This window comes from Carassius gibelio, chromosome A18 (assembly GCF_023724105.1).
Source record: "Carassius gibelio isolate Cgi1373 ecotype wild population from Czech Republic chromosome A18, carGib1.2-hapl.c, whole genome shotgun sequence".
Lineage (NCBI taxonomy): Eukaryota > Metazoa > Chordata > Actinopteri > Cypriniformes > Cyprinidae > Carassius > Carassius gibelio.
In genome coordinates, this window is record NC_068388.1 from 28,371,842 (window position 1) to 28,516,020 (window position 144,179).

Consider the following 144,179-nt stretch of genomic DNA (forward strand, 5'->3'; position numbering starts at 1 on the left):
AACATAACTGCTTGCGTCTTGCGGAAGAACATGTAGCCGGAGCTACTTCTCTCCATTTATGTCTATGAAGAATCACAAAGGTACTAGGTTACTCTGCCGCGGTACCCCCGAAGCAATCTAAAATAGTCAGAATATAAACACCTATTATAGGTGTACCCTAGTGATTCAGGACAAGCTAAAAACACGGTTTGGAAAATGGATTAATGGTGTACTCGCTTATTATGTTCATTTTTCTACATTTTGAACACAAACAAAGTTACGGACCGCAGCTCTGATTGGTTGTTTTTTACCGGGAGCGGATGACTTTCTGCAAATGGCAATAGGACCACTGGGAGGAGCCAGAGGAGCTTGATTTTTTTCACATATTATCTGTCTCATATTCTAGTGTCAGGACATAATGACAGGTTTAACAAATATGTAAAAAATATATTTTTACAAAAGTTCCCTACTGCAGCTTTAATTCACACCATATTTCTGATATTATCGATCAATCTTATCAGATTAACTTTGATCGTTCACTTTTATTTTATATCCGTGAGTGCAGTACACCTGCAAAGCGTTAGCACTCGTTAGCTTGTCATTAGCGTTTTCTTTTCTCCTCTCCTCTCTCTCGCTCCAGTTTTTCACAAGTTCATCAAACAACCGCAGTAAGAATATTTCATCAAGCACGGTGAGTAATGGCTTCTCCTGCTATCGTTATTTGCACCCCTTGCCACATGTACAGTTTATCTATCTCTGTCGCTGATGAGGGATTCACATGTGATAAATGCTAACAGAGATTTCAGAATTAGAGACACGCATCCAAACTGTAATTGAGGACAGTAAGAATATTAGGGCTCTAGATATGGCTTTGGATGCATCTAGCTCAGGGATTCCTGTACATTGTCCGGTTCCAGCAGAGCCCCTGCAGCGGGGCAACTGGGTGACGGTGAGGCAGCGTAGTCGTGGGTCAAAACACCGCTCTTCTGTTCCGATCAAAACATTAAACAGCTTCTCCCCACTCAGTGATGCACCCACTCAGAAACCTGATGAAAGTGCTCTAGTTATTGGTGATTCTATTGTACGGAACGTGAATATAAAGACACCAGCCACCATAGTCAAATGTTTACCGGGAGCCAGAGCGCCTGACATCTTGGCAAATTTAAAAGTGCTGGTAAATGCTAAAGGTAAATACAGTAAGATTGTTATTCATGCTGGCGCTAATGATGTTCGACTTCGCCAGTCGGAGATCACTAAAAATAACTTTAAAGAGGTGTGTGAACTGCATTATTGAGACACTGTTTTCCAAATGAATGTTGTTCAGTTGCTTTGACGCAATGTATTTTGTTTAAAGCGCTATATAAATAAAGGTGACTTTGACTTTGGCTTATTATGAAAAAAACACCATGATCATCCGCCTCCTCCCTTCTTGATTTCCTGTTAATACCAATCTCATTACATCCAGCTCGATGTAGTTTTGATCTGTAGTTCCCCATCTTGTACTTTATGCTGGTTGTCCATCCCGCATATCCAGTACCACCACCAGGCTCTTTGAGGAAGGGATGTTTGTTGACAAGTTCAGCAGCAAAAATTTCTAGAAAATGTATTTTGCCAACTTGTCCAGAATCTCTTTTTTCACATCTAAAGTTACATGTAAACCCACCCTAATATTTCTAACGTCTCATTTCCCTTGCAGAGTATCAGTTCAACATCATATGAGAATTGTGGTACTGGGAACAGAGTGGGCCACTGTGAAACGTTCCTCCTATATGTCCACACAACTGAAGATAAGCAGTGGATTGAGTCTGGAGATCCAATGATGGCTGTGTCAAGGGAAGAGATGGAGGATGGCTGAGTTGGTGTTGATATGTCCTCATTGCTCCACAGAATATACAAGACAGCCTTTTCTGAAGTTAACTCTGTTATGTCAATCAGGTTGCAAACTGTCTGGGCAATGTCTGAGTCTTCTTACTGTATACAGAATTCACCCACAAGTTCAAGTTTTTGATGCAGTTCATTTTTCAGTTCCTCTAAAGTTTCAAGAGCTTTGGTCAGACAAATCTTATGGACGAGTTTGGTATTTATGTGGACCAGAAGCAACAAAGCCTGTGAGGACAAAAGAAGAACAGATATTTGCATGACACTTTAAACTGAAGCCATATACAGTCATGGCCAAAAGTATTGGCGCACCTCAAGAATTGTTGGTTTTTAAGCAAAATACACACACTTTTGAAAGTTTTTTTTGATAAAATGCCAAACCAGGATATTTTCAATAGCCCAACACAACCGAAACAACAATTGGTTTCCCCAAATGTAACCGAATATAGCACTAAAACTCCACGGGAAGTGAATACTGCATGGTTGAATGTATTGGCACCCTTCACAACAAGTATCTTTTGCAGTGATAAAAGCACACTTTTCATTGTTAAAATCCAGTGCTAAGGTTATGGGTAATCAGATGTCAGCTGTGGTAGCACCCTTAAGAAATATCAGCCCATTTATAATGGACAAAAATCTCCAGTTTACTCACTATATATCTCTGTTGGTTTATATGGACAGTATGAGGTTTTCTTCAAGTATAATCGAGTTCATTATCCTTTACAAATGGGCTTATACTTCTCAGATATGCTACCACAGCTGACGTCTGACTATCCATAACCTTAGCTGTGGATTTTAACAATGAAAAGTGTGCTTGTATCACTGCAAAAGAATATTTTGAGTGCCAATATTTTTGACCATGCAGCATTCACTTCCCGCAGTGATATTTTGTGTTGAATTGGAGGAAACACATTTTTGTTGTTTCAGTTCTGTTGAGCTATTGAAAATATAATTTTTTGGTTATTGCATAAAAACAATTTCAAAAATTTGTGAGTTTTGCTCGAAAAACCAACACATCTGGAGGGGTGCCAATACTTTTGGCCATGACTGTACCTTGAACACTTAAAATCAAGTCATTAACACATTACAAAATTGTGAAAACATACAAATAGAAAGGTGCTTACCATTTCAATTTACTGCAGTAGCCAAGCCCTTGGGGTCACTGTAAATGTCTTTATAAATCACATTATTATTCTACACAGTTTATAACATATATAATATTTTATATTTATATTTTAAGGCATTATATGTTTATCAGTGTCCGTTCCACTTTTATTTTGAAAAGTGCCATTTTTTTTCTTCAGATGTTTTTTTTTTGTGATGCTAATCTTCCGATATTCTCTCTTCACAATGTGGTGTTCACGTATTATTATTATCAGAAGGGATATTGTCTAAAGAAAAGAGAATGTCAATACTTCATGTGTTTATGGGTTTATTGCACGTCATCAATATAAAAACATATTCTTTCTTTAAACAATTATAATATATTGTGTTTCATTTAAAAGAAGCATGTGATATTTAATATGTCATGAAGGCTTAAAAACACATTTAATATTTCATATTGGTCATTTATTAAAATCATTTGTATCGGGTGTAAACATGATTAATATGTGAAGATGATTTATGTGCGAATTATTTGTGAAACTATATAGAAGCATTTTGTAGTTCTGTTTATTCTGTAGTTTTCACGGTGTTCATGGTGCATGGTGCTCGTTGAGAGGAATAAATAAATTGACACCCGTTTGAAACTCTCTGCATCTTGATCAATATATATCTGAGGGGCCGCTACAGTCACCATCAAAGTTCTAGCATCTTGTTATGCAGCCAATGGGATGTAGTCGTTCAAAGTCTCTGGATCCAGGATCTCTAAATCTGAGTGACAGTTATCAATGAGTTGGTAAGACCATGTACCAAGTGTTCCATGTACCAAGATGATAACCTTGTGGTGAAAAAATACACTTTCCACCACTTGTCCACCAATGCTGTATAGTATTCTAAAGAATTCTGGCAGTCCACTGCATTCACCCGCAGACACTATCATGTCCCTCACATACCGGGTCCCATACAAATGTACTTCTTTGGCAAGAGACACATCATCTTCATTTTGGTGGTACTTTTCTAGTACTGTCCTGAGCTTTTCATCTAAAGATGATATTTCACTCTATGTACACTACCAACATGCAGTTTTGTCTTGAACAATTGCTGTTTGTCAAGAAGATATGCCATGAGCTGTTAATGCTTAGTGGAAAGGGTGAGTAGTTCATTCTTAAAACAGTGAGCATCATTGTTGCGGGGCGGGGGGCGTGGTTTAGCGAACCCTGCAGCTGGGGAGAGCGTCAGGAGACGTGCAGTGAGTGAGTGGGTTAAGCGCAAATAACGAACACCTGTCTCTGCTTGCAGTAATTGGCGTGGAGAGTATAAAACAACAGGAGAAACAGGAGTGGGAGAGAGAGAGAAGGACTGCTGGCTGCTACAATCCTGGACCACGGAATTTATGTTGTCAGTTGTTATTTTCCGTGCCCTTTGTTGTTTTGTTATTATTTTGGTTGAAATAAAAAGCAGTCAGTAGTAACAGCCGACCCTGCCGTCTTCCTTCCTACACAACGAACATTGTTACACTGGTGCTGAAACCCGGGAAGGAAGATGGATGCCGCCGCCGTGCCTGTGCCCTCCGCTGCACCATTTGCGGAGCTGATTACATCCCTCGCGGTCATGCAACACGAACAACACCAGGCCCTGCTGGACATACGTCAAGATCAGGAGAGGCGGTTTCAAGCCATCCTCCAAACTCAGCAGGAAGACCGCGAGAGGTTCCGGAGTTGGATGGACCGGGAGGTTTGGCCGGGAGCCACGGTCCAACAAGCTGTGCCCGAGGACGACCCGGAGACATTTCTGGACTTATTTGAAAAGTCAGCCGAGGTACAGGATTGGCCGCGGGACCAGTGGCCGATGTGCCCGATCCCGCAGCTCTCGGGAGAGTCCCAGGTAGCGGCACAGCAGCTTCCGGTGCAGAACCTCCTGGTTTTTGGTGACCTGAAGAGGGCCATCATCCAGCGGGTCGGCTGGAGCCCAGAACAGCATCGCCAACACTTCCGCTCCGTGGAGCTAGGCGAGTCCGGCCGACCCTTCGTGATGGCCCAACAGCTCCGGGACTCTTGCCACAAATGTTGGTGGCCGACGGAAGCGACGTGGAGAAGATAGTCGATCGTGTGGTGCTGGAGCAGTTCGTCACTCGGCTGCCAAGAAAAACTGCAGAGTGAGTCCAGTGCCACCGCCCCACATCACTGGAGTCGGCTATTGATCTCGCAGAGGACCATATGGTGGCGTGCCCCGGGGTTGGGGAAATCTCTTCCATCAGCTTCTCTCTCTTTTTTTTTTTCTTCTCCTTCTCTCTCTTCACATGTCCCTTTACCCATGTCCCGTCTGCCCGGCCCTCCTCGAGTCCCGCCTCGGGGGCGTGGCAGTAATGGCCAAAATCCCTATGCGGCTCCCCGAGTCCCGCCCAGGGGGCATCGGCCGGGTTGGACCCAGCCCCTGTTTCCCCGCTCTCTCCAAGCCAACCACTTAACCCACTCCCTGCCACTGGAGCGGCGGGGAGGTCTGGGCCGACCTGCTGGCGTTGCGGGGATCCAGACCATTTTGTGGACAGGTGTCCCGTTATGGAGGTGGGGACGATGATCCGGTTGCCAGACGTCCCGCAGGCTGCCCCCGGTCAGGCTGGGTGATACCAAATACCTGAGTATCAAGGGTGGTACCTATCAGGCATTGGTGGATTCAGGATGTAACCAAACCTCAATCCATCAAAGTTTGATACAATCCGGGGCATTGGATACGAGCCGCATGGTTAAAGTACAGTGTGTACACGGGGATATGGTTGAGTATCCTATTTTGCCAGTCATTATCAAATTTAGGGGACAAAACCATAGTGTTGAGGTGGCAGTTAATCCACACCTCCGGCATCCGTTAATTTTGGGGACGAATTGGCCAGCGTTTAAAGAATTATAGGGGGCTTTATGCACGGATGCCTCTTGGGAAAATAATGCACTGGAGGGGGATGCGAGTGTGCAGGCAGGAGAGACTGAACCAGGATCACTGAGTACTGCCTCATGGGAACAGAGTGAAATCGAGAGAATTATTCTATCGGAGCGCTATGATTTTCCCCTGGAGCAGTCTCAGGATGAGACGCTGAAACGCGTGTTTGAACAGGTCAGGACCATCGAAGGTCAGCCTCTCCATCCTGGACAGCTGCTTACCTATTCCAATTTTGCAATAATTAAAGATAGGTTGTATCGAGTGACACAAGATTATCAGACAAAAGAAGATACAACCCAGTTATTAGTTCCTAGGAGCCACCAGGAAATGCTTTTTCAGGCGGCTCATTCTAATCCAATGGCTGGTCATTTAGGACAAGGAATGACACTAAATCGCCTCATGACCCGTTTTTTTTGGCCGGGCATTCACGAGAATGTGCGCAGGTGGTGCGCGGCTTGTCGTGAATGTCAGTTGGTAAACCCACCGGCCACCCCAAAAGCGCCTTTGCGCCCCCTCCCATTAATGCAGGTCCCCTTCGAGAGAATTGGGTTTTCACTAGGGACATGGGCAGGTGCGTCCCCTAATTGATAAAACTGCAGCAGTTGCGACCTGTCTGCGTCCCAAGACCAAAAAGGAGGTGAGACAGTTCTTGGGGCTGGCTGGATATTATAGAAGGTTTGTGCCTAATTATTCGGACCTCACCAGCCCCTTGACTGATCTCACTAAAAAGGAAGCACCAGATACGGTTCAGTGGACGGAGCCGTGCCAGCAGGCGTTTACCCAGGTGAAGGCTGCTCTATGTGGCAGGCTGTTGCTCCACCCTCCTGATTTCTCTCTCCCTTTTTTGTTGCAGACGGACGCATCGGACAGGGGGCTGGGTGCTGTCCTGGCCCAGGAGATAGAGGGGGAGGAACGGCCGGTGCTGTACATTAGTCACAAGCTCTCTAAAGGCAGTTTATCATTGAATTCAATGATGTCAGAAAAAAATGAAGAAAAAAACCTTGGGAGAAACCAGGCTCAGTTGTGGGGCCAGTTCTCCTCTGACCAGACGAAACCAGTAGTTCAATTCCAGGCTGCAGCAAATTCATATTGTGCAGAAGAATCATCTGTTTCCTGTGGACTTGTCCTGGCTCTAGTTGTCCTGGTCTCCGCTGTCTTTGGGATGTACAGGTCCTTTCTAGGTGCTGCCACCATCTGGTCTGGATACGTACTGGATCCGGGTGACTGCAGTGACCCTCTGATATAGATACAGACTGGATCTGGCGGCTACGATGACCTATGAATTAGAGAGAAACAGACAAATATTAGTGTAAATGCCATTCTTCTAATGATGTAGCAAGTACATAGGGTGTTATGGGAAGTGTTCCCGGTTCCGGTTTACCTAATTAATGCAGCCTAAAAATCCTTTAATGGATTTGGATATTAAAGTGAAAGTGAAAGTGAAAGTGAAGTGAAAGTGACGTGACATTCAGCCAAGTATGGTGACCCATACTCAGAATTTGTGCTCTGCATTTAACCCATCCGAAATGCACACACACAGAGCAGTGAACACACACACACACACACACACACACACAGACACACTCTGTGAGCACACACCCGGAGCAGTGGGCAGCCATTTATGCTGCGGCGCCCGGGGAGCAGTTGGGGGTTCGATGCCTTGCTCAAGGGCACCTAAGTCGTGGTATTGAAGGTGGAGAGAGAACTGTAAAAGCATATTACAAGCATATTAGTATGTTATATGTAAGCCAGGTTAAAGAGATGGGTCTTTAATCTAGATTTAAACTGCAAGAGTGTGTCTGCCTCTCGAATAGGGCTGGGATAAACAATTATTTTTTAAACGATTAATCTAGCGATTATTTTTTCTATGCATCGATTAATTTAACGATTAATTTTTCCAGACCGATTCAATTTCGATTATCTCCCCATTAATTGACTACTAACAATTTATGCATGTTGATTTACATATCTGAATGAAAAAACATGAATTCCTTAACATTGCAATATATGTTTATTGCTCTTAAAATTACAAAATAAAAGACTGACTAAGAATGCATTACTTTGCACTTGTATAGAGATAGCATTCAATAAAACCTTGAAGCCTTGAAAACATATAACTTACTGAAACAAGCTTACTGAACACATAGGGCCTAGCTTACTGAAAAAAAGTTATTATTTCAGATGAAAATAACAACAACTTGATGTCTAGCATTCAATAAAAATGGTCACCCAAAATACTTGTTTAGAGCAATTGAAAGAATACAGTAACCAATGTAAACTTGAGGGCTTTAAGCTAATACAGAGAGTGCTTTTCCAAAAAAAAAATAAAAATAAAAATAATACAAAAATAACAGTGGGAGCCAGCAGCCTGTCATGGAGAAAAAAAAATCTCTGAATGCTCCACGTGAAACTTTGGCATTCCGCCCTTTTTCTATCGTGTCTTATGATTTTGGTTAATATTAGTGGTGGAAATTATGATTCTTTCTAGAGATTCCTTCATTTTCAGTTCGTTCACCAAAATGATTAGTTCAGAATCGTTCAATGATTCGTTTAGTTATCATTTCTTCGTATTACACAAAATATGCCAGCAGGTGGCAAAAAAGAGTGTATTATGTGTTATGTCTTTAGTCAACGAACGTATTCACTTGTTACAAAAACTGATCTGGCTTTATTAAAATGTGTGTATAATCGCATTCAATATATAAAGTCTAATTAAGTTGTCTAAATGAACAAAGCACAAGGTTTTCTTGCCTAATTAGCATTTTAATTGTTTGGTCAGACAGTTTGTATATTATATATTCACATTCATAAATCGGGGATTAAATGTGGAGTTGCTAAATATCAAAACAAGCGTATGTGCACAGTACTGTACCTTTGCATTTTCCGAGATTGCCATGCTAAATGGCAGACTAACCCGGTCTACTTTCATTCATTACATTGACGAACGAGATAAGCTATGTAACAGTTCATTTCATTCACGAACGACATATATCCGTTCATTCAGCTCGTTTACGAATGACATGTGTTTCAGTTCAGTAATTTCATTCACGAACGATAAGATCTCTAGATCTAGTTCAGACTCATATGAAACTCGTTCATTGAAGGGCGTATTTGTTCACTACATTGAACAAATCACATACTCTTGTCCCATTTCATACTCGAAGGCTATTGGCTTGAGGTTGAGTTCTTTGACAGGTTGAAATGGTTCAATTACCCGGCTCACCGAGCTGCGCATACGCTACTAATAGCGCCGCGCTGCTGTGGAGGGAGGAACTTCACTGAACGAGAAATATGAGTCAGTGGATTACGTCAACGAGAACAATTCGTTCACTTAAAAGATTTGTTAAAAAAGATCGATTCGTTCATGAACGACACATCACTAGTTAATATGCATGAGGGAGAGAGAGAGAGAGAGAGAACAAGACAGCGCTCGTGTAGTTTGAAGACTGTGAGTGCGCGAGCACGCGTGAAACTTTGGTGTTTCGCCCTTTTTCTATCGTGTTTAATGATTTTGATTAATATGCACAAGGGAAAGACAGAGCAAGAAGCGCTCGTGCTGTTTGAAGACTGTGAGTGCGCGCGCAGCCGGGGCTCTCTCTCTCGTACGCGCCCTGTCAGTCATTCTATTCTACATCACTCACCGATCAAATAAGGCTTTGACAGCCGCCAAAAAAAAGATCAATGCAGAAAAACCCCTGGATTGGTTATATAACGTTGGATACAATGTTGATCCGGCCATCGCGTATATTCAGTGCACATAAGGTAAACGTTTTGCAAACATTTTTTAGAGAAATAAAAACAGGTCGACGAATCGATGCGCATATTTTGCGTCGACGTCATCGATGACCTCGACGCGTTGTTCCAGCCCTACTCCCAAACAATGTTAGGTAGGTTATTCCAGAGTTTAAGCGCCAAATAGGAAAAGGATCTGCCGCCCACAGTTGATTTTGATATTCTAGGTATTATTAAATTGCCTGAGTTTTGAGAACATAGCGGACGTAGAGTCAAGTCAAGGCACCTTTATTTATATAGCGCTTTAAACAAAATACATTGCGTCAAAGCAACTGAACGACATTCACTAGGAAATCAGTGTGTCAATAATGCAAAATGATAGTTAAAGGCAGTTCCTCATTGAATTCAGTGATGTAGAGGATTATAATGTAAAAGGAGCTCATTCAAATACCAAGGTGCTAAACCATTCAGGGCTTTATAAGTAATAAGCAATATTTTAAAATCTATACGATGTTTGATAGGGAGCCAGTGCGGTGTTGACAGGACTGGGCTAATATGTTCATACTTCCTGGTTCTAGTAAGAACTCTTGCTGCTGCATTTTGGACTAGCTGTAGTTTGTTTACTAATCGTGCGGAACAACCACCCAATAAAGCATTACAATAATCTAACCTTGAGGTCATAAAGGCATGGATTAATATTTCGGCATTTGACATTGAGAGCACGGGTCGTAATTTAGATTTTTTGAGATGGAAAAATGCAGTTTTACAAATGCTACAAATGTGGCTTTCTAAGGAAAGATTGCGATCAAATAGCACACCTAGGTTCCTTACTGATGACGAAGAACTGACAGAGCAACCATTAAGTCTTAGACAGTGTTCTAGGTTATTACAAGCAGAGTTTTTAGGTCCTATAATTAACGTCTATCAAATATATATATATATATATATATTTATAAGTCAGTAATCATAACTTCAGTCAGTTAAAATCCTGATAATCATGAAAAGTTTACATTTGAGTTTTGCAACAACGCACCGAAATACAGTAACAGCAATAATACTAATAATAAACTAGGATTTAAGTTTTGAACATATAAAGTAAATAAATTAGTTGTCATCAGTGCAGAAACTATGATCCACTAACTATATGTAACCCTGGTTAAATAAGTTTTACAAATATTATTTATTTGTATGTTACTTGGATATAATATGATTTTTCATACATGTGAAACTCTGCATAAAAATACATCTATATAAATATATGTATATTTTATTGGAGTTTAGAAATGAGTAACAACAAATCAGAGCGCTGGGTTGTTGGCCCCGCCTCCTTGCTTACTGATCGCGTTGCTCAGATCACAATGGAAGGCAGATGCAGAGTGATGGAGAAATGTTATCTGACGCGAGAGCGTAAAAATAGAAACATATGTTCCTTAAACTGTTAAAAGTTCACAAAAACCAAATAAATCAGAGGGTAACCACACGATATTGGATGATCCAGTGTGATTGTGCCGATCGGGCATTTCAGAGGTTACAATTTGACTCGGTGAGTTTACCAGTTTACCAGTGTTATAATTAGACTTAAAAACGAATGACAACACATTGAATGTGATAGTGGTTTATTTGTTTTATGCATACGAGACAAAATTGTGTTATATTGTGATGTTTTATTGGTTGGATTGTTTATTTGCAGTGTGCTTGTCTCAGGCCGCATGGTGTATTAGGTGTTCATCACTGACGCCATTTTGAGCGCGCGTGCCTGTGAAAAAAAAAGAAAGACGTGAATGAACAGGTAATTGAATATAATGTCATTTACTATGATGATGGTATTCATGTATGTATTGTATTTGCTTTCTATGTTATGTAATTAATTGTAACGCATTATTGATATGCAATATTGAATGCATATTCTGGTCTGTGATCAGGCCAGGGTTTTTTTTTTTTTTTGTGAATGTTTTGTTCAAGATGGATTTCCTTAATTGATGGCGAGCCTCCCACTTCGATTTTTGAGAGAACTCATTTACAGAGACTGATATAGGCCTATATTACTAATTTTTTTGGGGGGCTGAAACATCTCAAGAGCACAATTGAGAAAGTTTAAGACTGATCAATATTCCAATGAATATTCCATTTGAACTTGAAATACTGCATTAAGTGGGTTAAATGTAAAACCACTGCTGATTGTTTTCTTCAATTTGTGTTCCATTGAATACATTGATTGTGATTGTGATTACTGGTATATGAAAACTTATTCAGAGGGTGCACCCAGGATATAGTTATTTGTTTTTCATTTTGTTTTGTTTTTTATATTGTACTTTGTTTATGTGATTGAGAGAAAAAAAAACACTAAAGGAAAAAAATCACTGAACTCAAAGTAAAGTGTATTGGTTCAACTTACCTTCTGTCTCTGCCTGTTACTCAGTATCACCACCACCTCCTTTTACGTACCGCACAGTCTTCTGATTTAATATTCCTGGTCTGTTAGTTATCGAGTTAATATCCGCTACAATTGTGGCGAGCCAGCCAGGAGGTGGCGCTGTTGCTAAATATTAACAGTTGAGATTAATTGATTTAATTTGCTTCTTTTGATCCTTAACAAACAAAAATGGAGATAGTTGAGGCAGAAGGTATTAAGGTCCCAAACTCTGTGATTGTTAGTGGCTTGACTAAAACCGAGAGTGATGATGAGTTAATTGACATCCTGAAAGAGTATGGTTCTTTTGCCAGAACCATTTTCATTAGTGACAAATAATCAGAATTTTACCAGAGCACAATAATTGAATATAACAGTGGTCAAGCCTTGGAAATGCTAGAACCTCAGCTACCTTATACTCACCAGCTATCCAGTGATCCAGGTATCACCTACAACGTGAGGGCATTATCTAGTGTCTTTACACAGCAAATGGGCAGTAGTGTTACTCAATCTTACCTTGAAGGACTGAAAGAAATAGCAAAACTGAGTGGAACCAATTTTGAAGCAGTATTGAGCCAAATGCTATCTCAAATGAGCGCAGAACTCACACCAGCATCCACTGATCTTGAGGCTGGAGATGAAAATCCTAATGGGCAACCACCCCAAAAACTCCCTGGCGAGTGTGTTGGAGCAACACCTGTTAAGCCGAGTCAGGTAGATGAACCACAGTCACAGCCCAAGCCTATTAAATCGAACGCCCCACCTCTCTTTCCCTCTAAAAAAATACTAAACCCACCTGAAGTTCAGAAATTCATTGTTGAACACGTTGTGAGGAGTGGTGAAGTGGCTGCCCAAGGGCCTGTACAATCAAGGCTCAGGGTGTTCTCTGGTAAATGTCCTAGACCTGGAAATGAGGTTGATTATGAAACTTGGCGCTCCAGTGTTGAGCTTGTTCTGAAAGACCCTGGCTTATCTGATCTGCATGTGTCCAGGAAGATATTGGACAGTCTTTTGCCACCTGCAGCCGATGTCATAAAACATCTAAGCCCTGAAGCTCCATCCTCAGCTTATCTTCAGTTGCTAGATTCTGCTTTTGGCATTGTTGAGGATGGGGATGAGCTCCTTGCAAGATTTATGAATACCCTACAGGATGCCGGTGAGAAACCATCCGCTTACCTGTATAGATTGCAGACCACCTTGAGGGCGACTATCAAAAGAGGTGGCATAACTCCTGAAGAGGCAGACCGGCACCTGCTCAAGCAGTTTTGTAGAGGTTGCTGGGATAATGAATTGATTACTGATCTGCAGCTAGAGCAGAAGCGCAACCGTCCTCCTTCTTTTGCGCAGTTTCTGCTCATGCTACGTACAGAAGAAGACAAACATACAGCAAAGGTCACTCGTATGAAGCAGCATCTTGGGTCTTCTAAACCGAGAGCTCTGATGCATTCCCAAAGAACGTGGGTCTCAGCAGAACCTGAGCTAAGGGAAGCTCCAGGAGTGGTTTCATTTGCAACTGAAACACAAGAGCTCAAGAAACAGATTGCTAAACTACAAAGTCAGTTAGCTAATCTTATGACCAAACCAAAAACCCAGAAGAAATTCCTACCGCAAGAAGCAGTAGACAAACAGTACAAACCGAAGATAGGAACTGCTGGCAATATGAGTGCGAATCCAGTCAATAAGAAACCAACAGGCAGGCCCAGGCCATGGTACTGTTTTAAATGTGGCGAGGATGGCCACGTTGCATCTTCTTGCACGTCTGAACCCAACCCTGCACTTGTCACTAACAAACGCAAGCTCCTAAAAGAAAAGCAGCTTCAGTGGGACGCTCAGAACCCTACCTTCAACCCTGATTTAAACTAGAGCCAGCTCTTGTTGCGGGACAGACAAGGGCTGAATTTAAGGCAAACCGTCCCGCTACTAAACATGTTTCAAACAAATCTCAATCTTCTAGTAAGCAAAGTGCTAGCCTGCCAAAGGGTTTAGTCGGTGCTAGGTGCATTGCGGAGGTCAGCATAGCCGGTGAAAAGTGTCATTGTTTATTGGATACTGGATCACAAGTCACAACAGTCCCCAAATCCATTTATGAGCAGCATCTCTCAGAGTACCCCATTAACTCCATCAATGACATCTTGGAAGTAGAATGTGCCAATGGTCTGTCTGTCCCGTATGAAGGCTATATAGAAGTAGACATTACCTTTCCTGAGGAGTTCCTGGGTATGAGTGTTGAGGTGCCTACCGTAGCGCTAGTAGTACCTGATGTGAAATCTCACAATCAACCTTTGGTCTTAATAGGCACAAACACCTTGGATGTTCTCTATGAGCAATATTCAAATGCAGATTCCCCAACGTACCAACCAGCTTCATTTGGTTACAGAGTGGTTTTGAAGACACTTGAAACAAGATGGAAACAAAACACAAATGGTGTTCTGGGTCATGTGCGGTTAAAAAGTAAAGTGCCTGAGGTAATGGCCGCAGGTCAGACAGTAGTTGTGGAAGGTTCCGTTGTAGTGCCCTGTGGAGCTGATAAGTGTGTTGTGGTGGACCATCCCTCAAATTCATCTTTGCCTGGTGGAGTATTTGTGAAACGCTTCTTACTCACCCTCTCTAAAACTCGACCTTACCACTTACCCGTGATCCTCACAAATGAAACCGAACATGATATAGCTATCCCACCAAGGTGTATAGTAGCAGAACTCCATGCGATCAAATCCGTACTTCCTCCTCCAAACACCTCTGTAGATAAGCACCTACCTGCTCAGGAGCTTAATTTCACTTTAAATTTTGGTGAGTCCCCATTACCACAGGAATGGAAGGACCGTATCACTAAAAAGCTCAGATAAATGCCAGAAGTTTTCAGTCAGCACGACTTAGACTTTGGGCACACTCAGAAGGTGAAACATCGCATAACTCTGAACAATAAGACTCCTTTTAAACACAGAGCACGGCCAATTCACCCACAAGATGTTGAGGCAGTCCGCAAGCATCTACGTGACCTTCTGGCAAGTGGAGTCATACAAGAGTCCGAGTCGCCCTTTTCCTCACCCATAGTGGTGGTGAGAAAGAAAAACGGAGATGAACGGCTGTGTATTGACTATAGGAAATTAAACCTCCAGACAGTGAAGGATGCATATGCACTCCCCAATCTTGAGGAAACTTTTTCTGCTCTGACCGGTTCCAAATGGTTTTCCGTACTAGATTTGAAATCGGGATATTATCAGATAGAAGTTGAGGAGTCTGACAAACCCAAAACTGCCTTTGTCTGTCCTTTGGGGTTTTGGGAATTCAACCGTATGCCCCAAGGTGTCACCAACGCACCAAGTACTTTCCAAAGATTGATGGAGAAGTGTATGGGAGACATTAATCTGAAGGAAGTACTTGTCTTTTTGGACGACCTGATAATATTCTCTGACACTCCAGAGGAGCATGAGAGACGGCTCATAAATGTTCTATCTCGCCTCAAAGAGTACGGACTGAAACTTTCTCTGGAGAAATGTAAATTTTTCCAAACCTCCGTCCGCTATGTAGGACACATTGTGTCAGAGCATGGAGTTGAGACAGATCCCGAAAAGATACAAGCCTTAAAAACCTGGCCGAGTCCCCAGAACCTAAAAGAGTTGAGGTCATTTTTGGGCTTTTCCGGCTACTATCGCCGTTTCATAAAGGATTATTCGAGGATCGTGAAACCACTCAATGATCTTACGTCAGGGTATCCACCGCTAAGGAAAAGTAAAAAAAAAAGTGACAGAAAGGGTCAGTACTACAATCCTAAGAAGCCTTTTGGGAGTCGTTGGACGCCCCTATGTGAGGATGCTTTTCAGTCCATTATCGGAAAGCTAACTAGCGCACCTGTCCTGGGTTATGCTGACCCCAAACTCCCCTACTTTCCCCATACAGACGCCAGCACCAAAGGGTTGGGAGCTGCCCTGTATCAAGAACAAGGTGGGCAAATGCGTGCAATTGCATTTGCGAGCAGAGGGCTGTCGCACAGTGAGTCAAGGTATCCAGCCCACAAACTTGAATTCCTTGCTCTTAAATGGGCAGTAACGGAAAAGTTTAGCGATTACCTTTATGGCAGTCAATTCACTGCCATTACAGATAGCAACCCTCTCACGCATGTTCTTACCACTGCAAGACTGGATGCTACTAGTTATCGGTGGCTTGCAGCTCTTTCCACTTTTTCATTCAAGTTGCAGTACAGGGCAGGCAAGCTGAACATCGATGCAGATAGCCTTTCTAGGCGACCTCAAGAGCCTTTTCCAGAAAACCCCTTGTCCCAAAAGGAGCATGAAAGGATCCAACAGTTCATACAGCATCAGCTCACAAACACTGAAGATTCTGTCAGTACCTCGGGCGATGTAGTTCAGGCTATCTATGAGAAGCACCTGGTTAGGCAGTCAGCTGATGCTGGCCCGGGCATTGCTCTCGTAAGCTCCCTTGCACTATGCCCCGATGCTGTTCCCGATTGTTATGAACAAGAGGATAGATCTGATTGTTTACCTGTTATACCCCACCTTTCAAAAGACCTTTGTGACAAACAAAGAGCCGATCCAGTTCTTCAAGAGGTGATTTTGCATTTGGAGTTTGGAGAAAAACCTTCACCAACAGTAAGGAAGGAACTTCCTGGTCTTCCCTATTTCTTAAAAGAGTGGGACCGCTTCGAATTAAAGGACGGGGTACTCTACAGGAGACGGAAAGACAAGGATTCCACCACTTACCAGTTGGTGCTCCCTGAAGGACTAAGATCCTCTGTGATGAGCAGTTTACATGACCAAATGGGTCACATGGGGATGGAGAGAACTTTGGATCTGGTCAGGTCCCGGTTCTACTGGCCAAAAATGGCTTCTGAAGTGGAACAGAAGGTCAGGACTTGTGGTCGGTGTGTGCGAAGGAAGTCCTTACCTCAAAAAGCTGCACCCTTGGTCAACATCCAGGCCACCAGACCGTTACAATTAGTTTGTATGGACTTCCTTTCCTTAGAACCAAACAGAAGCAACACAAGAGACATCTTAGTGATAACAGACTTCTTCACTAAGTATGCTGTGGCAGTCCCTACCCCAAATCAAAAGGTGAGGACAGTAGCAAAGTGTCTTTGGGAAAACTTAATTGTGCACTATGGGTTTCCCGAACGCCTTCATAGTGATCAGGGCCCAGATTTTGAGTCGCGCACAATCAAAGAACTTTGTGAGATATCAGGTATTAAGAAAATTAGAACAACGCCCTACCACCCTAGGGGAAATCCTGTGGAACGCTTCAACAGGACCCTGCTGAATATGCTTGGCACATTAGAAGAGAAGGACAAAACCCATTGGAGAGATTTTGTCAAGCCATTAGTTCATGCATATAACTGCACGAAGCACGAAGTCACAGGGTTTACCCCTATGAATTGATGTTTGGGCGCCAGCCTCGGTTGCCTGTTGACCTTGCCTTTGGGTTACCATATCAAGACAGTCCACAGAAATCCCATTCCGAATATGTCAAGAATCTAAGGTCTCATCTAGAAGAAAGCTATTTGCTTGCCTCCCGCAGAGCATTAAAGAGTGCAGAGCGGAACAAAACCAGGTTTGACAAACATGTGACAAATTCCTCCTTGGAAGTCAATGATCGAGTGTTGGTGAGAAATGTTCGGCTGCGTGGTAAGCACAAATTAGCAGACAAGTGGGAGTCCGAGGTGTATGTGGTAGTAAAGCGAGCAGCTGACTTGCCAGTCTACACCGTCCGTCCTGAGAATAAGGATGGTCCTCTTCGGGTGCTTCACAGAGATCTTCTGCTCCCTTGCGGGTTCTTGCCAATTCCAGAAATCTCAAGCCCTACTTTGACCAAACCTACTTCTAAACCCAGAACGCGACAGAATCCTGGTATTCCACCATCTGATGATGATAACTCATTCGCTGACTCAGAGGATGAAGATCTTAATGGAAGGTATAATGCTTTTCCAGTTGTGGAAACAGTAAGATTCTCTACAATCCATGATAACTGTAGATCAAAGGAAACTGAGGATGTTTCTTCTGATGTTGATTCAACTAACCAAGAAACCCCAGATGTTGACAGTCTAGTTGAACACTCACCTGTTGATGCTCCAGACAAATACTTACCTGTTGATACTCTAGTTGACGACTCACCTGTTGATGCCCTAGGAGTCCCTGAACCAAGCAACATACCTGACAAAGACTCAACTGAACCTGAAAAAGACCTACCTGTTCGAAGTGAAGGTGAAGTTGAAGCGACAAACGTTGCTGAAATCTCAGATGTCCCTGTTGAAGGGAGAGAACAACAGTCAGAAACCGAGGGGCATAATTCGGATATTCCACTCAGACGCTCTAGTAGGCAGAGAGAGGAACCTGAGAGACTTAAATACTTTCAGCTTGGAAACCCCCTGTCTTTTGTTGTTCAATCTTTGTTTCAGGGGTTAAACACTGCCCTGGTTAGCTCTCTCAATGGTGCTGAAAATCCAGGTCCCCTTTCTATTTTACCTGACGTTTCACTCAATGTAGTAACTAATCAGCCACTCCGAGGATGCAAAGGGACTTGCATGATTTCAGGGGGGTAAAGTGTAACCCTGGTTAAATAAGTTTTACAAATATTATTTATTTGTATGTTACTTGGATATAATATGACTTTTCATACATGTGAAACTCTGCATAAAAATACATCTATATAAATATATGTATATTTGATTGGAGTTTAGAAATGAGTAACAACAAATCAGAGTGCTGGGTTGTTGGCCCCGCCTCCTTGCTTACTGATCGCGTTGCTCAGATCACGTTGGAAGGCAGATGCAGAGTGACGGAGAAATGTTATCTGACGCGAGAGCGTAAAAATAGAAACATATGTTCCTTAAACTGTTAAAAGTTCACAAAAACCAAATAAATCAGAGGGTAACCACACGATATTGGATGATCCAGTGTGATTGTGCCGATCGGGCATTTCAGAGGTTACAATTTGACTCGGTGAGTTTACCAGTTTACCAGTGTTATAATTAGACTTAAAAACGAATGACAACACATTGAATGTGATAGTGGTTTATTTGTTTTATGCATACGAGACAAAATTGTGTTATATTGTGATGTTTTATTGGTTGGATTGTTTATTTGCAGTGTGGTTGTCTCAGGCCGCATGGTGTATTAAGTGTCCATCACTGACGCCATTTTGAGCGCGCGTGCCTGTGAAAAAAAAAGAAAGACGTGAATGAACAGGTAATTGAATATAATGTCATTTACTATGATGATGGTATTCATGTATGTATTGTATTTGCATTCTATGTTATGTAATTAATTGTAACGCATTATTGATATGCAATATTGAATGCATATTCTGGTCTGTGATCAGGCCAGGGTTTTTGTTTTTTTTTTTGTGAATGTTTTGTTCAAGATGGATTTCCTTAATTGATGGCGAGCCACCCACTTCGATTCTGAAAGGATCAAGAGCTTAGAGGAAAGGACCATTTTCAGTTCTATTATTTCTTCCTGAGATAAGTAAGAGAACTCATTTACAGAGACTGATATAGGCCTATATTACTATTTTCTTCAATTTGTGTTCCATTGAATACATTGATTGTGATTGTGATTACTGGTATATGAAAACTTATTCAGAGGGTGCACCCAGGATATAGTTATTTGTTTTTCATTTTGTTTTGTTTTTTATATTGTACTTTGTTTATGTGATTGAGAGAAAAAAAACACTAAAGGAAAAAAATCACTGAACTCAAAGTAAAGTGTATTGGTTCAACTTACCTTCTGTCTCTGCCTGTTACTCAGTATCACCACCACCTGCTTTTACGTACCGCACAGTCTTCTGATTTAATATTCCTGGTCTGTTAGTTATCGAGTTAATATCCGCTACATATACATAATCCATTGCGATGTATTTGTTATTAAATAAACTTACGTTTCGCCAGATTGCCCTTCATCCAAGCCCTCGGATTACATAACATTAGTACAGAATCAGTTCAGAATCAATCACCAAAAGAATCAGTTTGGTTCAGACGCTCTGTGTGTCAGTCTGCTTCACGCTGAATCATACATGCGCAGTATCATCAGTTCCTCGGCTCTCGAATCTGACATGTCTGAAAAAAACGGTTTTTGGTTCAGTGTACTGATTTTTCGAAAACCGATGCAACCGGTTCTTGACTCGAGTACGAGAATCACTCTAACCGGCATGTGCTGCAGTTCAGTTTAATCAGCTGCTCTACTCGAGTTCATGTTCTGTTTACTACAAACTCAATTTGTGAATGTGTCATCATTAACTATATATATACAGTACAGATATTTCATAAATCATCCCTTATTCCTATTAAACATAGAGTCTTAATTAATATCCAACTTCCATGAAAACCCCTTTGGCCTATACATTATATACAATATACAGATTAGAAACATTCATCTTGAAAAAAAAAAGCATAATAAAATATAGTTATTTTATCACACTTTCCGATGTTTAACAAAATACTAGAAAAATTACACGCATGCGCAGTATCATCAGTTCTCAAATCGGACACGTCCAAAAGAAACGGTTTTCGGTTCAGTGAACTGGTGATCCGAAAACCGATGCAACCGGTTCTTGACTCGAGAACGAGAATCAGCCCATCGGTTCTCAAATCGGACGCGTCCGACAGAAACGATTCTCGGTTCAGTGTACTGGTGATCCGAAAACCGATGCAACCGGTTCTTGACTCGAGAACGAGGACTGCTCCATCAGTGGGCTCGAGAACGAGAATCATCTGGCTTGGCTCGGTGTTCATCTTTAGTTCGGTCTTCACAGCAGTTCAGTCAGTGTACTGTTTGAGTACATTAATTACTCCGGGATATTGGTTTATTCTGACTCAGGGGAGTGTCAGTCACGTTAAAAAAGTTAACATCTTAAGTAATTTGTGGATTAATGTTTATTCACTAAGAAGAACCGGTTAAATTGAACGATTCGTTCATGAATCGGACATCACTACTCAGCGTGCATGGCATGAAACTAAACTAATCATTTAAACTGATTAACGAACCAATTCACTGGTTTGCCAATTGGTTTGATCAAGCCTTTGAATAGAATTGACTCAAAAGAATGAATAATTCACGAATGGGCATCACTCATTGCCCAGAGAAAAGTAGACCGCGTTTGGAATAAACTGAAGATTCTATAACTTGTATTGTATTAAGATAAAGCAACGGGAAAAGGACTTTTTGGGACTTTAGCTTATTCACAGTATCCCCCAGAGTTAGATAAGTCCATACATACCTTTTTCATTTCTGTGCGTTCTGTAAGTGTTATTTGACGCAACCACCGCTAGCCTAGCTTAGCACAAAGACTGAATGCAAATGGATAATGGTAGCATAGTAATACCAATAAGTGACAAAATAATGCAAACATTTTCCTATTTACATGTTGTGATCTGTATAGTAACAGCGTGTACAAATAACAAGGCTATATGAGACAGAGACCATTTTTAATCGTATAAATACTGGGAACTATATTCTCACTAGGCGTTACTTGGGCGGAGTGGCTACTTGGGTGGAGTGATTAACGCAGCACACGAGACGCCCTGTTGATGGTTCCGTAAACAAATCAAACGTGACTAACTAAGCTAGACGTGACTCGTGATCATGGCTGACTTTGAGGAATTGTCAGACTCAGAGGAATTTTACTGTGTATCAAACCAAGATCCAGAACCATATAGTTTTGAGCCAGAATACACAGACGAGGAGTTACAAACTTTGGAAGCTGTAAGACAAGATGCCGAACAAATTGATGTTGAAAATTGATGTTGAAGGGAGAATCAAAACGAACACGAACTGGTGGTGTAAATGTGGAACATGCCAACCTATGCCGACAGAAACCGAGTGCCTTTGTTGTAATGAATGGGACCGGGTATTGCCATCAATGTCAAGGCTTGATGACAATCAAAATATTTGTGTCACTACCACGGAAGATTCCTCTGCCCTAATACACCCGGCAGTTGTCGTTTTTTTTTCCCATTGTGACAAGATCAACTGGAAGAAAGCCCCATTCTGAGTGAACCTAATGGTCAGCTGTCCACCAAGTAAGTGATTTTGTTATAATGATCATTCATAGTTCAATGAAATTGTAGTATGGTAAATGGTAAATGGTAAATGGACTGCATTTATATAGCGCTTTCAACAGACCACATGGCCATCCAAAGCGCTTTACAATTTGCCTCACATTCACCCATCCACTCAATCATTCACACACCGACTGCGGTGTCTGCCATTCAAGGCGCCATCCAGCTCGTCGGGAGCAGCTGGGGTTAGGTGTCTTGCTCAAGGACACCTCGACACTTGGTCAGGTGGAGCCGGGGATCGAACCACCAACCTTCCGGTTTGTAGACAACCTACATGAACCACTGAGCCACTGCCGCCCCTTAGTATAGCGATACAGTGTTCATGACAACACAATAATAACAATAAAGGGGATACACGGAGCCCCTATTCATGTAATAGTGTAACTACTAAGGTTATATTACATTAGCATGGCACTGTTACAGTATGGCTAATGTTAGTCATCTCAAAACATAACGGAACACTTACCGCAGCAACAGGTGATCCAATTTGTCCTGTCTTTATTATCGATGGGATGGCTGTATCCTTTAGCACAAGTTTCATGGTCCGTGTGGCAACTTGCATTTTTTTTCAAAATAGTCGTCTACAGTAAAATGTTCAGAGCAAACGAAATACTTTGTGATGGTGTTTACATGTGTTTGGATCTATTTCCAGAGCAAGTAGTCATCGATTCATCAGGTCAGCATTTTTGGTTGGAATTCTATGAAACATCATAGTATTACCTGGTCTCCCCTGTTTATTGTCGCAGCTCTTTACAATACAGCGAACACCCATGATTGTAAACTATAAATTTACTATCTAGTAATTGCTGACTCTATTACTACAACTCTGAGTGAACTCTGCTCCTCACCACTGCGCGTCTCGGGTGCAGCGCTAATCACTCCGCCCAAGTAAGGTTAGCTGTGCTCCTACGCCTAGTGAGAATATAGTTCCCAGTATTTATACAATTAAAAATGGTCTCTGTCTCATATAGCCTTGTTATTTGTACACGCTGTGACTATACAGATCACAACATGTAAATAGGAAAATGTTTGCATTATTTTGTCACTTATTGGTATTACTATGCTACCATTATCCATTTACATTCAGTCTTTGTGCTAAGCTAGGCTAGCGGTGGGTGCGTCAAATAACACTTACAGAACGCACAGAAATGAAAAAGGTATGTATGGACTTATCTAACTCTGGAGGATACTCTGAATAAGCTAAAGTCCCAAAAAGTCGGAGTGTTCCTTTAAATTTACTCCAAAAGCATTAGTGACCCAAAAAAAAATGTACTCAAGTAAATGTAACAAAGTAAATTTAACTCGTTACTACCCACCTCTGGCTCCCAGTTAGCCAGTTTCTCCTCGTGTTGATGGCGTTCATTTGTTTCAGCTGTGTCCTTGATTTACCTTGTTTTGTTGTATATTTAAAGTGTTCTGTTTATGCTTTTCTCATTTGGTGTCTAATGTCATTTTGAGTCTCCTGCGTTCCCTGCTTTTTGAGTTTATTAAAGTCTGTTTGTTTCAAGTTTATTCCCACATATCATCATCTCCTTGCTTCATGCACCTCAGAAGCATGACAGTACTAGAGTGATATTATACAGATTTGATCATAAATGATTAATCCATATATTTATGGGTGAATCAAAGGTTTATTCTATTTAAATCCTGGTCCTCCACAAATAAATGCAAGCTTAAATTAAATTTTGAGTGCAATGGATAGAACAACCAGTGGATAAAACAGAAGGTCCCTCCCTACATATATACATTGTGTGTGTGTGTGTGTGTGTTAATCTGTTACACTGGGATGCAAGTCACAATAAACAAAAACTGTTATATACCAAAACTATCTACACTGCAAGCAGAACAATATTTTAGGGGCAGGGTTATTGCATTATCCCAGTGTTATGTGCTTAGTTTAATAAAAATTTACTGAATTTGATTTTACTTATTTTACTACACTGTAACATAAGTTTTTTTTTTTTTTTTTTACGGTAACTTATCTTAAATGGTTGGTACATTCTTATACAAGATTTTGAGGACACTATTATTCATGAAGTACAAAAGTCAGTTGTCTCATTTTCGAGGAGGAGATATCATCTTACTGCTACTAATCAGTGGATTTAACCATGAGGGAGTGTGAGATAGGAGAAAATTATCACAAGGAAGGAAATGTTTAAGTCTAAGAAGATTATAGTGATTCTACAGAATGTTCTATTTAAAGCAATTAACTCATTCTAAAATGACTAAAACACTTTAGATGGCAAGCAAAGGTCACTGAGAGGATAAGAGCAAATGTTTACATGTAAACCTAAGGACATTAGGTTTAAACATTCACCTTTTCATGCATTTACACTACTGGTCAAAAGTCTTAGAATACTTCATTTAAATTAATAAGAAAAGGAGGATTGTCTCACCTAGAAGCATTGTTAGTGAACTATTGAAACATGGGAAAAGGACATTTGCACAAATGGCTGTTCACAAAGGGCTTTATCCAATCATGTTAACAGAAAGTTGAGTGGAAGGAAAAACTGTGGAAGAAAAAGATACACAACCAACAGAGAGAACCGTGGCCTTATAAGTATTGTCAAGCAAAACTGATTTAAGAATTTGAGTGAACTTCACAAGGCTGGGGTCAAGGCATACATACGTGTCAATCAATTTGGCTACAGTTGTCGTATTCCTCTTGTTCCACTCCTAAACCACAGACAATGTCAGAGGCGTTTTACCTGGGCTAAGGAGAAGAACTGGACTGTTGCCCAGTGGTCAAAAGTCCTCTTTTCAGATGAGAGCAAGTTTTGTATTTCATTTAGAAACCAAGGTCCTAGAGTCTGTACTAAGGGTCAAGAAGCTCAGAGCAAGTTTTCACAGTCTGTGATGGTTTGTGGTGCAATGTCATCTGCTGGTGTTGGTTCATTTTTGTTTTTTTAAAAACCAAAGTCACTCCACCCATTTACCAATAAATTTTAGGCCACTGTCAAATAAACCTGGGCTTCAGTGTTGCCAGACGTACAATAATTATCAGATTTGTACGATCATTTTTACCTCTATACGATGTACAATCAATCAGTCCCTCCAGAAAAACACAGATTTTTTTTGTGATTGTTGCGGGCAAATATCCTTGATTTTGCGGCACGTTTTCTTAAAAAATGCTATGGAATATGCGGATATTTTTGCAATTTTATGCGATGAAATTGCGTGAACTTGCAAAAACTGCAGTTTGATGAAAAAGAGAATAAAAGGTGATTCCCCCAACACCTTTTTCTCACTAGGCTACTACCTTAAATGTAAAGAGTAATTTCTTATTACTTCCTATGATAAGCGAGCATACTAAATCACATAATATTTAAGTTGCAATCTCTTACTGCAACGTAAATTATTTTACATACTACTAATATAATTACAACTGTAAGTTTTTGGTCCTTTTCTGTAACAAAAAAGTGTTGCTCCCGCAACCTATGTGTTCCTCTCCCGCCCGCACCTGCAATGTTTGTGTCCACTCCCTCCCGCATAATTTATCTCAGAGCTTGTGAAAAATGTACACAAATAGCCTATTCAGACTAAATATTTGTTTAAGTTAACATTGAGAATAACAGAGTTTAAACATGACATGATTGTGTTTAAATAAAATGAAGCAACCAATACTAAACCAAAGCACCACACATGTCAAAAACATTAAGTATTTTTTTTATTGGCGTTTTAAAACATTAACCATCAAAACAAAACCGCAACTATCGGCACCTCAGTTTTTAAACGCAGGCTATAGGCTACTGCACACATGCTCCAAATGATTAATGAGAAAATAACTTTAAATAAAAAAAAACTTTGAACAAATTAAGGCTAGATATAATTTTTACTAATTAAAGACAAAACGAAATATATAAAAAAAAAAGAATGCTTGAAAAAATCTCACAGATTTCACATTCTCAATAGCTTGCTTAACAGGCTTTTTAAATAAATGATACAATATATATATGTTTATATATATATATATATATATATATATATATATATATATATATATATATATATATATATATATTAGGGCTGTCAAATGATTAAAATTTTTAATCAAATTAATCAGAATTTTCAGTCGATTAATCATGATTAATCACTATTTGCAATTACACCTGAATCCTAACCATTTTTTTTCCTGAAATGCATACCAAAATATAAATAACAGGACACAGATACATAATTTTCATGTATTGATTCATCAATATGTGGTTCTTTTTTTCTGAATTTCAAAAGTTTAACTTTTACTTAGATCAAATGTACCTGAGCACTATATCAAACCATGCCATTTAACTACTGATAGTGTAAGAGTTTTAGGTGAACCAGTAGTTAAATATAGCCACATATCTATGAAATTATGCATAGAGAAACACAAACATGCTCCACCATCACATAAGCAGGACTCTGGGCACTCTTGTTTTTGGGAGGTGTTAATTTGCTCTGCCACAATATTTTAGGATCGATATTTTCACGTTCTTAAGGCTTCAAGTGCCAGTAAAACCAAGTAAAAATGCATATGCTTTTCCAAACAGCTGTAATATTCGCTGGATTGCATGTAGGCGCTCTGCGCATGCGCAGTTTGAAACACAGGACGCTATAACAGGAAGAAGCTCCAGCGTATCAACTACCAAAGTCGTCTCTGTTTATCGAGCTTGGCATGAATGTATTTGAGAGTAAATGGGGTAAAACCTTAAGCTTCTTCGGTGTTTTCGTCGTGGCGCTCGCCGCTGTTTTTTACTATCTTGAGAATTCAGAGACCGACGAGACTTTTCCTGACCTGAATAATTTGTCGCACTGCGCATGCGTGAAATGCGTAAAAAAATTTGACGTAATTAACGACAAACAACTAATTAACGTCGTTAACGCGCTATTTTTGACAGCCCTAATATATATATATATATATATATATATATATATATATATATATATATATATATATTAGGGGTGTAACGGTTCACAAAATTCACGGTTCGGTTCGATACGATACACTGATGTCACGGTTCGGTTCGGTTCGGTTCGATACGTTTTAGATACAGCAAAATGTAAAAACATCTCAACTTTTCAGAATGCCGCAAGCGCACCGCGGGTCATGTGACAAGAACCAACCAATCAGCTTCATCCTTTCCCGTAACAAGGTTGAGAGCTCAGCCAAGATGAAGGAACAGCTGATCATAGTTGTATATGGATTGCAATTTTGAAATAAATTTAGTAGCAGAGCTACTGCAAGCGATTTTTAGAGCTGCAAATCCATTTATCCTTCGCTGAAATTTCCGCGTCTCATGGAGAGAGCACGTCATTGTTGCTTAGCAAAGACAGACGCCTCATGAGCGCTTCTGCCCGAGCGCTTTGGAAAGGAGGAGAAAGACGTGCTTAGCGTTTTCCACGCGTTTTTAGGAGCGATATGTGAACGGCCCCTAAGGCGCTCGCTCACTCAGCACGCGCTGAAGGCTCGTTGCAAAATGTCTAATGCATTTAACAGACCAGAAATATAAGATCCTAAAATAACCAACAGGTCTGGTGTTTGGGTTGGATTCCCTGTAAGCTATAGTGTCTAAATGCTGCAGGGATAGTTTGCTGCGTGCATGTTTCTCCTTTTTTTCGTCTTTTCCCAGATAGTACTGACGCATATATCCCAGATATTCCCGCTGGTGTTTTTTTTTTTTTTTTTTTTTGTATTCCCGCTGGTGTACCCTGTCATGTTGCAGATGCGACATACCGTTGTTTTTTTATCCACCACTCTCTTGCCATCACCATTATAGCTTAAAGGGAATCCAAAGTGCACCCAAACACCAGACCTGTTGGTTATTGGGGGATCTTCTCATTTCTAGTCTGTTAAACGCATTGGCTATTTTGCAACGAGCCTTCAGCGCGTACTGAGTGAGCGAGCGCCTGCTGAGTAGCCTAACATAAACATATAAGATGGTGTTTTTTTCTTCTTCGGGAGTGTCAGGGGCATTGCCTGTTACGTTGTTTGGGTTATTGGGCTACCTTGTTGAACGCATATCATTATATTTCTATCTCTCTCTTTTTTTTTTTTTTTTTCCAAATATAATTAATTACTCCAACGAACCGTTCGGTATACATAATGCGTACCGCGTACCGAACCGAAAGCGTCGTACCGAACGGTTCAATACGAATACGCGTATCGTTACACCCCTAATATATATATATATATATATATATATATATATATATATATATATATATATATATATATATATATATATATATATATATTACATATTTTTATGAATGAAAAGTATATTGCTGACTGTCTGTGGTCCAAGACTTGTGCGTCTTTCTTCCAAGATCCGTCCACACAACTGAATGCCCTATGGTGAACTAGATGCAGGAATGCTCAACATAAAACACACACATTTTGAGAGGACAGAAAAGCGTTTTTTGTTGAACTTCCACCACTGAAGCACATTGTCTGGATCTGGTTTGTCCGAAAGTCGGCTGCAAAGTATTCTGCTATTTCAGCATTGATGGACTTTCGTGCTGAAATGCAGGACACATCTTCCCAGTCTGTGAATCGATCAGCGTAGCTTTGCTTTTGAGCTGGTAGTGGTTCATCCTGTGCTGTGGCCAGGGGGACCTGGCCAAACTTCATCTTTTGGATAATTTATTTTGCACCTTTGAATTAAGTTGTAAAAAAAAAAAAAAAAAGGCATTATTTGTAGGCTATTAAAATTAGTTTGTTTGTCCTAAACTCTTATTCAATTTCTTTTTAAAGATTTTTGTTATTCCTTTATATTTCTTGCCTTTATTAATCTTATTCTAATTTGTAAATGCACTGTGTGTATTTTGTTTCTTGTTTTCAAAGCATGTTACTTGTTTTCTTATAAAGTCATTATTTATTAGAATTAGAGTAATAATAATAATAATAATAATAAATTAATTAATTAAATATAATATTCTATTCTATTTATCCATATTATACACTTCTGACCATGTCATCTCTTGCATCTGGGCACAACGTCCGTAGCAATCGCATTTTGGGGAGGCGAGTTGCAATTCTGTAGATCATGTGGCGGAGATTTGCCGATGTGGTACTAGTGCCCATCAGTCCTTCCAGACGTGAGGCACACACACACTGGCAACTTTTGAGAGCACAGGCTCGAAGGATGCTGCTTGGCAGTGTTCAAGGAGTCTGACGTACCATGGCAGTGCAAGTGATGCACTTGGAGAGGTGTTTTTGGACTCAAGGCCGTTAGTAGCCTCTTTAAATAACTTGAGAAACGCACTGTTCTCATTTATATGTGCAATTTTGTTGTACTGGTTATTGGCTATCAACAATGTGGAGATCTCCCCGTGCTGTTGCATTATTGAATCTAACATATCATAATTTGAATTCCACCTGGTCTCGATTGATTGTTTGAGGGATTCAGTTCAATTCAAGTTTTTCAATTCAAGTTTATTTGTATAGCGCTTTTTACAATACAAATCGTTACAAAGCAACTTTACAGAAAATTATGTTTCTACAATATTTAGTAGTAGCTTATGGTGGTGACTGTCAGTTTGTGCACGTTTGACAGGATTTCTAGAAAAAAAATTAATACAAGACCTAGTCAGCTAGATGAACATTATCAATATTATTAATTAATAGTTATTGTATGATGCAGTCACACATGTAGCAATAATTGTTAGTTCTGTTTGCTGATTCAGGCATCGTCTGAGGTCCTCTGAGGGTCAGCATCATCTCTTCTCAGGTGTTCGGGATGTAAATCCCATGGCAAAACATAGAAACAAATAGAGATATCATTAGCATAGCTTCTGATCCAACAAAGTAAAATTAGTTTAACCCAAGCTAATTAATAAAAATTCACATTTGATCAGATAAAACTACACTCACAATTTAAGAGATACATTATTCGAATGCTTGGCGAAAGAGATGCATTTTTAATCTAGATTTAAACAGAGAGAGTGTGTCTGAACCCCGAACATTATCAGGAAGGGAGCCAAATGTGAGAAAGCTCTACCTCCTTTAGTGGACTTTGCTATCCTAGGAACTACCAAAAGTCCAGCATTTTGTGACCTTATGGTGCGTGATGGGTTGTAGCGTGGTAGAAGGCTAGTTAGGTACGCAGGAGCTGAGCCATTTAGGGCCTTATAGGTAAGTAATGATAATTTTTAACTGATACGGAACTTATTAGGTAGCCAGTGCAGAGACTTTAAAATTGGGGTAATATGATCATATTTTCTTGACCTCGTAAGGACTCTAGCTGCTGCATTTTGGACTACCTATAGCTTGTTTATTGACGAAGCAGGACAACCACCTAGAAGTGCATTACAATAAATGAGATTTAAGATCATAAATGCATGAACTAGCTTTTCTGCATCAGAAACAGATTACATGTTTTGTAGCTTGGCAATGTTTCTAAGATGGAAGAATGCAGTTTTTGTACCATTGGAAATATGATTTTCAAAAGACAAATTGCTGTCTAATATAACACCCAGATTTCTGACTGTAGAGGAAGTAACAGTACATCCGTCTAGTTGCAGATTGTAATCTACAAGATTCTGTGTAGTGATTTTTGGTCCAATAATTTATATCTCTGTCTTATCCGAATTTAATTGGAGAACATTATTTGTCATCCAATCTTTTACATTTTTAACACACTCTGTTAGCTTAGATCAGTGGTTTTCAACCTGTGGTCCGCGGCCCACTGGTATTGCAGGTGGGCCGCCAATTATTTTCTGTTCATTTCCAGTCCATTCTAGAGCTGTGCGATTAAAAGAAAACGTCCTAAAATCACGATTTGAGCGTGCGCATATGCCTAACTCCAGGTTCACACACTGTCTGTGATGCGCCTTTTTTCTGAGCCAATGTTGACAGATCAGAGCGTTCTCACTGCGGTAAAAGGCTAGAAATAAAAACGTGCGAAAATAATTCATGTCTAACACATGAGCATAGAGTGAATTTGTTAGTGAACAGGATGCAGTTTAAGTGAGAGGAGACACGTTTTAAGTGTTCACACTCTCTCCTCGCAAAGCAGCGTGTATCTGAGCAAGCACGACCGGTTTTGTGACAGACCAAAGGAAATCTGCTGCGAACAGAGAGATTCGCACTCGTGCATTATTTTAATGTGCTTTCGCGTTATATTTATGCGCTCTCACTGCTGACCGCATACACACCCTTACGAAAAATAACCATGGTTTTATTATAGTAAAACTGTAGTAACCCATGGTTTTTTGGCGTATTGACTGCCATTTGTAAAACCACAGATTTACTACAAATACCATGGTTAAACTATGGTTAATATAGCAAAACCATGGTTAATTTGTGGTTACCATGGTTTAACTACAGTAACCATGGTTTTTTGGTTTTATTTGTAGTAAAACCATGGAAAGACAGGGCGTTATATAGTCTGATAGAACGAGCCACACCCACAGGAAACAATCAACATGATGTAACATGACTACAGCTGGAGATGGTGCATTCACGAACCGTGACAGTACCCCTCCTCCTAAGGACGCCTCCTGGCGTCCCCAGCCTCTCTTACCTGTCAATTGTAATCATCGATAAGGGAATGATCCAGGATGTCCCTAGCAGGTACCCAACTTCTCTCCTCCGGACCGTAACCCTCCCAGTCCACCAAGTACTGAAATCCGCGTCCCCTCCTTCTAGAGTCCAGAATGCGATTAACCAAATAAGTGTCTCCCCATCTACGAGACGCGGCGGGGGAGGAACCGGGGTAGGCGGATTAATGGGAGAATGAAATACGGGCTTGATTTTGGATACATGAAAGGCGGGGTGAATTCTCCTGTACGTCGGAGGGAGTTTGAGGCGGACTGTCACCGGACTAATGATCTTGGTGACAGTAAACGGGCCGATAAATTTGGGAGCCAGTTTATTAGAAATGGAACGGAGAGGAATGTTCTTAGTAGAAAGCCACACCTTTTGACCCACGACGTATACGGGAGGCCTAGACCGGTGGCGATCGGCTTTGGCCTTGGTGCGCGCCCCCACTTGGAGTAGAGTCTCGCAGGCTCTGGTCCAAGTGTGGTGGCACCTCTGGACGAAGGCGTGAACGGAGGGGACCGCAACCTCAGATTCCATACTGGGAAAAATAGGTGGCTAGTACCCTACACTACACTCAAAAGGAGATAGGCCCGTAGCAGATACTGGTAAGGTATTGTGGGCGTACTCCACCATAGACAATTGTTGGCTCCAGGAGGAAGGATTCTTGGAGACCAAACATCGCAACACCCTTTCCAAATCTTGGTTGACTCTCTCGGTTTGGCCATTGCTCTGGGGGTGAAACCCTGAGGACAGACTTACAGTCGCTCCCAGTAATTTACAGAATTCTCGCCAAAATTTAGACACAAATTGGGGTCCCCTGTCAGAAACCACGTCTATCGGGAGGCCATGTAAACGAAAGACGTGGTCTATGACGGTCAACGCTGTCTCCTTGGCTGAGGGCAACTTGGCCAAGGGAATAAAATGGGCGGCCTTTGAGAACCGGTCCACCACGGTTAAAACAACCGTGTTGCCCTGGGAGGGCGGTAATAAAATCTAGTGCGATATGGGACCAGGGTCTCGAAGGTACCGGCAGCGGTTGGAGTAACCCATCCGGGGGCCGATTGGAAGCCTTACCAATGGCACATACCGAGCAAGCCAAAACAAAATTGTGAATGTCGCGAGCCATAAGTGGCGACCGAATCGTTGCTTGACTAAAAATCTAGTACGGTTAACCTCTGGATGGCAAGCCACATTAGAGCAATGACCCCACTGGATAACGTTGGACCTTAATCCCTCCGGCACAAATAAGCGGTTCGGTGGGCACCCGGGCGGAGGCGTTACCCCTTCTAAGGCCGTTCTGACCTTCGATTCGATCTCCCATGTGAGAGTGGAGACCACTAATGTCTCAGGAAAAATACACTCGGGAGTGGACGGGCGTTCGGAATGGTCAAAAATAAGAGATAAAGAATCGGGTTTGATATTTTCGGGTTTGATATTTTTCGACCTCCACCACGAACTGACGTGTAGGATCAGGGGTAATCAGAATGGGAGCTGAAATGAAACGGCTCTTCAGTTTCGCAAACGCAGCTTCCGCTGTGTTTGACCACCTGAACGCAGTTCTGGCGGAGGTCAAGGCGGTCAGAGGCGCGGCTAGTTGGCTGAAATTGCGAATGAAACGCCGGTAGAAGTTAGCGAACCCCAGAAACCTCTGTAGGGCCTTACGAGAATCTGGGCTTGGCCATTCTACCACAGCCTTAACCTTCTCGGGATCCATGCGTATTCCCTCAGTCGACACGATAAACCCCAAAAATGGAATGGACTGTGCATGAAACTCGCATTTCTCCGCCTTGACAAAAAGCCCATTCTCTAGCAACCTCTGAAGCACTCGTCGGACGTGCTGCACATGTTCCTGGAGAGAGGAGGAAAAAATCAATATGTCGTCCAGGTAGACATAAATGAACTGATCAATCATATCTCGCATCACGTCATTGACGAGTGCCTGGAAGACCCCTGGGGAGTTGGAGGGCCCGAAGTGCATGACCAAATATTCAAAGTGCCCTCTGGGGGTGTTAAACGCGGTCTTCCATTCATCCTCCTCCCTGATCCGAACCAAATGATACGCATTGCGTAAGTCCAGTTTTGTGAAAATAGACGCTCCCTGCAACCTCTCGAAGGCTGAAGACATCAACGGCAAAGGATAAGTATTCTTTACCGTGATGTTGTTCAGCTCTCGGTAATCAATACAAGGTCGCAGTGATCCGTCCTTCTTTCCCACAAAAAAGAACCCCGCCCCCGCAGGAGAAGAGGAAGGGCGGATGAATTTAGAAGCTAGAGAATCAGAAATATATTTCTCCATAGCCTCCCTCTCTGGGACAGAAAGTGAATAAAGTTTGCCTTTAGGCGGAGACTTACCTGACAATAACTCTATGGCACAGTCGTAAGGACGATGCGGAGGAAGAGAAGCAGCTTGAGACTTACTGAACACTTCCTTCAGGTGGAGGTACTCAGCGGGCACGTTAGATAAATCCACCGCCTCCTCCTGTAACACAGACACAGACACAGACGGACAAGCAGACACTAAACAAGACTCATGACACTTTCGAGACCAAGAAAAAATGGAATTAGAGGACCAGTCTATTTTGGGGTTATGGAGAAGGAGCCAAGGGTGCCCGAGGACAATGGGTGCCAGGGGAGAGTCAAGGATGTGGAAAGAGATGGTTTCGGAGTGGTTGCCAGAGGTGATGAGTGTGATGTCCTCAGTACTGTGAGAGATAGTGGGGAGTTGCTGTCCAGTGAGGGCATGGACCGTGATGTGGTGCGGGAGGGGTTTGAGGGGAATGTGGAGCTTGTGTGCGAGATGACGGTCCATGAAGTTACCTTCTGCCCCAGAGTCCAGTAGTGCCTGACAGTGGTGTGTCTGTGCTGACCACCGCAGTCTTACCGGAAGGAGCGTAGATGATGGTGGTGATGAAGTCTTCTCGGCAGAGATCCCACCCGATAGTAGCCTCATGCGTACTACTGGGCTTGGCCTTTTACTGGACAGGTATGGGCTTGATGTCCGGCTCCCCCGCAGTACATGCAGAGGCCCAGGGATCTCCGCCTCTCCTTCTCCTCCCGGGAAAGCTGAGCTCGCCCTACCTGCATGGGCTCGTGATCGTAGGTGGGACTGACCACGTCTCCGCCGCTGAATCGCCCGTCCGCCGGGCTCCTGGATGGGGTGTTGAACAGCCCCCTCCTCTCCATCCGAGTGAGGCGGGCATCCACCCGTAACGCTAGCTCAATGAGTCCATTAAGAGAGGGGGGCAGATCCAGGGCGTAGATCTCCCTCTGGACGCGGTCAGCCAGCCCATGCAGGAACATGTCCCACTGCGCCTTCTCGTTCCACTGGCACTCCGCCGCCAGGGTCCTGAATTCAATCGAGAAGTCTGAGATAATTGAGAAGTTTCATCTGGTCTCGTTGAGATATATAGCTGAGTATCATCAGCATAACAGTGGAAGCTAATTCCGTATTTTCTAATAATATTACCAAGGGGCAACATGTATATTGAAAATAGAATGGGACCTAGGACGGATCCTTGTGCACTCCATATTTTACTGATGATAAATGAGATGACACCCCATTTAAGTAAACAAAATGGTAATGATCGGACAGGTAGGATCTAAACCATCTTAGAGCCTGCACTTGAATACCTGTATAGTTTTGTAATCGATCTATGAGTATGTCATGATCTATGGTGTCGAAAGCAGCACTAAGATCAAGTAAAACTAGAAATGAAATGCAGCCTTTATCTGATGCAAGGAGCAGGTCATTTGCAATTTTAACAAGTGCAGTTTCTGTACTATGGTGGGGCCTAAAACCTGACTGAAATTCTTCATACAGATCATTTTTATGCAGGAAGGTGCTCAATTGAGCAGACACAACTTTTTCTAAAATTTTAGACATAAATGGAATATTTGAAATTGGCCTATAATTTGCCAGTACACTAGGATCTAGTTTTGGTTTCTTAATAAGAGGCTTAATAACCGCCAGCTTGAATGGTTTTGGGACGTGACCTAAAGATAATGACGAGTTAATGATATTGAGAAGCGGTTCTTCGGCTACAGGTAACAACTCTTTCAGTAATTTAGTGGGTACAGGATCTAATAAACATGTTGTTGGTTTAGATACAGTGATAAGTTTATTTAGCTCTTCCTCTCCTATAGTTGTAAAGCACTGCAGTTTATCTTTGGGTGCGATGGATGAAACTGAAGTGTCAGACGCTGTAGAATCTACATTCGCTATTGTATTTCTAATGTTATCTTTTTTATCAGTGAAGAAATTCATAAAGTCATTACTATTCAACGTTGGTGGAATATTTGAATCGTGGTGGTGGCGTCTGGTAATTTGTTAATTTAGCCACTGTGCTAAATAAAAACCTTGGATTGTTTTGGTTATTTTCAATGAGTTGGTGGATATGCTCTGCCCTAGCAGTTTTTAGAGCCTGTCTATAGCTGGACATACTGTTTTTCCATGCAATTCTAATAACTTCCAAGTTAGTTTTTTTCCATTTGCGTTCAAGACTACGAGTTACTTTCTTGAGAGAGTGAGTATTACTGTTATACCATGGCACAGTACGTTTTTCTCTAACCTTTTTCAATTTGATGGGGGCAACAGCTTCTAATGTATTAGAGAAAATAGTGCCCATGTTGTCAGTCATTTTGTCTAATTCATGTGTATTTTTGGGTACAAATAGCAGTTGAGATGGATCAGGCAGGTTATTTGCGAATCTTTCTTTGGTGGCTGGAACAATAGTTCTGCCCAGATGGTAATCAAAACATTGTCTTCAAACTTTTCTGCAGTCCTGAATGTTTGAAATATTTTACCAGTTTTTTTTTTTTTTTTTTCTTTTTTTTTTTGCACTGGTCAACAGTTCAGACAGCTCGGGTGTCTTGGCCAATATGTCTGGGGCAAATGTGCTGGACAGGATGAAGTTCAGGATATGCGCATTGCAGTTCAGCCTGGTGTACCCACGCAGAACAGCAAATATGTTGGCTCCATGATCAGTTACAAACAAAACATGGCCAACAAGCAGTCACGTGTCTATTTCAAATGGAGTTTCTAATGTTCTCTCCTGTTTTTGACATGCTGTTTTCAAATGGAGCCTCAAACAATACTCTGGAAACAAGAACAAAATAATAGTTTATGTAATGAATGGTGCTGGATATGAATGAAGTTTTATGGTAATCCTCAATCCATATATCCATTGTAATGGCACACCCATGCGTCTCAATGATGGGCTTTATCTCCATTGCCACAGACGACTGCAGGGCATCTGCTTTTCCCTCATTATGTCTAGACACAGTGGTTGGATGTGGCAGAGCATCTCTCACATCAAATGTGCCATATTTAGCGGCTACATTAACAAAGTGTTGAACCATGTCAACAAAGTCATACGGTCTAATGTCTTTAAAGCAAAGTGCAACACATTTTTCTGTAGTTTATTGCTTAACGTGAGCAGGAAGTGCTTTATGGGTGAACGAGAGCTTGCTTTGACCACAGAGAATTGAGCAAGTACCTCGCCTCAAGGCAGACGTGCCAGATTTATGTCCACTGTAAACGAACACGTTTGTACATTTATCGCTTTTGTACATTTATAACTCTTTCCCATTTTTTTCAGTGACAACTGATAATTTTTTTCATATGTCTGACTTGCCTTGTTTTGATTTTGTTAAGTATACCGCCGCTTTTATTTTCTTCTCAATTTATTGTGTTGACTCCATTTCTGCTACACGTTAAATCCCGCCGTTCCCCACGGGTCTCCCGCAAAATTTTTGTACTGCCCACTCCCACCTGCAGCAAAGTTATATCCACCCACCCCCACAAGATTTGCGCTGGGTCCCACTGGTCCCGTGGGAGCCCAAACCCGATGCAGCCCTCTAGAGCATACTTTGAAGGCCACGAACTTCAAAGACCAGGCTTCCGAAGTGCATGAAGGGTCCTCCTAAGTGCATGGGATGCTCCACCTTAGAAGGATTTCCTAATCCTGCCACCAGGTGTTTCCGATTAGTGCTCTGTCGCATAGCAAAGGTGCAAGAGGTGGAGCCAGAATTCCTCATTTATGTTTTTATGTTTTATATCATAATGGAGGAGACAGTGATATACCTCAGGCTTAGCCAAGACCGAGGCCAGCTAAGTTACACTGGTTTACTGCATCCTTTGTCAGATTACAACTTTAATTTAGCTACTGGCTTGGAGCTTACTTGAATAATGTAATGATACATATGAAAAACTACAAAATACACACATACATACAAATAAATTACACTCAGAAAAAAAAAAACCTTATGTTTACATCACAAAAATAAACTACAGAAATTAGGTATTGTTCATTGACAATATGACATTTAAATAAAGATATTGAAAACTGCAATGTACCCATTATTTCCCACTGTTTTCTCTTAGCTTATGAAGAATATATTTGTTAAGCCTTCTCTCAAGAAGAGAAAACTTGCGCTCTTCTCTCTCTCTCTCTGGAGTTTGATGTCCTCCCTGAGCAGCTCCACAAGCTTTCACTCACTCCCTCACCTGTCCCAGGACAATTAGCAAATAAACCATCAGAGGCAGACAGAGTACACAGCTTCATTACTTGAGTAAAAGTACAGATACCCCTTGCTTAATTTTTCTCAAGTACAAGTAAAAGTACTACAGTCAGTTGTGTACTTAAGTTAAAGTACTGAAGTACTTATTTTTAAAAGTACTTGAGTATCAAGAGTACAAGATTACATTTTCTAAATATTGCATTACTACTGCCACAGTGCTTACATTTATGAATAGAAATGTCCTACATGGAGTTATGAAAAATGTTAAAGTTAATACCTTGGAGAATGTAAAAGGAATTGAAAGTAAAATCAAGTCATTTTCATCTTTTTACTATGTTTCTTTATTTAACATTTCTCACTTGCCCACAAGGCAATAGCACAATGGCAACGCTCTGACAAACCTCTGCTGGAGTTTTTTTAACATTTCTCACTTGCCCACAAGGCAGTAGCACAATGGCAACGCTCTAACAAACCTCTGCTGGAGTTTTAATGGATTTTTGCACCCACATTTGAACCTGACTGTGTTTAACACACCGCATACTCAAGAACATCAAAGCAAATGCTCAGCTTACATTAATGTGTACTATCAGAAAAGACAATTCAGCTAACAATTGTGTGTACATGTGGGTTTCTGTGTTTTTTTTTTTTCATCAATCAAATCAATAAACCTAAACGAGCAAAGAAGGCAATATAGCAATGTTCTGACACACCTCTGAACCTGACCGTGTTATACAAGCAGCATAGAAGAGAAAATAATAATGAAAAAAAAAGAAAATCAGCTAATCAGCTGTGTTTAGGTCAGTGTACAAAGAAGGAAAAAAAAAATATTCAGCTCATTTGAGTGACAGTATAAAGACCCTTCATCTCACACTGACATACAGGCAAAGGCAGAAGAAAATACTTTCAGCTGAATTAACACCATTCTCACATACACAATCTATGTGTGAAAACTCTGTCTCTCTGTGTGTGTGTGTGTGTGTGTGTGTGTGTACTTTCATGAAGTATTTGGCGGAAAGCTGAATGTGATTGCTGATAGGCTGTCCCAAACAGTGGCACCTGCAAACGCGCAAGGTTTATGAGCAAGTCCATGTCTTCTTCTCCATTTTAAGTGTATCTCTATGGCAGAATTACAGTGCCATATGCTGGTCGGCATGTATACTACACCGTTTTGTGGTTTCGTTTTTTAGACGCGGATATTTCTTGAGACAAGAAAAAAAAAAGATCGGATTGGGGTAAGCTCCGTCTCCGTGTGGACGGGGCAGAAGAAGTAATGGGTACTTACGGTTATGGATGGAAATGTAGCGGAGTAAAGAGTACAATATTTAATTATTAATATTTACATTTATTCATTTAGCTGACGCTTTTATCTGTAATATTAGGTTATTAACGGTAGTTTTAGAATACACAGGACATGGGAGTGACATATACTGTGTGTGTTACGGTACTGAAAGAAAATATAATAAAGAGTTGTCAGAAGTTATGGCTGGCTGTCGCATCGTCCTCCATTATTAAAGGTTGTTGTTGTGCCTATTAAACAACAGAACATGGGGTCAGAAATGCAGACATGCATCTTTCAAGTGAGTTATTGAAGTTGTGTAGTTCGTTTAGTATCAGTTTCGTTTTGTTCTGTCAGCAGAGGGGGGAGGGGGGGGGGGGGGGCTGCCTGGACAAGTTTACGGCACCATAATGAATCAGTTTCAGGTTTCTCCGCCAGAAAAATTCACATTTAAAGCGGATGACTGGTTGAAATGGATAAAACGCTTAGAAAGATTTCGAATTGCGTCAGGATTGGAGACGCAGGCAGATGAAAATCAAGTGAATGCCTTGATCTATGTGATGGGTGAGGAAGCAGAAGACATACTAACTTCCATGCATTTAAGTCCAGAAGAAGCGGCTGATTACGAAGTTGTGAAGAATAGACTGAATGAACACTTTATAGCTCGCAGAAATGTGATTTTTGAGAGAGCTAAATTTAATCAGCAACAGCAAGAAGTGGGTGAGTCTGTGGATCACTTTATAATGGAACTGCATTGTCTAGCCGAGCACTGTGGATATGGAGAGTTGCACGATGAGATGGTGAGAGATAGACAAAAAGGCTGTCGGAACAATTACAACTTGACCCTGAATTAACACTTGAGAAGGCTGTTGTCCGAGTTCGACAAAGTGAACAGGTAAAAAAACAACAAGAATTGCTCAAGTCAAACTTCAAAGGGGATATCGTTAACGAACAGTTGGATAGTGTGCAGGCTAAACAGAACAGCAATGTGAAATCAAAACCAGTGAAGCCACAATATGGGCAGTTTGCAAAGAAAACACCTCATGAAAGATATAAAAAGGGGACTCAGTGTTCAAGATGTGGAGACACAAAAGGCCATAATCTGCAGCAATGCCCAGCAAAAGATGCAATATGCAACTGGTGTCATAAAAAGGACATTATGCGAGGATGTGCAAGTCAAGTCACTCTTTGAGGATGCAGATGAAGACATTGCATTCCTAGACTCAGTAACAACTAATGTGGCTGGAAGCCCATGGATGACCGAGATAAATTTACATTTGTAAATTTACAATTATGATGCAGTGTTCAAAATTGACACTGGAGCTGATTTTACAGTTGTTCCGGTGACATTGTACAATCAGGGCCGGTTCAACAAATTGAAACATGCAGGGAAAATTCTCCAGGGACCTGGTGGAACGTCACTGAATGTACAGGGGAAATTTACAGCCACCCTCAGTAAACACAATAAATGGACAAAACAGGACACATATGTTGTTGATGGATTATACATGCCATTGCTAAGCAGACCACCAGTCGCTGCACTTCAGCTAGTAGCCAGGCTTGATGATGTCAGATTAAGCTCAAAAGAAAGAGTGGAGAAGGAGTTTCCAAAACTCTTCAGGGGCTTAGGCAAAATGGAGGGTGTGTACAGCATTGTGCTAAAGCCAGGGGCAAAACCCTTTTCTCTGTCAACACCTAGGCGCATTTGAAGGAAGAATTAACCCGAATGGAGCAGCAGGGGGTAATTTCAAAGGTCGAGGAACCAACAGAGTGGTGTGCTCCCATGGTCATGGTGCCGAAGTGGACAGGGAAAGTGAGAATTTGCACAGATCTCACTGAACTGAACAAATCAGTTATGAGGGAAAAACATCCTCTACCTTCTGTGGAGAACACTTTGGGACAACTTGCTGAAGCCCAAGTGTTTTCCAAGCTCGACACCAATGCTGGCTTTTGGCAGATTCCACTTTCAAAGGAATCCTCTTTGCTCACCACCTTTATAACTCCATTTGGACGATATTGTTAAAACCGGCTATGCTTTGGAATTTCGTCAGCACCAGAGAATTTCCAAAAACGCATGTCCAGAATTCTGGAGGGACTGGAAGGTGTGGTTTGTCAAATAGATGACATGCTTGTCTGGGGGTCCACTCAGAGTGTAACACTAAATGAGAAATGTGAGTTTTCCAAGAGAAAAATCAAGTTTCTTGGACAAATCATTGAGGAGAAAGGGGTGAGTGCAGATCCAGATAAGGTGGAAGCAATAAAAGCCATGAAACGACCATGTAACGTCAGCGAAACAAGGCGGTTTTGGGAATGGTCAACCACCATGGTAAATTCTTACCACATCTGACTGTGAAAACTCAACCACTCAGAGACTTACTGAGAAAGTCCAGCATGTGGATCTGGGAATCACCTCAGCAAGACGCCTTTGATAAAATCAAAGAGGAACTGACAAAACCTCCAGGTTTGGCGCTATATGATACAATCAAGGATACAGTAGTTCTGCAGATGCCTCTTCATATGGGCTGGGTGCTGTTCTCCTTCAGAAGCAAGCAGAGAATGTGTGGAAACCAGTGGCATATGCTTCACAGTCTCTCAGTGATACAGAGCAACGGTATGCACAAATAGAAAAGGAGGCGCTGGCCTCCACATGGGCCTGTGAGAGGTTTGCCGAGTTTCTCATAGGGAAAAATTTCCACATTGAAACTGATCATAAACCTCTAGTTCCTCTGCTTAGCTCAAATAAATTGGATGAACTCCCTCCACCCATTCAGTGGCTTTGTACGCATTTGTTGAGATTCTCATACACCATATCTCATGTGGTGGGCAAAAACATTGCAACAGCGGATGTGTTGTCTAGAGCTCCCATAAGCAGTACAGCAGTAGGGCTTCCTGAAGAGGACATCAATCTGTATGCTGACTCTGTCATGGCGAGTTTGCCAGCTACAGAAAAAAGACTAAGAGAGATCCAAAAACATCAAGACGATGATTCCATACTCCAGCAGCTATACTAATAAGAAATACTGTGTGTCAGGATGGCCAGATAAATTCTCAATTGACAAAGATTTTCAGCCTTACCTGTCATTTGCAGGAGAACTTTCTGTGCAAAATGGACTTTTGTTGAATGGAATCAGGATTGTAATTCCAATGTCACTCCAAGCCGAGATACTAAAGAAACTGCATGAGGGACATCTGGGCATAACAAAGTGCAGGGAGAGAGCAAAACAATCAGTTTGGTGGCCAGGTTTCAGTAAAGAGCTAACAAAAATGATTGAGAACTGTAACACTTGTTCACGTGAGAGAACTAACCTCAGAGAAACAATGATGCTTACTGGTTTTCCGTTAAGGCCATGGTCCACAGTAGGAGCGGATCTGTTTCATAAAGACAGCAAGCAGTATTTGGTCATTGTGGACTACTTTGCTAGGTTCTTTGAGATTGCAAAACTGACGTCAACAACTTCGGAGCCTGTGGTTGAACACTTTAAATCCATCTTTGCACGTCATGAAATCCCAGAGGTGGTGCGCTCAGATAATGGGCCACAGTTTGCTTCGGAGAGTTTCCGCATGTTTGCACAGGACTGGGGTTTCAACCATGTGACGTTAAGTCCTTATTTTCTCGCAAAGTAATGGACAGGCAGAGCGTGCGGTGAGGACAATAAAAAATATCCTCAAAAAGGCAAGTGATCCCTACCTTGCACTTAGGACTTACCGTGCATCTCCTCTTGCTAATGGTTACAGTCCTGCGGAGCTCCTCATGGGAAGGAAGATAAGGACACTAGTTCCTTTGATCCCGTCTCAGCTCAGTCCAAAGTGTCCAGATTTGGAAAAGCTGAAAAAGAAAGAGCTGATATACAAACGTAAACAGAAACAAAATTTCGACAGAAGACACAAAGCACATGACATGATGCACTTGCAACCAGGGGAACATGTATGGGTCAAAGACATGTCTGAAAGGGGTACTGTGGTGTCTACAGCTGGTACACCCAGATCTTATCTTATAGAGACTCCAAGGGGTACACTGAGGAGAAACAGGTTTCACCTATCTCCAACTCCGAATTCTCCTGTGATCTCTTCTGATCTTCCAGACCTGACAGAGATGCAGGCATCTTCACACTCTGCAGGTTTAATGGTCACAGCAGAAAGTCAGAAGGAATGCCAGCCGACTGCACAAGGTACGAGACGATATCCTTCCAGGATTAGAGCACCTCCTGGCTATCTAAAGGACTTTGAATGTAGTTAGAGATACCCCGGATAAACACTGAGTGGCCAATGGGGCAGAATAATCCCGACACTCAGTTGAAGGTTTTGGGCAGTCTTCTAGTTTAGAGAAAAAATAATTACAGACAACATTTTGCTGTGAAAAAAAAAAAAAACGTTGTATTGTTCAAAATGTACAGAATTGTTATTTGGACCTTTTTGTTTAAGAATGGTAATTGTCTAATGAAAAGATACATATTTCTTCATTGCAAGTTTAAGTTGCTCCCCTCAAGGATTAAAGGAGAAGTATTATTTGGAAAGGGGGATGTAGTATTAGGTTCTATATGGTAGTTTTAGAATACACATGAAACGGGAGTGACATAAACTGTGTGTGTTACAGTACTGAAAGAAAATATAATAAAGAGTGGTCAGAAGTTATGGCTGGTTGTCGCATCGTCCTCCATTATTAAAGGTTGTCATTGTGCCTATTAAACAACAGAACCTTATCCAAAGCGACTTACAAATGAGGATTAAAAACAACAAAAAGAGCTATGACAACAAATGCTATTACAAGTCTCATTTAGCTTAACTCAGTACACATAGCAAGGGCTTTTAAATAATATAATAAATAAAAAAGAAAACAGATAGAATAGAAAAAGAATAGAGCAAGCTAGTGTTAGAGGTCTTATACACACACACACGCACACAAATTCATAATAAAATATAGCTGCAAGCAGCAATTACGGGGCCAAGCACTCCAACGGCAAATGTAGGAGCTAAGCATGGCATGGAGAATCACACGAAGTGCAACTATAAGCAATTAAACCAATTTTAGGATGATTGTAATTGAAATGGATGAAAAATCATAAACACAACCACTAGTAATAAGATTAAAAGGCCTATCACTTTTGGTCAACAGGTGGCGCTGTAATTAAATCATTTTGGTGTGTTCTGTGTGACATGACAATAACACAAACAAAGTTTGGTGTCAATATGCCAAAGCATTGCAGAGATACAGCCTCAAGTGTCATTTTGGCATTGTGCCTCAAATTCGTCGCTGTGGTATGCAAAAACAGTTTTGTTTATCGATACAAAATCCATAACATTTTGTCAGCACAGTCTAAAGATCATCTGATTCAATTTTGGTGAAAATCAGACTAACGGTTGATGAGCAGTTCGAAAAAGAAGGTTTTCAACATAAAACAAAATGGCGGACCGGAAGTTCAGCTTACTATGGCATATTAGGTATCTATGTTATCGGCATAAGCCAGGGAATATTTTGAGTCCAGTTTCATTCAAATAGGCTAATGCAATAAAAATTTATTAGCATTTTAAAAAGTGTAATTACTCATGGTTAATGAATGGTTTATTACTCTTGACCAATAGGTGGCGCTGTTACCAAATTTATGTGGCATGGTCAGTGTGAGGTGGCGATGACACATACAAAGTTTGTTGCAAATATGTCAAAGCGTTGCAGAGATACAGCCTCAAATGCATTTTGGCACCCTTCCAGCAAATTCGTTAATGCGCTAAATGAGAACCGTTTCGTATATCGACACGAAATCCATAACTTTTTGCCAGCATGGTCTGAAGATGATTCACGTCAAATTTGTTGGAAATCGGACTAACGGTCTAGGAGGAGTTCGAAAAGTAGGTTTTCAACATTAATCAACATTGCGGACAGGAAGTATGGCCAATTTTCGCATAATTGGTATCAATGCTCTCAGCATGACCCACAGAATATAGGGAGACCATTTTAATTTTAATAGTCTAATTTATTCAAAAGTTATTAGCATTTATGTGATATTTTATTATAACTCTTGGCCACAATGTGGCGCTGCCACCAAACCTTTTGAGTGCCTTCAGGGCATGGAGCCGAATATTTTTGTAATTATTTTCGTAACGATACGATTCTGCGTTCAAAAAATACAGCATTTTAAAACATAATTCAAAATGGCCGACGCCTAAAATGGCCGACACGGGAAAATTTTATATCATTCGACTCGACATGATGCAATGAATCTTAAGAGACCAGTTTTGTGATTTTTGACCAAACCATTCAGAAGTTATAAGCCAAAATATGCATTTTTCATATCTCCTGACCACTAGGTGGCGCTGTGTCGAAACACTGCAGGTAGTCTCAGGTCATGCTTATTATTAGAGTTGTGACGTTCGCGAACGAACCGATTCTTTTGAACGGCTCATAAACATGAACGATGGGAGCCGAGTCGCGACTGGAGAGGAGCCGTTCTTTCTATCGTTCTTTTTTCCTATGCGTGTTCATACAAATGAGCTCCTCCAGGAGACAGAACAGTTATAGGGGGAGGGGCGCACCCAGCACAGGCCAACCCTTTATAGCGTGATGAAATTAGTTATTAGTTGTGCATGCATTTACATTGCATTTTGTGTTCATTTAAAACTTATTTTAAAATCATTAAAAATGTTCTTTTGTGATACTGTACTTGTATAGAAATTTTTCACTAAAAGCTGTTTTCCACAGACATTCATTGCAGCCCACTTTGTTATTGTTCATTGACTTGAAGGGGCTGATGTCCTATTTGCAAAGTTTACAGTAGTAATAGTATGTAGTATGTAGACATTTCCATTTTATTTATTCTAATTTTATCTACTTTAAAAAAAAAAATAGTTTTCTATCAAAATGTTCTTGTGTGATAACAATGTTCTTGTGTGGAAGTGTTTGTAGTAAAAGCTGTTTTGCACAGAAATTCATTGCAGCCGGCTTCGTTTTTTATGTTTATTTGTGAGTAGGTATTGTATGAATAACATAAGTCAACGTAGTTTTACACACACACACACACACACTTTGTACTAAAGGTAAATCAAAATAATGATGTCACTGTCTAAGCAGAGGGATTTGTGCAACCCTATGGAATATAGTCCACACATGAGAAATGAGGTAACAATCAATATTTCAGAATAATTCAAACTCAGATATAGGTGTGTGATATCTGAGCTTTAATTATTTGACTACAAATCTCACCTCATAATACCTCCCAGTGATTATTTCCAGGATAAACTGAGATGCTCCCAAGCTGGCTTCTTAAAACTGACTAAATATTTAAAAAGAGCCAAAAGATCCATTCTTTTGAACGGCTCTTTGAAAGGAACGGATCGCGAAGATCCGGATCCCCTCAAAGAGCCATAAATCCCATCACTACTTATTATAACACACACCAAGTTTGGTCTCAATATGCCAAACCGTTGCCGAGATATAGCCTTACATGCATTTTTGCGTGCTTTTCATCAAATTTGTACACGTGTCATTCGACAACAGTTGGACGAATCAACTTGAATTCCATAACTTTTTGCCAGCATAGTCTGAAGATGATCTGAGACAATTTTCGTGAAAATCGGACTAACCGTCTAGGACGAGTTCGAAAAAGTAGGTTTTTCGAAAAATTGAAAATAGCGAAAAAACTAAACCTTGCGATTTTTGAATTTCGGGATTCATTCGACTTGGCTTGAGCCAAGAATTCAGAGGAAAAAAGAATTTCCATTTTCTGGCTTACGGTTCAAAAGTTATTAGCATATAAACATTGAAAGTTTGGACAAGTGGTGGCGCTAGAGAGTTGGAGTTAGAGACTTCAAATTTGCTATAGTTAATGTTAGGACTGTCCTCTATCAGTGTGCCAAATTATACAACTTTCCCGCAATCGGTTCTACGGGCTGCCATAGACTTGCGGCGGAAGAAGAAGAAGCAGAAATATAGCTGCAAGCAGCAATCACGGGGCCAAGCATTCCAGCGGCAACATCAGGAGCTAAGCATATGTAGCATCAGACCAAATGCAACAATGAATAATGAAATTAATAATTGCATGATTGTAATTGAAATGGCTGAAATCGTTAATAAAAGTTCCACAGCGAGGAGCTAAGCATGGCATGGAGCATCAGACCAAATGCAACGAGTAAGAAAAGCAATTATTGGAAGAGTGTAATTGAAACAGCCAGTAAAACTCCAGTAAAATGATGCATTATCATTTTGAAAAAATAGTTGGCGCTGTAATCAAATCGCTTTGTTGTGTTCTGTGGGAGGTGACAATGTTGTGGGCAATTTCTTTCAAAATACTTACAGACCTTTAGGGCAATGAGTCGAACATGCCCACCGAGTTTCGTTCCGATCGACTTCCATTAACCTTGTCAAATAGGTGCTTAAAGTTGTTTGGCCAATGGCGGCCATGTTTTTTAAGATAAGTGAAATTCCTCATAGAGCACTTGTGCCACATTGGGCCATATCAATTTTCAAGTTGATTGGATCAACGGTTGCTTAGTTATAGCCATTTGATTTTTTTTCATCCTGTAGCGCCACTAAGTGGCAGATATGGAAAAAAAATAATAATTTGACTAAAGTTTTTGTTCATGCATATGAGTTCTGAGTTTGGTGAAGATATCTCATTTTGTTCCCGAGTTATAGCCTTTTTCATAAAATTGGTCCACGAATTTGAATGTTTTGGGTCACCTGGTTTTTTGTTCAGTCTTGATCAAACCACTGCAGTAATATTCTCAGGACTCTCTAGATCAATAACTTCGAAAAAATATGTTGTATTTTGTCCTTTGGTTAGATATCATTTAAACAGGCCTAAAAAACAAAAGATTTCTGTTGTGAATGGCATTAAACTGCAAAAAAAAAGGGGGTAATATAATCACACATGCATTAGATCTGTATTTTTTCTAAACAATCATGCAAAATTTAACAGAGATTAGGTAAAAAAGAACACTGTAATATTTATAAAGCTTCAAAACCCAGTGTTGAATAAAAAATTGCAATTATAACCACTAGATGTCACCGGAAGACCACTAATGAGCTCACTAAAGACTAAAACATTACAGTTTATGGGCTTGTTGAGGGATTCATCTAGAAAAAATGTATATTACTATTATTTAATATTACTGTTCAAGCATTTCAGATCACATTGAGTCAAAGTTTACCAATTTTTTCATACAGATATATCTAATGTTTATAATTATGCCAGATTATGATTGCAATGAAACCTGAAAAATAGAACATAGAAGCCCATAAAAACAGAAGACTTGCAATAGGTTTTATCACCCATCATTTATTTTAATTATCTATATATATAACAAAATGTGTGCATCTGTGTGTGGGTTTAAGCATGCTTATTGAGTATTAATATAGTAGTTTAAACATTTCATGTTTGTGTGTGTCTGTAATTCTGTTCTATTCTTTTACTGTCAGCCATATCTAGGTTATTTAAAATCAGTGCAGTACTATTATCCAGACTGTGAAATTATACATAAATTGCGTATGCTTCTTTGGAATGAAATTAAGACAACATATAACAGTTATAAAGGTTAAAGAGACAGTGTTGTATGATAAATTGCATTTACGACCACTAGATGTCACTGGAAGACCACTAATGGGCTCACTAAAGACTAAAACATTACAGTTCATTGTCTCGATGATTGATTCATCTAGAAAAATATATATTACTATTATTTAATATTACTGTTCAAGCATTTAAGATCACATTGAGTGAAAGTTCAACAATTTATTCATACATGTATATCAAATGTTTACTATTATGTCAGAATATGAATGCAATGAAACCTGACATAGAAATGTAAGAAAAGAAGTCTTTCTGTGAGTTGTGTGTCACCTATAATTTATTTCAAATATCTACATACAACAAAATGTGTGGGCATGTACTTCTCTCTGTGTGTGTGTGTGTGTGTGTGTGTAATCATGCTTATTGATTATTCATATAATAGTTGAACCATTTCATTTCTGTGTGTGAGTGTCTGTGAGCCTATTCTCCATGTTAGACAATGGCACACACAAGTTTGGCTTAATTACAACAAAGCTTTGCAGAGATATAGCCTCAGGCTCATTTTGTTAAGATGCCTGACATCTGAAGCAGCGCTGTACAAAAACGGTTTCGTCTATTGACACGAAATCCATAACTTTTTGTCAGCACGGTCTGAAGATGATCTGATTCAATTTTGGTGAAAATCAGACAAACGGTTGAGGATGAGTTTAAAAAAAAAGTTTTTCAACATGAATCAAAATGGCGGACAGGAAGTTTTGCTTAATATGACATAATTGGTATGTATGTTGTCGGCATGTCCCAAGGAACATTTTGAGACATGTTTCATGATAATAGGCTAATGCAATCAAAAGTTATTAGCATTATTTGAAATGTAATAATTAGCGGTTATTGATTGGTTTATTACTCTTGACCAATAGGTGGCGCTGTGACCAAAATGATGTGGCGTGGTCAATGTGATGTGACAATGTCACATATTAAGTTTTGTGTAAATATCTCCAACCTTTGCAGAGATACAGCCTCAGATGCAGTTTGGCATCTTTCCAGCAAATTCGTTGGTACGCTAATTGAAAACGGTTACGTGTATCGACACAAATTCCATAACTTTTTGCCAGCATGGTCTGAAGATGATCCAAATCAAATTTGGTGAAAATCTGAGCAACGGTCTAGGAGGAGTTTGAAAAAGTAGGTTTTCAACATGAATCAAAATGGCGGACAGGAAATTTTGCCAAAATTGACAAATTGGGTATCGGTGTTCTCGGCATGACCCAAGGAATCTATCAACATCAGCTTTGTTACAATAGGCTAATGTATGCAAAAGTTATTAGCATTTTTCGAAAAATCGTTATAACTATTGACCACAAGGTGGCGCTGCCCCCAATTTTTTTGTGTACATTCAGGGCATGGAGCCGGACATTTTTGTAATTATTTGCGAAACGATACGGAACTTCATTCTTAAGATACAGCAATTTACAACTAAATTCAAAATGGCCGACGCCCAAAACGGCCGAATTGGGAAAATTCGGTATCATTCGACTCGGAATGATGCACTGAATCTAAAGACACCACTTTTGTGATTTTTGGCAAAACCGTTCAGAAGTTATGAGCAAAAACATGCATTTTTCATATCTCCTGACCACTAGGGGGCACAGCGCCGAAACACTGCAGGTAGTCCCAGGGAATGGTTGTTATAAGACCCACCAAGATTGGTCTCAATAGGCCAAACCGTTGCGGAGATATAGCCTCACGTTCACGTTTGCGTGCTTTTCGAAGAATTCGTTCATGAGCTATTCGGAAACAGTTTGAGAAATCAACTTGAATTCCATAACTTTTTGCCAGCATGGTCTGAAGATTATCTGATTCAATTTTCGTGACAATCGGTGCAACGGCCTAGGACGAGTTCGAAAAAGTAGGTTTTACGAACAATTGACGATAGCGAAAAAACTAAACCTTGCGATTTTTGAATTTCGGTGTCCATTCGACTCGGCATGAGCCAAGGAATCACAGGAAAAAATAATTTTCATTTTGTGGCTTACGGTTCAAGAGTTATTAGCATCAAGTTTTTGAAAGTTTAGACAATTGGTGGCGCTAGACAGTTTGAGTTAGAGACTTCAAATTTGCTACGGTTAATGTTCAGACAGTCCTCTATTAGTGTGCCAAATTATACAACTTTCCCGCAATCGGTTCTATGGGCTACCATAGACTTGGGGTGGAAGAAGAAGAGGAAGAATAATAACGCCAACAAACACAATAGGTGCCTTCGCACCTTCGGTGCTTGGCCCCTAATAATAACGCCAACGGAAACAATAGGTGCCTCGCTCCTTCGGTGCTTGGCCCCTAATTACGCCAACGGAAACAATAGGTGCCTCGCACCTTCGGTGCTTGGCCCCTAATGAAAAGAAATTAGAATACAAAAAGATTTGAGAGATTTGAGATTTTTTGTTAAGAATAGAATTTGAATAGTGAGTGCTAAAGTTAGAGAGTCAAATAAAGATGGAAGAAATGGATTTTAAGTGATTCTTGGAGATGGCTAAGGACTCAGCTGCTCGGAGTGAGTTGGGGAGGTCATTCCACCAGGAGGGAACATTTAATTTGTCCGTAAAAGTGACTTTGTGCTTCTTTGGGAAGGCACAATCAAGCGATGTTCACTTGCAGAATGCAAGCTTCTTGAGGGCACAAAAGTCTGAAGTAGTACATTTAGGTAAATGGGTGCAGAGCCAGTGGTAGTTTTGTAGGCAAACATGAATGCCCTGAATTTTATGTGAGCAGCTATTGGTAGCCAGTGCAAATTGATAAACAAAGGTGTGACGATTATTCTTTTTGGCTCATTAAAAATGATTCTTGCTGCCGCGGTTTGATAGATCTGGCTGGAAGACCTGCCAAGAGAGCATTGCAATAATCCAGGACAAAACAAGAGCTTGAACAAGGAGTTGTGCAGCATGTTCCGAAAGAAAAAGGGTCTGACCTTCTTGATATTGAATAAAGCAAATCTGCAGCATCGGACAGTTTTAGCAATGTGGTCTAAGAAAATCAGCTGATCATCAATCATAACTCCAAGGCTTCTGTCTGTTTTTGAAGGAGTTATGGTTGATGTGCCTAACTTGATGTTGAAATTGTGATGAAACAATGGGTTTGCTGGAACCACAAGCAGTTCTGTCTTGGCAAAGTTGAGTTGAAGGTGATGGTCCATCATCCAGCAAGAAATGTCTGTTAGAAAGGTGAGATGTGAGTAGCTACCGTCGGATCATCAGGATGGAATGAGAGGAAGAGTTAAGTGTCAACAGCATAGCAGTGGTGTGAAAAGCCATGTTTCTGAATGACAGAACCTAATGATGCCATGTAGACAGAGAAGAGAAGTGGTCCAAGAACTGAGCCCTGAGGCACCCCACTAGATGTTGTGACTTGGACGACTCACCTCTCCAAGATACTTTGAAGGACCTATCTAATAGGTAAGACTCAAACCACTGAAGTGTGGTTCCTGAGATCAAAGGCAAACCGTGTCAAAGGCACCGGACAGATCAAGCAGGATAAGTCCTTAAGATTTGGGAAGATTTGGATTCCGCTCTTGCCAATCTCAGGGCTTCAACAACTGAGAGCAAGGCAGTCTCAGTTCAATGTCCACTTCTGAAGCCAGATTGGTTGCTGTCAAGGATGTTGTTATGTGTGAGAAATGCAGAGACTTGGTTGAATACAGCTCATTCAAGTGTTTTAGCATTGAAAGGAAGAAGCAAAACTGGTCTGTATTTCTCTAAAAGAGATGGGTTGAGGTTGGGTTTATTAAGTAGTGGAGTTATACGAGCCTGTCTAAACAATGAGGGAAAAACACCAGTGTGGAGTGATGTGTTAATGATGTGAGTGAGTGCAGGTACAACTGCTAGAGAAATGGCTTTAAGGAGATGAGATGGAATAGGATCAAGCGGGCAAGTAGTAGGATGATTAGAAAGGATGAGTTTGGAGACTTCTGCCTCAGATAGTGAAGAGACGATGTAAATGAATGTATGTTTGTTGTTGATATGAGCTTGACTGATTGTGGTGTGGGCTGGCCTGGAAGATAAGGGGCAAACAGTGTCTAAACAAGATGCAAGAGTGCAGCAGAAAGTATCAGTTTCACTGTTACCATCAAAAGATGCTAACAGTTTAGGGGAAGGAACTGAAGATGAAACCATTGCAGATAACTGGGATGCTGAGAGTGAGCATAGGTTACGTCGAAAGATGACATGTGGAGGGGTAAGCGATGTGTCAGGGAAAATGTTGAGGTTAAGAGTGAGGAGGAAGTGATCCGACATGTGCAGTGGAGTAACCAGTACATGATCAGTAGAGCAGTGTCGTGTAAGGTCCAGTTGGTTGCCTGATTTGTGAGTAGCAGTAGTTGTCACTCGATTGAGATCAAAAGAGGCAAGCAGAGTGTGGAAATCAGCCATACAGAGGTTTATCTAGATGGATATTGAAATCTCCAAGCATAACTAGGGGAGTATCATCCTCAGGAAAGGTTGAGAGCAACACATCTAATTCATCAAAAAAGTTACTTAGTGGTCCTGGGGGTCGATAGACAACTACAAATGTATTTTAAGAGGATAGGTAACAGTAACCCAAAGATGGTAAAGGATTACGGTTTGATCCAGGTATCTGTTAGTGCCATGAAATTAAGCTTTGAATGACTAATAATAGAAGTTTTGAAATCAGTTTTGTTTACAGCAGACTGGCAATTCCAGAGACCAATAGAAAAAGAAAGTAGTTTATTAGCAGACATAGGCAAAGTGTGCAGGTTGTTAAGATTTCACTGTCTACATTGTGTAATGCATGGTTTGCGAATGGTAGGGATAGGTGGGATCTGGAAACACATAGTAAGAATTGGTTATAAACAAAAACTGAAACAGAAAAGAAACAAGTAGAAGGAAAAAGAGATTAATCAAACAATACTTATATTCCTTGCTGGTGTCCCTTCCTGGTGGAGTCACATGGTAGAGTCGATGGTCTTTACGCTCTTCGGTCTTCACAGGAGGAGGGCTAAACTGGAGGGCTGCCGTGACCGCTGTATACTATACTAATACCTATACCGTATACTAACCCTTTTCATACCCGACAAAATGGAAATTGAATTCAGCTGAACACACTTTACTGTTTATCACAACAAAGGTCTAAGCAAGCGCACAACACTGACAACGTATGTGATAGAGTCCAAACGTAGCACATCTCAACACAGTAAACAAACAAGTGTTTCCTATCAACGACAACTGCGCTAAACACTAATGAGACAATAAACAACTACACTTACAATCTGCTTTTAACTCCCGCTGATTTAACTGGGGTATTTCTTTGCACTGTCTTTGCTGGCACTTGAACGCACTTTAATTTATATTTAAATAGTGCTTTAAACAAAAAACTTGCATCTGAACAACATTAAGAAAACTGTGTGTCAATAATGCAAAATGACAGTTAAAGGCAGTTCATCATTGAATTCAGTGATGTCATCATCTCAGTTTAAATAATATCTGTGCAATCATTTGCAATCAAGTCAACGATATCGCTGTAAATCAAGTGACCCCAACTAAGCAAGCCAGAGAAGACGGCGGCAAGGAACCAAAATTCCAAAATTCCATCGCAGGAAAAACCTTGGGAGAAACCAGGCTCAGTTATGGGGCCAGTTCTCCTCTGACCAGACAAAACCAGCATTTGAATTCCAGGTTGTAGCAAAGTCAGATTGGCAAAAAAATCATCTGATTCCTGGGGTCTTGTCCCGGTGGTCATCTGAGACAAGGTCTTTACAGGGAAACTGTATCTGGGGCTCTAGTTGTCCATGTTTCTGCTGTCTTTCAGGGCTGTAGAGGTCCTTTCTAGGTGCTGATCCACCATCTGGTCTGGATACATACGGGATCCGGGTGACTGCAGTGACCTTCTGACTTGGATACAGACTGGATCTGGTGGCTATGGTATAAAGACTTTGGTCTTCTCTGACAATCAGAGAGGTTTTCTCTAGGTGCTGATCCACCATCTGATCTTGATACATACTGGATTTGTATGGCTACGGTGACCTCCGAATAAGTATTAATGAGGCTAATGATGCCATTTTTCTTACTATGTAGCAAGTACATCGGGGGTTATGGGAAGTGTTCCTGGTTCTGGTGATCAAATTAATGCAGCCTAACAATCCTTTAACAGATTTTAATGTGTGCCTACAGAATAACTTAGTTTTCATAGACAATTGGATGAGTTTTTGGGGCAGACCTGAGCTGTTGAAAAGATATGATATAGAACGTTAAAATAGACACACCAGCCACGATTGTCCACTATTTACTGGGAGCCAGAGCACCTGACATCTTGGCAGATTTAAAAGTGCTGGCTAATGCTAAACATAAATTCAGTAAGATTATTCATGCTGGTGCTAATTATGTTCGACTTCGCCAATCGTAGATCATTAAAAAAAACAGATGTGTGTGAACTTATAAAATAAAGTGCAAGAAGAAGGACGTCAGACACTGTAATATGCTCTGGTCTCCTCCCTGCTTACCATGGTGATGAGATACATAGCAGACTGTCATCACTCAATGGCTCAATATCTAATTGGTGCCTGCAGAATAACATAGGTTTTTATAAACAATTGGTTTTTGTGGCATAACTGACCTGTTGAAAAGAGATGGTCTTAATCCTTCCTGGGATGGTGCAGCACTTCTCTCTAGAAATATGGTACATATTCTTAGAGTTTGTAATTCACTGGGGTCCAGGTCAGGAAGCAGTTTGACTGGCTTAACCGACCAAGAGCTAGCCACCTCACGTCACAGAAGTCAGTCATTTCTCAACAAATAGATACTTTCTCACCAAGAAATCATACTATAGAAACTGTGTCTGTTCCTCAAACTAGAAAATAAAAAAACGGCCCCAAAAATTAAGGGTTACAATTTAATAGTTCACGTTCACCAAATAAAAAAAATGAAAATACAGTTAAACAAATTATAAAGCTTGGTTGAATATAAGATCCCTTTCTATGAAAGCATTTTTTTGTAAATGATATGATCACAGATCATAAATTGATAGGGGTTGTGGTAAAGGATGGAGTGTGGACTCAGTATTGCAGAAAGATAAGGAATTTATTAAAAGTAGAACCAAAACAAACAAAAACTACCCCATAAAGGGAAAAACCTCTGGAAACTTGCCTGGCAAGCAGGACATAGCACACGGCAGAGAACATTCAATGACAAACTGGCACAGGACTGCAAACACAAGGAAAATAAATAGGGAACAAATGAGGACGGTATTGGATAACACTTGTGGGGCAAATTAACCAATAATCAGGTAACAAGATGGGTGGGGTCAAGTCAGTACGATGTTTTATTAACTGACGGTTTACCAGCATTTGGTTTGCACCTTTTTGCACCTGCCATTATACATCAGACTCAGCTTCTCCCGTTTAGATGATAAGGTCTATACTGGGGATTTTTTGGTTCTTGAAGTTGATGTCATTTTTAACCACATCGCAAGCAGTGTAGAATACAAAGAAATTACTCAGATTTTATTAATTAATCTTTGCTAGCATTTTTTTCTGTATTTTAATTACACTCCACTCATAAACAGATGAAAAAAATTATTTGCGAGAATGATTTCAACTATGTGCCTAAATTATTAATTTATTATAGGTACAAACTAACAACTAATGTTTATCAAAGGAAACAATTACTGATCAAGTGCAACTAGCAACCAAATTCGCTTCCTGCCACACTAGAGGAGACAAAACTTAAAATCATGTTTACACAAACATTGATGGAGCTTATACCGCGACAAAACGCTCAGGCCTACTGCTAATCCAGGCTAACCTGAAAAGGGGCATCAAAATGCCTAAGCACTGCTACAACCCGAAGGTAGAGGAACACCTTTCAAACTCTGACCCCCGATTCATGTGGCAGAGCATCCAGGTCATCAGCGACTACAAGTCAAGCAACTCCGTTCCAACGGTCATGGACGTCTCCTTCGTTAACGAGCTAAATGACTTATGCTCACTTAAACAGCAACAGTAAGGAGACGGCCACCAAGATCACACTCTCAGCAAACCACTAACCCTTCAAACTCACATCCACAGATGTCCACACTGCATTGTGCCAGATAAACACGCTCAAGGCTGCTGGCCCGGATGGCATTACTGGTCATGTGCTTAGGGCATGTGCAGAGAAGCTTGCAGGGGTCTTCACAGACATTTTCAGCCTGTCTCTCACCCAAGCAACTGTGGCAACATGTTTTAAGTCCACGTCCATTGGGCCAGTGCCAAAACACTCATCCCAAATGTGCCTGAATCGCCACGTAGCGAATGTTTTCTTAAAACTAACGGTGTTGCTTTACCCGTCCCTGCAGTGAGTATTGAACTCCCGTTAAATGCTGCAAGAGCCCTCCTGATCAAGGAATCTTGGACTTTCCTGTGAAGCTTACCTGTCCGTGCCCTGAGTATTGAGCTCCTGTCGGATGTCAGCAAGAGCCTCCTGACCAGACAACTTTACTTTTTCTTTTCCGATCCTATGATGTTGTGAGAATTGAGCTTTCATCAGATGTCGGCGAGAGCCTCCCATCTAGACAACCTTACCTTTTCCTTTCTATGGTTAGAGAGGCTTACCTGTTCGATGCTGTGAGTATGCTGTGAGTCAGATGTTGAAGCTCATCCCGGAGCTGCTGTCATAGAAACAGGTCCGTAAGCTTAAACCTGCTCGGGAGCAGGCTTATTTCATGTAAACAGGATTAGATCGCTTCTTTTCAACCAGAACTGATACTCAAAATATGTCTGCTACCACCGCTACTTTATTACAAGAGTATCGTACTGATACAGGGACAATAATTTAAAATAATAATCATTAAAAAATTAATAAAAAAATAATATAAAAATGCTGTGTAGTCCATAACAGCCTACTATAGACAAAACGAGTTTTACTCACTGAAATATTTATGTCATAAAATGATTACTCCATAATTGTATTAGAGTCTTACACACATGCTATACAGATAATAGAGTCGTGCATTATTTTGAGTGATGACTGCTATTATAAGAGTGGCTTGATGGAGCGCAGGAGATGCAGATAACATGATATTGACCCTTAAGAAACTTTCATTAATGCTGTCACATTACAAATCTGTCCAAATATAAAATGAAACGAATAGATAATTTCTACACTGAAATAAAAATGTAAAGACTGCACAATTATTATAAATTGTGAATCTAAATAATTGGGAATCATGAAAAAAATTCTAATAAAATAAAAACATGTATCTGTTATCTGTTCCATGTATCTATTATAACATTTATGTAGTTTTGTTTGCTTGGCTGTTTCCTTATAAAAGTCCAGAAATTTGTCAAGATTTTCGTCAGGTGTCGTTTTAAATTATATGACGTCTTTACATTGCCATCTTGCCACCAGCCAATCGCTGTACTGCTGATCATGGTTTCGAGTATCGATATACATATCCCCTTTTAAGACAACACATGAACGCGCAATTATCTCCGATAACTCAATCCAGCGATACTAATCATACACAACAGGTGTGTTCGAAGAACCCAATTAGCCGGATCAGGATTAGCACGATGATATCATCTTGGATGTGTCATTTGATCTTGGATGTAATATGCGACGTACGAAGAACAGGCCCCAGATGATTACATTATTTTAAATGAGTCTACCCCCAGAGATTACTGTTATAAACATGAGCAACATGCAAAATGTAAAGGGGAGGTGTTGCTACAATTTATAGTAATATTTTCAACATTGCTCAGAGGTATTTTTTAAGTTTGATGCGTTTGAAGTAATCGTACTTCATCTCTGTTAGTGCTACTGGATCTAAATAGGGCTATCAAAAACAAATTCGAATTTCGAATAATAGTTTAATTTAAAATAAAAATCCACATTCAAATGCAAAAACTTTGCGTTCAAATTTTAGGGTGTGGATTAAGGAGGCTGCCTTCACAGTCCGTGTTCCGTTCCCTCTCACCAACAGCCACGTCCGCACAACTTTCAAAGGCGGACGAGCTCGACATGCAGTCCCACTTCTGTCTTGTCATTTACCTCGTGTACGCACACGCGGACTGCAGAAGTATACTTGACCTTTATCAGTGGCACACAAGATGCGATGGCGATGTAAGTGTCATTGTATTATAAGGTTTATGTTAGCTTATCCTATCCGGTTGAAGCCACTAGAAAAAAAAATGTGGAGAAGATCTTTTTTACATCAAAACTGAAACCAAGCCATTCACACAGAACGCATATATCACACATTTTCTAGAGGGACACCGTTGGACACATCTAGTCAAGTCAAGCCAAGTCTGCTTTATTGTCAATTCTTCCACATGTACAGTACAATACATACATACAGACAGTGTTGGGGAGTAACTAGTTACATGTAACGGCGTTACGTAATTTAATTACAAAATTAATGTAACTGTAATTAGTTACAGTTACTAAGAAAAAATGAGTAATTAAATTACAGTTACTTATGAATTTTTTAACGATTACAAAGGGGATTACATTTGAATATTTACACACATCCACATACAGATTTAACTGATTTCTTTCCCAAATTGCACTGACTATTCTAAGACATACGCCCTAATAATTTCCGGGATGCGGAAACACAGTCTGGTTCGTAGAATCCAGTCAGAAAAATGGAATTCCTAACGCGGACGGAATATGCCACATTTTGGATGACTAAATCAAAAGTAGGTCAGTACACTTGAATCAAAACATGACATGGACTGGTGTCTGTGAATATCAAGCCCCCAAAATGCAATATATGAAATCACGCGCGGACTGGACACCGGGAGAACCGGGACAATTCCCGGTGGCCTGCCAGCTTCCTCAGTCTTCCTCAACTTGTCCCAATATTTTAATGTCATTATTGTATAATTGCCTGCCGAATGTACTAAAGCGATCATTTGCGAATCCGCCATTTGATAATTAAATCTCTAATAAATCTGTTAGTCGTGACTCGCGCGCTCTCCACGCCTCCGCCAAACGTTTTGGATCAGACTCCAAGTAATCAATGCGAAAGAGAGATAAAAGAGTGGACTGTGGAAGCGCACAGCTGGAACAGAGAAGCAGAACTACTGTTCAGGGTTTCAGGTCAGTTTAATCTGTAAAGATGCTTTTTTGACACAACCCTTGCGAAAATTAACATTTTATTATTTTACTATAAATCCAGTGAAAATGGTTACTATTGTTTAACTGTGGTAACCAAAAATGTAAAATTATTTTACAAATTTATTTATTTAAAAATAAATACGAATCCATTTGCAAAACAAAAAACCATACAAGGTTATTGTACTTTTATATAGGCTAATAAAAGCATGGTAAATTTTTGTAAGGGAAAAACATGAGTCGTGTACAGTATTAGGATTTTTCTATAAATATATTGTAGTATTGTAGAGTATTGTATTGTAAAGTACAGTTTTGTTCAATCTTGAGTATTAAGATGGATAACGGGGAAAAATAATGAGACTGAAGAGAAAAAATGGAAGTGAAGGTGCCGTTCAGGAGAGAACTTTTAATTATTTGACATGTTCCCCATATTAAAGATTTAAACCTTTTTTATGTCAGGTCCATACAAAAAATAGTATTGTCCTTGAATTTGTTTGTATGAGTTTGAATTTTCCATTCTGATTTTTTTTTTACCAGTCCGCCCCTCCTGTAAATTAATGGCAAAGACATGCAGTTTCATTTACTACACATAGGCCTACTGAAGCTCGCAGTGTTTTCAACCTCTGCCGTCTCAATATATGAGTACACGAGCACATACACATAATTTCTAGAACTGCTCTGTCACTTCATGCATTTTACTTATTTTGAGAAAACTATCATCATATCATATATAAAGAGACAGCAGTTTAAAAAAAAAAAACACCAATGTTTCAGGAGTTTATTAAACAGCATATGACACATGCTTCTTAGATAACTGTATTTGAGTTGATGTATATGCTTTTATTTATTATAATGTTCACAAATTTAGAAAAGTAATCAAAAAGTACTCAAAAGTAATTAGTTACATTACTTTAATAAAGTAATTGAAAAAGTTACACTACTATTATATTTTAAACAGGGTAACTTGTAATCTGTAACCTATTACATTTCCAAAGTAACCTTCCCAACACTGCATACAGAGAATCTAAATTATGTTACTCTCAGACCCCCGGTGCATACAGATAACATTAACAGTAGAGCCTAAAAATCTAGATCAAATATAAAATATAAGAAAAGATAAGAATACAACTGTACAATAAGGGAATATAAAAAAAAAACACATAATAAAATGTAAAATAAAGTTAAATAAAACAGCGTAAGGCATATGGCAGATAGAGTGCAAATCAGTGAAGTGAACAAACAGTTCAAATAAAAGATTTTTAGTGCAAAAATGGACCTGGGGATGTGGGATCTCGGGGGGTGGGGGGGCAAGTTCAGGAGTGATATCAGCTTCCTGACAATTCCTGACCTTCCTGACAATGAATACTATAACTCTCTGCCTCACTTGGGGTCTTCGATCTGAGACTATATCTTTGGGTAGCCCATATAGTCAGAATACCTGCTGTATCAGAGCCTCCTGTCTGCAATGCTATGGGTAGTTTGGCCAAGGGGATGAATCTGCAGGCCTTGGAAAACTGATCAACTACTGTCAGGATGTTAGTGTAGCCCAGGGAGGGAGGCAAATTGGTGACAAAGTCAATAGCTTTATGGGACCATGGGCGTTGTGGTACCGGAAGTGGCTGGAGTAACCCAGCAGGTCTCTGGTGAGAGGATGAACATAATCACATTGGCCTGAAGCACAGGCCACCAGAAACGTTTGTGACAAGGTGAGTAGTGGCTGTGATGCCTGGGTGTCCGGCACTGGGAGTGTTATGGAACCCTCGAGCCTAAATGTAATACCCTAAATGACCTCTGCCCAAAGTGGCATGTAGGTGTGGGGGGCATTTGGCTGGTGACGGTTCCTCCCTCTGTGCTGCTGCAATTTCGGTCATGATGTCCCACTGTATGTACATGAGACCTGGAACAGTGTACACATGTGTACACTTTCAGTGAGCAGTTAGTAGATTCTGAGAACAGGCTGATTTTTTATCGGACAAGGGGACCTGAGTACGCTCCTGGGCAGTGGGTGTGGCTGTCTACCCGGGACCTTCGTTTTCAACTTCCCAGCAGGAAACTAAGCCTAATATGTGACCTTAAAATTAAATTGAGAACAGAACAAGGACCACCTGGCCTGTCGGATCCTGTCTCTTTGCAGCCTTGATATACTCTAAATTTTGGTGGTCTGTCAGTACTGTGAAAGGTAGGTGAGCTTCCTCCAACAAATGCCGCCATTCTTCGAGGGTGGCCTTCACAGCCAAGAGCTCTCTGTCACCCACATCATAATTACGTTCAGCTGGGATAAGTTTGCATGAGTAATAATAACAGGGGAAGAGTTTAGGAGGATTACCATGTCGCTGTGATAGTATCGCTCCGATACCAGTATTAGATGCATCCACCTCCACAATGAACTCCCGCTCTGAGTCTGGATTATGCAGAATTGGCGCTGTGGTGAATTTCTCCTTCAGTTGTTTGAATGTTGCAGTACACTCAGGTGTCCACCTCAAGACGATGACCTCTGCCCTGGAGGAGGGATGTGAGTGGCACTGCCGTGATGCTGAAGTTTCTAATAAATCGCTGGTAGAAGTTGGCGAAACCCAGGAAATACTGTAACTCCTTGACAGTAGTGGGTTGTGGCCAGTTAAGTACTGCCTCTACCTTGCCATTATCCATGGTGACCCCCTCGGCACTGATGTATCCCAAGAAAGATATCTGTGTCTGGTGAAACTCACATTTCTGAACCTTATATAGTTGGCATATAGTTGGTGGTCAATCAGGCGCTGGAGTACAGCTCTAACATCCTGTACATGAGTCTTGAATGTCTCTGAATAGATAAGGATTTTGTCAATATACACAATGAGATTTTTGCTCAGCATGTCTTGGAATACCTCATTTATGAATGACTGGAAGACAGAGGGACAGAATGGCATTGCGTGATATTCATAGTGCCCAGTGGTGGTTGAGAATAATGTCTTCCACTCATCTCCCTCCCTGATCCAAAATTAAACTGTATGCGTTGCACAGACCCAACATCATGAAGTACCTGGCAGTGCGGAGCTGTTCTAGGGTGGCTGGAACTAATGTTAATGGATAGCAGAACTTCACTGTGATCTCATTAGGCTGCGATAATCAATGCATGGAGGTAAGCCCAATCCTTTCTTTTTCTTACAAAGAAGAATCCTGTTGATGCGGGAGAAGGGGATGGTCTGATGAATCACTTTGTGAGTTTTACCTTGATGTAGGTATTCATGGCCTCAGATTCAGGTTGCGAGAGAGGGAAAATTATGGAAGCTGAGTGGTCAGGTCCATTAACTAACTGAGCGATTTCCCCTCATCCCGACATGCCAGCTCAAATAGCAGATCTGAATTGAGGCCCTTGCAGTAAAGTAGTTTCAGCCGGTCCTCCTCCCAACCTGTTTGTGCTGCTAGAGTGCGAAGGAGAGAGTGTACTCGGCCGCAGAAGATCCACCTTGGCGTAGGGAAAGTAATAACTCGCCCAGCTCCTTACCACTGGCAGTAAGGAGCTGGTGGAGGAACTGGTATATCTCTGAACTGGTGGAGAAACTTCTTGTATGAGGGAAAAGACAGGTGTCCCTCCTCCCAAAGCGCCATCGCCCAGTCTAGAGCCCTTCCAGTCAATAGCGAGCATATAGTCGACACTCGGCTGTCCTCCGTAGGATAGAGATTAGGCTGCTGGGTGATGAACAGAGAGCACTGCAATAGGAAGCCCTTAAATTTCGCAGAGGAGCGGTCATATTTTTCAGGTAGGGATCGACGAGGATTGCTGGGAGGAGAGTTTACACTATGAGATGACACTTCTGAGGTAAGATGATATATAGCTGCTGAATCCTGTGTTGGTGAAGTCTTCTATTATACAGAGTCAGAGATGTTCAGATTAGGGGTGTAACGGTATGCAAAAATCATGGTTCGGTACGTACCTCGGATTTAAAGTCACGGTTCGGTTCATTTTCGGTAGAGTAAGGGAAAGAAATGCAAACATTAAACTGCAGGTTGTTTATTACTATACACGTTTTTAATTATTTTTAATAAAATATATATAAAATACAAAAAGAATGAGAAATAAAATACTGCTGCAAAGTTCTCCACTAAATAAAATACTCTCAGTCTCAAACCAATATCATATAATAAAATATAATGAAAAATATAAATAAATGACTATGATTACAGTGCAGCACTACCAATCCCAGCTTGTAGGCCTGCTTCACCAGAACCGTGCCATCCCTGCTGCTGTAGGTGACAGGGAGACCACCGACAGACCAGGCTCTTGTCTTCATGACAACAATATCTATACTTCATGTTGAGCATAAATTGTCATTTACTACGAATCCACTCGGATTTGTGTGTGTGTGTTTTTGAGACTTTCCTGGCAGAGCTCTCTTCCCACGTTGGACTGTCGTACTCTATAGCCACTCAGATGCGAGCTTACCATTCAACCAATCATATCATAAGCCACTGAGTGCATTCACGGAGCAAAATTCTGTGCACCTTTTGCGCAATATGGATTAATTAGAACGGAAATTAAGCCTTTACATCAGTAATCCAGCATGGCGAATGAAGACGTCACTTCCTGTTTGTTGTTGGCGGCTGTACTGCGTTTGAGCTCCGTCACTATATTCTTCTCATTGACTATTTTTAACTTAAAAATCAATTTTATACATCATCGTTTCCGTTTATATAACGTGTGAATATATCCTCTATTGTATTCTACAACAAAAGCAATCGGAGCGCCTCGCTATCACTAGTTTTATTTTGATCTCCCGGGTCCGCTATTAGCTTTTAGCCCGTTAGCATCAGCAAGCGTGGTTGCTGCTAACTGCGCTTACATTGCTTATACTTTATTCACACACATTACCACTGCTGTACTCACTGTTACTTGCTTTAATGGCGGATGAATGTCTCCACTCTGTGCAGCTCGAGCTCGAGGCAGTGGGGAAGCAGATTCGCGACCTGGAGGTAAGGCAGGCCCAGCTGAGAGAGCGGAGAGCCGCGCTGGAATCATCCCAGGCTGACGCTCACAAGTCCGGGGTAAGTATACAGCGTGCTGTTAACAGTTCCACCACGTCTACTCCGTGTGTTTCTCATCACAGGCCCGGTGCACCCAGGACGCGATCTTCCCAGATGTCCTTCACTGCGATGACGGGACACCACGGACCCTGGGTGCATCCACAGCGGAGGACGCGAGCCGAGTCCCGGGTGACGACTTCTCCCCCTCCTGCCTTTGAGATCTACATCCGGAACCGCTTTGCTCCCCTCCGTGAGACAGGACGCGACGCTGTGATCATCGGAGACTCCGTTGTCCGACACGTAAGTGCTACGTTAGCCGAAGGTAAAGTGCACACTCATTGTTTGCCTGGTGCTCGTGTTCTCGATGTTTCTGTGCAGATACCCGCGATCCTGAAGGCCGACGAGAGCCCCAGAGCGGTCGTGCTTCATGCCGGGGGTTAACAACACCACGCTGCGGCAGACGGAGACACTGAAGAGGGACTTCAGCAGCCTGATCGAGACGGTTCGCAGCACGACGCCCACGGCGACGATCGTCGTGTCAGGACCACTGCCCACGTATCGACGAGGACACGAAAGGTTCAGTAGACTTTTTGCTTTAAATGAATGGTTGTTGTCATGGTGTAAAGAACAGAAACTGCTATTTGTTAATAACTGGAATCTTTTCTGGGAGCGTCCTAGGCTGTTTCGCGCTGATGGATTACACCCCAGCAAAATCGGAGCGGAGCTGCTTTCTGACAACATCTCCAGGATACTTCGCTCCATGTGACTAGTAAGTCAATTCTCAAATAAGCATTATGATGAGTTTTGTTCCACCCGCTTAAATGATAAAAGTACTTGCACTGTAAAAACTATTAAGACTGTGTCTGTTCCCCGAATAGTGAGGTCAAAATATAAATATAATGTAGGATCTAGAAAAAATCTTATCGCAAATAAACCAGAAAAATGCAAAGTAAATGAACTAAAACAATTTTTTAAGTTTGGGCTCATAAATATTAGATCACTCACACCAAAAGAAGTTATTGTAAATGAAATTATCACAGATAATAGTTTTGATGTACTCTGCTTGACTGAAACCTGGCTAAAACCAAATGATTATTTTGGTCTAAATGAGTCTACTCCACCAAACTACTGTTATAAGCATGAGCCCCGTCAGACTGGTCGTGGCGGAGGTGTTGCAACAATATATAGTGATATTCTCAATGTTACCCAGAAAACAGGATACAGGTTTAACTCTTTTGAAATACTTCTGCTAAATGTTACACTGTCAGACATGAAAAAGAAATCTAATGTATCTCTTGCTCTGGCTACTGTGTATAGACCACCAGGGCCGTATACAGAATTCCTAAAAGAATTTGCAGATTTCCTCTCAGACCTTCTAGTTACAGTTGATAAGGCGCTAATCATGGGAGATTTTAATATTCACGTTGATAATGCAAATGATGCATTAGGACTTGCGTTTACTGACCTAATAAACTCTTTTGGAGTCAAGCAAAATGTCACCGGGCCCACTCATCGTTTTAATCATACACTAGATTTAATTATATCGCATGGAATCGATCTTACTGCTATAGATATTGTACCTAAAAGTGATGATGGTACAGACCATTTCCTTGAATCGTGCATGCTGCGTATAACTGATATTAACTATATGTCGCAGCGATACCGTCTGGGCAGAACTATTGTTCCAGCCACCAAAGAAAGATTTGCAAATAACCTGCCTGATCTATCCCAACTGCTATTTGTACCCAAAAATACACATGAATTAGACGAAATTACTGACAACATGGGCACTATCTTCTCTAATACATTAGAAGCTGTTGCCCCCATCAAATTGAAAAAGTTTAGAGAAAAACGTACTGTACCATGGTATAACAGTAATACTCACTATCTCAAGAAAGTAACTCGTAGTCTTGAACGCAAATGGAGAAAAACTAACTTAGAAGTTTTTAGAATTGCATGGAAAAACAGTATGTCCAGCTATAGACAGGCTCTAAAAACTGTTGGGGCAGAGCATATACACAAACTCATTGAAAATAACCAAAACAATCCAAGGTTTTTATTTAGCACAGTGACAAATTACCAGACGCCACCTGATTCAAATATTCCACCAACGTTGAATAGTAATGACTTTATGAATTTATTCACTGATAAAATAGATAACATTAGAAATACAATAGCGAATGTAGATTCTACAGCGTCTAACACTTCAGTTTCATCCATTGCACCCGAAGATAAACTGCAGTGCTTTACAAATATAGGACAGGAAGAGCTAAATAAACTTATCACTGTATCTAAACCAACAACATGTTTATTAGATCCTGTACCCACTAAATTACTGAAAGAGCTGTTACCTGTAGCCGAAGAACCGCTTCTCAATATCATTAACTCGTCGTTATCTTTAGGTCACATCCCAAAACCATTCAATCTGGTGGTTATCAAGCCTCTTATTAAGAAACCAAAACTAGATCCTAGTGTACTGGCAAATTATAGGCCTATTTCAAATCTTCCATTTATGTCTAAAATTTTAGAAAAAGTTGTGTCTGCTCAATTGAGCACCTTCCTGCATAAAAATGATCTGTATTTTTAGGCCCCACCATAGCACAGAAACTGCACTTGGTGAAATTACAAATGACCTGCTCCTTGCGTCAGATCAAGGCTGCATCTCATTTCTAGTCTTACTTGATCTTAGTGCTGCGTTCGACACCATAGATCATGACATACTCATAGATCGATTACAACACTATACAGGTATTCAAGGGCAGGCTCTAAGATGGTTTAGATCCTACCTGTCCGATCGCTACCATTTTGTTTACTTAAATTGGGTGTCATCTCATTTATCATCAGTAAAATATGGAGTGCCACAAGGATCCGTCCTAGGTCCCCTTCTATTTTCAATATACATGTTGCCCCTTATTAATATTATTAGAAAATACAGAATTAGCTTTCACTGTTATGCTGATGATACTCAGCTATATATCTCAACAAGACCAGATTAAACTCCGCAATTATCTAAGCTAACAGAGTGTGTTAAAAATGTAAAAGATTCGATGACAAATAATTTTCTCCAATTAAATTCGGATAAGACAGAGATATTAATTATTGGACCAAAAAACACTACACAGAATCTTGTAGATTACAATCTGCAACTAGACGGAGGTACTGTTACTTCCTCTACAGTCAGAAATCTGGGTGTTATATTAGACAGCAATTTGTCTTTTGAAAATCATATTTCCAATGTTACAAAAAACTGCATTCTTCCATCTTAGAAACATTGCCAAGCTACGAAACATGTTATCTGTTTCTGATGCAGAAAAGCTAGTTCATGCATTTATGACATCTAGACTGGACTATTGTAATGCACTTCTAGGTGGTTGTCCTGCTTCGTCAATAAACAAGCTACAGGTAGTCCAAAATGCAGCAGCTAGAGTCCTTACGAGGTCAAGAAAATATGATCATATTACCCCAATTTTACAGTCTCTGCACTGGCTACCTATTATGTTCCGTATCAGTTACAAATTATCATTACTTACCTATAAGGCCCTAAATGGTTTAGCTCCTGCGTACCTAACTAGCCTTCTACAACCCATCACGCACCCTAATGTCACAAAACGCTGGACTTTTGGTAGTTCCTAGGATAGAAAAGTCCACTAAAAGAGGTAGAGCTTTCTCACATTTGGCTCCCAAACTCTGGAATAGCCTTCCTGATAATGTTCAGGGTTCAGACACACTCTCTCTGTTTAAATCTAGATTAAAAACACATCTCTTTCGCCAAGCATACGAATAATGTATCTTTTAAATTGTGAGTGTAGTTGCATCCGATCAAATGTGCATTTTTATTCATTAGCTTGGGTTAATTTTACTTTGTTGGATCAGCAGCTATGCTAATGATGTTGTAATGATAAAAGCTCCATACTCATCAGGAAGAAGGAGGCGGGAACCGGCGCACAATCAAATAACACTTTAATTATTCAAAATAAACACAAAACAGAATAAATAAAAAGCAAACACATAAAATATGGTCCAGGCCTGGTCCTCTCTCGTCCTTCACTATAGGTACTCCCGAGACTGCGCTCTACTCCCCCCCACCCCCCTTCCCTCCGGGGGGGACCGCTCACAGGACAGACGAGGTGAGAGAAAAGGAGATGGAAGGAGGAGTGACAGAGACGAGAGAGGGGAGAGAGAAAAAAAAAAATCAGTTTCCCAGATGCACTGCTGCTCGGCCCTCCACCAGCTGGGTGATCTCCTCCGCGGTGCCTGGCGGTGGACGGCACGACACTCCTCCGCCGCCCGGTGGACGGCGACGGCTCCTCCGGTTTTGGGCAGCCGGCAGGGATTTACACAAGCTCCAGTCTGGATCCAGAACACCTGAGAAGAGATGATGCTGACCCTCAGAGGACCCCAGATGATGCTAACCTTGAATCAACAAACAGAACTAACAATGTGTGACTGCATCATATAATAACTATTAATTACTAATATTGATAGTTCATCGTCTAGCTGACTACGTCTTGAATTATTATTATTATTTTTTATTTTTTCTAAAATCCTGCCAACTGCTAGCTACTACTAAATATTGTAGAAACATAAAGTTGCTTTGTAACGATTTGTATTGTAAAAAAAGCGCTATACAAAATTAACTTGAAGAACGGGAAGCACGGGTAAGAGTTTAGTTTATTTCATAAAAGTTATTTTAAAAAATTTATTTTCATAAAATTTTATCATTTACACATTCAATCAAAATACAGTTGTAACAGGACAGTTACAGTAATTATAAATTAAACTGCAATCAGGATAGTAAAAAGAAAGACCTGTAAAGACAAAAGTAACATTTTGAGAGTTGTGAAATTATATTTCTAAATAATCTTGTTTTATATATTGATGTCTGTTAGGTCAGTGTGTACTTTCTTACAGTAATACATTTTAAAACATATGTAGCCTAGTCATTGTTAACCACTACGTTGATGCAATGTAGTTCGATCAAGATAAACAACATCAGATATTTACAAACGTTGTTTAATTTGAAAATATATTGTCTGTACATTGAAATGCATCTTTCTCTTCTTATAATTTAGGAATATCTAAAGCAGTATATTCTACAGCGACTTTATGATCGTTTAGTTCAGGGATTCCCAAAGTGTGGTGCGAGAGGAAAAATGTAATGGCGGTCTGTTTTTTTTTTTTTAAATGGGATTTTTCCATACAATAAAGAAACATGAATAGTAAACATTTCCTTTGAAATCGCTTTTATTTTACATAAAAAAACTATAATTAATAGTTTTCGATGTTCTTCTTTTATGTACTGCAGGCTAATATGCGTGCCAACTCCTTTCATTCATTCCATAATATATATTATAAATATGCTTAACTGGCTAAAATCAGAGAAACTGTCAAGTCGGACATCTTATGAAAAGTTGTTAGTCAGGAGGAGAGGGGCCAAGAGAGAGTGAGGATTTGGAGGCAACAGAGACGAAGAGAATAGAGAAAGAAAATGAGCAAATAAAAAATCTTGAGGAAATCTCTCCCTCGCTTCAGGCTGAGCGACTTTTGCGCTGCACTCGAAAAGTCCCAGATGCATCCTCTTTCATTTAATTTTATGTTTGAGCCTATGCTATTTGCAACTTAATTATGTTGTGGATCGTGTGTAGGTTATTGTCGCACTTGAAAAGTTTCAGATTGATCCTCGTTTTTATTTATTTTAAATATTTCGGAGCTTATTCTCTTTAATGATGTGGATCGTTTGTTACTTCATTGCAATTTAATTCAATGTACTGTCGTTTTAATTTCCATAACCGTTATGTTATAGTGCAGCGGTTCCCAAACTTTTTATTCCTGTGCACCCTCTTCTATGTCCCAAACGGGTTGGCACACCCCCAATCCCCACTTAAAAAAACGCAACAAAGCTGTCTTTTATCGCCATATAAAGAGTCATGAACAAAGAACATCAACAAAGTTTCAATATAATGCAACAAAGCTACGCACAAGTTTCCACTTTTAAGAGGACAAGTGACAGACACAGGCTCAGTAACAGAAAGCACGGTTATTTTCAGCCGCGTAAAAGAAACAATAGGCTAGGCCTCTTAAATGACCATGGAGCTAGCAGCAGCATCATCTCAACCCGCAGCCCGTCACGAATTCAAATGCGTCCCACCATGCTGAATACAATTACTTTTTTTTCAGTTTTACAATTATTATTATTTTTTACATTAATTTAAACATTTACTTAAGAAATATAAGCTATAGCCTAACGTTTTTTTATGTTAAACTATTTTGTGTTTCATATATTATTTTCAGACATGATCCGACCTACTCACATAACATTACTCATTTAATGAACACACACAAGCGGCCACTTTGGCAGAATTCAATCAACAGCCATTAGTTCGGTAAAATTGAGCATCATAATGGACAAATTTGTTTTTAAGGGAGAAAAGCAATAAATGTGAAAAATGCCAGCGAATAAACACGTAGAAAAAATAATAGTCGCAGTATCAGTAGTGAAGGAGAGTGCTGGATTTTCGGTTTACCCCGCATTTTACTTGAAGTTCAGGCAAATGGGAACACCATATATTACATAGCAATCATCCTTAATTGAAGAAATGTGGCAAAACATCTCTGGAGAGAACTTTATATTATTAAATTTGAATGTGCTTTCCATATTTGGATCAACATAGGCTACATTTGTGAATGCACATTTTCTGCAATGTCGCGTCAAGTCATGCTCCCGTGCGCGTCAGGCAAAATACACTCGGGAGTAACGGGACGGGCGGAGGGATCAAAAAGATGTGACAAAGAATCGGGTTTGACATTTTTGGAACCCGGCGGTACGATAGGGTAAATTCAAAACGACCGAAAAAAAGTGCCCACCGAGCCTGCCTGGAATTGAGTCTTCTGGCAGTTCTTATGTATTCTAAATTCTTGTGATCGGTCCAAACAATAAAGGGAACCCCTGAACCCTCTAACCAGTGGCGCCACTCCTCCAATGCTAATTTGACCACCAACAACTCTCTATTGCCAATGTCATAATTACGTTCGGCAGGAGAAAATCGATGTGAAAAAAACGCGAAAGAGGTGAGGCTAGATGGCTGATATTACGAATGAAATGCAATAGAAACTGGCGAACCCCAGAAACCGGCAATTTTCTCAGTATTTAGGTTTTATTGTTTTTACCCTCAGATTCCAGATATTCAGTATCTCTGCCAAATATTGTCCAATCCTTATAAACCATACATCAGTGGAAAGCTTATTCATTCAGTTTTCAGAAACACACACACACACACACACATTAGACACACACATACTGGGGGTGGGTAGCTAAACCATTATGAGCTCTGGGACTGTTTCATAGGGAACGAATAACAAACCTTTTACAATTATATTGCAAATGCAATTGTCAGGCTTAGTGCTAATTTAAAGGCATGTTGTTGTAATGTAATTACGCTTTCATTTGAATAATTTAATGTATGTCTTTCTTTTTATCACACCAATGCCACCGAAATTACCCGGGACATTTTTTACCAGGAACTTTTTTCACCAGGAACTTTTTTCCCCCAGACCTGTTGCTTGCTGCGTTTCCACCGTGGTGTAAAGTACCGGGAAGATTAGGCAAATAGACTGGTGACGTAGGTCTGCACACGTTTCTCAATACAAAGTACACTGATTTTAGACGTGCATCCTCGGTAGTTCAGACTATGTGCATTCGACTCGGGAGTGTGAAGTCCGCAACGATGCAAATCTGGTAAATCTGCAAACAGCAGCGTACTTGATAACATCAGTCAGCTGACTATGGCTACTGCAATTTTCCTCTCTGTATATTTACAATAAAACGAAATAGGATATCAAACATCTTTGCCTCCTTTCGTTTTCATTTAAATATAATAACAGCTGCAGAAATGTACTTAGTTCAGGGATTATGTGTATATATACAGTCATTACAATGAAAACTAAATATTATATTGTAACACCACGCCAGCAGAGGGAGCCCTCACCGGAGTATTGACTGTTCACCACTCCCTCTGCTTCTACAGTCATTTCCTGTTTTGGACTAATTAACATGTGCTAGCATGTCACTTCACTGCGAAGTATTGCCAGTTAACCTGCCTTACCGAGTGTTTTCCTTGTAAGTATTCTGACTGCCTGTTTGATCAAGATTCTGCCTGTTATCTCGTTCACTTCTCTTAAATTTCCCACTTGGAATTATTGCTTGATTGGACTGATGTTTGTGTTTGACCTGTTCGCCTGCCTACTCGTCTCTGCTTACTGGATAACCCCTGTGTATTTTGAAACATCGGACTGCCCTTATGGTATTGACACACTGCCACACTGACATTTATTTCGACAATCAGGAGGACAAGTTTAATTCTGACGAAAGGAAATTTGCTACCATGATGTCCTTGTTGTCTGGAAATTGAGGATTGACTGGGCTGCAGCGGTTTGGGATACTGACATGAGAATCAGACAATCATTTGATTATTTCCTGCAACAACTTCAAGAAGTGTTTGAATATCCCAAAGGGGGCAAGGATATATCAACTCAACTTCTACAAATGTCGCAAGAAAACAGAACAGCCACCGAGTACGCCATCTTGTTTCGCACCCTCGCTGCTCAGAGTGGGTGGAATGGCGTTTCCCTACAAGCCGTATTCCAGAGAAGTCTCAACACGGATCTCCAGGCAGAGCTCGTATGTAAAGGAGAAAATTCATTGTTTACTGACTTCGTCACGCTTGCAATTAGGATGGATAATTTGATGAGACAGACTCCGCGAGGAAAGTATAAGAAGGAAATACCGCCTGTTACCACAACTGTAAATAAAACTATACCGCCCGAAGAACCCAAGCAAGTCAACTATACCAAACTTTCTGAAAGTGAACGAGCACGGTGATGCCATCGCCGTCTCTGTTTCTACTGCGGTGAACCAGGCCATTGTTGCCAGAGATGTCCATACAAGGCCCTGAAACCCATTCTGGTAAATATGGAACACTTGTCTATACCTAATAATCAATCCTTCAAACTTCCCCTCACCTTGAAAACTGAAGAGCTGTCCATCTCATTAACAGCAATGATCGATTCCGGAGCTGCATTAAATCTCATTCATGAAGATATCATCACGAAGTATAACTTACCCGTCCAACCATGTAACCCACCCATCAAGATCAAAGCCATCAACGACACAGCAATTGGAACTGGAATAACTCAACAAACTAAGACACTTACATTGCAAGTGGGCTTATTTCACCAGGAGTCCATATCCTTCTATGTTGTTAATTCACCTAAGCATGAAGTCATCCTAGGATTCCCATGGCTTTCCATTCACGACCCCGTCCTGTCCTGGCATCAGGGTGAGTTGACCAAGTGGTCAGCCTTTTGTGAAAGTCATTGCTTCTCGTCAGTTCCCCGATTTTGCTGTATCACCAATGTTGAAAGTCCCTTGAGGACCAAAACTGTAAATATTCCTCCCTGTTATGATGACCTGGCAGAGGTCTTTAGCAAAACTAAGGCAACACAGCTACCACCTCATCGTCCATGGGACTGTAGTATTGATTTACTCCCCAATGCCATGCCTCCAAAGAGTCGTGTGTATCCCTTGTCTCGTACAGAATCCCAAGCCATGGATGATTATATTGAGGAGGCCCTGAGTTCAGGACTCATCTGACTTTCCACTTCTCCAGCTGCAGCAGGGTTCTTCTTTGTGGAGAAAAAGGACGGAGGACTCAGGCCCTGTATTGATTATCGGGGATTAAACAATGTCACGATCAAATTCCGCTACCCTTTGCCATTGGTCCCTTCAGCTCTGGAACAGCTCAGCGAAGCAAGGATTTACACCAAATTGGACCTATGAAGTGCATACAACCTTATTCGCATCAAAGAGGGCGACGAGTGGAAGACTGCCTTCCTCACCACTAGGGGGCACTATGAGTATTAGGTCATGCCGTATGGACTTGCCAACCCACCCGCTGTATTCCAGTCCTTTATAAATGAAATCTTTCGTGACTTGCTGAACCAATATGTAATTGCCTACATTGATGACATTCTCATCTACTCCAAGTCTGAAGCAGAACACATTGACCATGTCAAGATGTCCAGCTCCTACCAACTGCCCTACTAACCTCCATTACGTTCCACAAAGTCTGCGCCCCAGAGTCATTCAGTGGGTCCACTCCTCAGTCAGCTCTGGCCACCAAGGTAGCTCCCTGGTACGTAACTCATTCTGGTGGCCTTCAATGTCCAAGGACATCACTAATCATGTCAAAGCTTGTCAGGTTTGTGCTCAATCTAAGACCCCCAATGAATTACCCTCTGGACTCCTGCAACCTCTGCCCATTCCACAATGTCCCTTGTCTTATCTCTCAATAGACTTTGTGACCGACTTACCACTGTCCCATGGTTTTACGACAATCCTTGTTAACAGTCTTACATGTGCCTGTCTGATTTGTCTTACACTCAGTGGGCTCTTCCTCACTCTCTGAGCCTGCTTCTGGCTCATCTTCAACAAAAGTATATAGCATATATCTATATTATGTAGCCTACAAATAAATAACTTATTTACAACTACAGTCATGACCAAAAACATTGGCACCCTTGGTAAATATGATCAAAGAAGGCTGAATCTGATTTGTTAATCCTTTTGATCTTTTATATATTGTGACGAGTCAGCTGCCTCCTCCCTGATTATCACCGGCACCCCGTCCTAAATCGCAGCCCTTCACCAGGCTCCCGACTGGAGTGGGTCTGTGAGAGGAGGGGCGCTGGACGAGTCAGGGCTGGCGGCGTGTGATGGGGCACACCTGAAGGAAATGGAGCCTCATCACCGCCACTGTTTAAAAGCCCAACGCGCCTCTCCTCAGGAGACCGGTCTCTTCCCCGTGCATGCACACTGGTGTCCTCGTGGGTCCAGGAAGGGTGCATTGAGGGACTCCCGCGCCACCAAGACGTGAGCTGCCGGACCCGCGATCCGGAGGAGAACCACACCCGTTTACACGGCCGACGGGCCAGGATGCCGGGCCGTCCATCCCCCACCAGCGCCGCGGCCAACGAGAGAGACCCGGCTGCTAGGAGAAGCCGCCGCCCCTCGCGCCCCGGACCGAGGAGGGGAGCGCGTGCGGCCGCCGGACTCCACCCCTTGCCTGGACCCTTCCTCGATGAACACTGCCCGACCTACACAAACCCCGCAGCACGACGAGGACACCAGATTCCCTGTTATTTTGGACACTTTCTCCCTTTGGCCACTTTTATTCCCTGTGTTTTATGATTTCTGTTAATAAAAGCCTCTCTGAGGCCTGACGCCACGCCCACTGTGTCTGTCTTGTGTATAATTATATATATATATAATTTAATTGGATAATATGAATTTAAAATGTGGGAAAATCTCATTATGAAATAAATGTTTTTCTCTAATACACATTGGCCACAGTTAACGGCACCGTTTTATTCAATACTTGTTGAAACCTCCATATGCCAGTTTAACAGGTCTAAATGTTCTCCTATAATGCCTGATGAGGATATAGAACTCCTGACAAGAGATCAGTGACAATTCCTTCATCCAGAATCACTCCAGACCCTTTAGATTCCCAGGTCCATGTTGGTGCTTTTTCTTTTCAGTTCATTCCTCTCATTTTCTATTGGGTTCAGGTCAGGGGACTGTAGCAGAAGCTTGGTTTTGTGCTCAGTGACCCATTTCTGTGTTGTTTTTGAGGTTTGTGTTTGGATTATTGTGGTTGTAAGTTCCAAACATGGTCCATTATAAGATCTCTAACAGAGTGAGTGAATTACTGATTTGGTATTCTGTTGGTATTTGATAGAATCCATGATGCCATGTATCTAAATAAAAAACACCATTATATTTTATTGTAGACATGGGGTAATTTTTATCTCTGTTTTTCTTGAAACCTCCCAAACAACATGTGGTGATATAGGTTCTGTTTGAAAATTATTTTAAAGTTTTCTGAACCAGAGACTCAACTATTTTCTGCAATTCTCCAGCTGTGATCCTTGTAGCTTCTTTAGTCGCTCAAACTCTCCTTCTGACCATGTATTAGGACGATATAGACACACATACTCTTCCAGGCAGTTTCTTAAAAAATTCTGTTGATTGGAAATTCTTAATGATTGCCCTGATGGTGAAAATGAGAATTTTCACTTGCTGTAGCTCTTTTCCTACAGCCACTTCACTCATTTGTAAAGCTTAATTATCTTTTGCTGCACATCAGAAATATATATATATTTTTTTTTTCTTCTCATTTTGATGGATGATTAAGGGAATTTGGACTTTGTTTTCCCTCCTTTTTATATTTCTGTGAAACTGAAAGCCGTGGCTAGATAATTGCAGGTTTATATTCACCCTGGAGTGCACAAAATTTTGATTATGAATGGGAATATACTTCAGAGATATTTTACTCATAAGAATTTGTAGTGGTGTTTTATATGATGATTTACCTGCTAGTTTGCTGGATCATTGAATATATGTTTGCAATGTTTAGTAGCCTACTTTGTGCTTCCTCTCTGTCTTATTTGTGAAGGCCTTTATTTTTTTTTTTTATTTTTTTTTTGTCTAAAAAGTGTGCCAACAACATCAAACTTGTTTTTTTTTTCTATATTTGATCTGATTGGGTAAAATAATGTGATTAGATATTCTAATTCTAAGAAGGTGGATATTTTGTTGTTAATATTTTTAGAAGACAGAGAGAGAAAATCATTACGGACAGAAATACAAAAATGAAATTACTAATTCAGCAGATCAACTACTGACTGTAATGTGAAATGTAATGCATCTACCTGTTAATGCAACGATCTTTGGGAACTGTCATCTCCACTCCACTCTCCAGAGAGCTGGCATGTTGTGAGTGATTTTGCGGAGCAGGCAGGAAAACACTGAAAGGATCAGCGAAATCAGTTGATCTACAGGTCCTTCTCAAAAAATTAGCATATTGTGAAAAAGTTCATTATTTTCCATAATGTAATGATAAAAATTAAACTTTCATATATTTTAGATTCATTGCACACCAACTGAAATATTTCAGGTCTTTTATTGATTTAATACTGATGATTTTGGCATACAGCTCATGAAAACCCAAAATTCCAAAATCTAAAAAAATTAGCATATTTTATCCGACCAATAAAATAAAAGTGTTTTTAATACAAAAAAAGTCAACCTTCAAATAATTATGTTCAGTTATGCACTCAATACTTGGTCGGGAATCCTTTTGCAGAAATGACTGCTTCAATGCGGCGTGGCATGGAGGCAATCAAGCCTGTGGCACTGCTGAGGTGTTATGGAGGCCCAGGATGCTTCGATAGCGGCCTTAAGCTCATCCAGAGTGTTGGGCCCTGCGTCTCTCAACTTTCTCTTCACAATATCCCACAGATTCTCTATGGGGTTTAGGTCAAGAGAGTTGGCAGGCCAATTGAGCACAGTAATACCATGGTCAGTTAACTATTTACCATTGGTTTTGGCACTGTGAGCAGGTGCCAGGTTGTGCTGAAAAACGAAATCTTCATCTCCATAAAGCTTTTCAGCAGATGGAAGCATTAAGTTTTCCAAAATCTCCTGATAGCTAGCTGCATTGACCCTGCCCTTGATAAAACACAGTGGACCAATGCCAGCAGCTGACATGGCACCCCAGACCATCACTTACTGTGGGTACTTGACACTGGACTTCAGGCATTTTGGCATTTCCTTCTCCCCAGTCTTCCTCCAGACTCTGGCACCTTGATTTCCGAATGACATGCAATTATTTGCTTTCATCCGAAAATAGTACTTTGGACCACTGAGCAACAGTCCAGTGCTGCTTCTCTGTAGTCCATTTCCTGCACACGCCTGTGCACGGTGGCTCTAGATGTTTCTACTCCAGACTCAGTCCACTGCTTCCGCAGGTCCCCCAAGGTCTGGAATCGGTCCTTCTCCACAATCTTCCTCAGGGTCCGGTCACCTCTTCTTGTTGTGCAGCATTTTTTGCCACACTTTTTCCTTCCCACAGACTTCCCACTGAGGTGCCTTGATACAGCACTCTGGAAACAGCCTATTCATTCAGAAATTAAAAAAAAAAGAAAGTTAATTAGTTGATTCAGATGATTAGGTTAATAGCTCATTTAGAGAACCTTTTCATGATATGCTAATTTTTTGATATAGGAATTTTGGGTTTTCATGAGCTGTATGCCAAAATCATCAGTATTAAAACAATAAAAGACCTGAAATATTTCAGTTGGTGTGCAGTGAATCTAAAATATATGAAAGTTTAAAATGCTTTTGTTGCCAAGGTGTTTTTTCATGTTCCCATACTGTACTCCCAAAAGGAGGTTTTTCTCCTCACTTTCCTAATGTTATGCTGTATTTCTTCCTCAATTCCCTGTATTCCTGTTCTGTCTACCCCATTGTATGTATGTTGTGTATGTATGGACAGGTTGATGGCTAATTTCGCTTGTACTTGTGACTAGTGACAATATAGGGCTACTACTACTATTTCTCACTTCTATGAGACAAGTAGCTTATATGGTGATTTTGGTAAATTTTTGTAATTTTTGCACTCACAAGTTAAAGGAAGCACACTATGTTTTTGTTTTCTTCATTTTACAAAATCCCAATGTTTCGTTAATATTATGAGCACACACAAATGCATAATTGAACACTCTATTTGCTTTCATGATTCACACAAACACTTGGCTATGTAGATATAATTTATCTACATTAACGTTTGAGCAAACGGTCATGTAAGGTGCTAGTACTTACATTTCAATTTTAAATGATAAGCCATATTTGAGGTCACCGAATGATAGGCAAATGTGTGGATTGATGTAGCCTCTAAATACCACAAAGACCAGCCCTTTATTATCCATCACAGACATGGACAGTTTCTTTCTATTTTCTTTTTTTCTTCTTATTCCTGCAACTAACCTAATAATAAAATGGTCAACTAATGGTTCAGCCGCAAATGTATAGCTGTAAATTAATTTATTTTCAGGCAACTTAATCAAATCAAATTAATAAATCCTGAGACATTTAAGATATTAATTTATGTGCTATATCAGCATTAAAGCTAAAGACTTTGAAAACAAGGAGTCTATAAACAATGAAAAAACTAATAATAATTATACAATATATGAAAACAATGTAAATCATCAAAGAAAAATGATTTATTTATTTACTATTTATTTTTTATTTATTTAAGTTATTTGGCAAACACCTCCATTAAACTGAGGAACCTCTCCTCTCTTGGTGCAGTCTCTTTCCTCATCTCCACATCCCTCTGTCTCATCTCTTCATCCCTGATATCCTCTCTGCTCTGCATTCTCTCCCTGAACGCTTCCTCTCTCTGCCTGGCTTCTTCCTCTCTCTTTTTAGTCTCTTCATATTGTCTAGTCTCTCTGTCTTCCGACTCTCTTGTTCATCTTTTCTCTCTCTTTCTTGGTGCAGATGGGCCAGCAACAGAGAGTGAATAATAATCAACAACATCCTTGCTGCCATACTGCAGTGTTGTAATGCAACGAAGTAAAAATACTTTGTTACAGTACTTAAGTATTTTTTTGGGAATATCTGTACTTTACATGAGTTTTTATATTTCAGCCAACTTTTACTTCACTACATTTCCTAACTAAAATGAATACTTTTAATCCGATACATTTCCCCTAAGTATATTCGTTACTTACTACAAAATAGTCAGAAGTACAATGACTACAGGATGGTATGGCATTAGCAAGTAAGACTCAAAAAAACACCTTTGCTCATGTGCAAACAAGTGCGCACAGCGTACAACCGCGGATTATTTAATTTTCCACTCAAGTCGAGTCAGGGGTGTGCGATATACAGTATCGTCTGCGAAAATACGGTTAGTGTGTTGTAATGATGTGCAATCTGACGTTATCAAGTAGGCTATATCACCAAATCACAGAACCAGAACACAGAGTGCACGCACATTGATTTATTAATCTATTAAAACTTGTATTAATTATTTTATTTTATAAAACATTCCAGGCATTCTAAATTGTAGATGGCAAACTAACTAAAAAATAAACTAAAAACAAACTAAATCTATATTATTTAGTTAAAGAGAAGTTCAGTAAAGCAATAAGTGTCCTGCATTTAACACATAATATTACTAGTTTTTGCTAAATTTTGCCAATGAAAGTAGTTCCAAATTAAGATTACCTCACTGTTCTGCGTGTCTGAGCAATGGACGGTGTTATTGAATGAATCAGATTTTTGAACAAATTGGTTAAATAAATGATTCAGTGATTCACACATTAACAAAGTCAAATGCTTTGTTTCCGAATCAATCAGCAGTTTGAATGAACCAGTTGAATCTCAATGAAATCACTAATTACCATCACTTACTCTCACCTAGATATCACACTATAGAGACTGTGTCTGTTCCCCAAACTAGAAAATACAAAAAACGTCCAAACCAAGTTAAGATTAACAATTTAATTGAGGTTCAACAAATAAAAAACAGAAACAATATGGATAAACAAATGATAAAGCTTGGCTTATTGAATATCAGATCCCTTTCAACGAAAACACTTTTTGTAAATAATATGATCACTGATCATAATATAGATGTACTCTGTTTGACAGAAACCTGGCTAAAACCTGATGATTACATTATTTTAAATAAGTTCACCCCCCAAGATTACTGTTATAAACATGAGCCGCGTCTAAAAGGCAAAGGTGGAGGTGTTGCTTCAATTTATAACAACATTTTCAGGATTTCTGAAAGAGGGCAGGCTTCAAGTATAACTCGTTTGAAGTAATGGTGCTTCATTTAAAATTATCCAGAGAAACAAATGTTAATGATAAATCCTCTGTTATGTTTGTAATGGCTACTGTATACAGGCCACCAGGGCACCATACAGACTTTATTAAAGAGTTTGGTGATTTTAAATCCGAGTTAGTTCTGGCTGCAGATAAAGTTTTAATAGTTGGTGATTTTAATATCTATGTTGATAATGAAAAAGATGCATTGGGATCAGCATTTATAGACATTCTGAACTCTATTGGGGTTAGACAACATGTTTCAGGACCTACTCATTGTCGAAATCATACTCTAGATTTAAAACTGTCACATGGAATTGATGTTGATAGTGTTGAAATTATTAATTAAAAAAATAAATTCTACTTCTTGTTACAAGTATGGAAGAACCATCACTTCTACCACAAAAGACTGCTTTTTAAATTATCTTCCTGATATATCCAAATTCCTTAGCATATCCAAAACCTCAGAACATCTTGATGATGTAACAGAAACTATGGACTCTCTCTTTTCTAGCACTTTAAATACAGTTGCTCCTTTACACTTAAGGAAGGTTAAGGAAAACAGTTTGACACCATGGTATAATGAGCATACTCGCGCCCTAAAGAGAGCAGCCCGAAAAATGGAGCGCAGCTGGAGGAAAACAAAACTAGAGGTATTTTGTATTGCTTGGCGGGAAAGTAACCTATCCTGCAGAAAAGCTTTAAAAACTGCTAGATCCGATTACATTTCTTCTCTTTTAGAAGAAAACAAACATAACCCCAGGTATTTATTCAATACAGTGGCTAAATTAACAAAAAATAAAGCCTCAACAAGTGTTGACATTTCCCAACACCACAGCAGTAATGACTTTATGAACTACTTTACTTCTAAAATCGATACTATTAGAGATAAAATTGCAACCATTCAACCATCAGCTACAGTATCACATCAGACAGTGCACTATAGACCCCCTGAGGAACAGTTCCACTCATTCTCTAGTATAGGAGAGGAAGAATTGTATAAACTTGTTAAATCATCTAAACCAACAACATGTATGTTAGACCATATACCATCTAAGCTCCTAAAAGAGGTGTTTCCAGAAGTCATAGATTCTCTTCTGACTATTATTAATTCCTCATTGTCATTGGGATATGTCCCCAAAACCTTCAAACTGGCTGTTATTAAGCCTCTCATCAAAAAACCACAACTTGACCCCAAAGAACTAGTTAATTATAGATCTCGAATCTCCCTTTCCTTTCCAAGACACTAGAAAAGGTGGTATCCTCACAATTATATTCCTTCTTAGAGAAAAATGGTATATGTGAGGATTTCCAATCAGGATTTAGACCGTATCATAGTACTGAGACTGCTCTCCTTAGAGTTACAAATGATCTGCTCTTATCATCTGATCGTGGGTGTTTCTCTCTATTAGTTTTATTGGATCTTAGTGCTGCGTTTGACACAATTAACCACAACATTCTTTTGCATAGACTTGAACACTTTGTTGGCATCAGTGGAAGTGCATTAGCATGGTTTAAATCGTACTTATATGACCGCCATCAGTTCATAGCAGTGAATGAAGATGTATCATATCGATCACAAGTGCAGTATGGAGTACCTCAAGGCTCAGTACTAGGGCCGCTACTCTTCATACTCTTTATGTGTTACCCTTGGGATATATCATCAGGAAACATGGTCTTAGCTTTCACTGTTATGCTGATGATACTCAGCTCTATATTTCTTCGCAGCCCGGTGAAACACACCAATTTGAAAAACTAATGGAATGCATAGTCGATATAAAAAACTGGATGACGAGTAATTTCTTACTGCTAAATTCTGAAAAAAAACAGAGGTGTTAATTATAGGACCTAAAAACTTGTAATAACCTAGAACACTTGTAATAACCTAGAACACTGTCTAAGACTTGATGGTTGCTCTGTCAATTCTTCGTCATCAGTTAGGAACCTAGGTGTGCTATTTGATCACAATCTTTCCTTAGAAAGCCACGTTTCTAGCATTTGTAAAACTGCATTTTTCGATCTCAAAAATATATCTAAATTACGGCCTATGCTCTCAATGTCAAATGCAGAAATGTTAATCCATGCATTTATGACCTCAAGGTTAGATTATTGCAGTGGTTTTCAACCTGTGGTCTGCGGCCCACTAGGTGGTATTGCAGGTGGGCCGCCAATTATTTTCTGTTCATTTCCAGTCCATTCTAGGGCTGTGCGATTAAAAGAAAACGTCCTAAAATTTTTTTCACACGATTTGAGTGTGCGCATATGCCTAACTCCAGGTTCACACACTGTCTGTGATGCGCCTTTTTTCTGAGCCAATGTTGATGGATCTGAGTGAGTGTTCTCACTGCGGTAAAAGGCTAGAAATAAAAACGTGCGAAAATAATTCATGTCTAACACATGAGCATAGAGTGAATTTGTTAGTGAACAGGATGCAGTTTAAGTGAGAGGAGACATTTTAAGAAGTTTTAAGTGTGCACACTCTCTCCTCGCAAAGCAGCGTGTATCTGAGCAAGCACGACCGGTTTTGTGACAGAGCAAAGGAAATCTGCATTATTTTAATGTGCTTTCGCGTTATATTTATGCGCTCTCACTGGTGACCGCATACACATACTGTATACACACTGCAAACACCTGAGGCACCGCTACAATTAATGAGCTCTATGAACAATGCATGGCAAAAAAGAAAAAAAAGTCCCTGTATACAGGATTTTTTTTTTAATTTTTTTTTTTGCCACAAGTCTATAAATTTTTTTACATCTTCACTATAGTGATGATTTTGACTTATGTCTGTTCTAGAGATGTTACAACTTTTTGATAAAGCTCTGATTGGTTTTCTTCTGGAAATATGTTTCAAATTAATCCTGAATGCATTCATGACTGTAAAAGCACAATTGCAAAATTGATCAAAAAAATTGCGATAGTTTTTTTTTTTTTTTTTTTCCATATCGCACAGCCCTAGTTTATTCAATAAATATAGTTTAAAATCTAGCTTCTGAGTACTAAGTTATTAACCCAACAATAGCGGGGTCAGTTAATTTTTTTTAAGTGGGCCGCGCAAACATATGTGTTTGGTTGTGTGGGCCGCGAGTTGAAAAAGGTTGGGAACCACTGGATTATTGTAATGCTTTATTGGGTGGTTGTTCCGCATGCTTAGTAAACAAACTACAGCTAGTCCAAAATGCAGCAGCAAGAGTTCTTACTAGAACCAGGAAGTATGACCATATTAGCCCGGTCCTGTCAACGCTGCACTGGCTCCCTATAAAACATCATATAGATTTTAAAATATTGCTTATTACTTATAAGGCCCTGAATGGTTTAGCACCTCAGTATTTGAATAAGCTAATTTTACATTATAATCCTCTACGTCCGCTAAGTTGTCAAAACTCAATTTGACAATTTGATCATACCTAGAATATCAAAATCAACTGCGGGTGGCAGATCCTTTTCCTATTTGGCGCCTAAACTCTGGAATAACCTACCTAACATTGTTCGGGAGGCAGACACACTCTTGCAGTTTAAATCTAGATTAAAGACCCATCTCTTTAACCTGGCTTACACATTACATACTAATATGCTTTTAATATCCAAATCCGTTAAAGGATTTTTAGGCTGCATTAATTAGGTAAACCGGAACTGGAAACACTTCCCATAACACCCTATGTACTTGCTACATCATTGGAAGAATGGCATCTATGCTAATATTTGTCTGTTTCTCTCTTATTCCGAGGTCACCGTAGCCACCATATCCAGTCTTTATCCAGATCAGAGGGTCACTGCAGTCACCCGGATCCAATACGTATCCAGACCAGATGGTGGATCAGCACCTAGAAAGGACCTCTACAGCCCTGAAAGACAGCGGAGACAAGGACAACTTAAGCCCCAGATACAGATCCCCTGTAAAGACCTTGTCTCAGAGGAGCACCAGGACAAGACCACAGGAAACAGATGATTCTTCTGCACAATCTGACTTTGCTGCAGCCTGGAATTGAACTACTGGTTTCGTTTGGTCAGAGGAGAACTAGCCCCCCAACTGAGCCTGGTTTCTCCCAAGGTTTTTTTCTCTATTCTGTCACCGATGGAGTTTCGGTTCCTTGGCGCTGTCGCCTCTGGCTTGCTTAGTTGGGGTCACTTCATCTACAGTGATATCGTTGACTTGATTGCAAATAAATGCACAGACACTATTTAACTGAACAGATATGACATCACTGAATTCAATGATGAACTGCCTTTAACTATCATTTTGCATTATTGACACACTGTTTTCCTAATTAATGTTGTTCAGTTGCTTTGAAGCAATGCATTTTGTTTAAAGTGCTATATAAATAAAGGTGATTTGACTGGAGCGACTTAGAAGGGTCTGTTTTCATTATACATTGTGAGAGCGGCCTCTAGTGGTTGAAATCACTGACAGCATGTGCTATTTGTTTAGACACGAGATGCTGCACGCTGAAACTTCAGACCCAGATTTAAAAGCAGCAGACATAGTTTTCCATTAAATTACATTCAACTTGACTTGTTGTTATGAATTGTTTGTTGAGCATTTTCATCGAAACGTTTATCTTTCTGTGGCTCTAATAAAGTCTGTATTCTTCATTTATAGAGCTATAATATAGATTTATTTTTCTGAGTGCTATGTTTTTTTTTAAACACTGAACTTCAAACTTATCTATACCTCATGGTTTACTCTTGAAGTAAACTTATGTCCATGTGGTGAATAAATAAACTATTTTAGACCACTGCTCGAGTTGAACGCGTCCGGATTGTGTGTAATACTGGTGAGTTCTCCTAGACTCAACTCTGTGCTTTCATTTTGATTAGATAATCATTAAGTGTTCAAAAATAGAAGCAGTCTAAGTGTGACAATATACATTTTGTTGGTATAATTATAGGGCCATATGATTTACGTAATGTGAAAAAATGCGGAATCCAGTCATAAAAACTTAATTCAAAGTTTAACACAGAAGGTCAAAGGTTGTTTTATTAATTAATCAAAAGTATGTCATTAGTCCATATCGCAATTTGATTCAAGTGTAGTGTCGGTTGCAATTAAACCACAAAAGTTGATTTAAGTATGAATCTGTTAATGAATTGCATATACCCGAGGTTTCATTTATACCGAAGCACGTGTGACGCTCACAGTGATTTCAGCCTCTGACGTCTCTCTAATGAGGTCGTAAACACATGAACAGCATCTCCAGAACTGCTCTGAGAGAGCTTTCATGGGCATCTAACCATTTGATTTGAGTAAAACTAGCCTCATATCACATACACAGAACTGTAAAGGTATTCACAGCAACCCGTCAAAATAAAAGTCTGGTCTATTTTTCAGTAGAATGTACATACTTTTATTTGTTGGTTTTCTTCATTGTCCATAAAAAACAAAAATCAGTTGCAAGGTATTGTTAGCACGTTCTCTAAAATCATGGGTGTTCCCTTAAGAAGCCTTACTTCCTATTATGAACAGCAGGTGATGAGGATGGCACACAAAATATTAAGAGATAGTACTCACCCGCTGCACTTGGACTTTGAGTGGATGCCCCTGGTGCGATGTTTAAGAGCAATTAAATGCTCTACTAATCATTATAAATTTACTTTTGTGCCTGAAGCAATACGGTTATGTAACACACATAGGTGACTTTATTTTATTTTTTAATTTTTTTGTCTCCTCTTCTTTTATGTGTTGTAATTGTATATGTCAAGTGTTTTATGTGAGGCACAATGTAACCTTAAATTAATTACCCCACGGGGATCAATAAGGCTCTAAACTAAAAAATAGCCTACTACTAAAACTGAACAAACATAATTTAAGGAATAATCACACAACATTTCTTCCATGTTTTAATTTTAATAGTAAATCCACTTTGTTTGCCAAAATGTTTTGCTTAATTTTAGGTAATTAAAAGATAAATTAAATTAATGTTTCATGCCTTGTCTTTAAGAAAAAAATGAATAAATTAAGTTGTTTTATGGATTCAAATAATAAGACATGCTAAAACACAGAATTTAACAATAAAAAATATGGTGAGAAAAAAATAAAACATTTCATAGGATCCTAAACATCATTTTTGTTAAGCTTGTATTAAACTGATATGAAAATATATAAGTTTAATGGTTTTAATTAATTAGACTAGCTTTTTAATTACTAAACTTAAACTAATAAACCGTGGAGAAAAAAAAAAACTGAATCCAGAAAAATTCAAATGAAAATAACAGAATTTAGTAAATAATAAAACTGAATTTAGGAAAAACATTTCAACATTTACTATTACTATTATTATTATTACTGATACTAGTATGATTCAGTACTGTGTTTTTTTTTTCTTCTTTTTTTTAATAAAGCACTATTTTAGTCTTTGTTCAGTATCCATTTTAAAACTATCGGTTAAGTAATTGGTATATGCCAGTGTGTTCCAACCTAGCTATCGGTATCGGCAAAATCCACTCGGTCAACCTCTAGTTAAAATCCCAGTAATGCAACAATATTCAGACCAACCCGTATGGCACCAACAACCATTCCACGTTCAAAGTCACTTAAATTCCCTAATTCTCACTGAGTTACAGTTCATTTTAATAACACGCGTCTAAATGAAGATCAGCGCAGACAAAGGCTGCAGACAGCACACCTTGTTTGTTATCTTTATTTTATAAATGCACAAAGTTTTGTTGTTATTATCTGTACGATCAAAACTGAAAGTGCAATTTAAGTTCTTTTCGGGGTTATCAGGAGAAAATGACTCATATGACTCGTATAAAAGCTAATCGACTCTAGAGGGTTAAAAGTTAGTAAGGTAGTTTTTAGGTTTAGGCATTGGGTAAGATTGGCTAAGCAGATGGCTAATATTCTAGTAATATGCATACTAATATGCATATTTCAGCTTAATAATTAATAATTCAGCTTAAATTGTGAAACTAAGTCGTTGGTTCTTTTAATTGTGATGGTTTTGACTCACATTTAACAAAAACTCACCAATTCACTATCACAAATAATTAGAATACATCACAGGACCAAAAAAAACTTTTAAGTGAATTGATGGCCTTCTGGAGAGTATGTTCATTTACTGTACATGTACTCAATACTTGGTAGGGGCTCCTTTTGATTTAATTACTGCCTTAATTTGGAGTGGCATGGAGGCAATCAGTTTGTGGCACTGCTTTGGTATGAAAGTTCTGGTTTCTTTGACAGTGACCTTCAGCTCATCTGCATTTTTTGGTCTTGTTTCTAATTTTCCTCTTGACAATACCACATGGATTTCCAAACTAGGGCCCGCGGGCCAAATTTAATTTGGCGCACCATACCATCCGAGGAGAGAGAGGAGGGTGGTTGACTTTTTGTTTGTGTTACTGTTGAAATAAAACAGAGTAAACTGAAATTAAATGTTTAAATTAAATGTAAATGAATTAGATTTTCCCTGTAAATGCACAATTTAAGGTGCAGCACCACGTGCTTTGTGACAATTGACGTCAATCAACGTCAGCAAATTAAATGCAATAATGGAGAAATCAAGGCAGTGGCACACAGACAAGAGAAATTTAAAAAAAAGTTTGGCAAGATGTGTTTTCAGCACAAGAAAGCGCCACATGGGCCAGTTATCAGATTTCAGCTCTAATTGCTAAAAGTGGAAGAGCCTTCACTACTGGAGAGTTTGTCAAGGAATGTCTTGCAGTGGCTGCAGAAGCAGTTTGTCCTTCTCAGGTACAAATGTTCTCACAAATTAGCCTGTCAAGAAATACTGTTACCCAACACATAGAGGACATGGCTCAAGACATCTGCGAGCAAATCAAGACAAAGGCAAGTGCGTTCTCTGCCTATTCAATAGCCTGCGAAGAGAACACCAACTTATCCGATTCCCCACTGCTGTTGGTATTTTTGCGTGGAGTAAATGAAACTTTTGATGTGACGAGCTGGCTGGCATTGAGACCCTTTCTGGTACTACTAAAGGGGTTTTGCTGTTGAGAGAGTGTTGGAAAAAAATTAATTAAAGTGGGAGGAGATGGCTGGCATTACAACTGACGGAACGCCGGAAATGGTAGAGAGGAAATCTGGCCTTGCTTTATTTGTGTCTCAGAAACTCAGTGGATGTGGAGGAAAAGTTGTTAGTTACCTGTCACGGTTGGTAAACCATGGCCTCGGGATTTGCACTATGTGGGTTAATATCTCGCGTCAGCACTGATTGTTTCATGTGGGCATCTCCGTTAATTGTTCATCAACACCAGCTGCTAACCATTTCCCGATCCCTTCTTATTGCCCTGTCTTTCGTCTTGTGTTTTTCAGAGCGTTGTTTGCAGTTCCCCGTGTTTATGCCTGGTCCCTCATTCCTGTTCTCTGTGTTCTTCTCGTCGTTGGATCGTCTGTGTCTTTGGAACCCACGGATTATACCTCTCACCCCCACTGTTCGCTCATCCCAGTTCCTGTGTCACGCTCTCCTGCTGCCTCTCCTCACCACCACTTCCCGGATCGCCATCAGACTTGGCCTCACCCACTTGTTGTCCTGTTTTATGTTACTTGTGTGTTTGACTGTGCTCTCTGACCTGGTTTTCCTTGTGGATGTAACAGAGATGCTAAATATTTTGAATGTTCAGCTCCAGAGAAAGGACCAGATTATCACCTAACTTTTTGATCACGTCAGAGCCTTCAAACAAAAACTACTGCTGCTCAGAAGGCATCTCTCAGCAGGTAACCGTAACATTTACAGTTATATTATTCAGGATATTTTGTGCTATTATTATTATTATTATTATTATTATTATTAGTTATATATAGAATTATATGTGGAGTTTACATTTATATTCAGTTTTTTTTTTTTTTTTTTACATCAAGCTGATAAAATTTGCTTAAAATTTGCTAGTTTCTGACATTTTAGATGAAATAATAATTTCCTTCTTTTTCCAGTTATTTATTCAATTTCCCCCCCCCCCCCTCTGTTTTACATGCCTGTCCCAGTCTCACACTGTTCTTTGTTTCTCATCCCACATGCAGGAAATTTAGCCCATTTCCCCTGTCTTGGAGAGGTAGGCATGGTGAAAGAGTAGGTCCATGAGTATGATGCTGTTCTCAGCAACCTTATCCAGGAGTTTGACCGTCACTTTGAGGACTTTAGACACAAAACTGCTGACTTTGAGTTGTTTGTTCAACCCTTCACCATCAGTGTGGATGCAGTCAGATATGATTTTCAGAGGGAAATAATTGAGCTTTAGTGTGATTCAGAACTGAAACTAAATCCACAATCCTTCCCTTGACAGACCTCTACAAATGTGTCCCAGCAAAAAGGTACCCAAAGATGTGTAAGCAGGCACAAGTGATGCTGTCTCTGTTTGGCAGTACCTACCTCTGCGAGCAGACTTTTAGTCTGATGAACTTGAACAACAGTAAACTCCGAAGCAAAATTACTGACCCTCACCTACATTTCTTTGTCTGTAAGTCAGCTACAGCCCAATCCTGAAAAAAACTTCTGAAAAATAAGGTCCAGCTTCATCTCTCATTAAGTCACTGACATTGCAACCACATGGTTTTATTATTGCTTGTGTATTTGGCATTGAACTGTATTGTATATTGAATACTTGGGGGTTGTTGGTTTTATTGTAGTAAGTTCATTAAAATTCTAAACTTTACAAATAAAACCACAATAGTTAATTGGATTAAAGTGGTTTTAGATTTATTTAAAATATTATGAAATAAACCCATAGCAACTTTAATATAATACAATTTGATTTATAATGCAAAATTTAATTTTGGCCCATGGCCCTCAATCAAGTTTGATTTTTGGCCCTTCATAGGAAAAATTCTGGGCACCGCTGCTCTATAGGGTTCAGGTTTGCTGACCAGTCAAGCATATCGACACCATTCTTGTGGGGTCCTTATCAGTGATAATCCACGTAAAACATTGTGGAAACTGAACACAAGTCCATCATTTGTGGCTCAGATGAGAAGGGAAATTAAACAGTTTCTGGAGGAAAACGATAAGGGAGAGGTTGATGCAGTAATAGTGTGGGATGCCTTAAAAATATAAAAATTATATCTTGGTGTGCTTACAATAGAGAAAATAAACAACTAAAACTTACAGCTCTTAACAAAGAATTAAAAAATCTGGAAGTGCAACATAAAAGAATACCAACCTCTAATTTGCTGACCAAAATTAAGAAAATCAGAAATGAAATTGACCTAATATATACACAAGAAATAGAAAAAAAGATGATCTTTGTTAAACAAAAATGCTATGAATCTGGACCTAGATTGGCTAAAATTCTTGCAAGGAGGTTACAAAAACAAAGAGCAGATAATACCATATACAAGATAAAGCACCCAGCTTCCAATATTTTACAGTATAAACAAGAAGAGCTACAAAAAAACATTCGAGAAATACTACAAAAGTCTCTACTCACAACCACCATTAGAGAATGAACAACAAATTGAAGCCTTTTTAGAATCACTTAATTTACCAACTGTCTCAGAAGAACATAATACAATTTTGACTGCTGCAATAACTGAAACCGAATTAAATGGTGCCATCTCAAGGTTAAAGGCAAATAAGTCGCCGGGCCCAGATGGCTTTCCGTCGGATTGGTATAAAGCATTTCGAAATGAGCTGATACCCAGTCTTCTAGAGGCCTGCAATACGGTTCTTAAAGATTCAAAGATGCCGCCCACCTGGAGGGAAGCAGTAATCTCTGTTATTCCTAAAGAGGGAAATTATCTTTCAGACTGTGGATCATACAGACCTATTTCGGTGCTAAATGTCGATTCTAAGTTATTTACGGCTATTTTTGCTAAAAGATTAGAGAAAATATTACCCCAGCTCATACATACTGATCAAGACGGTTTTATTTTACAAAGACAGACACATGACAATATTAAACGCTCATTGCATATTATGAATCATATAGAACAGAACAAATTAACAGCCCTATTGGTAAGCCTTGATGCAGAAAAAGCCTTTGACTCGGTCAGTTGGGCTTTCTTACACGAAGTTCTTGAACGATTTGGCTTTCATTCAAATTTTTCGAATGTCATACGGTCACTCTATGATAAACCATCAGCTGGAATAAAAATTAATGGCAATCTTTCAAACACTATAACATTACACCGAGGGTCGTGACAAGGGTGCCCCATCTCCCCTTTACTCGTTGCTCTCTATATCGAACCCCTTGCACAATGGCTTAGACAGACAGAAAGTATTAGGGGAATTAGTATAGAAGGGGAGGATCATAAGGTAGCTTTGTATGCAGATGATATCTTGATATATTTAAGTGACCCTTCTAATACATTTCCTGATTTAATGAACCTATTACAAAAATTTGGTAGTTATTCTGGTTATAAATTGAATGTACAAAAGACTCAGTTGTTGGCTTTTAATTACTCCCCTCCGACATGTCTTACTGACAATTTTCAGCTAAGTTGGGATAATTGTTCATTGAAATATTTAGGTATACACCTAACAAATAATGTTTCACGGCTTGCGGAAATGAACTATGGTCCACTCTTAATAAAAATTAGAGAAGATATTAAGAGATGGAACTCTGTCTCCTTTCTTAGTCTGAGTCATAGGATTGATTGTGTGAAAATGAATATCCTTCCACGATATATTTTTTTATTTCAAGCCCTTCCTATAGAAATCTCCTTAAAAGAATTTTCAGAAATAGATAAAATCATTTCTAGGTTTATTTGGCAAGGGAAGAAACCTAGGTTTAAATTTAAAACATTGCAGCTCTTGAAGGAAGAGGGGGGAATGGGGTTACCTTATTGTAAAGGATATTACTATGCTGCCCAAATTAGACCCTTTATTAACCTATGTTCTCCAAATTTTCAAGCCAGGTGGAAGGATATTGAACTCTCGATCATAAAGGACCCTCCAATTCAAGCACTACTGGCCTGTACGAACCTAGACAAGCTTATAAAAGATACTCAAAATCCGTGGATCAAAACCCAATTTAAAATTTGGAATAAAGTAAAAAGAGAGTATCACTTAAATGATAAAATACAGATAATCCAATGGTGTGCTTTTGACCCTGGTTACAGGCCAAATTTGATGGATAATTGTTTTAAATCATGGATTTCTAAAGGTATAACAACTTTCTATACACTCACAGAGAATGGGAAATTAAGGGATTTTGAGGATCTGAAAAAGGAATACCATTTTGAAAACTCAAAATTTACCATTTTGATACCTGCAAATACGCAATTATTTTGAACACAGTATTAAACCTAAATCAGATCTTAATGACCCAATATTAAAAACAATTTTGGTTGCATACAAAAATGTTTCTGTTAAAGGGGTTATTTCTAAGTTTTACAAAGGTATCTTGGTGAAAAATACCCATTTCACAGACTACATAAAAGAAAAATGGGAGAAGGAAAGCAATGTGTCAATAGCCAGAGATGACTGGTTAAATATATGTCGTCCCCTTGGAATTATAAGGTTCTATCTGCGTTCTGAGCAGTTTTGAGATATTGAGCTTCAAAGTTTTGCATTACATATAGGAAAATGTATATGGGGAACAAGTTTCTTTCAAACATGAAAATAACAGGGACCCTAAATGTATTCTAAATATACAATATCAAAATCCTCTCAAATTTGTAAATGGGGATTTTTGGAATGGGTCAAATGCAGATAGAACCTTCTAATTCTAAAAAAACACTTTTCACTTAGAATTATAAGGTTCTATATGCCAAAACATTATTTGAACATTAAATATAAACTTAATGTTGTAACAATGTCTCAACATGTGTTAGAAAGTAAAATTGTATCCTTTCTATGACATTTATTTTATATTTTTAGAACTTCCATGTATTTAGGACATTTCAAATAAAGCAAGGTAGGTCTAAATATTTTGTCGAATGCAGATGTAAATTTTTAGTAACAATTTGGTGGGTAATTAAACACATTATTGCAGAAGTTGTTACTTTAATCTTTCTTTTGTTTAGACAGAAATAAACTACAGTAATGCATCTGAGCAGGACTTTATTCCACCTAGAGTGGGCCAGGTAAAATGGCTTTCTCTCTAGACATCAGTATGGCTGAAATAACATGCTAATGTTTATTGTTGTAATTAAGACCCAATCAATTAAATTGTTGACTATTTGACCTTTAAGGCTTAATATTGACATTTTAAGACTTTAAAAACTGCAACAAAAAACAAAAAACAAAAAAAAACAGACATGTTTCAGCAAATTAATTCATAAAGTTTAATAATCATTGAAAAATGATTCACTTGACTATATATAAATCACAAAAAAATGTCAGCCTCATTTTTAAAACACAGAACTATTATACACTCTGTGACTCATTTTTTAAAACAAACTTATATAATACTCTCTGTCTGAGACACTTCTCCCGTTTCTTCTTTTCTGAGTAGCCCCCAGGTCTTTAATTTGTAAACTGGTAGGTGCAGTCACTGGCTCCCCACTGGTTTGTCTGGTAAGACCCTAGGCCCTGCTGCATCTACCTTGTCACCTGCCTGGAGGAAAAAAATACATGTGGAAAAAATACATATTTAAACACAATATTTAAATACATTATATATATTTAGCATGGCATACCATTGAGTAGCTACACAGTCTACAATCATTCTTAAATCGTTTTAATACTGAGGTAACTGCTTTAGGGATCTTTCACATGTTCATATAACGATCATAACTTACTGCAAGCGCACTATTTTGAGTAGGATAGGTTCGTTAGTTTTTTCGGTTATTTTTTTTTTTTTTTTTTTATCTTCGTGCTTGCCTCTTAATATATGAAACTATAAAGCTAGAGCTGCTGGCTAGTGTGGTGTCTAACTCTTTGTAGATAGAACCTTTTTGTTTTTTCAATAAAAAGTCCCAAAATGTACACAACTCAATTTTCCTTTTTGAAAATAAAGAATAATAAAAAAAAAAAATATCGCAAAGGCCTTTAGTTTAGGCATACCAATTACGGTGTTGATAATTCAAAATAACCGACTTCATGTTGGTTTTTGGATTTTGCACCAATGGACGTTTTTGTAGGTATTGGTGTGCTAAATGTGTGTACCGATTTTCGTACATGTATGTGAAACACGACTCGAGGCGCACTCCGTTCAAAGTGTATAGGTGGCGCTGTCAAGCCATTTTGACACACCAACTTATGAAACCCATATCAGATGTAAATTTTCACCAGTTCTGATGTGTATTCAAAGTTTCATGACTTTGAGCATGTTTAAGCTCTCAAAATGGTGATTCATTTTGGAGAAGAAGAATAATAACACTAAACAGAGCAATTCCAATAAGGTCCTGGCACTGCGGTGCTCAGGCCCTAACTATAGCTTGAATGTGCCTTCCTACAAGCAGTAGAAAGTTTTCAATGCTATAATGTGTTTAAATTGTATTATATAAGAAACTGATTTTAGCAAAGAAACCCTAATTTTTGACTAAATAATCTCAGATTAGCAGCCCATATAAATGGTACAAGAATAAATAAATCTGATCTTGGGAGAAGAAATCCCCACTTTCAGCAATCTTTTAGGTGATCTGAGTGATGCTCCTCATTTCACCGATTTAAGGCCTTATTATGCGTTACGTATCATTATATTCATAGTCACCTGCTCATGTGAAACATTTACATCAAATGAATGGTGGTATTCTAGCATAACTAACTATGAATTCACCATTGCCTGTGAAGAGAACATGCCATTTTGATTTGTGAATTCCCCATACAGGTAGCTTAATGCATATTTGCATTTGCCTTATGCCTCTCTCTATCTCTGGTGTTCCCTCAAGTGTGCCAGCATGTCACAGACATTCCACAGACATCCAGCCCTGCCAGCTCAACAGGACCACCTGGAAACCCAGCAGAGAACTGTGATGGGCATCCTTCAGCCCAAAGCAGCCAATGACCTGCAATGGCAAAGAAAGGAACAGCAAGACTGCGACACAGGTGAACACCTGACACCCAGCCTAAACAACAAGGAGCTGACCAGCACCATCATCTCCCTGGCCCACAACCTCAAGGGCCTCAGACAGGAGGTAAATTAACTGAACTTGCAAGTCAAAGAGTTCTACAGGGAACTGACAACTGCTCAACGAGAGAAAGCATAGAACGGATGCAAAGAACCTTACAAAATGGCATAACATAATGAAATCACTAGTCTTCTGGTGTGTGCGCGCATGTTAGACTAGTTTATGTAGTTAATAAAGTCTTACTTGTTTCACATTTAAGGTTGTTCATTGTTTGTTCATAGCTGAAGCTACATGCTCTGAATAATATTGTACAGTAAGAAAGTTATTTTCCTTAACCAGGAAATTAATGTTCTTAGAAGTGACAGACAGTTGACACTGAAAGATCAAGTAAATACTAACAGCGGATCTAAATATTTATAGTTAAACATAACTAGTCATGATTGATTATACATGTTTCCCCTTTAAGCTGATTCCCTACATAAATATGTTAAACGATGTTGTTATTGATTTAAGTTGCATTGTCTGGAGATTTTTTTTTTTTTTTTTCAGTGTCCAATTTATGTTTGATTTATTATGAAGGGACAAATTATAATTAATTAATTAATTATTATATAGCAAGTGCATACTGGTGTTTAATGACACAAAATAGAAATAGGAAGACGGCGAGCTGGAGACCCGAAACACGATCCTCAGAACAAGGCTGAATCCAAACGGAAACCAGGAACTGGAGCGAGGAGAAATGACGGTGAGTATTGTGACCAGAGAACCTCCACGGTCCGTGTATCATCCGATCATTCAATTATTCCATTTAATCTGGCAAACCAAAAACAAAATAACGAATCAATATTTTGTTTTTCTGTTTTTCTGTATGAACCAAATATGAAAAACTGACGTTTGTTTCATTGCTTTCAGCTCGAAACGGGAAATATAATAAACAAGAAAACCAAAACGAAATAATGGATCAAATTTACATTTTCTCAATTTTTCTTTATTTGTTGTAGTAGGTCTAACTTTTTCCCACGGTGCCATCCTGCTTGCTTTGCGCATGCGCAGTGGATAGTTTCAAAGGAGTAGGTCGCTGAGCGCCAAAAGCGGAGGGTCCGAGGTCAGGGTATATTCTGGCAAACCGTTTACCAATCATGTTTCTCAAACGGCAAAGCAATCTGTGTAGTATCAGGGTTGAAGTAACTTATAGTAGGCCTATACTGTAAATCCATGGCTTTATCAGATCTCGTCTGAATTGGCAACAAGTGAGCAGAGTTCTGCTGCCTATTTCCTTAGGTTGGAAAGGCAGCAAGTGAAAAATTATATTTAGCAGCTATGTAGGAAAATAACTAATTACTTTAAGATACATGCAGATCTTTGTGCTTTAATGATCTGGGCCCGGTTTCCCGATATTGCTCAGTCTTAGCGTGCTAAGAAGACCTCGAAAGATATATCTTACCAAAGTTGTTTATGTTTCTAAGTGTGTTCCCCGAAGTGTCCCTTAGGAAGCTCTTAGCACGCTGCCTCTTACGTCCGACGTAACAAGAGCGCTGTCCAAAGCGAGGGTGCTGAATTAGTTATCGATTGTTCATGAATCGTTTTCCACTTCACGCGAAGGTGCAATACAGCGTTAAGAAAGACAACAAGTTCTATGCAAATGAAACACTCCTAAAATTATTATAGTAACATTTCTTTTAACATATTTTTAAGTTATCAGTAGAATATAGACTATACATTTAATTATCAAATGGTCAGTAATATGTTCACACTATATGTTGTGACGGTTAGACGAACCGGGTATCCCTCGCTAATCATCCACCCTCTTTATCCCATTGTGCTACTTGTGCCGCTTCTTGACATGGGTTTAACGACTTATAAAAATTATATAATACACTTTTATATTAATGGTAAGGTAATTTACAATCAGAATTGATTGGCAAACAGCTGCAGTTGCTTCTGTTTAATGCGGTATTGATTGCAATTGGTTTATGTTTTAAATAAAAATCTCTCTGTAGCAAAAAATAAAAATAAAAAAATAAATAAAAAATAAATAAATAAAAAAAACGTAGCGCTGGGTTTCAGGGCTTAAAGCAAAATTCCGCCACGTTTGCCTGGCAAGCGAAGGTCTGAGAAGGTCCAGTAGCTCCATAAAGAGTTGTCTTGCGAGGCGAATTTTTATTTTAATATAGCCACGTCAGGCAAAATGTCAGAAGGGCTTAAGTTTTGCCGAATAAAAAAATTGACATGGACTAAACGTCTCCGCGTCCGGCTCCGTCTTTGATTCAAGGACACGTTGGATCGCTGCTATGGTCGCTTACTGGACACAACCGTGATTACCCATTTATAGATCTTAGCCATTTAGAGCCAAATTGTTTGCCAGAATTTAATTATCAAAAAATTTATTGCCAATTCGCTTTAATTACATTACGAAAAAGCCTAGGCTAATTACCACCATATTAGTTCTGATACCACATTTATTTATTTATTTATTCATTTTTTATAAAAAAATGAAGACATAAAGTCAACTTCATAAATAGGCCTGTATTCATTGCGAACATAATTTATTACAAGTCTTAAAAAATAACATAAAATCATTGTTGAGCCACAACATTGTCAACATACCATAGTTTGACTTGTACTGCGCTGCACTTATTTCTAAAAACTGCTGTACAGTAGCGTCTTGAGCTCAAACAATGCTAAGAGAGAGCTTACGAATGGTCCAGACCAACCTTACGAAAGTATGACTTACAGAAGATATACTTAGCGTACGAACGTGTCGGGAATCGTGCCATAAGGTTAAGAGAGAGGTTAAGGAATAGGTTAAGAACTACTTAGCGATAAGAACGTTTTGGGGAACCGGGCCTTGTATTCTTCCAAATTCTGCCAGCAGAATTTTTTTATTCTTAATTCGCAGATAAAATAAATGAATAGCCTAAAGAAGACTGTCGTTTTTGTGAAGCGTAAAATCAGGGTTTCATCCCCATCTTTTTTTTATTTAATTTTGAAATCTGAAAAATGAAATTAATTTACTTCAAACCTGCAATCACCAGAAATTATTCTATCAGTGTCATTTTCTATCACAAATCATTTTTATTACCCATTTAATGTCGTATTAGGCCTAAATATAAAACCTGATTCCAAAAAAAAAATGTGACCTTGTGAATAAAAACAGAATACAACATAGATGACATATCAAACATCTGGGGACTGGAGACAAGTTGGTCAAGTTTAGGAATAGGAATGTTGTCCCATTCTTGTCTAATATAGGCTTTTAGTTGCTCAATTAGGTCTTCCTCTTTATGATGCGACAAAAAAGATCTGGACTGCAGGCTGGTCATTTCAGTAACCGGATCCTTCTTCTACACAGCCATGATATTGTAATAATTGATGCAGCATGTGGTCTGGCATTGTCATGTTGGAAAATGCAAGTTCTTCCCTGAAAGAGACGATGTCTGGATGGGAGCATATGTTGTTCTAGAACTTGGATATACCTTTCAGCATTGATGGTGCTCATCTTTCCAGATGTGTAAGCTGCCCATGCCACACACACTCATGCAACCCCATACCATCAGAGATGCAGGCTTCTGAACTGAGCGCTGATAACAACTTGGGTTGTCTTTGTCCTCTTTAGTCCGGATGACATGGCATCCCAGTTTTCCAAAAACAACTTCACATTTTTATTCGTCTAACCACAGAACAGTTTTCCACTTTGCCACAGTCCATTTTAAATGAGCCTTGGCCCAGAGAAAACGCCTGCGCTTCTGGATCATGTTTAGATATGGCTTCTTTGTGACCTATAGAGTTTTAGCCTGCAACGGAGAATGGTGCGGTGGATTTTGTTCACCGACAGTGTTTTCTGGAAGTATTCCTGAGCCCATGTTGTGATCTACATTACAGTATCATTCCTGTATGTGATGCAGTGCTGTCTAAGGGCTGAGGATCACGGGCATCCAGTATGGTTTTCCAGCCTTGACCCTAACACACAGAGATTGTTCCAGATTCTCTGAATCTTTGGATGATATTATGCACTGTAGATGATGATAACTTCAAACTCTTTGCAATTTTTCTCTGGGAAACTCCTTTCTGATATTGCTCCACTATTTTTCACCGCAGCATTGGGGGAATTGGTGATCCTCTGCCCATCTTGACTTCTGAGAGACACTGAGAGGCTCTTTTTATACCCAATCATGTTGCCAATTGACCTAATAAGTTGCAAATTGGTCCATTCAACTTTTCCGGCCTCTTATTGCTACCTGTCCCAACCTTTTTGGAATGTGTAGCTCTCATGAAACCAAAATGAGCCAATATTGGGCATGACATTTCAAAATGTCTCACTTTCAACATATATTATCTATATTCTACTATGAATAAAATATAAATTTATCAGATTTGTAAAATATTCCATTCCTTTTTTACTCACAATTTGTACAGCGTCCCAACTTTTTGAGAATCGGGTTTGTATTTATGTCATCCTATTAATTAAGTATTCAGTATTGATTAAGCCTTCAGAGATAGCTGCGTCTGAAGTTGATTTTAGATGTATCAGGCCTGTATACAGTTTAATGCTGATCAGGCGGCTGTACATGCCTTTACATAGCAATTACAACTGTATAATAAAATGAGATTAATGTTTAATACAACATTTTTAACACAGAAATATGTAATGACAAAATGAAATGATAGGCCTACTCTATGATACTTATGAAAGTAATATCGCCAGTAGGTGTCGGTAAGTCACTGTGTTAATAAAGAAGCCTTTTATTCAATCTATTCGTACAAGATTCAGATTCTTCAGGAATAAATTCAAGTGTCTGTGTTTAATAATTTGTCACTGAATTGTCTATAATAATGGGTCTTTCAAAGACTGATTCATATCAGGATTCAGGAATGATTCATACGTCTACGCTTACTGTGACTTTGGTTTGATGACGTCAAGAAAATACCCCCACCCATTCACATCTGAAAACTACTACTTACCTATGTCACACAATGTAACTGTAAAAATAATGTAAATATGTAACTTCACATAATTATGTACATATTTGTTTACATGTTTGCATTTAAATAAAGAGAACTCTTGACCATCTACCTGCTCTCTGTTCGTTTTCTATCTAGACTTGTTTTTCATTAAAAAAAAAAAATCGTTTTGATTGCTTTTTTTGATCTCATTAGTAATAAAATAATCTGCTAATATAAATGTTTTAATTAATGATCACTTAAAATGCCCCACATACCAAAACAAGTGGTTAGCGTATTTTCAAAGGACATTTAACCCATCTCTGATTTTTATTATAGTGTGTTGTATTGTTATTGGACATACTGTAACTATGCCTTTGATCCTTAAAAAAAAAACGTGTTCTTTATCCCCGCGAGGAATACGCGGAAGTGAGCGCATATTCCTTTGAAACTATCCACTGCGCATGCCCAAAGCAAGCAGGATGGCACCATGGGAAATAGTAAGACCTACTACAACAAATAAAGAAACATTTAGAAAACGTAAATTTTATCCATTATTTCATTTTGAAAAAACCCGCCCGAAAAAACAAGATTTCGACTTGATTTTTCGTTTTTTAGCTCAGAGGCAGAGGCGGTCCTGAGATGCCCCCTTCCGCTGATTGGTCAAGCAAATCTGAGCATGTGACGTCATCAGTAGTCGCTCAGGTCTGTTCAACAAAATTATAGTCCTCTAACGTTACTATGGCTACCGATTCTTAAACTGTGCAGGGCAGGTCCTGTTGGACTTTCTTCTGTGCAACTTTACGCGTTTCACAGAAATCTTTACATCAGAAATGTTAGTCTGCCACCAGCACGTTATATTTAGGTGTGCGGAGTTAAATCTGTGTGGTGAAGCTGCGCTAGACAGTGCCAAGCGGGATAGGATCACTGACCAGGGCTGCGTTCAGCCCCGACAAAACGTTGCACAACGTTTTTTAAACAGAAACAGTGATGCGTTGAACACACTGTTCTGATGATGCAAAAGTTGCAACTATGGCAGCTGAGAAAGCCATTCTGTGTTCTTTGTGAAGAATTTTTGAAAACCGTCTATTTAGCCTCACATACTGACTTTATTTGTAGTTCATACGGTTTTAATACCCTGTATTTTCTTTTTAATTTTTAGGAAAAGTACTTAATTACCATTGTTTATTTCTATACCAAATGTAATACACTGGCAACCCAGCAAGCAATAGCCGTCATTTCAACGTCTGGGTTAAATATAGACCAGATATAGTCCGGCTATGTGTAACCCACTGTTAGCCCAAATAACATTTAATCTGGATAAATGTATTCTTTTTGCAAAAGAACTTGTGAGATGTATGATATTCCATCATGTACGCAGAGTCTACCGTGATTACAAGTTGTTTGGTTTACTTTATTTTATATGTTATATGTGTAGGCTGTGCGTAGCCACGATTTAGCTCGTATTCAGATCCGGCTATTGTAGCCCACTTTTTGTCAAAACTGATTAATTGTATTTTTTTGCCAGGCAGTGCATGAAATGGTTAATATTCAATCATGTTCGCATTGGTATGATATCAAGGTTCAATACGTCATTTCACGGCATGGTCGATCACGATTTAGCTCCGAATTGGACGGGCTATATGCGGTCTGCTTTAGCCCACCTGGCGAAATCAAGGCAATCTGGTCTACCTACGGCTTGGCCCAGATTCAGACCAGCGACCTAGAATATTAATCTTTGAAATGTTTTCGCTTACACAGCTTAATATATATTTTCTGTCAAACATTCATACACAATCTACGATAAAAATATCTAATCAAATGCAATTGCATTTCCCAACCGCTAGATGGCACAATTGAAACACTACTGAGACATGTCTACTGGGACTAATGCCATTGCGTGACTAGATCACTTGACTAGCCAAATCTCGCGATAAACATTTCCGCCATTTTATTTTACACGAGGCAGCTGTCGGAGAGCAACGGGTGAGCAACAGTTTGAGTGAAAACCTTCACATTTCTACTTCGATCTTGTAAGTATGCGTGTTATTTTTGATATGTTTATTGTTTAAATTAGTTAGCTGTTATAATGTGTAGAAACCGTGAGATTTAACATTAACATTGCAGAGTACTACTTTTCTCCAAAAAGTTAACGTTACCTGCACGTGTTATTGCAAATGTATCTAAATTCAATGAATGTGGTAAGCATGAAAGTATGAAACTTATCATTTCTATTTTTTATTATTATAAAGATACCAGTATATATTTGTATTTAAATTAGAGTTGATTTAAAGCAAATTTTGTAAGTACTTTACATAAAATTTAACAGCAGCATAGTGCAACATGAAAAGAAATGTTAAAAAAAAATCCTCTCCATTTAATAAAAGGTAGTGGCAAACATAAAGTCTTTAAACTTGTTTGTAAATAATTAAAATATGCAGCATACATTCAGTTTTCAGTGAATTTGTTTCAGATATAAATTTGAATGCTGCTTCTCCATGTTTTGTTTTGACTTTGGAGATATAAAAGTAGCTGGGTACTGTCCCAGATGTCCTGAGAGGTCTGCTCTGGATGGTTCATAGTGCATCAGAAGATTAGAAATTTACTTTGGCCTTAAAATGTTAATTTAATAACCAACTGTAGTTTTTGGATATGAATTTTTTGACAGACAGATAGCCAGTGTAAAAACCTCAGAACTGGAGTGATGTAATCCACTTTATTTGATTTAAAGACACTGTTTATTGCAAACTATCCTGCAATCAGTCAACAAAGTACAGCAATTGAATATACAGAACACTTGTCAGTGACTACCATTAAATGTCTTGTTACCAACATTCATCAAAATATATTTTTTTTTGTGTGTGTTCAACAGAAGAATGCCATACAGGTTTAGAACCAAGTGAAAGTGAGTAAATGATTACATGTTTGTTTGTTTTTTTTATACGCCTATAAGTATTTTTTTATGTTTATTACAGTTATATGAGTAAGTGATAAAGAATGATTTATAATGATAGTTCACTTTGTGTCTTTGTTTCTGCAGTAGTTTCAATTTTTATATTTTTAGGTCAAACTGTTCTTGTCTGTCAGTCATATAATGCAGGTCTATATGGTCACCACCTGAAAGAGCATGCACAGAGAAGTCCAAATTAAACAATTCACCCCCATACACACTGATAGCCTAAGACACGAAACGAGCGGTTTGTGTCAGAAAACGAACAGTATTTATATCGTTTTACCTCTTATAACACAGCAACGTCGAAGTGATCTGAGGGCGCGCGTGCTTCGGTGTGTGCGCATTCTGGGCTGGCTTAGTCTAAGTGCGGCGCTTGCGCAAATTAAGCCAGAACGTGGACGCATCACACACCTGGAAGCACGCGAGCCCTCATATCACTTGGACGTGGCTGTGTACAAGAGGTAAAAACGATATAAATACTGTTCATTTTCTCACACAGACTGCTCGTTTCGTGTCTTAGTCCATCAATGTGTACTTACGATGGGGAATTGTTTAATTTGGACTTCTCTGTGCATGGCCTTTTTAGGTGGTGACCATAGACCTGCATTATATGACTGACAGACAAGAATAGTTTGACCTAAAAAATTGAAACTACTGCGGAAACAAAGACACCTACATCTTGGACGTCCTTAAGGTAAGCTAAAACATACCAAAATTTAATTTCAAAGTGAACTATCCCTTTAAACTTGAGGGAAGAACTAAAGTAGAAATGAAAATAAAATCTGTTTTCACCTTCATTAGAATGGTAATTAAAAAAAATACTGTATTTCTGTTTCAAAACACATTATGGTAGTAGTCAGACATGTCTTGAGATAACAGTGTTACATAATCAATTATAATGTTAATTTTATTTCCATATTCAGAAGTTATGGATCCCAAATATCTAAGAGAATGGCGTCGCTTGAGAGATCGAGTTAATGCTCTCGCTGAAAATTAATAGGTCATTTCCATTGCCATTTAAGTGAAATTACAGAACTTGCATATATGAGCTTGATATATATATATATATATATATATATATATATATATATATATATATATATATATACAGTATTGTTCGAAATAATAGCAGTACAATGTGACTAACCAGAATAATCAAGGTTTTTAGTATATTTTTTATTGCTACGTGGCAAACAAGTTACCAGTAGGTTCAGTAGATTGTCAGAAAACAAACAAGACCCAGCATTCATGATATGCACGCTCTTAAAGCTGTGCAATTGGGCAATTAGTTGAAAGGGGTGTGTTCAAAAAAATAGCAGTGTCTACCTTTGACTGTACAAACTCAAAACTATTTTGTACAAACATTTTTTTTTTTCTGGGATTTAGCAATCCTGTGAATCACTAAACTAATATTTAGTTGTATGACCACAGTTTTTTAAAACTGCTTGACATCTGTGTGGCATGGAGTCAACCAACTTGTGGCACCTCTCAGCTGTTATTCCACTCCATGATTCTTTAACAACATTCCACAATTCATTCACATTTCTTGGTTTTGCTTCAGAAACAGCATTTTTGATATCACCCCACAAGTTCTCAATTGGATTAAGGTCTGGAGATTGGGCTGGCCACTCCATAACATTAATTTTGTTGGTTTGGAACCAAGACTTTGCCCGTTTACTAGTGTGTTTTGGGTCATTGTCTTGTTGAAACAACCATTTCAAGGGCATGTCCTCTTCAGCATAGGGCAACATGACCTCTTTTAACATATGCAAACTGATCCATGATCCCTGGTATGCGATAAATAGGCCCAACACCATAGTAGGAGAAACTTTCCCCATATCATGATGCTTGCACCTCCATGCTTCACTGTCTTCACTGTGTACTGTGGCTTGAATTCAGAGTTTGGGGGTCGTCTCGCAAACTGCCTGTGGCCCTTGGACCCAAAAATAACAATTTTACTCTCATCAGTCCACAAAATGTTCCTCCATTTCTCTTTAGGCCAGTTGATGTGTTCTTTGGCAAATTGTAAACTCTTCTGCACATGCCTTTTTTTTAACAGAGGGACTTTGCGGGGGATTCTTGAAAATAGATTAGCTTCACACAGACGTCTTCTAACTGTCACAGTACTTACAGGTAACTCCAGACTGTCTTTGATCATCCTGGAGGTGATCATTGGCTGAGCCTTTGCCATTCTGGTTATTCTTCTATCCATTTTGATGGTTGTCTTCCGTTTTCTTCCACGTCTCTCTGGTTTTGCTCTCCATTTTAAGGCATTGGAGATCATTTTAGCTGAACAGCCTATCATTTTTTGCACCTCTTTATAGGTTTTCCCCTCTCTAATCAACTTTTTAATCAAAGTACGCTGTTCTTCTGAACAATGTCTTGAATGACCCATTTTCCTCAGCTTTCAAATGCATGTTCAACAAGTGTTGGCTTCATCCTTAAATAGGGGCCACCTGATTCACACCTGTTTCTTCACAAAATTGATGACCTCAGTGATTGAATGCCACACTGCTATTTTTTTGAACACACCCCTTTCAACTAATTCAACTAATTGCCCAATTGCACAGCCTTAAGAGCGTGCATATCATGAATGCTGGGTCTCATTTGTTTTCTGAGAATCTACTGAACCTACTGGTAACTTGTTTGCCACGTAGCAATAAAAAAATATACGAAAAACCTTGATTATTCTGGTTAGTCACATTGTACTGCTATTATTTTGAACAATACTGTATATATGCCTTGTACAGAATTGATCAATACGCGTATTGTTACACGCCGTATTGCATCACCATTACGCGAGCAAAAATGTTCAATTATTGATATTAATTATAATATTGATATAAATTATTGTCTATATTGATACAAATTATATAGTCTCGATCTATATTCTGTTAACTCTATCTATTAAATCTTCCTAGCAAAAGTGATTGACTAATTAGTTAAAAAGGATTGTCAACAATGTTCTTCTTGAGCAATAATTCTTTCCTTTTTCTCATTTGGCAGACGCAGTGATGACCAGCTTTCCATCAGCTACGGAATGTGAAATAAAAAATGCTATTTCTAATCATTTCAAACAAGCACCAGGGAGGGCAGGGGGTGGGGGTTATGGATCTAAAGTAAACAGTTCATTCTTAAAAATTAATTGTTTTACATATTTTTCCAATGTTTTATCTTTCATTTTTATGTTTGAATGTTGTCCAAGTTGTTGTTGTCTATATAATTGTTCAAAATAAATCCCTTTATATTCAATTAGTTTGGATGGATTTTCATTTATGAGAACCTGTTATATTTGAGTGAAAAGAATCCTTATGCCTCATTTTGTTGTCTATTACATGTATATGTAGTGTAATTGATGACTAGTCTATTCTTGGGCTATGGTTAGACGTCTATTAGATTTTCACTGACAGCCCAAAATCAGCCTTGTTTTAGCCAAGACCCATATTGCCTGTCTATTAGACGTATGTAGTTGTTTAGCGGTCTAATTGATGACTAGTCTATTCTTGGGCTATGGTTAGACGTCTATTGGACGTATAAATATAGTCGTTCAATAGCGGTCTGATTGTATATTCTTGGGCTATGGTTAGACGTCTATTAGACGTATATATGTAGTCATTCAATAGCTGTCTATTCTTGGGGTATGTTTAGACGTCTATTAGATTTTCACTGACAGCCCAAAATTAGCCTCGATTTAGCCTAGACGTCTCGGCTGTGTTTAGACGGCTATTAGACGTCTATTAGACGCAAAATTGCTTGCTGGGAATGAAGCTAAAAATATAAACAACTACATCATTATGTTGATATCCTATATTTTTACAATAAAACTTACGACAAACATGTCTTCTAATATCCTCTTTTGTTGCGTATACCGAGCTGCAACGAACACATTTGTACATTATTTTCCTTGAAGCCATTGTGCGAGTTCACTTTAATACCGCGTGCTTTATATACATGTTGCTGCTGATTGGACTGCAGTTCTGACACACCAACCAAACAAGAGAAAACGCATCTCAAACCCCATTGCACACCGGTGCACACCGTTTCCAGGAAACAAGACGTTCAATCCGAAAATCGTAGCAAAACGGTGCGCACCGTTTTGAACTTGAACATGCCCCAGTGTTCAGTCAGCAGTCAGAACTTGGGTACCGATTATGGTGAAATACATTTTTACTGAAAATGGCCCGCGAGTATGATTGACAGGACGATAGCGGAGACAATTGAAAGCACAATATAACTTCTGTTAACAACAACATATATATATTTTTTTTTTATATAAGTGACTTTGTCTTTGTTTTAATAAAATAATTGTGAACCACAAACCGAGCCTTCGTTTTAAAGGGCGATTTCCAAATATATTTTATTTATTTGTTATAATATGGGTATTTTATGTCACCCGTCTTATTAGTTTGATTATAGTAGGCTATACACTAGTTTTTTTTATTTTCTTATTTTTTATTATTGTACTATTTTACTGTTGATTTTTAATTAACAATATATCATAACAACTTAAAAAGATCAAAATCTACAGAAGAGATTAACAAATAACATTGGTGTTGTCAAAAGTTAACTAATCAATCGGAAAATTTCCTCACCAGCACAACCCTATTCTTAATGTTGGCTACATGTTACAGATTTAATGTTGAGCAGATAATGTTAAAGGCTTCTTAAATACCATTACACTCGTTAACTTCAAACTGGCTGTTATTAAGCCTCTCATAAAAAAGCCACAACTTGACCCCAGAGAACTTGTTAATTATAGACCAATCTCGAATCTCCCTTTTCTGTCCAAGATACTAGAAAAGGTGGTATCCTCACAATTATATTCCTTCTTAGAGAATAATGGTATATGTGAGGATTTCCAGTCAGGATTTAGACCGTATCATAGTACTGAGACTGTTCTCCTTAGAGTTACAAATGATCTGCTCTTATCATCTGATCGTGGGTGTATCTCTCTATTAGTTTTATTGGATCTTAGTGCTGCGTTTGACACAATTGACCACAACATTCTTTTGCATAGACTTGAACACTTTGTTGGCATCAGTGGAAGTGCATTAGCATGGTTTAAATCGTACTTATATGACCGCCATCAGTTCGTAGCAGTGAATGAAGATGTATCATATCGATCACAAGTGCAGTATGGAGTACCTCAAGGCTCAGTACTAGGGCCGCTACTCTTCACGCCTTATATGTTACCCTTGGGAGATATCATCAGGAAACATGGTGTTAGCTTTCACTGTTATGCTGATGATACGCAGCTCTATATTTCCTCGCAGCCTGGTGAAACACGCCAATTTGAAAAACTAATGGAATGCATAGTCGATATAAAAAATTGGATGACCAGTAATTTCTTACTGCTAAATTCAGAAGAAACAGAGGTGTTAATCATAGGGCCTAAAAACTCTGCTTGTAATAACCTAGAACACTGTCTAAGACTTGATGGTTGCTCTGTCAATTCTTCGTCATCAGTTAGGAACCTAGGTGTGCTACTTGATCGCAATCTTTCCTTAGAAAGCCACGTTTCTAGCATTTGTAAAACTGCATTTTTCCATCTCAAAAATATATCTAAATTACGGCCTATGCTCTCAATGTCAAATGCAGAAATGTTAATCCATGCATTTATGACTTCAAGGTTAGACTATTGTAATGCTTTATTGGGTGGTTGTTCTGCACGCTTGGTAAACAAACTACAGCTAGTCCAAAATGCAGCAGCAAGAGTTCTTACTAGAACCAGGAAGTATGACCATATTAGCCCGGTCCTGTCCACACTGCACTGGCTCCCTATCAAACATCGTATAGATTTTAAAATATTGCTTATTACTTATAAAGCCCTGAATGGTTTAGCACCTCAGTATTTGAATGAGCTCCTTTTACATTATACTCCTCTACGTCCGCTACGTTCTCAAAACTCAGGCAATTTGATAATACCTAGAATATCAAAATCAACTGCGGGCGGCAGATCCTTTTCCTATTTGGCGCCTAAACTCTGGAATAACCTACCTAACATTGTTCGGGAGGCAGACACACTCTTGCAGTTTAAATCTAGATTAAAGACCCATCTCTTTAACCTGGCATACACATAACATACTAATATGCTTTTAATATCCAAATCCGTTAAAGGATTTTTAGGCTGCATTAATTAGGTAAACTGGAACCGGAAACACTTCCCATAACACCCGATGTACTTGCTATATCATTAGAAGAATGGCATCTACGCTAATATTTGTCTGTTTCTCTCTTATTCTGAGGTCACCGTAGCCACCAGATCCAGTCTGTATCCAGACCAGAGGGTCACTGCAGTCGCCCGGATCCAGTACGTATCCAGACCAGATGGTGGATCAGCACCTAGAAAGGACCTCTACTGCCCTGAAAGACAGCGGAGACCAGGACAACTAGAGCCCCAGATACAGATCCCCTGTAAAGACCTTGTCTCAGAGGACCACCAGGACAAGACCACAGGAAACAGATGATTCTTCTGCACAATCTGACTTTGCTGCAGCCTGGAATTGAACTACTGGTTTCGTCTGGTCAGAGGAGAACTGACCCCAACTGAGCCTGGTTTCTCCCAAGGTTTTTTTTCTCCATTCTGTCACCGATGGAGTTTCGGTTCCTTGCCGCTGTCGCCTCTGGCTTGTTTAGTTAGGGTCACTTCATCTACAGCGATATCGTTGACTTGATGCACAGACACTATTTAACTGAACAGAGATGACATCACTGAATTCAATGATGAACTGCCTTTAACTGTCATTTTGCATTATTCACACACTGTTTTCCTAATGAATGTTGTTCAGCTGCTTTGACGCAATGTATTTTGTTTAAAGCGCTATATAAACAAAGATGACTTGACTTGACTTGACTCGGTTGAAGAGTCAAGAAGGATGTGTTAATTTACTGTAGATTTCAATCTGTCATTAGTTGGTGACCCGGTGTAATTATAATAGCATAAATAAAAACAAATACACGTAATAGGCTATGTATGCCAATAGGCAAAACACATCTGCTTTTCCTCTAGATCACTTTACAGTGTGATGGAAATAAACTTTTCTTAAAGCGTGTTGTATATCACCAGGGGCGTAGCAAGCTTTTCAAAAGTGTGGGGGATGGATGTGGTTTGTTTATAAACAATAAAAATGATGAACACATTGACAGAGGGGTACAAAATGCAGGGCTTAAAGTTCTCTGGCACTGTGCGGGATTTCCGGCTTGCAGTGTTTGGCTGGGAAAAAAATAATCCTACATTAAAAAAGAAAAAAAAAGAAAAAAAAAATTAGAAAAGGGGAGAAAAAAAAACGCAAAATCAGAAAAGGGGAGAAAAAAACGCCCACACAAAGCTTTTTCTCTGGTGGTATAAATAATGTAACAATTTACTGTTTTTAAACATTAAAATAATATACACTTTTTTTCATAGTTCTTCAACAGGTACGCAAACAATATCCCAATAATAGCAATTAGCATTAGTCTAAAAAACGAAAAATAATACCGAAAACACTCGACATGTCAACAAAACGATTAACAGAACATCTTCCCAAACACATATAAAGCTTATTTAAAAACCTCTAAAGCATAAACACTCATTCAAAGTACCTGGAAAAGGGAGATGTAAATAACCATAAGTTCCCGCCTCCTCAGCACGAGCTGACCGATAACACCATAGACATCATATGGATAACACCCCAAGAGAGGCGGGACTTAAGGCAGAACAGCCAATCATCAGCCGATCACACTCAAAGCCGGTGTCAAGTTTGAGAGGGAGGGGGGAGGAGGCAGCCGCGGCGAGCGCAGACACAGAGCGGTCAGAGAAACGGAGGAACGACTGTAGTAAGGCGTTTGTGCAAAACTGCGGAAAAACTGCAAAAAATGTGCGGGTGTCGAACCCTCTCACCGGGAAAAGTGTGGGTGTTAAAACCCCCACATCCCCCACGGGTGCGACGCCCCTGTAATATCACCACAGCTTTATTGGCACCCTTCTATATGTGTTGTATACTGTAATACACAATTGTCCTGCAAAATGATGAGGTTTCGTAAAAAAATAAAAAAAACAACAACATTTGAGCAAATGTCAAATTGTGTTTTGAAATTTGAATCAACAATGTAAGAGGCTTCAGGCTGTCTGATGAACTCTGTATGAACAAACACCCAACTTTGCACTATAGGTGGCACAGAAACAGCATCTGACCTGGCATTTAGATGTACTTTAAACACTATTGCAGCTCAAAGAAGGCACTGTGAATTTACATAGCAATTTCATTCTAAGAGGCTATTAAATGTGAAGTGACAACATGAAACACTACTTTCAGTATATAAAAAAAAAACACCAGCAGTTGGTGGCAAGTCACCCTGATAATGATTAAATACCAATTTACTCATTTAGGCTCACAATAAGCAGATTAAATAATTATACCATGAAAAAATTAAGTAAATATATATATATACATGTGTGTGTGTGTGTGTGTGTGTGTGTGTGTGTGTGTGTAAAAGCAGGAAGTCCAGTCCTGGCTGTATAATCAAACAATAAAAACGAGAAACAATGCATGCCATCAAGAACATTTTTTATTCCACAGAAACTTGATCCAGTTCACTTGTTAAAGGATACTCCACTTTAAAATAAATTATGTCATCATATACTCGCCCTTATGTTTTTTCAATCCCATATGAATTTCTTTCTTCTGCTGAATAGATAATAAAATATATATAATATTATTATATATTATATATATAATATATATTTTCCTACTATGGAAGTCAATGAGACCAGAAATTCTCTGGTTACTAACATTCTCCTAAAATATCTTCCCTTCTATTCAGCAGAAGAAGAAAAATTAATAAAGGATTGAAAAAACATGAGGGCGAGTATATGATGACAGAATTTGTTTTAAAGTAGAGTATCCTTCAATTCAGAAGACAGTAAGGAACACCAAGCATGAACTCGAACAAGATCAATTAGTATTTTCAAAGCATTTTGGAACTCTTATTGGTGGAAGTTGAAAACACATTCAAAAAGAGATGCAATGTCAGGACACTGCATAGAGAACTGCCTCTCCACAGCAACCTTGTCCTCTGGTGACTGAAATGGATTCTGCACAAAAGTTGAAACTCATTGGAAGTTAAACAATATTTTTAATTGCATCCAGGGCACTGGAGAGACCAGCAACTACAGTCATGTGGTACTCTTCGGAGCGGCATTTAGGGCACTGGGCAGATGTTGCCTCCCATTGGTTGACACACAGCTTGCACCCCACAATACTCCTGCAGCATGGTGTAAACACTAGGTTCCCCTTCGTGGGAACATCGAACTGCGTCGAACGACACTTTGGGGGAAGCCCCTCAGCGTAGCGCCTCTGAAGTATGAATGAAACTGAACCAATCTTGATTGGCGCGAGGCGAGATGACTCGCCACCCTGTGTCCCCGCATATGAGGAGCTGGTAGAGGTTGTCTCTCATGCAGTGGCCCGTCTTAATATCAGTTGGCCACATGAGAAGCAGGAAACACTTATTAAAAGCAAGTTGGACGAGCGTTTCCTGCAGCATAGAGAGCAACCTTGTCATCGGGGTTTACCGTTTTTCCCAGATTTACACAACGAGTTGTGTAAATCGTGGAACAAACCACATTCATCTCGCGTGTCCAACCCCCCTGTGTTAAAATATAGCAATATCTTGGGGGGGGGGCGAGAGAAACGGTTATGGGATGATGCCTCGGGTGGAACAGCTGCTTGCCACTTATTTGGCCCCCGAGTCTGCATCATCCCTAAAAACCCCGGTGCTGCCCACTAAACCGTGCCGTGATACATCTGCGTTAGTGGGCAGGGCTTATATGGCTGCGGGTCGGGCTGCCGCTAGTCTGCATACAATGGCAGTACTGCAGGCATAACAGGCCGACCTTCTTAAAGATATCGATGAGGGTGAGGGTCCAACTCCAGAAATTATTGCGGAGTTGAGGAAGGCTGCAGATTTGTCTCTCTGAGTCACCAATGAAACGGCCCGTGCCATCGGCCGTTCCATGGCGGCAATGGTGGTCTTGGAGAGACACTTATGGTTAAATTTGTCGGGCATAAAGGAGAAGGACAGGGCTTTCCTCCTTGATGCCCCGATTTCGCCTTCTGGCCTGTTCGGCGACTCAGTTAATGTCGTCGTCGACAGGTTTCAGGAGGCAAAGAAACAGTCTGCAGCCTTTAGACAATACCTCCCTCGCCGCTCGAGGTCAAGCGGGCAGCCGCAGCCATCCGCCAGCTCCTCCGCCTATAGACAGGCGCAAAAGGAGAGCGTCGCTTCTAGAGCCCCCCCTCAGGCAGCCTGGGGGCATAGACGACGCTCTCAGCCGAAGCCTCAGCCTAAGCCAGGCGACCTGAGGGCCGTCCTGCAGGCAAAGAAGGCTTCAACGAAGAGGTCCTAGCCAGCCCTCTGCGGGCGGCCCCACCCGTGGGGGAGCGATCAAGGTCGCCTCCTCTGCGGAGCCCGCAGGAATTCGATTTCGACTTCCCGCCGTTACGTGCGCTTCGGAACGCATCGGTCTCCAGCGAACGCGCCCTGCACTGTCTGCCTCACAGGCTTGCGTCCAGGCAGCATTTGCGTCCGCACATCGAGAATCGTTTTCGGTCGAACCCTGCCGGAGATCCGCTTCAGGGGGCCAAGAACGAATCCCGATTAATACCCGAGGCCAGCCTCGAGAGGCTGGTCCCCTTAGGAGAGTATTTCGATGCATGGAAAAATCTCACAAATATTTCTCCTTGGGCTCTGAGCACCATTCAAAGGGGGTACAGACTACAGTTCGGTTCCCGCCCACCAAAGTTCAATGGGGTGGTCTGGACTGTAGTCAACCCAGACCAGAGTAGGGTGTTGGAGCAAGAAGTAAACTCTCTGCTGGTAAAGGAGGCTATAGAACGTATTCCTCCTCCAGACAGGGAGTCCGGGTTCTACAGCCACTACTTCTTAGTTCCGAAGAAGGATGGGGGGTTGCGTCCAATAATATATCTCAGGCACTTGAATCGGTCTCTGAGGAGATTCAGGTTCAAGATGCTCACTATTCCCATCACCGAGGATTGGTTTGTCACGATAGATCTGAAGGACGCATACTTCCACATTTCCATCCTTCCGTCTCACAGGAGGTTCCTGAGGTTCGCCTTCGGGGGCGAGGCGTACCAATATCGGGTTCTTCCGTTTGGCCTAACTCTCTCCCCTTGCACGTTTACAAAATGTATGGATGCAGCTCTAGCACCACTGAGGCTTCAGGGTCTCAGGGTTCTCAATTATATCGACGACTGGCTGATTCTAGCCCAGTCACAAGAGCTGGCAGTTCGGCATCGAGATGTTGTCCTTGCCCACATCCAGAGCCTGGGATTGAGGCTCAACACGAAAAAGAGCGTGTTGGCACCAGCCCAGAGAACCACGTTCCTGGGAGTGGTGTGGGATTCGGTCTCGATGCGGGCACAATTGTCTCCTGCACGGATCGAATCCATCCTGGCCACGGTGACCAGGATAAAGCTAGGCCAGGCCATCACTGTAAAACATTTCCAGAGAGTGTTAGGTCTCATGGCAGCAGCATCCAATATCATTCCATTTGGTCTCCTGCACATGAGGCCCTTGCAGTGGTGGTTGAAAACCAAGGGGTTCTCCCTGAGGGGAAACCCATTTCGCATGATCAGGGTCACGCGCAGATGCCTTCGTTCCCTATCTATGTGGAACAGACGTGGCCGAGGCTGCGTCTGTATGCCTTTCCCCAGATCGCTCTGCTCCCGGGAGTTCTAGAGAGGGTTCGTCGCAACAGCATCAGTTTATTATTGGTAGCCCCATTGTGGCCGGCCCGAGTATGGTTCTCAGACATAGTATTACTCCTGGACGGCCCTCCATGGGAGCTTCCCATCAGGAGGGACCTGCTGACCCAGGCAGAGGGCTCAATTCTTCACCCTCGGCCCGAACTATGGAAACTGTGGGTCTGGCCCCTGAGGGGACACAGTACCGAGAGGCCGGCCTGTCAGTAGGAGTAGTGGAGACCATACTCAGCTGTAGAGCTCCCTCCACGAGGAAATTGTACGGCCTAAAATGGAATGTTTTCACCGTTTGGTGCAGAGAGCGTGAGGTGGACCCAGTCAACTGCCCAGTGGCTTCAGTGCTGGAGTTCCTCCAAGACCGCTTCTCAGCTGGTCTTACCCCGTCCACTCTCAAGGTGTACGTGGCTGCCATTTCGGCTTTCCACGCTCCTCTGAGTGATGGGCCTCTGGGGAGACAGCCATTGGTCGTACGTTTCCTCCGTGGGGCTTGGAGGATGAGACCTGCGGCTCGTACCAGGGTTCCCACTTGGGACCTGGCGGTGGTTCTCGGAGGGTTGGTTGAGGCCCCCTTCGAACCGCTGGAGTCGGCTGAGGCCAAGAACCTTTCCCTTAAGGTGGCTTTCTTGTTAGCCATTACTTCTCTGAGGAGGGTAGGAGATCTCCAGGCGCTCTCTATATCTGATGGGTGCCTGGAGTTTGCTCCAGGCGACATCAAAGCCATCCTACTTCCTAGGCCAGGCTATTTGCCCAAGGTGCCGTCTAATGTGGCACGGCCTACGGTTCTGCAGGCTTTTCATCCTCCACCTCACGAGATGGCGGATGAGGAGAGACTTCTCATAGAAGAGACTTCCCTCTTTAAGGAGAAGTCGTGGCCTAATGGTTAGAGAGTTGGACTCCCAATCGAAGGGTTGTGAGTTCTAGTCTCGGGCCAGATGGAATTGTGGGTGGGGGTAGTGCATGAACAGCTCTCTCTCCACCTTCAATACCACGACTTAGGTGCCCTTGAGCAAGGCATCAAACCCCCAACTGCTCCCCGGGCGCCGCAGCATAAATGGCTGCCCACTGCTCCGGGTGTGTGCTCATTCTACTAGAGGCATGGCGGTCTGCGATGCAGCAGGATGGGCCACCCCTCACACTTTCATTAGATTTTACAGCCTGGGGTTACAACTGTAACCCTTGTTCCCCAAGAAGGGGAACGAGAACTGCGTCTCGTCGCCACACCTCCCCCTGCCTGGGAGCGCTTGCTTCATCACATAAGCTATCTCTGTTGTGTGCCGGCGTCCTTTTTATAGCTTCCGCGTATGCCGTCACACATTACGTCATGACGCAACACCAATCAAGATTGGCTCAGTTTCATTCATACTTCAGAGGCGCTACGCTGAGGGGCTTCCCCCAAAGTGTCGTTCGACGCAGTTCTCGTTCCCCTTCTCGGGGAACAAGGGTTACAGTCGTAACCCGAGACGTTTTCCATAATTCCTGTAAGAAAGTGAAATGGTGCAAAACATTAGCAACGGACACCAAAACAGCTAACCACAAGTTCAGTCTTGGTTAGAAAGTAGAAAACAGTGCTAGATTTTTTAGAAAACCCTCCCTTTTACAAACCAGCCATACACTATTTATCATCTTGTAAATATGAGTTCTGTCACTGGTTCCCATACACCTGGAACTAACATGCATTTGTGATATCACTGTCAGATTGCAATTGATCAGATTTTACATGGCCAAAAGTTTAAATTTTTTTGTTAAACTGTGTCGTTCACGTTACACGGCAACAGCGTTTTGAGTGCCTGAAAACCAGTTTGAATGTACAATTTTTTGTGTTACAAAATGTGTAAACAAAAACATGCAACTGAAAATTACATCATGCACATTTATGGTCAGTCTAAAGCAGTGATCTCAAACTCAATTCCTGGAGGGCCACAGCTCTGCACAGTTTAGCTCCAACCAGCTCCAACTCTCACCTGCAAGAAAGTTTCTAGTAGTCCTGAAGACTTTGATTAGCTGGATCAGGTGTTGGGAATTGGATCAGGTGACCAGGAATTGAGTTTGAGATCACTGGTCTAAAGGGTTTCATCAAATATTGGCCTGGCAGCAGAAAACAACATTTTTATTAGTTTTTGTGGATCGTTTTAACAATGGTGTCATCTGTACGCGGAAGAAAACTTCAGTTTAAGCATATCATTGTGGTGTAAACGTAACTCAAAAGATCAGTTTAAATACATCCAATACGTCGCTCCAATTACAAATACTGAAGCACATATTAGGGGGTTGTCTGGGGTAGATTTAGATCAGATTAGAGAAGCATTCTAATTTAGGGTGTAAAGAATTTCCAGACACAAAATGCACATTAATACCAAAATGAAGCCCAATGTGACAAGGATCCACCATATAACGCAAGTTATTAGATAAGAATTATAACATTGTGCAGATTTACTGAGAAACTTTATATAAAAGACAAACAAAGGCTGGTGTGTGGAGCCAAAACGATTTGCATACCAGTGCAAATTGAACATGAAAAAGTTTCCTTTAGGGCCGTCCCAAGGGTTCTTGTCATAGCTCGCTCTTTACTGGAGACAATGCTCTGGATTTGCTGGGACACAGCCTCCAGTCCATGGGAGGCCTCCAATAATTCTACTACTTGTAGTTTCAGGTCTATTAGGAAAACAACTTTTTTTTATTAATGAATCACATATATACTTGAGACAGTTAAGTGTCAAATTTGTCATCAAATGTGCAATTGTATGAAACATGAGGTGTCAGTAGTTTTGCCTGTTGTAAACCATAAGTAATAAGTGTAAAGAAATGCATTCCTCATGATTTAAGTGGTCTTGTTTAACCCCAATTTAGTAAATTATGATTCTGGTTGTTGGGATTACGTCAAAGGACATACAGATAAGGGTAGGCAAAAATCATGAATATATTTTTTTTTTTTTTCAGGAAAAAATGTTGGTTTTATTATTTTTCAAAGGACTGAGCAGTACAGCAAAACCAATGTCCCCCTTTTCAAATTATTTGGAAGAATGTTCGTAATCAAATATTTGCAGTTTCTGGTCTCATTGACTTCCATAGTAGGAAAATATATATATATATTATATATAATATATAATAATATTATATATATTTTATTATCTATTCAGCAGAAGAAAGAAATTCATAAAGGACAGAAAAAACATGAGGGCGAGTATATGATGACATAATTTATTTTAAAGTGGAGTATCCTTTAACAAGTGAACTTTAACAAGTGAAAAATGTTCTTGATGGCATGCATTGTTTCTCGTTTTTATTGTTTGATTATACAGCCAGGACTAGACTTTCTGCTTTTACACACACACACGCACACACACACACACACACACATATATATATATATATATTTATTTATTAATTTTTTTCATGGTATAATTGTGTAATCTGCTTATTGTGAGCCTTAATGAGTAAATTGGTATTTAATCGTTATCAGGGTGACTTGCCACCAACTGCTGGTGTTTTTTTTTTATATATATATTGAAAGTAGTGATTCATGTTGTCACTTCACATTTAATAGCCTCTTAGAATGAAATTGCTATGTAAATTCACAGTGCCTTCTTTGAGCTGCAATAGACAGTGTGTAAAGTACATTTAAATGCCAGGTCAGATGCTGTTTCTGTGCCACCTATACTGCAAAGCTGGATGTTTGTTCATACAGAGTTCATCAGACAGCCTGAAGCCTCTTACGTTGTTGATTTAAATTTCAAAACACAATTCGACATTTGCTCGCAATGTTTTTTTTTTTTTTTTTTTTTTTTTTTACGAAACCTCATCATTTTGCAGGACAATTGTCTTTTACAGAATACAACACATATAGAAGGGTGCCAATAAAGCTGTGGTGATATACAACACGCTTTAAGAAAAGTTTATTTCCATCACACTGTAAAGTGATCTAGAGGAAAAGCAGATGTGTTTTGCCTATTGGCATACATAGCCTATTACGTGTATTAGTTTTTATTTATGCTATTATAATTACACCGGGTCAACAACTAATGACAGATTGAAATCTACAGTAAATTAACACATCCTTTTTGACTCGTGTAATGGTATTTAAGAAGCCTTTAACATTATGTGCTCAACATTAAATCTGTAACATGTAGCCGCCGGTGAGGAAATTTTCCCATTGATTAGTTAACTTATGACAACACCAATGTTATTTGTTAATCTCTTCTGTAGATTTTGATATTTTTAAGTTGTTATGATATATTGTTAATTAAAAAACAACCGTAAAATAGTAAAAAAAAAAACTTGTGTATAGCCTACTATAATCAAACTAATAAGACGGGTGACATAAAGTACCCATATTAAAACAAATAAATAAAATATATTTGGAAATCGCCCTTTAAAACGAATGCTCGGTTTGTGGTTCACAATTATTTGATTAAAACAAAGACAAAGTCACTTATTACATTTTTTAATTTAATTTAATTTTAATTAAATTTAATATTAAAATATATATATTTATGTTTTTGTTAACAGAAGTTAAATTGCGCTTTTAATTGTCTCCGCTATCGTCCTGCCAATCATACTCGCGGATCATTTTCAGTAAAAATGTATTTCACCATCATTGGTACCCAAGTTGCTGACTGAACACTGGTCAGTGATCCTCTCCCGCTCGGCGCTGTCTAGCGCAGCTTCACGACACAAATTTAACTCCTCACAGCTAAATAAAACGGGCTGGTGGCAGACTAATATTTAATATTTCTGATGTAAAGATTTCTGTGAAACGCGTAAAATTGCACAGAAGAAAGCCCAACAGGACCTGCCCTGCACAGTTTAAGAATCGGTAGCTATAGTAACGTTAGAGGAGGACTATTATTTTGTTGAACAGACCTGAGCAACTACTGATGACGTCACATGCTCAGATTTGCTTGACCAATCGGCGGAAGGGGGCGTCTCAGGACCGCCCACATGTGTAAAACAAATTTTGATGTCATTTATTCGTTTTATGCCTCTGAAGTAAAAAACGAAAAATCAAGCCGAAATCTCGAAAAACGAACAAAGGGGCCGTTTTCTTGTTTCTGCTTATTTCATTTCAAATTGGAAAACAAACTATCAAAACGGACCCGGTCCGGGTATCGTTCGTTCATTTGTTTTTGCTTCCACATATAAAAACGATTTTTTTAGAAAAACGAAAAAACAAAATTATGACTTGATGTTTGGTTTACCCGTTCTTGCACGGAAATCAGAAATACCACTTGATATTCTGATTTTCCCCTGTGGGTGGTGCTAAATCTGTTTGGCAGGAAATGCATTCATTATTTTTCACATTAAGAGTTTACCCACACTGTATTTGTTAGCCTCTACAATTAATAGTCTATAAAAAATAAATAAATAAATAAATAATAGTCTATATGCATGCTTATGCATTTGTTACCCAATTATTTGGCTTAACTGACTGAAAAAATCTATTGAAATAGCCTAAATGTAAACACAGTTATCAGACAAAAGGCAGAATGGAGAGAAGGCCCTTATTAGAACATTCCTCACTACATAGGTTTCTTTTGCCTTCCCTTGCCAATATATTTTGCTATCCCCTTTATATCTTCCCGATATAGGCTCATGCTCAGGCCATCCTTAAAAATATTTTGATTTGTTGTCATCAAATAATAGTATTAGAAAATTGGACGACATTTCCAATCGTTTTTTAATATGTAATATTTATTTGTACGGTTATTGTATTTCATTCCCGGAAGTAAATTACACCCTTGTGCGAAGTCATATAATACACTAGATGTCGCCTTGGCTACAGCAGTTTGGAACGAATGCGAATATATATATATATATATATATATATATATATATAAAAATGAGCAAAACTTGGCCACTAAATATTTAGTATTCAATTATTTTAATGATCACAATTAAAGTTTTAATTGTATTTTATTTACATACGTAATGCGGTTCCCCAAAACGTTCTTATGGCTAAGTAGTTTTTTACCTATTCCTTAACCTCTCTCTTAACCTTATGGCACGATTCCCGACACGTTCGTACGCTAAGTATATCTTCTGTAAGTCACACTTTCGTAAGGTTGGTCTGGACCATTCGTAAGCCCTCTCTTAGCATTGTTTGAGCTCAAGACGCTACTGTACAGCAGTCTTTATAAATCAGCGCAGCGCAGTAGCAAGTCAAACTATGGTATGTTGACAATGTTGTGGCTCAACAATGATTTTCTGTTATTTTTTAAGACTCATAATAAATTATGTTCGCAATGGATACAGACCTATTTATGAAGTTGACTTTATGTGGTATCCGAACTAATATGGTGATAATTAGCCTAGGCTTTTTCGTGATGTAATTAAAGTGAATTGGCAATCAATTTTTTGATAATTAAAATCTGGCAAACAATTTGGATCTAAATGGCTAAGATCTATAAATAGCTAATCATGGTTGTGTCCAGTAAGGGATCAACTATAGCAGTGATCCAACGCGTCCTTGTATTGAATCAAAGACGGAGCTGGACGCGGAGCCGTTTAGTCCATGTCAATTTTTTAATTCTGCAACATTTAAGCCCTTTTGACATTTTGCCTGACGTGGCTATATTAAAAAAAAAATTGCCTCCCAAGACAGCTCATTATGGAGCCCAGAAGCCCAGCGCTACGGGTTTTTTTTTTTTTTGCGCCCTTCTGCGCCATGCAGGGATTATATCCTGGTAGATGGCACACTCATCCCTATCGTCAATTCATCAGTGATTGATCAGGCGTACATATCGCGAAAGGAGACGCGGCCATAAACGTGCAGGTTATAGTGGACTACAGGGGTGTGATCTCAGACCTGGTGGCAAGGTCCAGCAAAACTTCAAATTCCCCTGATGAGAGGTTTGGTGCCCTTTTTTACGTTGCTTCCCCACCATATTTTGTATCTAACTCTCTCTCTCTCTCTGTGCATTGTAGATAGGTTGCTTTTTATTAAAAACATAAACCAATTGCAATCAATACTGCATTAAACAGAAGTAATTGCCGCTGCTTGCCAATCAATTCTTATTGTAAAGAACCTTACCATTAATATAAAAGTGTATTATATAATTTTGTCGTTAAACCCAAGTCAAGAAGCGGCACAAGTGGCACAATGGGATAAGGAGGGTGGATGATACATATCTTGTAAACATATCACTGACCATTTGATAATTTAATTTATAGTCTATATTCTACTGATAACTTAAATTATGTTAAAATTAATGTTACTCTAATAATTTGAGGAATGTTTCATTTGCGTAGAACGTGTTGTCTTTCTTAACGCTGTAATGCACCTTTGCATGAAGTGGAAAATCGATTCTTGAGCAATCGATGCCAACTAATTCAGCACCCTCACTTTGGACAGCGCTCTTGTAACGTCGGACATAAGAGGCAGCATGTTAAGAAGCTTCCTAAGGGATACTTTGGGGAACACACTTAGGAACATAAACAACCTTGGTAAGATATATCTTTTGAGGTCTTCTTAGCGTGCTAAGAGTGAGCGTTATCTGGGAACCAGGCCATGTTCAGAGAGTAGCCTTTTTCTTTTCGTTTTGAATTATTCCGTTTAAAGACATTTCAAGCTTTGTGTATTCTATGTATTTCTCATGTCTGTGTGAGGCATACACTGCGTTTCGGTTAAGGATGAGATGCGCTCATAGACGTTGGAACGGGGGGTCGGCCAGCTGTTTTTTTCGTTGTTTTTTTTCCGTTCATATATATATATATATATATATATATATATATATATATATATATATATATATATATATATATATATATGCAGAATCTGAATCAAAATGTGTTTGATTTAAGCCTGCATTTAAAATTTTTGTGTCATAAAATTATATCGTGCATAAGCTCAACTAACGCGATTGTTATAAAGGTGTTTAAACAACAATACACTTCCAATTGCATGTATTTGACAATCGGAATATCAGATATTTCATACCATAGCATAGCTAACACATTTGTGAATATGGGCCTAATCTAGTCTATCCAGGGTCTAGTCTATTTTTTTTTCATTGCATCTGAAAATGACTGTGCAGCTCATTCACATGCGCACTCTGGCGCAGATCCGCCTCTTGCGATGCTCAGCTGTGGACGATTTAAAAATGGGTGCGTTTGACTTGAAGCACAACTGCAGACAGTGGACATGGGAACTATATTATGAGAGGGGGGGGGCGGGGTTATTGGGGGGGGGGTGTTAATGTAGGCCTATAGTAGGCTGTGTTATGTATACCGATTGACTTTATGATTAGTAATACAACAAATGAAAATGTTTATCTGTATTTCCGACTGATGAGAACTATGCATATACATTCATAAATCAGTCAATTTTGTATTTTATTATGAGATATTTTATTCTAATGTGATCAGTGACTCAAGCACTGATGGACCAAAGAGCATGTATTTTGACATTTGCAGTAAAAACTTGAAATATAAATTCTCAGAAAATGCATTTAATACCAATATATTGAAATTTCTGTTTATATACTCCATTAATAAAGGAGTCCAAACATTGGAAAAATATCAGTCCACATGCGTTTTATATTTAATATGAGGAAAATAGACATTTTACGTTTATTACATTGTCTGCTATATATTTGCTTCTTATTTATTAAATATGGGCAATTGGTTGATAAAACATTGATCAAAATTAAAATACAATTTATACAAAACGAATAACTTTTAAAAAGAGTTTTCTATAAAACAAAACTTATTGAAGTCGTCAAAAACATGTTTTACCAAAAAACAGCGCCATTGCTGGGTGCCAGCGCCTCTGCCTCTCGAGTGGACGATAGCCCTGAAAACGCCTAGCAATGAAATACCTTATATTGGTAGTATACCTTTAGTTAAGTTATACCTTAAGAGTCTTCGTAGCATGCTAAGAGACAATGTTATCAGGAAACGTAGCCCAGGTATGCCTTTAATAAAGCGCTCTTCTTTGGTCAGAACCATGGAGAGCGATTGCGGATAGGTCTGTCCTTTTCACCGAAACTTTTAACAATGCAACAAAATATTTAAAGAGCATCAAACTATTAAAATCTATATTATGTATACGCACAGATAATATAACAGATATATTAGTCAATATTTTTTTATTAGGTTAAGCAGTGATTGGATAACATTCTTATATATATATATATATATATATATATATATATATATATATATATATATATATATATATATATATATATATATATTTTATTTAACATTTTTAATTAAAGGCCCACCCACAATTGGTCTGGCCCATCCAAAACTGGAATCCTGGCACCATGCCTGGGCCACACTGAGCTGTGCGTAATGCCCACAGACGTGAAGCGAATGAGACAGATGCTGTCCTGTACTGTCTGAAATGGTTAACTCTGTGGCGATGCATGTGTAAAACAGATTTAACTAATCATAAAGTCAATCGGTATACATAACACAGCCTACTACAAGCCTACATTAACACCCCCCCCCCCCAATAATCCCGCCCCCCCTCATAATATAGTTCCCATGCCCACCGTCTGCAGTTGTGCTTCAAGTCGAACGCACCCATTTTTAAATCGTTCACAGCTGAGCATCGCGAGAGGCGGATCTGCGCCAGAGTGCGAATGTGAATGAGCTGAACAGTCATTTTCAGATGAAAAAAAAAACAAAAATAAAAAAACAACTACCCTGGATAGACTAGATTAGGCCCATATTCACAAATGTGTTAGCTATGCTATGGTATGAAATATCTGATATTCCGATTGTCAAATAAGTGTATTGTTGTTTAAACACCTTTATAACGATCACGTTAGTTGAGCTTATGCGCGATATAATTTTATGACACAACATTTTTAAATGCAGGCTTAAATCAAACACATTTTGATTCAGATTCTGCATTTATATTATATATATATACAGTATTGTTCAAAATAATAGCAGTACAATGTGACTAACCAGAATAATCAAGGTTTTTCGTATATTTTTTTATTGCTACGTGGCAAACAAGTTACCAGTAGGTTCAGTAGATTCTCAGAAAACAAATGAGACCCAGCATTCATGATATGCACGCTCTTAAGGCTGTGCAATTGGGCAATTAGTTGAATTAGTTGAAAGGGGTGTGTTCAAAAAAATAGCAGTGTGGCATTCAATCACTGAGGTCATCAATTTTGTGAAGAAACAGGTGTGAATCAGGTGGCCCCTATTTAAGGATGAAGCCAACACTTGTTGAACATGCATTTGAAAGCTGAGGAAAATGGGTCGTTCAAGACATTGTTCAGAAGAACAGCGTACTTTGATTAAAAAGTTGATTAGAGAGGGGAAAACCTATAAAGAGGTGCAAAAAATGATAGGCTGTTCAGCTAAAATGATCTCCAATGCCTTAAAATGGAGAGCAAAACCAGAGAGACGTGGAAGAAAACGGAAGACAACCATCAAAATGGATAGAAGAATAACCAGAATGGCAAAGGCTCAGCCAATGATCACCTCCAGGATGATCAAAGACAGTCTGGAGTTACCTGTAAGTACTGTGACAGTTAGAAGACGTCTGTGTGAAGCTAATCTATTTTCAAGAATCCCCCGCAAAGTCCCTCTGTTAAAAAAAAGGCATGTGCAGAAGAGGTTACAATTTGCCAAAGAACACATCAACTGGCCTAAAGAGAAATGGAGGAACATTTTGTGGACTGATGAGAGTAAAATTGTTCTTTTTGGGTCCAAGGGCCACAGGCAGTTTGTGAGACGACCCCCAAACTCTGAATTCAAGCCACAGTACACAGTGAAGACAGTGAAGCATGGAGGTGCAAGCATCATGATATGGGCATGTTTCTCCTACTATGGTGTTGGGCCTATTTATCGCATACCAGGGATCATGGATCAGTTTGCATATGTTAAAATACTTGAAGAGGTCATGTTGCCCTATGCTGAAGAGGACATGCCCTTGAAATGGTTGTTTCAACAAGACAATGACCCAAAACACACTAATAAACGGGCAAATTCTTGGTTCCAAACCAACAAAATTAATGTTATGGAGTGGCCAGCCCAATCTCCAGACCTTAATCCAATTGAGAACTTGTGGGGTGATATCAAAAATGCTGTTTCTGAAGCAAAACCAAGAAATGTGAATGAATTGTGAAATGTTGTTAAAGAATCATGGAGTGGAATAACAGCTGAGAGGTGCCACAAGTTGGTTGACTCCATGCCACACAGATGTCAAGCAGTTTTAAAAAACTGTGGTCATACAACTAAATATTAGTTTAGTGATTCACAGGATTGCTAAATCCCAGAAAAAAAAAATGTTTGTACAAAATAGTTTTGAGTTTGTACAGTCAAAGGTAGACACTGCTATTTTTTTTGAACACACCCCTTTCAACTAATTGCCCAATTGCACAGCCTTAAGAGCGTGCATATCATGAATGCTGGGTCTTGTTTGTTTTCTGACAATCTACTGAACCTACTGGTAACTTGTTTGCCACGTAGCAATAAAAAATATACTAAAAACCTTGATTATTCTGGTTAGTCACATTGTACTGCTATCAGTTTGAACAATACTGTATATATATATATATACAGTGGGGCTCGAAAGTTTGGGCACCCCTTGCAGAATCTGTGAAATTATGAGTGATTTTCAAAAATAAGAGAGATCATACTAAATGCATGTTATATTTTATTTAGTACGGTCCTAAGTAAGATATTGTACATAAAAGATATTAACATTTAGTCTACAAGAAAAAAAAATGCTGAAATTATTAAAATAACCCCACTCAAAAGTTTGGGAACCCTTGGTTCTTAGTACTGTGTTCTGTTACCTGATGATCCTCGACTGTCTTTCTGTTTTGTGATGGTTGTGCATGAGTCCCTTGTTTGTTCTGAACAGTTAAACTGAGCAGCGTTCTTCAGAAAAATCTTTAAGGTCCGGCAGATTCTTCAGTTTTCCAGCATCTTTGCATATTTGAACCCTTTCCAGCAGTGACTGTATGATTCTGAGATACATCTTTTCACACTGAGGACATTTGGCGGACTCAAACACAACTATATAAAAAGATTCAAACATTCACTGATTCTCCAGAATGAAACAAGATGCATTAAGAGCGGAGGGGGGGGGTGAAAACTTTTGGAATTTGAAGATCAAGGTAAATTCTACTTTATTTGTGTACCGGGAAACATACAAGTATCTTCTGTTGCTTACGAAGGGCAGAACTAAATGGAAAAAAAATTATATTTCAACAAAATAAGACAAATTTGGCCATCTTCATCATGTTCACCCCCCAGCTCTTAATGCATCTTGTTTCCTTCTCGATTTTTCAGTGAACGTTGATCTTCCTTCAAAACAGCCGCTAAAAGAGTCGCACGATAACGTGCGTCATCACTTAGACACGGCATTAGATCTGACTTTTGTTCACGCAGCGCTTGTCCCGGGATTGAACCCAGCAATGTTACTACCTCCCCGACCCGAGTTCAATGCTGGAATCAATCCCGGGATGTGTTTGCTTTCACACAGAAGTAATGTAGTCGGAGCACGCGGGCGCACTTCCGGAAAATCCAATCGCATATTTAAAGCAAAAACCGTCTGGTTTCCGATTTATGGCCGGTCAATTGGTACATCCCTAATATTTTTATGAAAATGCGAGAGATTTCTGAACCTCCATAAAGGCTGCAATGCAACAGAAATGTTCCCAGAGTCATAGTAAGGACATCAGTAAAACAGTTCATGTGACATCAATGCTTCAGCCACAATTTTACAAAGGTACAAGAATACATTTTGTGCAAAGAAAACAAAAATATCGACTTTATTCAACAACTCTTCTCCAAATCACATATTCTGCCATTATAGAGAGTAACAAGAGGCATGCACATTGCTTTCCTCTGCGTGTAATCAAGGCTCAGTGCATGCGTGTTGTAGGTCAGCAGCACCATGCGCATGAATTATTTACGTGCTGTTGATAATGGTGGAAGATGCGATTTGGAAAATAATTGTTGAATAAAGTCGCTGTTTTGGTTTTGTTAGCACAAAAAAGTATTTTTGTTTATTTTGTAAAATTATGGTTGAACCACTGGTGTCACATGGACTGTTTTACTGATGTCTTTACTATGTTTCTGGGTCTGGGAACATTCCAGTTCTGTTGCTTACCGTACAGGGTCCAGATGTGTGTACCATTTTCCACTGTTATGTTTGTTAGAATCCCATCTTGACTGCTTGCCTGGATTTCCCATAAGAAGATGAATGAAGAAGAGATGCATATCCACCCTGGGTTTTACAGTGATTGGTGCAAGATGCTGGAGAAGTAACTCCGTATACTTCATCAGTTCTGATCTAAGACTCTTGAAAATACCTCCGGATTGTTGTTAGTGATTCTGATTGATATTTTAGTCTGCTTGCTTACTGGATATATTTTATACTGTTTACATTGTAAAGCACTGACTTTGACAACTTACTAACCCAGTTACAAATTTAACAGCTACTTTATACTATATATATATAGTTGTTTCTTGAAATACTACAAATATAACCGCAAATTATGATTTTAAATAAAGGTCTCTGAGACTTCTCTCTTTTCAGTCATTTGTGTATATAGCCTATAATAAATATACAACATACACCCAGTAAGTGCCACTCTCGTATATAAATACATATCAATTGTTTTATTTCACACAAACAATGATACATGCATGCATAAACATTCAGCTGGAAATTAACGTTTAGCAAAATGATCTTATTTCTTTGTTTATATTTGATCAATACTTTAAATCAAATAATATGCAATACTGACCTTTATACTTATTTAAAAAAATATTAAACATAATCATAAGTGTATATATATAATTATAATTATTTATTTGTCTTGTTGCCGCCGGCAGCCTCCTCCAATTTCCGGGTATTAGCGACAGCTGCCATCCGGTTTTATTGGCAGCCACTTCCTGCTGCCAGTGACAGCCACTTCCTGCTGACAGCTGCCGATTTTTCGCTGAACCCCCTCTCGTTAATATAGCAAAACCATGGTTAATTTGTGGTTACCATGGTTTAACTACAGTAACCATGGTTCCCTTATCGAGTCGGTCTCTCCACATTACGTATGGGGGGAAATCCATTTCCTCGAAATTATGAAGTCTGATTGAATAACTCTTTTGCTTGCAAATAGCCAATGGCGCCCTCAGAATCTTTTTTCTTCACTTGAGTCTGGTTTCGCCGTGGATTCACGCATACAGAGCGGAAAATTGTGGAAAATTATTCCCTCTCGCGTTCCGGTGATTTTACTTTTAAAATGTCTCTTTGCCGCATGTGTGGTGGGCCCATTGATTTCCCGGACACACACGAGCAGTGTGTGCTGTGCCTGGGTCGGGCTCACGCAGAGGCGGCATTCGAAGGATCCGGATGTCGTGCCTGTGAGGAGCTTCCCATCAAGATCCTTCGTGCAAGGCTGGCCGTTACCCGTAACGGTGGCCCTGTATCTCCTGCCTCTCCCCCGTCCGCCGCCGTCGAGCCGCGAACCGGGAGACTGCAGAGAGCTCCGTCGACGGATTCTGTCGAGGTACTGGCGTCGGCCCAATGCCCACGCCACCCTCACGTGGAAGATCCCCTCTCATACTCTGAGGCCAGTTACCGCCCTCCACTAGAAGCGCGGGAAATGGTCTCGTTTGGATATGACGAGGACGACGCCATGTCTACTAATGCCTCAGACCCGGGAGCGTGGTCCGAGGCCCCGTCTGAAGCCGCCCCCGCCTCGCTGGATGCCGAGCTTATGGCGATCCTCACGGAGGCGTTGGCAGATATAGAATTGGAGTGGACAGCCCCCAAGGAGCTGCCGTCTAAGAGATGGATGGACGGTTCTTTCCTCAGCGTGGGCCGCCAGGCTGAAGCCCCGCAGAGACCCGCACCTTTTTTCTCTGAGGTCCACGAGGAACTCACCCGGTCATGGCGCTCCCCTTACTCAGCCCGAGCCCATGCACAGGGGACCCAGCTGCTGACGACGGTGGAAGGGGCGGAGAAATTAGGATACGCACGACCGCCTCCCGTCGAGGATGCTATCGCGGCCCACCTCTCGTCTTCTCCCTGCTGGAAAACCGCCTCTTTGCCTTCTAAGCCATGTCGAGCTACTGCTCACATCGCCGAGAAGGCGTACATATCTGCTGGACATGCAGCATCTGCCCTCCACACGATGGCAATCCTGCAGGTCTTCCAAACTCGGCTCCTTGGGTCCCTGGATGAGGGAAGCCCGGACCCAGAGTCGCTCAGGAAGCTGCGCACGGCGGCGGATCTCGCTCTCGCGGCGTCGAAAAAGGTAGCGCAAGGAATCGGCCGCAATATGAGCAGCCTTGTGGTCCTGCATCGCCATCTGTGGCTGACGCTGTCCGGCATGCGCGATGCCGAAAAGAGGCAGTTCCTGGATGCACCGGTGAGCCCCACCGGTCTTTTCGGTGTCGCGGTGGAATCTCTGTCGGAGAAATACGCCGAGACCGTCAAGCAGTCTAAGATGATGCCTCATCTTTTGCCGAAACGGTCTCAAGCCCCCCCTGCAGCGAGGTCCAGATCTTCTTCGGCACAGCGCCAGGCGGGAAATACCAGGCGCGCGTTCCCGAGCGCGGCAGAGAGTCGTGAGCCAGAGCCACCATTCCGCCAGAGGCAGCCCAGGAAGCCCCGTTTTGGTCCTAAACCGGCCTCTAGCAGCCAAGGGCGCCCGGCTGGCAAGAAGGAGCAGCGTTCCTGATGCTCGTGCCAGGGGGAAGAGAGCGCGGGACGTGTTCGTCGGACCTGCGGCGAAAAGGGCGTGTTCCCACCCAGAGTTCGTCAAAGATGTGAATGTTGTGAGAATGAAACCGCTGTGTTCTGTTTCAATAAACATGCATTACATGCCTCAGCAAAAGAGCTTTCTTCCTCCCTCTACTATTACCCGCTACATAAGCGAAGCCTCTCCTCCGAGAGACGCTTCGCAAAGCGGAAGCTCGGGGAAACCCGAGGAGGTGACTATGTATGTTCCCGTGCAAGAAGCCGCGAATGAGTCACCTGCCATTCATATAGCGGTCAATGCTTCCCCAGTGGCTGGCGCGCACGCCCCGCCGCAGCATGCATTAATACCCTCTGTATCTAGTCATCTCAGCGCGTGGGCGACGCTCCCCGCGGCATCTTATTGGGTGATCAACACGATAAAACACGGCTATACGCTCCAGTTCGCTCGCAGACCACCCCGCTTCGGCGGTGTGATTATGACAGAAGTGTCAGAACAGAGCGCCCCGCTGCTACGAGCAGAAATATCATCTCTTCTGGCCAAACAAGCAGTAGAGATAGTGCCCGTGGAACGGAGAAATTCCGGTTTCTACAGCCGTTATTTTCTAGTTCCGAAAAAGGACGGAGGTATGCGCCCCATCTTAGACCTGAGATTACTGAACAAAGCGCTCGCGAAACGCACGTTCCAGATGATAACTGTGAAGCAGATCCTCGCGCACATTCAGCCCGACGATTACTTCATTGCAGTGGATCTAAAGGATGCTTACTTCCACATCCAGATAGCCCCACATCACAGGCGCTTCCTGCGTTTTGCATTCGAGGGTGTGGCGCACCAGTTCAAAGTGTTGCCGTTTGGGCTCGCTTTGGCTCCCCGTGTATTTACAATATGCATGAATACAGCGCTCGCTCCCCTGAAGCTCAGTGGAATGCGCATACTGAACTATCTCGACGACTGGTTAGTCATCGCACGGTCGAGAAGTGCTCTCGAGGAACACAAACACAGACTCCTCGCCCATCTGGCAGGTTTGGGGCTGTCTGTAAACATTCAGAAGAGCACACTGCAGCCGCGCCAATATATCACATTCCTGGGTATGATACTGGACTCGCGCTCTATGACCGCGAAGCTGTCAGAGCTGAGAATCCAGTCGATTCAAAATACACTAGCCCTCTTCGTTCAAGGCAGAGCTATCCCCTTCAGAGGTTGCTCGGTCTGATGGCGGCCGCAGCCTCCGTCTGCAGACTGGGCTTGTTACACATGAGACCGCTTCAACACTGGTTACAAAGCCGAGTGAAACCGCGGGCGTGGAGAGCGGGAACGGAACGCCTTATCATAACGCGTTCATGTCTCGAGACTCTGGCGCCTTGGTTCGGCACGACCATATTCGAGCAGGGTGCTGCTATGGGCAGAGTGGTCAGACGTGTAGTGGTCACTACGGATGCTTCACTATCAGGCTGGGGAGCCCTATGCGATGGCAGACCAGCATTCGGTACGTGGACAGGGGACCAGACGCGCTGGCATATAAACTGCTTGGAGATGGAAGCGGTTCATCTAGCGCTGCAGAGTTTCCTTCCGTTTGTGAAACACCGTCATGTTCTCATCAGAACGGACAACACGGCGGTGGTGGCGTACATCAATCGCCAGGGAGGTTTGCGTTCGCGATCCCTGCAGGGATTAGCGAAACAGCTGCTGTTATGGACGGACAGGGTACTTCTGTCGATTCGAGCAGTGCACGTACCGGGCAGTTTGAATTGCGGCGCGGACATGCTGTCCAGGGACGGCATTGTACACGGAGAATGGAGGCTCCATCCGCAAACGATAAATATGATCTGGAATCTGTTTGGCAAAGCGGAGATCGACCTCTTTGCGTCGCAAGAGAACGCCCACTGCCCTCTGTACTTCTCGCTGACAGCATCCCCCCTGGGGGGAGACGCGCTGTCGAGCCGCTGGCCAAAGGGACGGAAGTATGGTTTTCCCCCAGTCAAGTTAATGCCGCTGGTGCTGCAGAAGATCAGGGAGGAGAGATGTGCGTTGATCCTGGTAGCACCCAAATGGCCCAACCAGCCGTGGTTCCCGGAACTGGTGAACATGTCGCGGCTTCCCCCGTGGCGGATCTCGCCGAGAAGGGACCTCTTATCCCAGGCGAGGGGCACCATATGGCACCCCAACCCAGAGCTTTGGGATCTGCATGTGTGGCAGATCAGCGTGGAGTATATCAGCGAGTACTGCAGACAATAGCAGAGACTAGAGCCCCTTCGACGAGGCGTTTATACACTCTGAAGTGGAAAGTATTTGCTAACTGGTGTGTTGACAAAAATGAGGACCCCAGGAGTTGCGATATCTCCATTATTCTGACCTTCCTACAGGAACGTCTGGATGCTGGCAGTACCCCATCTACAGTGAAAGTCTATCGCCGTTTTTCGTGACTTGCTAGACGGCCATTCAGTGGGGAGGCACCCCCTGATAACGAGCTTTCTTTGGGGAGCTAGGCGGCTTAATCCACCCCGCCTTCGTCAGATGCCGGTCTGGGACCTGCCATTAGTGCTTAGTGCGCTGTCCAACCCACCTTTTGAACCAGCCGAGTTTAGCGACCTTAAAGTGCTCTCATTTAAGACGGCGCTACTGCTCGCGCTAGCTTGCGGGAAACGAGTGGGAGACTTGCATGCCCTGTCAGTGAACAGCGTGTGTATGCAGTTTGGACCGGACGATTGTATGGTCAGACTTTTACCCAAACGCGGCTATTCGCCTAAAGTGTTCTCAACGCCGTTCAGAGATCAGATAGTTACAATTCAAGCATTTTGCCCCGAGGAGGACAGTAATTCAGTGTCTCAGAAGTGCGCTTTGTGCCCCGTGCGTGCCCTGCGTGCATATGTGAACAGAACTAGCCAGTTTCGAACTTCAGAGCAGCTTTTCGTCTGCTACGCGGGTGCCAAGAAGGGCAGCGCGCTGTCGAAGCAGAGGCTATCACACTGGATAGTGGAGGCTGTGCGACTAGCTTATGCTTCCCGGGGAACCGCCTGCCCAATCAGGGTGCACGCCCACTCCACAAGGAGTTTGGCGTCGTCATGGGGTTGGGCGAAAGGTATGTCTATTCAGGACATTTGTTTCACAGCGGGCTGGTCGTCTCGCAACACGTTTACGAGATTCTATAATCTGGACATTCCCTCGTTCGCATCACATGTGCTGTCAGTGCAGGAGGAGGGAGTTGAGCAGTCTTTGGACTAAGCTATGGGCACGCCCTGCCTAGCGCGTGCACTAGCCGTGGTTTCTACCAGGTCAGCGTCAGTTATTATTGCAATAGCTGCGGTTGAGGTATTCATTCACTATCTAATGTGGTCCCTTTATTATGCCCGCATTATAAGCCGGCAGTGTATTCCCAAGCACCAACATATTGCTGCATTTTCCCCATATCACACCAGTGTTGCTTATCTGGGTGCACTGGATAACGATGGTGTAAGAGCTGATTTGGCTCTGTGCCAAGACGTGTTTCAACCAGGTCCGGTACCCGACCTAGAGCTAACGCACTGTAAGAACTAGTGCTTATGCTCTTCTGTGGCACACGGCGGGGGTTTTATTGTTCCCCATAAGTAATGTCGAGAGACCGACTCGATAAGGGAACGTCCCCGGTTACTCACGTAACCTTAGTTACCTTCCAGCCTCATTACTCTCGTTCAGTGGAAGATTCTGAGGGTTTTGGTGCCCACCGTCACCTATATTGATGGCTGTCAGCCAATCAGGTGAGGGCGAGGGTGCCATTGGCTATTTGCAAGCAAAAGAGTTATTCAATCAGACTTCATAATTTCGAGGAAATGGATTTCCCCCCATACGTAATGTCTCGTTCCCTCCTCTCAGGGAACTAAGGTTACGTGAGTAACCGGGGACGTTTTTTGGTTTTATTTGTAGTAAAACCATGGTTAATTTTCGTAAGGGAAAAATCAAGTCATAATTTTGTTTTTTCATTTCTGAAAAAACGGAAAAAGGAGCTGTTTTCTCGTTTTTCCGTTTTTATATGTGAAAGCAAAAACAAATGAACGAACGATACCCGGACCGTACACGGACCACGGACATACTCATTCAAACCAGCTGGCGCTGATCAACCCACGTGTACCCACATAGCAAAGGCGAGTCAATGAATCCATGAACCGTGACAATTTATTTATGTAGAGTTTGAGTAAATATATATATTCTGTGAAAACATGTTTAAATGTATTTATATGTGAAGTACAGTAAAATGGAACATTAATTGAATATTTGAATGATTTAAATATTTTAATTTATAGAAATCTAATATATTTATATATACTATGTATTATGTTAACAAATATTAGAAATTAACATATGGAAATATATTGTAAATATAAGTTTACATAGTCTGATATCTTAATGTATTTACATATAAAGGAAATAAATATATGTAAATATCAAAAAAAATTATATATATATGTAGATATGTTTAATATATGTGAAAAATATGAAAAAGCTAACAAAATCAAATATTTAAATAATTTTAAAATGTTTCATAATATATATATATATATATATATATATATATATATATATATATATATATATTCTATTTAAATTAAGATAATTACATGAAAATGTATTAATTATTAATATATTTCGGTCGTTTAAGTTCAAATGTGTAACCAGACATATTTAAATACATTTTGTAACAACAATATGTATAAGACTAATTGGAACCATTTGATCCAGGTGGTGGAGATGGGTAGGTTTAGGGGTGGAAATGGGATCCAAGGGGTGGAGATGGGTAGGTTTAGGGGTGAAATAGGTTCCAGGGGGTGGAGTAGGGGTGAAATAGGTTCCAGGGGGTGGAGATGGGTAGGCTAAGTGTTGAAGTACGATCCAGGGGGTGGAGATGGGTAGGTTTAGTGGTGGAAATCGGATCAAGGGGTGGAGATGGGTAGGTTTAGGGGTGGAAATGGGATCCAGGGGGTGGAGATGAGTAGGTTTAGGGGTGATGTAGGATCCAGGGGTGGAGATTGGTAGGTTTAGGGGTGAAGTAGGATCCAGGGGATGGAGATGGGTAGGTTTAGGCATGAAGTAGGATCCAGGCGTTGGAGATGGGTAGGTTTAGGGGTGAAGTAGGATCCAAGGGGTGAAGATGGGTGGGTTTAGGGGTGAAGTAGGATCCAAGGGGTGAAGATGGGTGGGTTTAGGTGTGAAATAGGATCCAGGGGAAAGAGATGCTTAGGTGTAGGGGTGGAAATGGGATCCAGGTGGAGGAGATGGGTAGGTTTAGGTGTGGAAATGGGATTCAGGGGATGGAGATGGGAAGGTTCAAGGGTGGAAATGGGATCCAGGGGGTGGAGATGGGTAAGTTTAGGGTTGGAAATGGGATCCAGGGGGTGGAGATGGGTAGGTTTATGTGTGGAAATGGGATCCAGGGGGTGAAGATGGGTAGGTTTGGGGATACGTAAATTTGGAGGAGTTGGATTTCGAGGTGGTGCACCACTGAAATACTAGTGTACTTACATGGTAACTCCTCAGGAACTGTGCACAATATATAGTGTAACATTCTGGACACGAACCACAATTTCTATTTAAATCCTAACTTACAGGCCACTGCTGTGTAACGTCAGAGTAATTACATGATAAATCGAATATAAAGTTTAACACTTTCTTTACACATTTGTACTTTCATTACATAACAATTGTTGTTACCAATGTCCTGTTACACATTTGCACTTACACATACCATTCAGTGGGCTGTTATATTTGTGTAGTTACACAAATATTAGAGCTGTAGATACTATGAACCAATGTGTACTTACACTGTGGTTACATATTAGTGAAAACTGTGGTTACATACAGTGAAAGTACTTAATTAGCTGTTTTGGAAGCACTTGTCAGAAGAAACAGCTGAGCAACAGAGCAGCAGCTTGTAAGTGTTTTGTTTCATTTTCTCATTAGACTACTGTGTGATCGTCATTGCTAGGAAAGTTTTGGTTTAAACTGTGTGTCTTACCCTGGTAAATATGTGTTGAAAGTGGCGCTTGGTTTCGCGTTTGCCTATTGCGGGACTGCCCAGTTTCAGTCTGCTAAATAGTGAGGCGTGGTCAACTGACTTCAATCATAGATAATCAGGCAAATATAAAAGCGGTAGGTTTCACTGCGGCAGCAGTCACGGCAGCCCTCGTGTGAAGAACGAAGAGTGTAAAGACCATCGACTGTACCTGCGCGACTCCACTGAGCAAGGACACCAACAGGGCACTTGAGTATTGCTTTTCTCCCCTTACTTTACTTTTTATATAGCTTGATCTCAAATACGTATTTAGGTCACTTGTAGTCACTATGTGCTTTCAGATCTCTATTCCAGTTGGTATCTGTCATATACAGACTCACAAATCAGGCAACAAACTGGAGCTCATCTACACACGCTGTTGCTCTGTGGACAACTCTTCAGTTGCTCCAATGCACACCTCAGATTACTTCCTCATTACTGCTAACCTAGCACTTACTCCTGAAGTGGCACACACTCCAACGCAGGTCACCTTTCGATGGAATCTATGCTTACTCTCTCCATCTTGCCTATCTTTTGTGGTTTCATCCTCGCTTCCTGCACTCTCTCAGTTTTCAGCTCTGGACAAGAACAGTGCTACGGACACTCTTTGCTCCACTTTAACATCTTGCTTGGAGAACTTTTGCCTACTGTCGTCTAGACCACCACACACTGCCCCGTCTGCCCCTTGGCTGTCTGAGGTTCTCCGCGAACATCACTCTAAACTCAGGGCTGCAGATAGGAAATGGCATAAATCAAGAAACTCTACCAACCTCAGTGTGTATCAGTCTCTCCTCTCTTCCTTCTCTCCAAATGTCTTCACTGCCAAAAAACATCCTACTACCACAACAAAACTTTGCAGTTTTCTTCAAAAATAAGACAAGAACCATCAGTGACCAATTCTCCACACTGCAGACTCAGGATAATTTCACAATGACCGACGCACCCTCTTTCTCCTCCTTTCTCCAATCATCCTACTACTTGTCCACTTGATCCGATCCCCACTCACCTCCTTCAAGCGATCTCTTCCTTGTACAGAACAACCTCCTGGACAGCAACCAATCTGGCTTCAAAACTGGCCACTCAACTGAGACTACTCTGCTCTCGGTTATTGAAGCCCTGTGACTGGCAAGAGCAGCTTCAAAATCCTCAGTACTCGTCTTACTGGACCTGTCTGCTGCTTTTGACAGTGTTAATCACCAGATTCTCCTGTCCACCCTCAGAAAGATGGGTCTTACCTCTCCGATAGATCCTTCAGTGTGTCTTGGAGGGGTGATGTTTCTATGTCACAACAACTTGCTACTGGGGTTCCTCAAGGCTCAGTACTTGGACCACTTCTCCTTCTACATGACATCATTAGGCTCTGTCATTCAGAAGCATGGCTTTTCTTATCACTGCTATGCTGATGACACCCAACTCTACGTCTCATTCCAACCAGATGACCCAACCGTAGCTCCTTGCATTTCAGCCTGTCTGACTGACATTTCTAGCTGGATGAATGACCATCACCATCAGCTTAACCTTATGAAGACAGATAGCTGGTGATTCCAGCTAACCCATTGCTTCATCACAACTTCTCTATACAGCTGTAACGGAAACAGGTCAATTTAGCTCAGAGGGAATCATTTAAGATTTAAAAGGGAATTTGAACAGAATCACTGTTTCACGGCTGGTCACGGAGACGCCCTGCGATTCAGTGAACTAGCCGTTTAACATCAAATCTGCGCTGGATACTAATATCCAAACTATAGTGAAACACTATCAATTAGCACAGTAACAAGATCGGCAGTTTAAGACATTAACTTGTAAGCACAAAACACAAGATACTTCTCTTTTCAATATGAATAAGGCTTTATTAGATAAATCTAAGACATATAAACTAATCTAACACATAAACGCACGCACTCACACATTCACACAAGTTGCAGGAAGATCGAAAGTTAGGAAAAGATGAGTTTAAGAGAATGGAAATATGGAATTCCAAGTTTACAGCAATACGTTAAATTGCATAGACATGAACAACCATCAATCACGTAATTAGCCCTTGCATTGAGTTCCTCAATGTGATTAAAATAATATTAGATACACCAGCACAACAAATATCTGGGGATACGTTGCCTTCGTTTCCTGTGAAAGGGACTCCCGTTGAAAGGGGTATCCCGGTGTCGCTGATTGGCTGGAAGTTCAGTAGTGAAGTGACGTCTTGGGAAGCCCGTGGTTGTTGGGCGTTGGCTGAAAGTGCAGAGTCGTGTGCGCTGGTCGAAGTTGAACGGGCATCCGAGGTCAGGCGTCGGAGACTCGACGTTACAAAACTTAACTCAGTTTGACGAGACTAGGTTGTGTTCCTTCTCATCGTGGCATAGTAGCAACAGGCAGGCACGCTGGAACCGCGCTCAAAGAACAATGATGACTAACCGCATGGCTAGATGCTACAAGCTAAAGCTAGGTAGCAAAGCTACAAGCTAAAAGCTAAGAGCAGGCATGACTAATAGCATGACTGATAGCACGATCAAGGCTGGAACTAAAAGCTGACTAAAAGCCAGGCATGACTGATAGCACAAGCAATGCTAGAACTAAAAGCAAAATTTCATGGTGTCCAAAGTATTTAAACTTCCTTGTTGGCCACCCCTCAAATGTTGCCTTGACCAATCAGATATGGTCTTGGCTCGGGGGGGTATCATAAATCATTTGTTTATCTTACCAAGCATGTGGTTCCTGCCTCGCAGGATCTAATTTTGGACATGATTCCTATAACACGATTATGATATATTTTACAAATAAATGATTGTCAGGACAATATCAAGCAAGAAAATTTGATTATATCAATACTAGACATGACTATGTATCCTATAGTTATCAAAAGACATACACAATAAGTGATTATACATGATAGTCAAATGTGTGGGTTACACATAAATGAGTCTTTTTGAGTTCATTCTGGTCCATATATAATGTACAAAAAGCAGTTTCTTTGCCATTCTCTGGCAAAGGGACTTTTCTGTGAAGACAAAGGTTTAAAGCCCTTCCCCCTTAGGAATTTCAGTCTGGTTCTGCTGGGTGGGGGAAGTCAATGCAAGTATTTAACTTGATCTCCTGGGTTTACATGTGATGTCCAGCGTTGCATTTCAATCACGAACAATAAATTTGACAATCTCTTCTTCGAATTAAAATTGTCAATAATTGTTCTATTGGTGTTAATGTTGAAAGCTGTTATGTGAACAAGTTGGTTGGTTGGTTATCTTGCTTGGTTCTTGTGGCACTAGAACTGATTTATGACTTCCTGAGGAGTTCGGCTCTCGTTTCAATGCACACAGCTCTGATAGACTCTTTAATTTGTCTGGTTCGACTCATTTCTGCTACACAGCTGGGTTCGTCAACCATTACTCCTTCCAGGAGAGCCATAAACCTAGGAGTTGTGATGGATCATCAGTTAAGCTTCACAGACCACATTGCTACAACGACCCAGTCCTGCAGATTTGCCTTTTACAACATTAGGCTCGGCATCAACATACCTAAACGTACTCGTTAAATCTTATGTGCCCTCCAGAAGTTTGCGCTCTGCAAGTGACCGACGCCTTGTGGAGCCATCCCAAAGAAGTTCACAATGTAGCTCTTATTTTTTCTTATTTTGTAGCTCTTATAAATCCAGGGTAATAGTTAGGCTGACAGAGAAGATTTCAGAATTAGAGACACGCATCCAAACTTTAATTGAAGACAGTAAGAATGTTAGGGCTCTAGATTTGGATGAATTTAGCTCAGGGATTCCTGTATATTGTTCGGTTCTGGCAACAGAGCCCCTGCTGCAGGGCAACTGGGTGACAGTGAGGCAGCATAGTCGCGGGTCAAAACACCACTCTTATGTTCCGGTCAAAACATTAAACAGGTTCTCCCAGCTCAGTGATGCACCTACTAATAAAGTGCTCTAGTTATTGGCGATTCTATTGTACGGAACGTGAATATAGAGACACCAGCCACCATAGTCAAATGTTTACCGGGAGCCAGAGCACCTGACATCTTGGCAAATTTAAAATTGCTGGCTAATGCTAAATGTAAATACAGTAAGATGTTATTCATGCCGGCACTAATGATGTTCGACTTCGGAAGTCGGAGATCACTAAAAATAGCATTAAAGATGTGTGTGAACTTGCAAGCATGATGTCAGACACTGTAGTCAAGTCACCTTTATTTATATAGCGCTTTAAACAAAATACATTGCGTCAAAGCAACTGAACAAAATTCATTAGGAAAACATTATGTCAATAATGCAAAATGACAGTTAAAGGCAGTTCATCATTGAATTCAGTGATGTCATCTCTGTTCATGTTAAATAGTGTGCATTTATTTGCAATCAAGTCAACGATATCGCTGTAGATGAAGTGACCCCAACTAAGCAAGCCAGAGGTGACAGTGGCAAGGAAACGAAACTGCATCTGTGACAGAATGGAGAAAAAAACCTTGGGAGAAACCAGGCTCAGTTGGGGGGCCAGTTGTCCTCTGACAAGATGAAACCAGCAGTTCAATTCCAGGCTGCAGCAGAGTCAGATTGTGTAGAAGAATCATCTGTTTCCTGTGGTCTTGTCCTGGTGGTCATCTGAGATAAGGTCTTTACAGGGGATCTGTATCTGGGGCTCTAGTTGTCCTGCTCGCTGCTGTCTTTCAGGGCTGTAGAGGTCCTTTCTAGGTGCCGATCCACCATCTGGTTTGGATACGTACTGGATCCGGGTGACTGCAGTGACCCTATGATCTGGATACAGACTGGATCTGGTGGCTACGGTGAATAAGAGAGAAACAGACTAATATTAGTGTAGATGCCATTCTTCTATTGATGTAGCAAGTACATCGGGTGTAATTGAAAGTGTTCCCGGTTCCGGTTTACCTAATTAATGCAGCCTAAAAATCCTTTAACGGATTTGGATATTAAAAGCATATTAGTATATTATGTGTACGCCAGGTTAAAGAGATGGGTCTTTAATCTAGATTTAAACTGCAAGAGTGTGCCTGCCTCCAGAACATTGTTAGGTAGGTTATTCCAGAGTTTAGGCGCCAAAAAGGAAAAGGATATGCCGCCCACAGTTGATTTTGATATTCTAGGTATTATCAAATTGTCTGAGTTTTGAAAACGTAGTGGACTTAGAGGATTATAATGTAAAAGGAGCTCACTCAAATATTGAGTTGCCAAACCATTCAGAGCTGTATAAGTAATAAGAAATATTTTAAAATCTATACGTTGTTTGTTAGGGAGCCAGTGCAGTGTTGAAAGGATCGGGCTAATATGGTCATACTTCCTGGTTCTTGTAAGAACTGTAATATGCTCTGGTCCCCTCCCTGCTTACCATGGTGACAAGATGCATAGCAGATTGTCATCACTGAATGGCTGGATGTCTAAGTGGTGCCTGCAGAATAACATAGGTTTCATATACAATTGGACTAGCTTTTGGGGCAGACCTGACCTGTTGAAAAGAAATGGTCTTCATCCCTCCTTGGGTGGCACTGCTCTCCTCTCTAGAAATATGGCAAAAATTCTTAGAGTTTATACTTGACTAACTGGGGCCCAGGTCAGGAAGCAGACAGACTGGCTAAACTGACCGTCTGCAAGCTGCCTCATGTCACAGAGGTCAGTTAATTCTCAGCACATAGAGACTCTTTCACCTAGATATCACACTATAGAGACTGTGTCTGTTCCCTGAACTAGAAAATACAAAAAAAAAAAAACCGTCCAAACCAAGTTAAGAGTAACAATTTAATTGAGGTTCAACAAATAAAAAAACATGCAATACGGATAAACGAATGAAAAAGCTTGGCTTATTGAGTATCAGATCCCTTTCTACGAAAACACTTTTTGGTAAATAATATGATCACTGATCATAATCTAGTGTGCTCTGTTTGACAGAAACCTGGCTAAAACCTGATGATTACATTATTTTAAATGAGTCCACCCCCCAAGATTACGGTTATAAACATGTGCCGCGTCTAAAAGGCAAAGGGGGAGGTGTTGCTTCAATTTATATCAATGTTTTCAGGATTTCTCAGAGGGCAGGCTTTTAGTATAACACGTTTGAAGTAATGTTGCTTCATATAACATTATCCAGAGAAACAAAAGTTAATGATAAATCCCCTGTGATGTTTGTACTGGCTACTGTATACAGGCCACCAGGGCACCATACAGACT